General features: G+C 35.8%; 5 protein-coding genes and 5 long non-coding RNA genes across 12 annotated transcripts in view; 2 read left to right on the top strand and 8 right to left on the bottom strand.

Moving 5' to 3' along the window:
- The first annotated feature begins 21,241 nt into the window (after nt 1-21,241).
- Nucleotides 21,242-27,994, top strand: LOC142226004 (uncharacterized). Its single transcript, XR_012719561.1, has 3 exons — nt 21,242-21,369; nt 21,427-22,495; nt 27,810-27,994. It is a non-coding gene; the product is annotated as an uncharacterized LOC142226004 (long non-coding RNA).
- Nucleotides 27,995-30,490: 2,496 nt separating this feature from the next.
- On the bottom strand, nt 30,491-33,274 carry LOC142226003 (uncharacterized). Its single transcript, XR_012719560.1, has 2 exons — nt 32,709-33,274; nt 30,491-32,617 (listed from the first exon to the last, which is right to left on the bottom strand). It is a non-coding gene; the product is annotated as an uncharacterized LOC142226003 (long non-coding RNA).
- A 6,029-nt stretch (nt 33,275-39,303) lies between these two features.
- On the bottom strand, nt 39,304-39,953 carry LOC142223718 (putative ATP-dependent RNA helicase DDX43). Its single transcript, XM_075293568.1, has 2 exons — nt 39,814-39,953; nt 39,304-39,731 (listed from the first exon to the last, which is right to left on the bottom strand). Exons 1-2 carry the CDS (start codon nt 39,932-39,934, stop codon nt 39,430-39,432), a joined length of 423 nt encoding a protein of 140 aa, XP_075149683.1. The 5' UTR covers nt 39,935-39,953; the 3' UTR covers nt 39,304-39,429.
- An 11,325-nt stretch (nt 39,954-51,278) lies between these two features.
- LOC142226001 (uncharacterized) lies at nt 51,279-57,260 on the bottom strand. Its single transcript, XM_075295860.1, has 2 exons — nt 57,103-57,260; nt 51,279-57,050 (listed from the first exon to the last, which is right to left on the bottom strand). The coding sequence occupies exon 2, from the start codon at nt 56,777-56,779 to the stop codon at nt 51,497-51,499; it is 5,283 nt and encodes a 1,760-aa protein (XP_075151975.1). The 5' UTR covers nt 56,780-57,050; nt 57,103-57,260; the 3' UTR covers nt 51,279-51,496.
- Nucleotides 57,261-58,042: 782 nt separating this feature from the next.
- Nucleotides 58,043-59,089, bottom strand: LOC142223717 (uncharacterized). Its single transcript, XM_075293567.1, has 2 exons — nt 58,794-59,089; nt 58,043-58,702 (listed from the first exon to the last, which is right to left on the bottom strand). Exons 1-2 carry the CDS (start codon nt 58,840-58,842, stop codon nt 58,551-58,553), a joined length of 201 nt encoding a protein of 66 aa, XP_075149682.1. The 5' UTR covers nt 58,843-59,089; the 3' UTR covers nt 58,043-58,550.
- Nucleotides 59,090-74,139: 15,050 nt separating this feature from the next.
- On the bottom strand, nt 74,140-74,789 carry LOC142223716 (putative ATP-dependent RNA helicase DDX43). The gene is made up of 2 exons (XM_075293566.1): nt 74,650-74,789; nt 74,140-74,567 (listed from the first exon to the last, which is right to left on the bottom strand). Exons 1-2 carry the CDS (start codon nt 74,768-74,770, stop codon nt 74,266-74,268), a joined length of 423 nt encoding a protein of 140 aa, XP_075149681.1. The 5' UTR covers nt 74,771-74,789; the 3' UTR covers nt 74,140-74,265.
- A 15,216-nt stretch (nt 74,790-90,005) lies between these two features.
- On the bottom strand, nt 90,006-91,043 carry LOC142223715 (uncharacterized). The gene is made up of 2 exons (XR_012718868.1): nt 90,757-91,043; nt 90,006-90,665 (listed from the first exon to the last, which is right to left on the bottom strand). It is a non-coding gene; the product is annotated as an uncharacterized LOC142223715 (long non-coding RNA).
- Nucleotides 91,044-93,814: 2,771 nt separating this feature from the next.
- The window catches only part of LOC142226005 (putative ATP-dependent RNA helicase DDX43), a 247,474-nt gene continuing 216,710 nt past the window's right edge, over nt 93,815-124,578 (bottom strand). For 2 of the 3 annotated variants that reach the window (XM_075295863.1, XM_075295864.1), the window contains 2 exons: nt 94,325-94,468; nt 93,815-94,242 (listed from right to left, as the gene is read on the bottom strand). In XM_075295863.1, coding sequence (XP_075151978.1) covers nt 93,941-94,242; nt 94,325-94,468 — 446 coding nt within the window. In that variant the 3' untranslated portion in view covers nt 93,815-93,940. Of the gene's footprint in view, nt 94,243-94,324; nt 94,469-94,559; nt 95,848-124,578 lie in introns of those variants that run through there. The other variant, XM_075295861.1, reaches the window with a different exon arrangement.
- LOC142223714 (uncharacterized) lies at nt 105,780-106,847 on the bottom strand. The gene is made up of 3 exons (XR_012718867.1): nt 106,543-106,847; nt 106,373-106,478; nt 105,780-106,307 (listed from the first exon to the last, which is right to left on the bottom strand). It is a non-coding gene; the product is annotated as an uncharacterized LOC142223714 (long non-coding RNA).
- On the top strand, nt 113,527-114,137 carry LOC142223713 (uncharacterized). The gene is made up of 2 exons (XR_012718866.1): nt 113,527-113,866; nt 113,924-114,137. It is a non-coding gene; the product is annotated as an uncharacterized LOC142223713 (long non-coding RNA).

Genomic DNA, 124,578 nt, shown 5'->3' with positions numbered 1-124,578 from the left:
GATTTCAATTATTTTTGTATTTGATTTTCAGCTTATTACAAAAAATCATGAATCCAATTACCAAATTGTAGCCGCCGTGAAATTAATTTCAAATATTTTTGGATGAAGATATCTCAGAATCCATTTTTTTTCACTACATAGATGAAGGTGGGTAAAAAAACAATATGATTTTAACTTATAAATTCAATTCATTTATTATTATTAAAATATTTTAAAAATTTTTAATTTTGTTAAAATATATATTTGGTTTTAATCTGGAATGAAAAAACTCCAGATGTTTTTATTTGAGTTTTATTTAACCTTAACCTTTTGTCAAAAAATTGGAAGACAAAATCTTTAAGTCAACAAACTATTAAAAATGTAATAATCAATCAATTTTTTAATCAAATTTAAAACACAGTCAATTAAATTTTTAATTGAATCAATTAAAAAAATGAATTGAAATTTTCTTATGAAATCAATTAATTATATAATCAAGTATTTTTTTATGTCCAATTTATTTATTTTTTATGTCCACGGAGACACCGTGGTGCAATGGTTAGCATGCCCGCCTTGCATACACAAGGTCGTGGGTTCGATTCCTGCTACGACCGAACACCAAAAAGTTTTTCAGCGGTGGATTATCCCACCTCAGTAATGCTGGTGACATTTCTGAGGGTTTCAAAGCTTCTCTAAGTGGTTTCACTGGAATGTGGAACGCCGTTCGGACTCGGCTATAAAAAGGAGGTCCCTTGTCATTGAGTTTAACATGGAATCGGGCAGCACTCAGTGATAAGAGAGAAGTTCACCACTGTGGTATCACAATGGACTGAATAGTCTAAGTGAGCCTGATACATCGGGCTGCCACATAACCTAACCTAACCTTAAAAAAGTATATAAATTAAATTAAAAAAGTAACATAAAGAAATTTTGTTTAGTTTTAATTCATAAACTCGAATGGAAGGAGATTCTCTTTACATTTGTTTATACAAATCTAAAACTTTCATTTTAAGGTCTGTACTATGTTCGGTTTTCCCGTTGAAATTTTCGTGGTTACTTCATTAAAATAGTTTAATTTGAAGAAGATAATTAAATTTAATTGATGCGCATTTTATTTTTTATCGAGATTTCGTCAAGCTTTAGCAGAATTATGTTTGTTTTCATTTACAATTTTGATTATTTTAGAAAAAGTAATCGAGAAAATAAAATGATTTCCAACTCGAACATAGTACCCACCTTTAACAGCAAAAATGTTACTACATACATATTTTAATAAAAAATCACCTTTAACGTTACTAATGAATATGTAATAGATTTTTATGGAATCAATAAAAATGTTTGTGCTAATTCATAGGTCGTTTGGAAGATTTTCCATGTTATTTATTACCACTACGACCGCCATAACTAACGCCTACTCTACCACATTGAGTTCGATTATGTGCTTCTTCAGCACAGCGTTCTTTGGTTTTAGCAAAAGGTTCAGCCATGGTCGGGAGTCAGATGGTATATCCTGACCAGCTTCTTCAGGTATAGGAATTAATTCCGATGCTATGCCCCAATCGGATCGAGTTCTATAACTAAATATAGCACTGTTACTGTATTCTTCGATATTTCGGAACTGGAAATTGATGACATGGGTTACATCTTCTATGACCAGGTCACATGATGCGATATCAGTTGCTATAAGATTGTTTACTTCACCAGAGATAATATCTGCAATAGCGAAATAGAATTTTTCATTCTTTTCAACAATTTCGATTGTTTGCTCGACCAAATCCAATGATACATCACGCACCGGCATGGGATTGTTCAAATAACCGTCGGTAAAATGTCGGACTCCTAGCACTTGTCATTACGGGTTATTTATCGGGCCGTATATCCAATGATATCTTCCGAATCTGAGGGTCAAAACCCATATCCAAAATACGATGAGCTTCATCTAAAAATGGATAAGTAATAGTGGCTGTGTCAATAACATTCGCTTGTACAATTTAAACGATCAGGAGTGCAGATAATAATTTCCATACTACCTCCAACACATCCAATTTGTTCACGGCGATTGCCTTCTCCATAAATCATATTCCTGAATGAATTCTGTTGTTCCCTTCTTTCTCAATTTGCATGCCAATTCACGTATTGGCGCCAAAACGCTATGGCTGTGGAATATTTTGATGTAAAGGGTGATTTGTTAAGAGCTTGATAACTTTTTTTAAAAAAAAAAACGCATAAAATTTGCAAAATCTCATCGGTTCTTTATTTGAAACGTGGAAAACTTGGAATCAGGGATATCTTCGTTCAAAAACACTGTTGGAACTCATGACATACATCAAAATGTAGGTAATGACCTCCACTTTGATGTCCCATTAGCGAAATTTTGAACGAAGTCCGTTCCTGCCTTCCATGATAAAATTTATGTTCTGCCCAACCCAGTGGAAAACTTGGAATCAGGGATATCTTCGTTAAAAAACACTGTTGGAACACATGACATACATCAAAATGTAGGTAATGACCTCTACTTTCATGTACCATTAGCGGAATTTTGAACGAAGGCCGTTCCTGCCTTCCATGATAAAATTTATGTTCTGCCCCCAGTGGAAAACTTGGAATCAGGGATATCTTCGTTCAAAAACACTGTTGGAACTCATGACATACATTAAAATGTAGGTAATGACCTCCACTTGACCTCCAGTGGAAAACTTGGAATCAGGGATAGCCTCGTTCAAAAACACTGTTGGAGCACATGGCGTACATCAAAATGTAGGTAATGACTTCCACTTTGATGTCCCATAACCATAATTTTGAACGAAGATCCTTCCTAGCTTCCATGATAGAATGTTAGAGAATACGAAGTAGTTACCTGCATATTATCAAATAAATTACAACACTGTGTTTTGTAACATCTTTTTGTACTCATGTTTTATCTAATCTCTTTTGAAATGTCATTTATTATTATTACTTTATCCTATTGTACTAAGATTCAAATTTTACCAGTTAGTCTGGAATAAACCACAAGTGAATTAACAACAGGTTATGGGCCCAGGCTCAGTTTCGGGAAAACGAGTTAAGAAATAAATCAGACTACTTTGGAAGTATACGTTTATTGAAAATAAATATGTCGGGCAACACAATACGAATAGAACCCCTGAATTCCCAGAATTATGATACGTGGAAATTGCAAATTCGTGCAATTCTTATAAAGAATGACCTATGGTCGTATGTAAGTGGTACAACACCATGCCCAGAGGGTGATGCTGCCGCAAAGTGGAAGATTGCTGACCAAAAGGCCAGTGCGGACATATTATTGTCAATGGCACCATCAGAATTGGGCCTTATAACTGAGTGTGACACATCAAGGGATATATGGCTGAAATTGGAATCCACCTTCCAATCAAAGGGTCCGGCCAGGAAGGCCACACTATTGAAACGCGTTGCCTTGGCACGCATGAAGGATGGTGATAATGCCAGAGAGCACTTAAACGACTTCTTCGATGCAGTCAGCAAACTTAAAGAAATAAATGTTACCATTGGAGACGATTTACTCGCAATTTTACTTCTTTATAGTTTGCCTGACTCATTTGAAACTTTTCGCTGTGCATTGGAAACTAGAGACGAACTCCCAACACCCGAGGTGCTTAGAGTCAAAATCCTTGAAGAGGACCAATCACGCAAAGCAAAAAGCGAACGGGATGAACATAATGCAATGTATGCAAAGCCAAAAAGGGACAATGTCAACGGAAATTTTCAAAAGTCAACAAGAGGGAACCAAAATGAGAATGCAAAACCACAAACAAAAGCCCAAAAACAGGGTTGTTTCAAATGCGGAAAATTTGGGCATTTCGCAAGAAACTGCAGATCAAAACAAGGCGCAAATCATGCTGAAGAGAATGAGCGAAGAGAGAAATCATTGTTTAATTGTGTTGATATTGCTTTAAAAACATTTGACAATTCCAACGAATGGTGTCTTGACAGCGGTTGCACTTCACATATGAGTGCATTCAAAGAAGGATTTGTAGACATGAAGGAGATAAAAAAGAGCGTATGTTTGGCAAATGGTGAAATGAGCGACATATCTGGAATTGGTAATGTGAGAGTAAATGTCATTGATGATGGGCAAAGGAAGCCTTTTATAATAAGGGACGTAATGTATGTTGAAGATTTACACACAAATTTATTGTCTATTGGAAAATTAACTGACAAAGGCTATCAGGTGAATTTTGAGAAGAATGAGGCTTTCATAGTTGAAGATGGAAATGTGATTTGCAAAGCGGTACGAAAAGGCAACCTCTATTTTTTAAACACCATTGAGTCCGTAAATTCGGCAAGGGAAAAATTGAATGATATGGATATGTGGCATCAAAGACTAGGACATCTAAATGAACGGGATTTAAAATTGATGGTCAAATCAAAAAGTGCACAGGGTATCACGATAAAGCCTAGTCAACGATTATCAACTTGTAAGGTTTGCTTGAGCGAGAAACAGACCCGTAACAGCTTCAGTGGCGGAACTGAAAATCGTACCAGTGCATTATTGGAGATCGTCCATAGCGACGTCTGTGGACCCATGCGAGTTGATTCACATTCGAAATCGAGATACTTTGTCACATTCATAGACGATCATTCTAGATACTGCGAGGTGTATTTCGTTAAGCAAAAATCAGATGTGTTTGGAGCCTTCAAAAAGTTTAAGAAATCGGCAGAGTTATTGACTGGCAATAAAATAAAATATCTTCAATCCGACAACGGAACCGAGTACATAAACAAGCCATTTAATGAATTCCTAGAAGATGCAGGTATTAGAAGACGATTGACAGCTCCTCATACCCCTCAACAAAATGGCATATCGGAGCGGAAGAATCGGACATTGCTCGAAATGGCTAGATGTATGATGAGGCAAGCTGGAGTGCCACCAACATTTTGGGCGGAAGCTGTTAACACCGCCAATTACTTGCGAAATCGATGTCCCGCCAAATCGTTGAATGGGAAATTGCCAATAGAACTATGGTCAGGTAAGAAACCATCAATTAAACATCTGAGAATTTTTGGTGTCCGATCGTATGTCCTTATAAAGGACAAGTCAAATGGAAAATTGGATTCTCGCTCGGAAGAATGCATTTTGGTTGGCTACTCTGATGAAGCAAAGGCATATCGACTATGGTCGCCAAGAAAACGCCATATAATAATCAGTCGTGACGTCAGGTTTACCGATGAATTTTTTGGAGATGCTTTTGAGCCATTTACAAATGGAGATTCAAAATCACAATTCGAGATTGAGATACCTGCAAAGGAAGAAGAATCCACAGACCAACAGCAACAACAATCTATCGACAATAGTGGTATAGATGATAGTGATGCAGATATGGATGATTTCGAGGGTTTCGAAGACTGTGAATATATTAATGCTGCTTTTGCTGACGAACCACTTTCTTGTGACGAGGCGATAAATTCCACAGATGGCTCAGAATGGCTTTTGGCAATAGAAGATGAAATTTTGGCACAAATATTAAACGGTACCTGGGAGATTGCCGAACAACCACAGGATAGAAAAGTTATTGCCAACAAATTTGTATTTCGTACCAAAATCGATAAGAAAAAGGCTCGTTTAGTGGCAAAAGGGTGCTCCCAACGTCCAGGGGAGGATTTTTCGGAAACTTATTCACCAGTAGTTCGATCATCCACCATACGATTAATATCGGCAATTTCAGCTAAAAAAAGATCTGGAGATTCATCAGATGGATTTCGTAACCGCGTACTTAAACGGAAATCTCGCAGAGGACGTTTTTATGAAAATACCAGATTGTTTGGAAGAAATTTTGCAGAAATTGTCACGAAATGAAAAAGTTGGAACGAGCGCTGAGAAGAGCCGACAAGCCAAGTATATTGGCCAAAAATGGTTAAATGATATGAAGACATATAAAAATCCGGTATGTAAATTAGTTAAGGCATTATATGGTCTGCGACAATCGGGAGTAGTATGGTACCAAAAATTGAGTCAGAGACTGCAACAACTCGGACTAAAACCATCGAGACAGGATCCTTGCTTATTCATAAGCAAGAAGGCAGAAAAAATAATGTTGCTCACGGTTTATGTCGATGATTTATTAATAGCTACAAATGACAGCAAGATGCTACATCATATAAGGAAATCATTAGCTAAAACATTTGAGATGAAATATCTCGGAAAGGTTGACAGATGTTTGGGCATAGAATTCAACCAGAATTTGGAAAATGGTGAAATATCACTAGGGCAAAAGGAATATATTGAATCAGTTCTTCGACGTTTCAAAATGAAAGATTGTAAACCGGCTATGACACCTTTGGAACAACAATGTAAATTGGATAAACCTTTAAAACCAGATTTGACAACAATGCAGAAATACCCATACCAAAATTTGATCGGCGCCCTCATGTACTTGGCAATCAGCACTAGACCCGATATTGCGTTTGCCGTCAATTTTTTAAGTCAGTTCAACTCCAATTACAATAGCGAGCATTGGCAAGCTGCTAAACGGGTACTAAGATACTTAAAGGGAACGATCGACTACGGGCTAAAGTATACTAAGAGTAATATTCAATTGTATGGAGTGGTAGACGCCGACTGGGGATCGAATCTATCCGATAGACGATCTTATTCTGGATTTGCCTTCATAATGTCTTCTGGGGCTATCAGTTGGGAAGCTCGCAAGCAAAGAACGGTGGCATTATCAAGCACAGAGGCAGAGTTGCTTGCCATGACCGAGGCTACGAAAGAGGCATTGTATCTTCAACGAATTTTGGAAGAGATCGGTTTACCAGAAAATAATATTACAATTTTTAACGATAGCCAAAGCGCCCAAAAATTAATAAATAGCATTGGGTATCACTCACGTACCAAGCACATTGATATTCGGCACCAATTTTTGCAACAGACACTGAATTCGTGCATTAAGTTTGAATATAAAAGAACAGATGATATGGCAGCCGACGTACTCACGAAGGGCCTTGGTTCCAGTAAGCATCAACGACATATTCAAGAGCTGGGAGTAATTGAAGTCGCCTAGATGAAGTCCTACTTCGAGGGGAGGTGTTAGAGAATACGAAGTAGTTACCTGCATATTATCAAATAAATTACAACACTGTGTTTTGTAACATCTTTTTGTACTCATGTTTTATCTAATCTCTTTTGAAATGTCATTTATTATTATTACTTTATCCTATTGTACTAAGATTCAAATTTTACCAGTTAGTCTGGAATAAACCACAAGTGAATTAACAACATAGAATCTATCTACTAACCCTTAGTGGAAAAAATGTAATCGCTATTGCAGATATTACATCTGGTGAAGAAAAAAATCTTATAGCAACTGTCTCACGTGCCCTGGCCATAGACGATATAACCCATGTCATCAATTTCCAATTGTGATTTCAATTATTTTTGTATTTGATTTTCAGCTTATTACAAAAAATCATGAATCCAATTACCAAATTGTAGCCGCCGTGAAATTAATTTCAAATATTTTTGGATGAAGATATCTCAGAATCCATTTTTTTTCACTACATAGATGAAGGTGGGTAAAAAAACAATATGATTTTAACTTATAAATTCAATTCATTTATTATTATTAAAATATTTTAAAAATTTTTAATTTTGTTAAAATATATAATTGGTTTTAATCTGGAATGAAAAAACTCCAGATGTTTTTATTTGAGTTTTATTTAACCTTAACCTTTTGTCAAAAAATTGGAAGACAAAATCTTTAAGTCAACAAACTATTAAAAATGTAATAATCAATCAATTTTTTAATCAAATTTAAAACACAGTCAATTAAATTTTTAATTGAATCAATTAAAAAAATTAATTGAAATTTTCTTATGAAATCAATTAATTATATAATCAAGTATTTTTTTATGTCCAATTTAAAAAAGTATATAAATTAAATTAAAAAAGTAACATAAAGAAATTTTGTTTAGTTTTAATTCATAAACTCGAATGGAAGGAGATTCTCTTTACATTTGTTTATACAAATCTAAAACTTTCATTTTAAGGTCTGTACTATGTTCGGTTTTCCCGTTGAAATTTTCGTGGTTACTTCATTAAAATAGTTTAATTTGAAGAAGATAATTAAATTTAATTGATGCGCATTTTATTTTTTATCGAGATTTCGTCAAGCTTTAGCAGAATTATGTTTGTTTTCATTTACAATTTTGATTATTTTAGAAAAAGTAATCGAGAAAATAAAATGATTTCCAACTCGAACATAGTACCCACCTTTAACAGCAAAAATGTTACTACATACATATTTTAATAAAAAATCACCTTTAACGTTACTAATGAATATGTAATAGATTTTTATGGAATCAATAAAAATGTTTGTGCTAATTCATAGGTCGTTTGGAAGATTTTCCATGTTATTTATTACCACTACGACCGCCATAACTAACGCCTACTCTACCACATTGAGTTCGATTATGTGCTTCTTCAGCACAGCGTTCTTTGGTTTTAGCAAAAGGTTCAGCCATGGTCGGGAGTCAGATGGTATATCCTGACCAGCTTCTTCAGGTATAGGAATTAATTCCGATGCTATGCCCCAATCGGATCGAGTTCTATAACTAAATATAGCACTGTTACTGTATTCTTCGATATTTCGGAACTGGAAATTGATGACATGGGTTACATCTTCTATGACCAGGTCACATGAGGCGATATCAGTTGCTATAAGATTGTTTACTTCACCAGAGATAATATCTGCAATAGCGAAATAGAATTTTTCATTCTTTTCAACAATTTCGATTGTTTGCTCGACCAAATCCAATGATACATCACGCACCGGTATGGGATTGTTCAAATAACCGTCGGTAAAATGTCGGACTCCTAGCACTTGTCATTACGGGTTATTTATCGGGCCGTATATCCAATTATATCTTCCGAATCTGAGGGTCAAAACCCATATCTAAAATACGATGAGCTTCATCTAAAAATGGATAAGTAATAGTGGCTGTGTCAATAACATTCGCTTGTACAATTTAAACGATCAGGAGTGCAGATAATAATTTCCATACTACCTCCAACACATCCAATTTGTTCACGGCGATTGCCTTCTCCATAAATCATATTCCTGAATGAATTCTGTTGTTCCCTTCTTTCTCAATTTGCATGCCAATTCACGTATTGGCGCCAAAACGCTATGGCTGTGGAATATTTTGATGTAAAGGGTGATTTGTTAAGAGCTTGATAACTTTTTTTAAAAAAAAAACGCATAAAATTTGCAAAATCTCATCGGTTCTTTATTTGAAACGTTAGATTGGTCCATGACATTTACTTTTTGAAGATAATTTCATTTAAATGTTGACCGCGGCTGCGTCTTAGGTGGTCCATTCGGAAAGTCCAATTTTGGGCAACTTTTTCGAGCATTTCGGCCGGAATAGCCCGAATTTCTTCGGAAATGTTGTCTTCCAAAGCTGGAATAGTTGCTGGCTTATTTCTGTAGACTTTAGACTTGACGTAGCCCCACAAAAAATAGTCTAAAGGCGTCAAATCGCATGATCTTGGTGGCCAACTTACCGGTCCATTTCTTGAGATGAATTGTTCTCCGAAGTTTTCCCTCAAAATGGCCATAGAATCGCGAGCTGTGTGGCATGTAGCGCCATCTTGTTGAAACCACATGTCAACCAAGTTCAGTTCTTCCATTTTTGGCAACAAAAAGTTTGTTAGCATCGAACGATAGCCATCGCCATTCACCGTAACGTTGCGTCCAACAGCATCTTTGAAAAAATACGGTCCAATGATTCCACCAGCGTACAAACCACACCAAACAGTGCATTTTTCGGGATGCATGGGCAGTTCTTGAACGGCTTCTGGTTGCTCTTCACTCCAAATGCGGCAATTTTCCTTATTTACGTAGCCATTCAACCAGAAATGAGCCTCATTGCTGAACAAAATTTGTCGATAAAAAAGCGGATTTTCTGCCAACTTTTCTAGGGCCCATTCACTGAAAATTCGACGTTGTGGCAGATCGTTCGGCTTCAGTTCTTGCACGAGCTGTATTTTATACTGTTTTACACCAAGATTTTCGCGTAAAATCTTCCATGAGGTCGAATAACACAAACCCAATTGCTGCGAACGGCGACGAATCGACATTTCACGGTCTTCAGCAACACTCTCAGAAACAGACGCAATATTCTCTTCTGTACGCACTGTACGCATTCGTGTGGTTGGTTTAATGTCCAATAAAGTAAAATGAGTGCGAAACTTGGTCACAATCGCATTAATTGTTTGCTCACTTGGTCGATTATGAAGACCATAAATCGGACGTAAAGCGCGAAACACATTTCGTATTGAAATTAGTAAAACTACGAGACCGAAAATCGTTGTGTTCAATTCGAATTTTTATTTTTGATAAGTAAAAATTTGTCTGTATATGAAAACAAAATTAAAATTCAAATCAAAGAAATAATGATGTAAATTAAATAAGTGAATGTAAAGTAGTTTCAACAAAGTGCTTGTTCAACACTCCTCCTCATTCGCTTTTAAGTTACATTTTTTTGCAAAGATCTGCATGTTTAGATGGATTTAAAGGTTTTGTTAAAATGTCTGCAATCATTTCATCCGTAGGACAATAACTGCACGAAATAATTTCTTTCTTGATGAGGTCCTTTACAAGTTTGTACTTGGTGTCCATATGCTTTGTTTTAAAGGAAAATTTGTCATCATTAGCTAAACGTAAACAGCTTTGGTTATCATTCAAAATTGGTGTGGGTTCATTTTGTAATTGCTCAAAATCTTCCAATATTTGCCTTATCCATTTTGCTTCCTTAGCTGCTTCGGAAAGCGAGATATATTCCGCTTCACAAGTTGAAGATGCCACTAAGGTTTGCTTTTGACATGTCCATCCAATTGTACCACCATTAAAAAAAATATTCTGCCACTATTAGATTTTCGATCTAAGCGGTCTTCAGCCCAGTTTGCATCTGCATACCCAAGAAGTCCGTGGTCCTTTTCTTTATCGCTCAGTTGAAGCTTCATTGATGAAGTAGTTTTTAAGTATTTCAGGACTCGTTTACATTGAGTCCAATCTTCTAATGTAGGTTGAGAAACCTTTTGGGCCAAAATACTTACTGCAGCTGATACATCGGGTCTTGTATTTACAGAAATGTATAGCAGGTGACCTATTAGTTTTCTATATTTAGAATTCGTCTCTAAGAGCATAGAGTTTTCTCCTCCTTTTCCGTAGCCTGTATCCATTGGACTTTTTACTGGTTTGCAGTTACTTAAACCATATTCTTCCGCAATCCTTTCTATATAATTCTTTTGTCCGAGTTGAAAATTTCCACTTTTATCCCTATAAATCTCAATTCCAAGATAGTGTTTTATATCACCCATATTAGTGATAGCAAACTGTTTCTGCAAAAATGACGTTATATGTTCTGTTTGTTGAACACTTTTACAAGCAATTATAATGTCGTCCACATATACAAGTATGAAACAAACATTTCCTTTTATTTCTCCAGAGTATAAACATAAATCATTCTTACTCTGTTTAAGGCCTAGTTGTTGAAGTACCTCGTGTAAAACGGAGTTCCACATCCTAGCGGCTTGTTTCAAACCATAAATACTTTTCTTTAATAAACACACCAAATTATCATTTTCATGTTCAAATCCAGGTGGTTGTTGCATGTATATAGTTTCCGATAACGTACCGTTTAGAAATGCTGTTTTAACATCGAGGTGATTAAAAATAAAATTATTTTTTTCCGGCAATAGACAGCAAAATTCTGAATGAAATATGAGTAGCAACTGGTGCAAATACCTCGTCGTAGTCAATGCCATACTTCTGCGAGAATCCCTGAGCTACTAGTCGGGCTTTGAAACGACATATATCACCATCCTCATTTCGTTTCAATTTGAAAACCCATTTGCTTCCAATAGCAGTTCGTCCTTCTGGGAGTGTTGTAAGTTCCCATGTTTTATTGTGATTCATTGACTCTATTTCTTCTTGCATTGCCTGTAACCATAGTAATTTTTCATCACTTTTCATAGCTTCTTTATACGTTTTCGGTTCTTTGATTTCGTTCGCTGACCATACTTCGTCGATCAATCTTCTTGCTGCTACGCCTTTGTTGCTTCTTGAAGATATCCTTGTACCAATTTTATTACATGATGTATTGCCTGATACGTCTTGTGTCACGGAATCTCTTGATTTATTGATTGCACTCTGGTGCGAAATATTTGAGTCTAATTTCTCCTCCTCAATCAATAATTCGTTATGTGACTTCTTTTTATTAGATAGTATCGTTAGTGAAACTTCACTCATGTCGTTACTTCTAAAATCGGTAAAGATTACATCACGGCTTACAGTTACTTTTAGAGTCAACGGATTGTAACATCGAAATGCCTTTGATTTATCATCATAACCGATGAATATCATTTTTGTAGCTTTCTCGTCAAACTTTCGCCTTTTCTCCGCTGGAATTTGTACAAAACATTTCGACCCAAAAATATGAAAATTTTCTAGATTTGGTTTCGTATTATACCATAGTTCAAACGGCGTTAACTTTTTGGTTCTGGTAAAGACACGATTTTGTATGTAATTTGCTGTAGAAACCGCTTCTCCCCAAAATGTATTTGGTAGATTTGCATCGATTAATAAGCACCTGGCCATTTCTATCAGTGTTCTGTTTTTACGTTCAGCTTTACCATTTTGTTGAGGAGAATAAGGAGCTGTTAGCTGATGTTCTATACCTTCTGATTCTAAGAAATTAGAAAAATGTTTGCCAACATACTCGCCTCCTCTGTCTGAACGAATTTTCTTTGGTATACGGCCAAAACTTGTGCGACACCACGTTACAAAATCTTTAAATGTTTGCTCAACTTCCGATTTTCGAGATATCAACCTTATTATAGTGAATCCTGAGTAATCATCAATGAATGTTACTAAATACCGCTTTCCCGATGGCGTTGCCGTTTGCATTGGTCCACAGACATCACTGTGAATCAAATCTAATGGCGCTGATGATTTTGTAAATGATTCTTTGGGAAAAGATAGCCGTGTCATTTTTCCTTTCACACATGTTTCACAAATTTCCTTGATGCCACATTCAACTACTTTGAAATTATCCGCTAATTTGCCTTTGAACATGCTTCGAATCGCCTCAGGATCACGATGCCCAAGTTTTCGATGCCATTGATGTATACAATTTTCATTGTGCTGTCGTATTAAATTTACACCATCAGGATGACGCAAAAAATACATTTCGCCATCTATATCAGCCAAACCAATATTCGTCATTCCTTTATTTATATAACATTTATTTTTCTTAAAAGAAATATCGTACCCATCTTTAGTAAGTTGTCTTATCGACAAAACATTTCCAACAAGGGAAGGAGCAAAAAGGACTTCCTTTGCATGTAATATATGTTCAGTACCAAATTCATTTATAACCGTTATCTCACCTGATCCTATTCCTTCAATTGCCACATGGTCACCATTTGCCAATTCGATAGAACTTTTGTAATTTTTATCAAACTTTTTGAAAAAATTAATTTCACTTACAGCATGTCTAGATGCCCCGGAATCCACCAACCAATAAAATTTTTTATTTTTACCAAAATTAAAAAGAAAATCCTTCGGGGAATTCTCTGAAATTTCCTTTTCTTCCACAGAATTAATTTTGTTGGTTTTCATAGCATTGGGTTGTTTATTTTTCCAGCTGATATACTTTTTGCAATTCTTCTTTTGATGTCCTGATTTCTTGCAGAAATAGCACACAATATTGGAGTTTGCAACTGCTTTAAGAATCACATCATTTCCACATTGCGTTGAATGTACCCGCCTTTCATATTCTGCAATAACTTTTTGTTGTACCAAAGCGAAGGTTACCTCATCTTCCTTACGAGATTCAAGCGATGTTATAAGAGTATCATATTCCTCAGGTTAGCTGCTCAATAGCATTGCCGCACTCCACTTATCGGATAAACTTTCCTCGCCAATGTCTCTTAATTTAGTAAAAAGATCATTCATCTTGTTTATGTGTGCCACTGCATCGTTTCCCTCTTCAAGTTTAAGACTACATATAGATCTCATTAAAAATACCTTATTTGCAAGCGTGTTTCTTTCATGGTATTCTTTAAGGGCGTTCCATGTATCCTTGGCTGTCTTCATATTCCTTATGTGTCCAAGTTGATCATCCATAACAAGCAAACCTATTGTTCCTCTTGCTTCATCGTCTTTTGCATCCCATTCGTCAATCTGAGCTTGATTAATGATTTCGCTGGATTGATTGCGTCTGACTATAGGACGAGATCCTTCTATAACCGTTTTCCACAAATTGTTCTTACGCAGGAGAAGTTCCATCTTAAATTTCCAATTTGCGTAGTTATGATTATTAAGTTTAGCAAATTTTGGTTTCGCATCCGCCATCTTTATTTTCCGTTTTCAAAGAAAAAACCAAAACGTATCCTTTTTTTATTTTAGTCTCTTTAATCCTTTATTGTATTCTTGATTCGTAGAATTTTCTCAAAAGGCCCATAACCTATTGAAATTAGTAAAACTACGAGACCGAAAATCGTTGTGTTCAATTCGAATTTTTATTTTTGATAAGTAAAAATTTGTCTGTATATGAAAACAAAATTAAAATTCAAATCAAAGAAATAATGATGTAAATTAAATAAGTGAATGTAAAGTAGTTTCAACAAAGTGCTTGTTCAACATTTCGAACCGAACACTGATTTTGGTAATAAAATTCAATGATTTGCAAGCGTTGCTCGTTAGTAAGTCTATTCATGATGAAATGTCAAAGCATACTGAGCATCTTTCTCTTTGACACCATGTCTGAAACAGTGTTGCCAGGTAATTTTTGATTCTTCCCCCCAAAACTTAAGAAAAAACCCCTAAATTGGTCTAGAGTTTTTTCAAAAACCCCCAAAATTTTTAAGTATGTAAATAGTACAAAAAAAGACCCAAAATTTCGTTAAAAAATATATATACTGAAAGAAGATTTTTTCTGAGGAACACAATTTTTTTATGCTAAAAAAATTCTTTTGAAGTAAGTAAAAGTTATTAGATAAAATCATTACACCACTTGTCAGAAACCGAACACCAAAAAGTTTTTCAGCGCTGGATTATCCCACCTCAGTAATACTGGTGACATTTCTGAGGGTTTCAAAGCTTCTCTAAGTGATTGCACTGCAATGTGCATATAAAAAGGAGGTACCTTTACATTGAGCTTAACATGGAATCGGGCAATGATAAGAGAGAAGTTCACCAATGTGGTATCACAACGGACTGAATAGTCTATGTGAGCCTTATACGTCAGACTGCCACCTAACCTAACCAAACCTTGTTTTTAATTGTATCAAATATTAAAAATGTTCCTTCAACAGATGCGTTTAAAAAAGAATTGCATATTTGCTTGTATTTAGGACATGGGTTGACTTCCCTTATTTTTTTTTCTCAAAATTCATGCCAGAATTGTTCCAAATTTTGTTGAGAATTGCTCCACTTTATAAGATCTAAGATATTTTGTTTACCCCCAAAAATCCCCCCAAATAAATGTTACCCCTAAAAATCCCCCTAAACGTGTAAAAAAACCCTAAATTTGGGGGGGAAACCCCCACCCTGGCAACACTGGTCTGAAATTCCACGTGATCTGTCAAATACTAATGCATGAAAATCCTAACCTCAAAAGAATCACCCTTTACAACATAGCGAACAATAAAAACACTAATATGTTTACCATTTCTGTTTGTGCTGTACCGTGAGATCTTCATTTTTAATAAAATAATAAATAAAATTATTTTATTATTCTAAATTATGAACGACAACAAACCAATCCACCGGAGTTGCCACAACTTTCGAATTTCATTGTTACCGCGTTTTCTTCATGAATGCATTTTTATTGAAAATAATTGAACCTTCACATTAAGAAACATTCTCAATGTGATCTAAAGGTGTCAAAAATGGAAACCGGGATATCTTCGTCCAAAAACACTCTTGGAGCACATGGCGTACATCAAAATGTAGGTAATGACTTCCACTTTGATGTGCCGTAAGCAGAATTTTGAACGGAGTCCGTTTCTGACTTCTATGGTAGAATCTATGTTCTGCCCCCCCCCAGTGGAAAACTTAGAATCAGGGATATCTTCGTTAAAAAACACTGTTGGAACACATGACATACATCAAAATGTAGCTAATGACCTCCACTTTGATGTCCCATTAGCGGAATTTTGAACGAAGTCCGTTCCTGCCTTCCATGGTAGAATCTATGTTCTGCCCCCCAGTGGAAAACTTGGAATCAGGGATATCTTCGTTCAAAAACACTGTTGGAACACATGACATACATCAAAATGTGGGTAATGACCTCCACTTTGATATCCCATTAGCGGAATTTTGAACGAAGTCCGTTCCTGCCTTCCATGGTAGAATCTATGTTCTGCCCCCCAGTGGAAAACTTGGAATCAGGGATATCTTCGTTCAAAAACACTGTTGGAACTCATGACATACATCAAAATGTAGGTAATGACCTCCACTTTGATGTCCCATTAGCGAAATTTTGAACGAAGTGCGTTCCTGGCTTCCATGGTAAAATTTATGTTCTACCCGGGCAGTGGAAAACTTGGAATCAGAGATATCTTCGTTCAAAAACACTGTTGGAACACATGACATACATCAAAATGTGGGTAATGACCTCCACTTTGATGTCCCATTAGCGGAATTTTGAACGAAGTCCGTTCTTGGCTTCCATGGTAGAATCTATGTTCTGCCCCCAGTGGAAAACTTGGAATCAGGGATATCTTCGTCCAAAAACACTGTTGGAACTCATGGCATACATCAAAATGTAGGTATTGACCTCCACTTTGATGACCCATTAGCGGAATTTTGAACGATGTTCGTTCCTGGCTTCCATGGTAGAATCTATATTCTGCCCCCACCCCCAGTGGAAAACTTGGAATCAGGGATATCTTCGTTAAAAAACACTGTTGGAACACATGACATACATCAAAATGTAGGTAATGACCTCTACTTTCATGTACCATTAGCGGAATTTTGAACGAAGGCCGTTCCTGCCTTCCATGATAAAATTTATGTTCTGCCCCCAGTGGAAAACTTGGAATCAGGGATATCTTCGTTCAAAAACACTGTTGGAACTCATGACATACATCAAAATGTAGGTAAGGACCTCCACTTGACCTCCAGTGGAAAACTTGGAATCAGGGATAGCCTCGTTCAAAAACACTGTTGGAGCACATGGCGTACATCAAAATGTAGGTAATGACTTCCACTTTGATGTCCCATAACCATAATTTTGAACGAAGATCCTTCCTAGCTTCCATGATAGAATCTATCTACTAACCCTTAGTGGAAAAAATGTAATCGCTATTGCAGATATTACATCTGGTGAAGAAAAAAATCTTATAGCAACTGTCTCACGTGCCCTGGCCATAGACGATATAACCCATGTCATCAATTTCCAATTGTGATTTCAATTATTTTTGTATTTGATTTTCAGCTTATTACAAAAAATCATGAATCCAATTACCAAATTGTAGCCGCCGTGAAATTAATTTCAAATATTTTTGGATGAAGATATCTCAGAATGCATTTTTTTTCACTACATAGATGAAGGTGGGTAAAAAACCAATATGATTTTAACTTATAAATTCAATTCATTTATTATTATTAAAATATTTTAAAAATTTTTAATTTTGTTAAAATATATATTTGGTTTTAATCTGGAATGAAAAAACTCCAGATGTTTTTATTTGAGTTTTATTTAACCTTAACCTTTTGTCAAAAAATTGGAAGACAAAATCTTTAAGTCAACAAACTATTAAAAATGTAATAATCAATCAATTTTTTAATCAAATTTAAAACACAGTCAATTAAATTTTTAATTGAATCAATTAAAAAAATTAATTGAAATTTTCTTATGAAATCAATTAATTATATAATCAAGTATTTGTTTATGTCCAATTTAAAAAAGTATATAAATTAAATTAAAAAAGTAACTGTGACAACCTGCTGCACAAGGATTTTGAATTTGGCGTAACGGCCAAATTCTTGTCCAATGCTAAGCGGATCCGGTACGGTGGTCAAGGCTGCGGCTTAGCTCGCCGGATGGGGTGGTTCTTTCCGCTTTACCAGTTGCACATTTAAATTTATTTATTAGTACCGGTTGTTTCGTATGACCAGAGCTGGGAGTGACAAAAAGCTCTAAACAGTAATTATGTTTATACAGCTCTGGTATTTTTCTTGTATATTCTCAATGAGAGAAAATACTAATATGCATGTATTTGTGTTGCTCACTCTCCAGATGGTACAGAGATGGGACGTTTCATATTACAGATTTTGGGCTATAGTTGATTGTTTGAGACATTTTGTCTCAAAGGCTTGCTTGTCTACCTTGTTTAAATTTGACTTTATCTACATCGTTTTGTGGGAGAGTGTAGATGTTGTTTCTCTCCATGGCCGCCCGCCCCATATGACATGTTTTATCATCCATGGTATTTTTACTGCCATGTTTAAAAATACCCCAAAATTTGAAATTGCCTTTACATTATTCGACCGTTACTTTTTCAGCCTATTTGAACAAATCTAACACATATTAATTCTTTTTAAACAAGAAATCACATTATTTATTAATAGTTTAAGTTTCTTTCCATATATATATATAATTCTAATTGTTAATATTTTAACAATTTTAATTTAAAACAAAAATAAATGTCTAACAATAAAGTAGATATATTTTCGCAATGGTTATTTAGTGTTTATGCACGCTTTTTAGTTCAATTTCATAAATAAATCATCAAAAAATTGTAAACAAATTTATCTAAATATTTTTTTTTTTAATTATTATAAATTTTAACAATGGTTCAAAAAATATTAAAATTCATTGACAATATTAGTCAATAAGAATGAATATTTTTGGTTAGTGATATGATTGTTGGTAATATATATTTTTTTTATTTAATTTTGGAAATTTTAATTTAAATCAAAATATATACGGATATGTGGAAATATAATTCATTTTAATTTTACAGTTTTCTTTCTAAATATATTGAATTTTATAGACAAATAAATTGTCAATAAATTGGAATATATTTAAGAATTTAAATAAATTATATATTTTTTTGATGATATGATATATGAAATAAGACAATATAAACTAAATTTTTAAATGTTATATTTTTCTAATATTTCTGTTATATTATTTTATATAACGTTTTATTATATTATATTATATTTAAATTAAAGTTACATTTTTTTGTATATGATTATTTGTATTTAGTTTTTTTATGGCTCTTTTTTTTATTTCATGGGAGCAAGATTTTCTAAAGAAATCACAAAAGTAATGAAGAAAAAAAATATAAAATTAATTATGTTGAATTCTAAATATTGAAAATTATTGGCATACGCTGTCAATAAAAATGAATACTTTATACGCAAAAGGAAAGTAAACAATACAAATTAAACAAAAGCTTTAAAAAAATTTGTTTAAAGATTTTATCCTATATTTTTAAATATTACTTTTTGGTGATTTGTGCAGTGATATTTTTGAATATATATTTTAATGTTTAAGTTTTGTTCAAGGAACCAAAAATATTGAATTTTATTGACAAAAAAAGTAATCAATAAGATTGAACATTTTTAGTATTTTTATAAAATAAGTATTGATAATATCTCTGATTATACATTTACATTTAACAATTATAATAATAGTATAGTACAATATATATACAATAACAATATTTTTACTTCGATTTTTTTTTATGTTGGTGTTCTAATATCATTCATTATATAATTTTTCTTTTGTTCATAAACGATTTAGTTTTTTTTTACAGTGTATGTAGAATATATGAGTCTTTTTTAGTTTTAATTTTAATTTTTCTTTTTGTTTTTTTTTGCATGTATTTGAATATTTGTTTGTTACGTTACATATTATTTTTATTCTATCTTCGAATTTGTGCTCTTTTTCTGTTCATATAATGTTCTCTTCGTTTTTAGAGTGTAGTTAGTAATTATTTCTGTGATTTTGAGGTTAGCGTAATTATTTTTTTTTTTTATAAGGGGTGAGGATACACGTTAGTTACACACACAAAGACGTTGTTTTAAATATCATTACTTTTTTTTTTTTAATTACTGGTTTACCTTGATATTTTCTCTTTGCTGTGTATTGGCAACCACAACTTTTATAGCAGTGTTTACCCTGTTCAACAACCAGTTTGCCAAACTCACCACGTGGATTGGGTTTCAGGGCATAAAAATATAGATTGCCCTCATGTGTTTGTGATGCATATGACCCAGATTTAGATGGCTCTCAGGTATATTAGCCAAAAGTAGTCCAGAGGAATAGAGATGGCACTCTCGGCTCACGTGTATTCCTCTCCCTATCAAAAATTGGGTTTTGAACACTTTATTTAAATCCGCTGAATTAATATTTATACAATCAAGTGTCATTGAAATATACATCTCCATTTGTGATAAAATGTACAATATATTTATTCCCTTTATCTATTTAGCTTTTAACTATTTATTCATTTTAACTTTTACTTATTATTTTTTTATCAAATTATTTTCCCAAAACGATATGTAGATATATATTTCAATATTCCCTATATATATATATATTATCACACGTGTTTTTCCATTTATTCTTTCTTACCCTTATCTAATTTCTCCAAATATTTATATCCTTTGCGCACACATACGAATCATTACACAACTTTTCTTAATTTTAATCTTCAATAATTTTATTCAAAAGTTTAATAGTTCGACTTATTATTTATTAATTATTGGTGTGCACGCTTACGCTTTTAGAAAATGAAAGAGATCCTCTCTTGAAAAGCATAAAGCTTGAACCCAACTCAACTTCTACGCCGCTCACACTAACGCCGTTCACATTAATGCCCCATGAATAATCGATCGTGCAAATCGATTTTCTTTCTTATCGGTGACCAATTTTAAGTCCTGGGAGCATTATAAATCACATTTAAAGAAAAATATCAACAAAATCCTTTACGAATGAAAATTCAATGTGTGAATGATATATATAATGTAGGTGGCGATACTACCAATGTTATACCTCTTTGAAGTAGACATGCTTTCAGTGTGAATGACCAATATAAAAAAAATAAAGAAGCAGAAAAGCAAAACAAAATTTTTTTACGGAGGCAAACTCAATCTATTTTCTATTTCAAACGTTCATCACAAAGCCAACTATTTTTATGCAGCCAGTGGAATAAAAATAGTTGGGAATAAAATAACCATGAAATTATACTGAAAGTAGCAATAAGAATAATACAGTATATGAAATAATATCTGAATTGTTTGTTTGCCATTGTATCGTTGTGGTATTCTGTCTATGGTGTTGTTTTGTTCTCCCTTTTTTCTTTGCATCAATGAATAAACAAACGAAATGGTAAGTTAGAAAATGTCCATAAAAATTGTCAAATAATATAATTCATACTCCTTTCAGGTATCATCGCATCCAAGAAAGCAAAAATAACACAAAAACGGGTACACAAATATATGTTGACGATGTCCCTTTGTATGGAAATACATTGCATTGCAAAATATTTGCTATATGAGTGTATAATGGCTGGACACTTCATGTGTGACGTCTTTCTCGTACCTGTGGTAATATTCACGGGTCATAAATGTTCCTGTTGTGCATGCCAAGAACTTCGTGGCCAAAAATCAATTGTCCCTATCATGTACAAGCGATATGAATTGTGGCAATTGTAGGCATGCAGTTTGTTACCTGTGTGTTCGATGTGGACAGTTTGAATACAATTCCTGAGAAAGGCTGTTTGGCAAAGATAAGTATACATTTGTTTGTGAATTGTGATTACATATTACTAATTCTCTTATTTCCTTTTTACAGGTATATTTCCCATACAATTTCTAATATTCTCTTATTTTTCCTTTCCTAGATTCCAATTCCAGTTCACAAAGAAAATTGTCATCGGTGACTGTCGGTAACATTCAAAAATATTATAATATTATAATATATGATTTCTATTGCAACAAAATGCAGCCAGAGACAAAATTTTCAACCCTAAAAATAATGATCTGTTTTGTGGTGAATGTCTGATGTTTGTGCATTACAACCTTCATATCACATCATTACCTGTCGCAACTATGAGCAATGTGGTGTCATTGGCATGTCTAACGAGAACAAAGTGGAAAAGGACGCGTTTCCTGCCTGTTACACAGCGATTGGAAATGTTTGGCAAAAAAAATTTTATGTGGCAGCACACCTGAAAAATTTTCTAACGAGAACTGTTTACGATATTGGTCCTGTATATATGTTATGACAAATATGAAATGTAAAAAAGATAAGTATTCTTCTGAGATTGTTTCTTTCGGCAATATCCTAATTCATTTTTCTCTTTTTCTTTCCAGGTACATTTATATCATAAAAATCTAATATATTTCTTTTCCTTTTTATAGGGGAAAAGGTGTGCGAGTGAATATATGACAAAATGGTTTTATTTAATTCATCATCAACACTGTCATCAAATGAAGGAGTTATAATTTATTAGGTGAGAGTATATTATTTGTAAAAATAAGGTATTGTAGGCATATACAAGTAGTGTATAGTAATGTTAGGACTTTTCATTGTTTAAGATGTTGTGCGTGTATAATTCCTATTAGTTTCCCATTTAGATTTTCGATTTCGTATTGGCAGTTTCCTATCGATTTTCTAATTCGACATTTGAGCCATGGTTTGCATAATTTCGCATTTATGCCTTTCGCGAAATTGCTCTGAACAAAATTCTTCCTAAAGACTTCTTGTCCAGGCTTAAATTGTACATATCTCGATCTCTTATTATAAGTCTTTTCATTTCGTTCATAAGCCTGGTGTAGTTTGGTTCTAATTTTATCAGAAATCAATTGCATTTGGTCTGCCTTTGGCAAAATCTGTGTTTCACCATCTGAAAGTGCACCTAATTTTCTCAAAATTCCATATGCGTCAGCATGAGTTATCATATTATAACCTGTGAGTGCAAAATAAGGTGTCACACCTGTTGATGAATGAACTGTTGATCGTAGCGAACATTCTATGCGTGATAAATTTTCATCCCAACGATTTTGATCAGTATGTAGGTAGCTTCTTATGCAACTCAAAATACTTTGGTTCACCCTTTCACTGGCGTTTGACTGTGGTGAGTGAATGGGTGTTTTCATATGTCGAATACCAAAAACGTTTAACATATTTTGAAATGCCTCCGAAGTAAATTGTTTGCCGTTATCAGAGTGTATTATTTCGGGAACACCAAATTTATAAAAAATTTCTTCTATAAGAAATTTGTTCACATATTTTACTGTGGCCTTCGACATAGCCTTTAATAAGACAAACTTTGTCTTATGATCTAGGACGATAAAAATGAATATGTTTCCTGATCGTGAACGCGGATATGGGCCTAGAAAATCTATATAGAGTTTCTGAAACGGTCTGAATGTAATTGTCTCTTTACCCATAGGAGGTCTTAGGGTTTGTTTAGGGTGTTTTATCTCTTTGCATACATCACACTTTTTTATGAATTCCCTAATCTGTTTCACCATAGTTGGCCAATAGAAATATTGTCGAATATTGTGAAGAGTTTTCACAATGCCACCATGCGAAGTATTTACCTCATGCGACCTGCCTATCACTTCATGTGTTAACTTTTCAGGCAACCATATTTTCCAACAGTCCTCTTCATTATCGATTTCCTCTCGGTTAAATTTTACTCTCTTATAAACAATACCTTCTCTCACTTTCAAATCAGGTAGACGAGTCCTGTTTTGTTCAACAGTGTCGATTAACTTTAAATATGACTCATCCCGGAATTCACTAGAGTCGAAATCGATTATACCTGTTTGTTCATATTCGAGTCCCTCCATGTCTAGTCGTGACAACATGTCAGGTACAATATTTTTCGAACCTTTCCTGTGTTCGATTGTGAATTTGTATCCTTGTAACTTCAAACTCCAACGAGCCAGACGTCCATTCAGGTCACTCTGTCTCATGAGCCACTGTAAACTGGAGTGGTCCGTGATTACAGTGAACTCCATGAGTTCGACATATTGTCTAAACCGTTCTATCGCCAAGATTACAGCAAGACACTCTTTCTCAGTGGTAGAATAGTTTCGTTGGGCCGAATTCAATTTCTTAGAAAAATATTCAATGGGATGTTCGCCATCGTCACTATCTTTTTGAAAAAGAACAGCTCCAACGCCCACATTCGACGCATCACATTGAATGTAAAAGGGCTTGCTGAAATCAGGGCTGATTAGAACTGGACTAGAAACCAATCGAAGTTTTAGTTGCTCAAATGCATCAAGAGCCTCGGGTGTTAAATTGAACTTAGGCGATTTCTTTAAGGTATCGGTTAGTGGAGCGGTAAGGGTAGAAAACTCGTGAATGAATCTACGATACCATCCTACTGTCCCTAAAAATTTCCTTACATCTTTCGCACATTTAGGTGGCTTTATATTGACGATTGCCTCAACCTTGCTAGAATCTGTTTTCAATTTGCCCCCTCCTACTATATAACCTAGGTAACGCAATTCTTTATGGCAAAATTTTGATTTTTCCATATTTATTGTGAGTCCTGCTGCCGATAATTTTTGTCCCACTGTCCTTAACATATCCATATGCGTTTCGAAATTGGAAGACACGACAAGTAGATCGTCAAGGTATACAAAAACTCGGTCTTTCAACTCTGAAGGAATCACTTTATCCATCAGGCGGCACATCCGTTGAGCAGCATTGCACAGTCCAAAAGGCATCACCTTAAATTGATAGTGTGGACGGCCTTGTACTGTGAATGCTGTCAACGGACGGCTCGATTCCTCCAGAGGAATTTGCCAAAAAGCATCCTTTAGATCTATTGACGATATAAAATGTGTATCTCCCAATCTCGATAATAATCCGTCAATGTTAGGTAGCGGATAAGCATCCTTGCGAGTAACCTTGTTTAGCTCTCGGGCATCCAGGCAAAGACGATTTTTGCCTGGTTTTACCACAAGAGTAACACGGTTATTCCACTCTGCCTTTTCTGCTACTTCAATGACGTTAAGTTCTAACATACGGTCAAGTTCAGTGTACATTAATTTTTGGACAGCAGGGCTCACTGGGAAGTATCTCATTTTCCTAGGTGTCGCATTACCTACGTCAATAGTGTGTTGCTCTAGATGTGTTCGACCTAAACCATATTCACTATAACAACGAAAAGTGCGTTTTACCTGTTCTAATAAAATATTTTGTTCATTTGTCAGTATATGTACTTTAGGTTCTTCAACATGTTTGAAATCAATTTCGTTAATCTCATTTTCAAAACAAATTTTCAAGCCCAACTTTTTCCAAAAATCATATCCTAATATGAGTTCTTGTTTTAAAGTTGGCACTAAATAAAAAAGCATCTCATGTGATTTATCTCCACATTCAACTTCCAATAGCACTTTGCCAATAATTGTTTGCCTTTTTCCATCAGCTGTCCTAAGGCTAGATTTAAAATCCATAACTGTTGCTTGTAATTTTTCTACATTTTCCAAACATGAACTACCTAGGCAGCTAATGGACGCGCCACTGTCCATCAAACCCGTAAATTCATGTCCATTTAATTTGACATTCATATACGGTCGAATATCATTGTCCATATTCAAACAGGCAGATTCAATTTCCCTACGTTCACGTCTCCTTCTCTCATATCCTTTTCGGGCCTTTAAAATCTTTTTGCTAATAGGAGGTAAAAAATCATGAAAAATCCTTGAACGTATCTGCTCATAATTCCTTAAGCGTTGTTCGTATGGAATTATAGTTTTAAGATTTCTCGTAGCTCGAGTGCAGGTAAATGTAGAGGATTTATTTTGAATATTTCCTGTAGAATTTATTTCATGATCATCATCTTGTGTAGAAGCGAGTCTGGTTGAATAATTATAATTCTCTCTATCATTTACTGAGCTGTCGCCTTTTCTGAACATGTGTGCCCAGTTCTCATCATGTTCCTCTGCTGGTTTCCCGAGCAACGAGGACATTTCGGTGAGGTTACGCCGTCGAACCCACATTTCAAACAAAATATGGCTCTCTGTTCAACCGGACAGTCTATAAATGTATGACCAGGTTGTTTACAATTCCAGCAACTCAGTTGCTTGGTAGTGTGTTTGATTTCCTCCATATCATATGTCTCCTCTTCAGGTAAGCCATCTGCAAACATTTCGTTCACCCTTCTGAAATGTTGATTCTGTCTTGATTGTCCAAAACATGACCGCTTTGCGATTGTCCTTTCGGCTCTCTTACATTCATATATCAATTCATCTATTGTTTGAATGTTTTTAGGGTAGATCAGTTGAATGAGACCATCTTTTAGATTGTCCTTTATAAAACGAATCATTTCATCTTCGTGAATTGGAAAACGCATTTGGTTTCTAAGTCTCTTAATTTCGGAAATAAAAACATCTGCCGCCTCAGATTGCATTTGTCTTCTTTCCATAATCCTTCTCTGAATTTCGAAATCACTTTCGAAATTTCTGAATTTGCGTATGAAATTATATTTCAACTGACCCCATTCGCAATAAGGGTTTTGTTGCCTGAATTCCCATAGCCAATCATATGCGCGTCCGGATAGTAAATGGTGAAAACCCTTTACAAACACATCCCACGGGCAATTATAATCAACTCGCAATGATTCGGCTCGGAATACAAAATCCTCGACACTTACTGTTTTCGATGAGCCATCAAAACATAGTCCCCTCTTTTGCAGTTGCATTGGTGTGACTGGTTTGTAGCCCATCGTGAAATTCTGTGTATGATTAAAATTATTAGGAATATTAAATCGTACATTAGGGTTCGAATTATACTGCTGATGAAAGTCATTGTTATCCATAAAATGGTTATGATGACCCTGTTGTGAATTTGGATTGAAAGATTGATGTATAAAACCATGCGTGTCATGGCGAGTACATTCATGATCATTACCCCTACTACCTGACATTCGAATGTTTCCGTGTTCATCAATTGAACTTCTTATAGCCCTTGGGATCATTTCCTGCAAGGTTTGTTCAATCGAACGCATAATACTTGCTTGTGCAGCTCCCACAGAGGCTTCAACATAATTTCGAATACTTTGTGCATCATTAGCAGTTTCATGGCCAGGATTAACATTCTCTTCTAGAGTAGGCATGGTAGGTCGCCGATTCTGTTGCGACATTCTTGAAAATTCCCTACGGATTTCCTGAGCTGTGATGCTACTGTAATCGGGTGTCGTGATAGAAGTTAATGATCCTGGAGAAGATGAAATATTAGGGCCTAAATGTCTCTGTCCTGGCACTGACATCGATGGGTTAATATCGTTCCTATTCGTCTCAATAACAGTTCGATTCGGATCTGATATAGCGGAATTATTATTGCCAGCATTCAAATTAATACCCGTATTCTGATTGTTGGACGTAATACCATTTCTAGCTGCAATGCGGCTAGAAGATCGAGAACCTCTTCTACTTGGCATTATTCTACCGGTCAAAAACAAAGTTATAAAAATCCCCTTTTTATGATAAACGCAAAACAAATACAGTATTATTATGATTCGTAAAAAGTAAAAGTGTTGGCCAATTTTCGCATGAAAATATTTTCTAGATTAGGTAATATGAGAAACAGCAATTGATTTTTTTTGTAAATAATTTAAATTTGGAATTTGTATACACAATTTTATATATGTTAACATGTACTTAGTGTAAGTTAGTAATATGAGTAATGTTAGTATGAATGATGATTTTAACACATAGAACAAAACAAATAATTGTTAATTTTTGTTAATTATGTTGATGTTAATTACATTAATTATTAATTTATGTTTTCTTTTTTTTTTTTAGGTAAGGACAAAATTAATAGCTGGCTGAATTTTCGTAACGGTTCAAATGATAAGGCAATTAGGATTCAAAATTTATTCATGATATCTTTAATTATATAGTTTTAAATATAATTTTAAAAATATTAATATAAGATATATTTCGATGTAGATATAATCTGGTATAAGATCTTTTTTTACAATAAAAAATCCAACAAAAATCTAGTCAGATTTAAACAAACGTGTTTTTCATTTATGTGGGTATTATGGCAAGCAATCAAAAATCGATACACTGAAAAAAATGTGAAGGGAAATAAATCATTTCATTCTATATCAATACAAAAACAAATGTATATTTAGCTCTATAGCATTACAATACATGCTTTTTGTTTCGATTATTGAACGTTTCGATTTAGTTTGATCTCAAGATTCAAAATAATTCCAAAAGACAATACAACACAGGCATGGCAATATAATGCGGTCCGGGATACTGCTTAAGGTATTTATTTCTCATCGTAAGTTATGGGCTATTGAAATCTACAAACAAAACAAATGGATGTAATGGGAAAACAAAAAGTAGTCCCATGTTGCTGGGCGCCAAAATGTGACAACCTGCTGCACAAGGATTTTGAATTTGGCGTAACGGCCAAATTCTTGTCCAATGCTAAGCGGATCCGGTACGGTGGTCAAGGCTGCGGCTTAGCTCGCCGGATGGGGTGGTTCTTTCCGCTTTACCAGTTGCACATTTAAATTTATTTATTAGTACCGGTTGTTTCGTATGACCAGAGCTGGGAGTGACAAAAAGCTCTAAACAGTAATTATGTTTATACAGCTCTGGTATTTTTCTTGTATATTCTCAATGAGAGAAAATACTAATATGCATGTATTTGTGTTGCTCACTCTCCAGATGGTACAGAGATGGGACGTTTCATATTACAGATTTTGGGCTATAGTTGATTGTTTGAGACATTTTGTCTCAAAGGCTTGCTTGTCTACCTTGTTTAAATTTGACTTTATCTACATCGTTTTGTGGGAGAGTGTAGATGTTGTTTCTCTCCATGGCCGCCCGCCCCATATGACATGTTTTATCATCCATGGTATTTTTACTGCCATGTTTAAAAATACCCCAAAATTTGATATTGCCTTTACATTATTCGACCGTTACTTTTTCAGCCTATTTGAACAAATCTAACACATATTAATTCTTTTTAAACAAGAAATCACATTATTTATTAATAGTTTAAGTTTCTTTCCATATATATATATAATTCTAATTGTTAATAATTTAACAATTTTAATTTAAAACAAAAATAAATGTCTAACAATAAAGTAGATATATTTTCGCAATGGTTATTTAGTGTTTATGCACGCTTTTTAGTTCAATTTCATAAATAAATCATCAAAAAATTGTAAACAAATTTATCTAAATATTTTTTTTTTAATTATTATAAATTTTAACAATGGTTCAAAAACTATTAAAATTCATTGACAATATTAGTCAATAAGAATGAATATTTTTGGTTAGTGATATGATTGTTGGTAATATATATTTTTTTTATTTAATTTTGGAAATTTTAATTTAAATCAAAATATATACGGATATGTGGAAATATAATTCATTTTAATTTTACAGTTTTCTTTCTAAATATATTGAATTTTATAGACAAATAAATTGTCAATAAATTGGAATATATTTAAGAATTTAAATAAATTATATATTTTTTTGATGATATGATATATGAAATAAGACAATATAAACTAAATTTTTAAATGTTATATTTTTCTAATATTTCTGTTATATTATTTTATATAACGTTTTATTATATTATATTATATTTAAATTAAAGTTACATTTTTTTTGTATATGATTATTTGTATTTAGTTTTTTTATGGCTCTTTTTTTTTATTTCATGGGAGCAAGATTTTCTAAAGAAATCACAAAAGTAATGAAGAAAAAAAATATAAAATTAATTATGTTGAATTCTAAATATTGAAAATTATTGGCATACGCTGTCAATAAAAATGAATACTTTATACGCAAAAGGAAAGTAAACAATACAAATTAAACAAAAGCTTTAAAAAAATTTGTTTAAAGATTTTATCCTATATTTTTAAATATTACTTTTTGGTGATTTGTGCAGTGATATTTTTGAATATATATTTTAATGTTTAAGTTTTGTTCAAGGAACCAAAAATATTGAATTTTATTGACAAAAAAAATAATCAATAAGATTGAACATTTTTAGTATTTTTATAAAATAAGTATTGATAATATCTCTGATTATACATTTACATTTAACAATTATAATAATAGTATAGTACAATATATATACAATAACAATATTTTTACTTCGATTTTTTTTTATGTTGGTGTTCTAATATCATTCATTATATAATTTTTCTTTTGTTCATAAACGATTTAGTTTTTTTTTTACAGTGTATGTAGAATATATGAGTCTTTTTTAGTTTTAATTTTAATTTTTCTTTTTGTTTTTGTTTTTTTTGCATGTATTTGAATATTTGTTTGTTACGTTACATATTATTTTTATTCTATCTTCGAATTTGTGCTCTTTTTCTGTTCATATAATGTTCTCTTCGTTTTTAGAGTGTAGTTAGTAATTATTTCTGTGATTTTGAGGTTAGCGTAATTATTTTTTTTTTTATAAGGGGTGAGGATACACGTTAGTTACACACACAAAGACGTTGTTTTAAATATCATTACTTTTTTTTTAAATTACTGGTTTACCTTGATATTTTCTCTTTGCTGTGTATTGGCAACCACAACTTTTATAGCAGTGTTTACCCTGTTCAACAACCAGTTTGCCAAACTCACCACGTGGATTGGGTTTCAGGGCATAAAAATATAGATTGCCCTCATGTGTTTGTGATGCATATGACCCAGATTTAGAAGGCTCTCAGGTATATTAGCCAAAAGTAGTCCAGAGGAATAGAGATGGCACTCTCGGCTCACGTGTATTCCTCTCCCTATCAAAAATTGGGTTTTGAAGACTTTATTTAAATCCGCTGAATTAATATTTATACAATCAAGTGTCATTGAAATATACATCTCCATTTGTGATAAAATGTACAATATATTTATTCCCTTTATCTATTTAGCTTTTAACTATTTATTCATTTTAACTTTTACTTATTATTTTTTTATCAAATTATTTTCCCAAAACGATATGTAGATATATATTTCAATATTCCCTATATATATATATATTATCACACGTGTTTTTCCATTTATTCTTTCTTACCCTTATCTAATTTCTCCAAATATTTATATCCTTTGCGCACACATACGAATCATTACACAACTTTTCTTAATTTTAATCTTCAATAATTTTATTCAAAAGTTTAATAGTTCGACTTATTATTTATTAATTATTGGTGTGCACGCTTACGCTTTTAGAAAATGAAAGAGATCCTCTCTTGAAAAGCATAAAGCTTGAACCCAACTCAACTTCTACGCCGCTCACACTAACGCCGTTCACATTAATGCCCCATGAATAATCGATCGTGCAAATCGATTTTCTTTCTTATCGGTGACCAATTTTAAGTCCTGGGAGCATTATAAATCACATTTAAAGAAAAATATCAACAAAATCCTTTACGAATGAAAATTCAATGTGTGAATGATATATATAATGTAGGTGGCGATACTACCAATGTTATACCTCTTTGAAGTAGACATGCTTTCAGTGTGAATGACCAATATAAAAAAAAAAATAAAGAAGCAGAAAAGCAAAACAAAATTTTTTTACGGAGGCAAACTCAATCTATTTTCTATTTCAAACGTTCATCACATAACATAAAGAAATTTTGTTTAGTTTTAATTCATAAACTCGAATGGAAGGAGATTCTCTTTACATTTGTTTATACAAATCTAAAACTTTCATTTTAAGGTCTGTACTATGTTCGGTTTTCCCGTTGAAATTTTCGTGGTTACTTCATTAAAATAGTTTAATTTGAAGAAGATAATTAAATTTAATTGATGCGCATTTTATTTTTTATCGAGATTTCGTCAAGCTTTAGCAGAATTATGTTTGTTTTCATTTACAATTTTGATTATTTTAGAAAAAGTAATCGAGAAAATAAAATGATTTCCAACTCGAACATAGTACCCACCTTTAACAGCAAAAATGTTACTACATACATATTTTAATAAAAATCACCTTTAACGTTACTAATGAATATGTAATAGATTTTTATGGAATCAATAAAAATGTTTGTGCTAATTCATAGGTCGTTTGGAAGATTTTCCATGTTATTTATTACCACTACGACCGCCATAACTAACGCCTACTCTACCACATTGCGTTCGATTATGTGCTTCTTCAGCACAGCGTTCTTTGGTTTTAGCAAAAGGTTCAGCCATGGTCGGGAGTCAGATGGTATATCCTGACCAGCTTCTTCAGGTATAGGAATTAATTCCGATGCTATGCCCCAATCGGATCGAGTTCTATAACTAAATATAGCACTGTTACTGTATTCTTCGATATTTCGGAACTGGAAATTGATGACATGGGTTACATCTTCTATGACCAGGTCACATGAGGCGATATCAGTTGCTATAAGATTGTTTACTTCACCAGAGATAATATCTGCAATAGCGAAATAGAATTTTTCATTCTTTTCAACAATTTCGATTGTTTGCTCGACCAAATCCAATGATACATCACGCACCGGTATGGGATTGTTCAAATAACCGTCGGTAAAATGTCGGACTCCTAGCACTTGTCATTACGGGTTATTTATCGGGCCGTATATCCAATGATATCTTCCGAATCTGAGGGTCAAAACCCATATCCAAAATACGATGAGCTTCATCTAAAAATGGATAAGTAATAGTGGCTGTGTCAATAACATTCGCTTGTACAATTTAAACGATCAGGAGTGCAGATAATAATTTCCATACTACCTCCAACACATCCAATTTGTTCACGGCGATTGCCTTCTCCATAAATCATATTCCTGAATGAATTCTGTTGTTCCCTTCTTTCTCAATTTGCATGCCAATTCACGTATTGGCGCCAAAACGCTATGGCTGTGGAATATTTTGATGTAAAGGGTGATTTGTTAAGAGCTTGATAACTTTTTTTAAAAAAAAAACGCATAAAATTTGCAAAATCTCATCGGTTCTTTATTTGAAACGTTAGATTGGTCCATGACATTTACTTTTTGAAGATAATTTCATTTAAATGTTGACCGCGGCTGCGTCTTAGGTGGTCCATTCGGAAAGTCCAATTTTGGGCAACTTTTTCGAGCATTTCGGCCGGAATAGCCCGAATTTCTTCGGAAATGTTGTCTTCCAAAGCTGGAATAGTTGCTGGCTTATTTCTGTAGACTTTAGACTTGACGTAGCCCCACAAAAAATAGTCTAAAGGCGTCAAATCGCATGATCTTGGTGGCCAACTTACCGGTCCATTTCTTGAGATGAATTGTTCTCCGAAGTTTTCCCTCAAAATGGCCATAGAATCGCGAGCTGTGTGGCATGTAGCGCCATCTTGTTGAAACCACATGTCAACCAAGTTCAGTTCTTCCATTTTTGGCAACAAAAAGTTTGTTAGCATCGAACGATAGCGATCGCCATTCACCGTAACGTTGCGTCCAACAGCATCTTTGAAAAAATACGGTCCAATGATTCCACCAGCGTACAAACCACACCAAACAGTGCATTTTTCGGGATGCATGGGCAGTTCTTGAACGGCTTCTGGTTGCTCTTCACTCCAAATGCGGCAATTTTCCTTATTTACGTAGCCATTCAACCAGAAATGAGCCTCATTGCTGAACAAAATTTGTCGATAAAAAAGCGGATTTTCTGCCAACTTTTCTAGGGCCCATTCACTGAAAATTCGACGTTGTGGCAGATCGTTCGGCTTCAGTTCTTGCACGAGCTGTATTTTATACTGTTTTACACCAAGATTTTCGCGTAAAATCTTCCATGAGGTCGAATAACACAAACCCAATTGCTGCGAACGGCGACGAATCGACATTTCACGGTCTTCAGCAACACTCTCAGAAACAGACGCAATATTCTCTTCTGTACGCACTGTAGGCATTCGTGTGGTTGGTTTAATGTCCAATAAAGTAAAATGAGTGCGAAACTTGGTCACAATCGCATTAATTGTTTGCTCACTTGGTCGATTATGTAGACCATAAATCGGACGTAAAGCGCGAAACACATTTCGAACCGAACACTGATTTTGGTAATAAAATTCAATGATTTGCAAGCGTTGCTCGTTAGTAAGTCTATTCATGATGAAATGTCAAAGCATACTGAGCATCTTTCTCTTTGACACCATGTCTGAAACAGTGTTGCCAGGTAATTTTTGATTCTTCCCCCCAAAACTTAAGAAAAAACCCCTAAATTGGTCTAGAGTTTTTTCAAAAACCCCCAAAATTTTTAAGTATGTAAATAGTACAAAAAAAGACCCAAAATTTCGTTAAAAAATATATATACTGAAAGAAGATTTTTTCTGAGGAACACAATTTTTTTATGCTAAAAAAATTCTTTTGAAGTAAGTAAAAGTTATTAGATAAAATCATTACACCACTTGTCAGAAACCGAACACCAAAAAGTTTTTCAGCGCTGGATTATCCCACCTCAGTAATACTGGTGACATTTCTGAGGGTTTCAAAGCTTCTCTAAGTGATTGCACTGCAATGTGCATATAAAAAGGAGGTACCTTTACATTGAGCTTAACATGGAATCGGGCAATGATAAGAGAGAAGTTCACCAATGTGGTATCACAACGGACTGAATAGTCTATGTGAGCCTTATACGTCAGACTGCCACCTAACCTAACCAAACCTTGTTTTTAATTGTATCAAATATTAAAAATGTTCCTTCAACAGATGCGTTTAAAAAAGAATTGCATATTTGCTTGTATTTAGGGACATGGGTTGACTTCCCTTATTTTTTTTCTCAAAATTCATGCCAGAATTGTTCCAAATTTTGTTGAGAATTGCTCCACTTTATAAGATCTAAGATATTTTGTTTACCCCCAAAAATCCCCCCAAATAAATGTTACCCCTAAAAATCCCCCTAAACGTGTAAAAAACCCCTAAATTTGGGGGGGAAACCCCCAACCAGGCAACACTGGTCTGAAATCCCACGTGATCTGTCAAATACTAATGCATGAAAATCCTAACCTCAAAAGAATCACCCTTTACAACATAGCGAACAATAAAAACACTAATATGTTTACCATTTCTGTTTGTGCTGTACCGTGAGATCTTCATTTTTAATAAAATAATAAATAAAATTATTTTATTATTCTAAATTATGAACGACAACAAACCAATCCACCGGAGTTGCCACAACTTTCGAATTTCATTGTTACCAAGTTTTCTTCATGAATGCATTTTTATTGAAAATAATTGAACCTTCACATTAAGAAACATTCTCAATGTGATCTAAAGGTGTCAAAAATGGAAACCGGGATATCTTCGTCCAAAAACACTCTTGGAGCACATGGCGTACATCAAAATGTAGGTAATGACTTCCACTTTGATGTGCCGTAAGCAGAATTTTGAACGGAGTCCGTTTCTGACTTCTATGGTAGAATCTATGTTCTGCCCCCCCAGTGGAAAATTTAGAATCAGGGATATCTTCGTTAAAAAACACTGTTGGAACACATGACATACATCAAAATGTAGCTAATGACCTCCACTTTGATATCCCATTAGCGGAATTTTGAACGAAGTCCGTTCCTGCCTTCCATGGTAGAATCTATGTTCTGCCCCCCAGTGGAAAACTTGGAATCAGGGATATCTTCGTTCAAAAACACTGTTGGAACACATGACATACATCAAAATGTGGGTAATGACCTCCACTTTGATATCCCATTAGCAGAATTTTGAACGAAGTCCGTTCCTGCCTTCCATGGTAGAATCTATGTTCTGCCCCCCAGTGGAAAACTTGGAATCAGGGATATCTTCGTTCAAAAACACTGTTGGAACTCATGACATACATCAAAATGTAGGTAATGACCTCCACTTTGATGTCCCATTAGCGAAATTTTGAACGAAGTCCGTTCCTGCCTTCCATGATAAAATTTATGTTCTGCCCAACCCTGTGGAAAACTTGGAATCAGATATATCTTCGTTCAAAAACACTGTTAGAACACATGACATACATAAAAATGTGGGTAATGACCTCCACTTTGATGTCCCATTAGCGGAATTGTGAACGAAGTCCGTTCCTGCCTTCCATGGTAGAATCTATGTTCTGCCTCCCAGTGGAAAACTTGGAATCAGGGATATCTTCGTTCAAAAACACTGTTGGAACACATGACATACATCAAAATTGTGAACGAAGACCGTTCCTGGCTTCCATGGTAGAATCTATGTTCTGCCCCCCAGTGGAAAACTTGGAATCAGGGATATCTTCGTTCAAAAACACTGTTTGAACTCATGACATACATCAAAATGTAGGTAATGACCTCCACTTTCATGTACCATTAGCGGAATTTTGAACGAAGTCCGTTCCTGCCTTCCATGGTAGAATCTATGTTCTGCCCCCCAGTGGAAAACTTGGAATCAGGGATATCTTCGTTCAAAAACACTGTTGGAACTCATGACATACATCAAAATGTAGGTAATGACCTCCACTTTGATGTACCATTAGCGAAATTTTGAACGAAGTCCGTTCCTGCCTTCCATGGTAGAATCTATGTTCTGCCCAACCCAGTGGAAAACTTGGAATCAGGGATATCTTCGTTCAAAAACACTGTTGGAACTCATGACATACATCAAAATGTAGGTAATGACCTCCACTTTGATGTACCATTAGCGAAATTTTGAACGAAGTCCGTTCCTGCCTTCCATGGTAGAATCTATGTTCTGCCCAACCCAGTGGAAAACTTGGAATCAGGGATATCTTCGTTCAAAAACACTGTTGGAACTCATGACATACATCAAAATGTAGGTAATGACCTCCACTTTGATGTCCCAATAGCGGAATTTTGAACGAAGTCCGTTCTTGGCTTCCATGGTAGAATCTATGTTCTGTCCCCAATGGAAAACTTGGAATCAGGGATATCTTCGTTCAAAAACACTGTTGGAACTCATGACATACATCAAAATGTAGGTAATGACCTCCACTTTGATGTACCATTAGCGAAATTTTGAACGAAGTCCGTTCCTGCCTTCCATGGTAGAATCTATGTTCTGCCCAACCCAGTGGAAAACTTGGAATCAGGGATATCTTCGTTCAAAAACACTGTTGGAACACATGACATACATCAAAATGTAGGTAATGACCTCCACTTTGATGTACCATTAGCGAAATTTTGAACGAAGTCCGTTCCTGCCTTCCATGGTAGAATCTATGTTCTGCCCAACCCAGTGGAAAACTTGGAATCAGGGATATCTTCGTTCAAAAACACTGTTGGAACTCATGACATACATCAAAATGTAGGTAATGACCTCCACTTTGATGTACCATTAGCGAAATTTTGAACGAAGTCCGTTCCTGCCTTCCATGGTAGAATCTATGTTCTGCCCAACCCAGTGGAAAACTTGGAATCAGGGATATCTTCGTTCAAAAACACTGTTGGAACTCATGACATACATCAAAATGTAGGTAATGACCTCCACTTTGATGTCCCATTAGCGAAATTTTGAACGAAGTCCGTTCCTGCCTTCCATGATAAAATTTATGTTCTGCCCAACCCAGTGGAAAACTTGGAATCAGGGATATCTTCGTTAAAAAACACTGTTGGAACACATGACATACATCAAAATGTAGGTAATGACCTCTACTTTCATGTACCATTAGCGGAATTTTGAACGAAGGCCGTTCCTGCCTTCCATGATAAAATTTATGTTCTGCCCCCAGTGGAAAACTTGGAATCAGGGATATCTTCGTTCAAAAGCACTGTTGGAACTCATGACATACATCAAAATGTAGGTAATGACCTCCACTTTGATGTCCCATTAGCGAAATTTTGAACGAAGTGCGTTCCTGGCTTCCATGGTAAAATTTATGTTCTACCCGGGCAGTGGAAAACTTGGAATCAGAGATATCTTCGTTCAAAAACACTGTTGGAACACATAACATACATCAAAATGTGGGTAATGACCTCCACTTTGATGTCCCATTAGCGAAATTTTGAACGAAGTCCGTTCTTGGCTTCCATGGTAGAATCTATGTTCTGCCCCCAGTGGAAAACTTGGAATCAGGGATATCTTCGTCCAAAAACACTGTTGGAACTCATGGCATACATCAAAATGTAGGTATTGACCTCCACTTTGATGTCCCATTAGCGGAATTTTGAACGATGTTCGTTCCTGGCTTCCATGGTAGAATCTATATTCTGCCCCCACCCCCAGTGGAAAACTTGGAATCAGGGATAGCCTCGTTCAAAAACACTGTTGGAGCACATGGCGTACATCAAAATGTAGGTAATGACTTCCACTTTGATGTCCCATAACCATAATTTTGAACGAAGATCCTTCCTAGCTTCCATGATAAAATCTATCTACTAACCCTTAGTGGAAAAAATGTAATCGCTATTGCAGATATTACATCTGGTGAAGAAAAAAATCTTATAGCAACTGTCTCACGTGCCCTGGCCATAGACGATATAACCCATGTCATCAATTTCCAATTGTGATTTCAATTATTTTTGTATTTGATTTTCAGCTTATTACAAAAAATCATGAATCCAATTACCAAATTGTAGCCGTCGTGAAATTAATTTCAAATATTTTTGGATGAAGATATCTCAGAATCCATTTTTTTCACTACATAGATGAAGGTGGGTAAAAAAACAATATGATTTTAACTTATAAATTCAATTCATTTATTATTATTAAAATATTTTAAACATTTTTAATTTTGTTAAAATATATATTTGGTTTTAATCTGGAATGAAAAAACTCCAGATGTTTTTATTTGAGTTTTATTTAACCTTAACCTTTTGTCAAAAAATTGGAAGACAAAATCTTTAAGTCAACAAACTATTAAAAATGTAATTAATCAATCAATTTTTTAATCAAATTTAAAACACAGTCAATTAAATTTTTAATTGAATCAATTAAAAAAATTAATTGAAATTTTCTTATGAAATCAATTAATTATATAATCAAGTATTTTTTATGTCCAATTTAAAAAAGTATATAAATTAAATTAAAAAAGTAACATAAAGAAATTTTGTTTAGTTTTAATTCATAAACTCGAATGGAAGGAGATTCTCTTTACATTTGTTTATACAAATCTAAAACTTTCATTTTAAGGTCTGTACTATGTTCGGTTTTCCCGTTGAAATTTTCGTGGTTACTTCATTAAAATAGTTTAATTTGAAGAAGATAATTAAATTTAATTGATGCGCATTTTATTTTTTATCGAGATTTCGTCAAGCTTTAGCAGAATTATGTTTGTTTTCATTTACAATTTTGATTATTTTAGAAAAAGTTATCGAGAAAATAAAATGATTTCCAACTCGAACATAGTACCCACCTTTAACAGCAAAAATGTTACTACATACATATTTTAATAAAAAATCACCTTTAACGTTACTAATGAATATGTAATAGATTTTTATGGAATCAATAAAAATGTTTGTGCTAATTCATAGGTCGTTTGGAAGATTTTCCATGTTAGTTACTACCACTACGACCGCCATAACTAACGCCTACTCTACCACATTGCGTTCGATTATGTGCTTCTTCAGCACAGCGTTCTTTGGTTTCAGCAAGAGGTTCAGCCATGGTCGGGAGTCAGATGGTATATCCTGACCAGCTTCTTCATGTATAGGAATTAATTCCGATGCTATGCCCCAATCGGATCGAGTTCTATAACTAAATATAGCACTGTTACTGTATTCTTCGATATTTCGGAACTGGAAATTGATGACATGGGTTATATCTTCTATGACCAGGTCACATGAGGCGATATCAGTTGCTATAAGATTGTTTGCTTCACCAGAGATAATATCTGCAATAGCGAAATAGAATTTTTCATTCTTTTCAACAATTTCGATTGTTTGCTCGACCAAATCCAATGATACATCACGCACCGGTATGGGATTGTTCAAATAACCGTCGGTAAAATGTCGGACTCCTAGCACTTGTCATTACAGGTTGTTTATCGGGCCGTATATCCAATGATATCTTCGGAATCTGAGGGTCAAAACCCATATCCAAAATACGATGAGCTTCATCTAAAAATGGATAAGTAATAGTGGCTGTGTCAATAACATTCGCTTGTACAATTTAAACGATCAGGAGTGCAGATAATAATTTCCATACTACCTCCAACACATCCAATTTGTTCACGGCGATTGCCTTCTCCATAAATCATATTCCTGAATGAATTCTGTTGTTCCCTTCTTTCTCAATTTGCATGTCAATTCACGTTTTGGCGCCAAAACGCTATGGCTGTGGAATATTTTGATGTACAACATAGCGAACAATAAAAACACTAATATGTTTACCATTTCTGTTTGTGCTGTACCGTGAGATCTTCATTTTTAATAAAATTATAAATAAAATTATTTTATTATTCTAAATTTTGAACGACAACAAACCAATCCACCGGAGTTGCCACAACTTTCGAATTTCATTTTTACCATGTTTTCTTCATGAATGCATTTTTATTGAAAATAATTGAACCTTCACATTAAGAAACATTCTCAATGTGATCTAAAGGTGTCAAAAATGGAAACCGGGATATCTTCGTCCAAAAACACTCTTGGAGCACATGGCGTACATCAAAATGTAGGTAAAGACTTCCACTTTGATGTGCCGTAAGCAGAATTTTGAACGGAGTCCGTTTCTGACTTCTATGGTAGAATCTATGTTCTGCCCCCCAGTGGAAAACTTAGAATCAGGGATATCTTCGTTAAAAAACACTGTTGGAACACATGACATACATCAAAATGTAGGTAATGACCTCCACTTTGATGTCCCATTAGCGGAATTTTGAACGAAGTCCGTTCCTGCCTTCCATGGTAGAATCTATGTTCTGCCCCCCAGTGGAAAACTTGGAATCAGGGATATATTCGTTCAAAAACACTGTTGGAACTCATGACATACATCAAAATGTAGGTAATGACCACCACTTTGATGTCCCATTAGCGAAATTTTGAACGAAGTCCGTTCCTGCCTTCCATGATAAAATTTATGTTCTGCCCAACCCTGTGGAAAATTTGGAATCAGAGATATCTTCGTTCAAAAACACTGTTGGAACACATGACATACATCAAAATGTGGGCAATGACCTCCACTTTGATGTCCCATTAGCGGAATTTTGAACGAAGTCCGTTCTTGGCTTCCATGGTAGAATCTATGTTCTGTCCCCAATGGAAAACTTGGAATCAGGGATATCTTCGTCCAAAAACACTGTTGGAACTCATAGCATACATCAAAATGTAGGTATTGACCTCCACTTTGATGTCCCATTAGCGGAATTTTGAACGATGTCCGTTCCTGGCTTCCATGGTAGAATCTATATTCTGCCCCCCACCCCCAGTGGAAAACTTGGAATCAGGGATATCCTCGTTCAAAAACACTGTTGGAGCACATGGCGTACATCAAAATGTAGGTAATGACTTCCACTTTGATGTCCCATAACCAGAATTTTGAACGAAGATCCTTCCTAGCTTCCATGATAGAATCTATCTACTAACCCTTAGTGGAAAAAATGTAATCGCTATTGCAGATATTACATCCGGTGAAGAAAAAAATTTTATAGCAACTGTCTCACGTGCCCTGGCCATAGACGATATAACCCATGTCATCAATTTCCAATTGTGATTTCAATTATTTTTGTATTTGATTTTCAACTTATTACAAAAATCATGAATCCAATTACCAAATTGTAGCCGTCGTGAAATTAATTTCAAATATTTTTGGATGAAGATATCTCAGAATCCATTTTTTTCACTACATAGATGAAGGTGGGTAAAAAAACAATATGATTTTAACTTATAAATTCAATTCATTTATTATTATTAAAATATTTTAAAAATTTTTAATTTTGTTAAAATATATATTTGGTTTTAATCTGGAATGAAAAAACTCCAGATGTTTTTATTTGAGTTTTATTTAACCTTAACCTTTTATCAAAAAATTGGAAGACAAAATCTTTAAGTCAACAAACTATTAAAAATGTAATTAATCAATCAATTTTTTAATCAAATTTAAAACAGTCAACTAAATTTTTAATTGAATCAATTAAAAAATTAATTGAAATTTTCTTATGAAATCAATTAATTTTTTAATCAAGTATTTTTTTATGTCCAATTAAAAAAGTATATAAATTAAATTAAAAAAGTAACATATAGAAATTTTGTTTAGTTTTAATTCATAAACTCGAATGGAATGAGATTCTCTTTACATTTGTTTATACAAATCTAAAACTTTCATTTTAAGGTCTGTACTATGTTCGGTTTTCCCGTTTCCCGTCGTGGTTACTTCATTAAAATAGTTTAATTTGAAGAAGATAATTAAATTTAATTGATGCGCATTTTATTTTTTTATCGAGATTTCGTCAAGCTTTAGCAGAATTATGTTTGTTTTCATTTACAATTTTGATTATTTTAGAAAAAGTAATCGAGAAAATAAAATAATTTTAAACTCGAACATAGTACCCACCTTTAACAGCAAAAATGTTACTACATACATATTTTAATAAAAAATCACCTTTAACGTTACTAATGAATATGTAATAGATTTTTATGGAATCAATAAAAATGTTTGTGCTAATTCATAGGTCGTTTGGAAGATTTTCCATGTTATTTACTACCACTACGACCGCCATAACTAACGCCTACTCTACCACATTGCGTTCGATTAATTTTGTGCTTCTTCAGCACAGCGTTCTTTGGTTTTAGCAAAAGGTTCAGCCATGGTCGGGAGTCAGATGGTATATCCTGACCAGCTTCTTCAGGTATAGGAATTAATTCCGATGCTATGCCCCAATCGGGTCGAGTTCTATAACTAAATATAGCACTGTTACTGTATTCTTCGATATTTCGGAACTGGAAATTGATGACATGGGTTACATCTTCTATGACCAGGTCACATGAGGCGATATCAGTTGCTATAAGATTGTTTACTTCACCAGAGATAATATCTGCAATAGCGAAATAGAATTTTTCATTCTTTTCAACAATTTCGATTGTTTGCTCGACCAAATCCAATGATACATCACGCACCGGTATGGGATTGTTCAAATAACCGTCGGTAAAATGTCGGACTCCTAGCACTTGTCATTACAGGTTGTTTATCGGGCCGTATATCCAATGATATCTTCCGAATCTGAGGGTCAAAACCCATATCCAAAATACGATGAGCTTCATCTAAAAATGGATAAGTAATAGTGGCTGTGTCAATAACATTCGCTTGTACAATTTAAACGATCAGGAGTGCAGATAATAATTTCCATACTACCTCCAACACATCCAATTTGTTCACGGCGATTGCCTTCTCCATAAATCATATTCCTGAATGAATTCTGTTGTTCCCTTCTTTCTCAATTTGCATGTCAATTCACGTTTTGGCGCCAAAACGCTATGGCTGTGGAATATTTTGATGTACAACATAGCGAACAATAAAAACACTAATATGTTTACCATTTCTGTTTGTGCTGTACCGTGAGATCTTCATTTTTAATAAAATAATAAATAAAATTATTTTATTATTCTAAATTTTGAACGACAACAAACCAATCCACCGGAGTTGCCACAACTTTCGAATTTCATTTTTACCATGTTTTCTTCATGAATGCATTTTTATTGAAAATAATTGAACCTTCACATTAAGAAACATTCTCAATGTGATCTAAAGGTGTCAAAAATGGAAACCGGGATATCTTCGTCCAAAAACACTCTTGGAGCACATGGCGTACATCAAAATGTAGGTACAGACTTCCACTTTGATGTGCCGTAAGCAGAATTTTGAACGGAGTCCGTTTCTGACTTCTATGGTAGAATTTATGTTCTGCCCCCCAGTGGAAAACTTAGAATCAGGGATATCTTCGTTAAAAAACACTGTTGGAACACACGACATACATCAACATGTAGGTAATGACCACCACTTTGATGTCCCATTAGCGAAATTTTGAACGAAGTCCGTTCCTGCCTTCCATGATAAAATTTATGTTCTGCCCAACCCTGTGGAAAATTTGGAATCAGATATATCTTCGTTCAAAAACACTGTTGGAACTCATGACATACATCAACATGTAGGTAATGACCTCCACTTTGATGTACCATTAGCGAAATTTTGAACGAAGTCCGTTCCTGCCTTCCATGGTAGAATCTATGTTCTGCCCAACCCAGTGGAAAACTTGGAATCAGGGATATCTTCGTTCAAAAACACTGTTGGAACTCATGACATACATCAAAATGTAGGTAATGACCTCCACTTTGATGTACCATTAGCGAAATTTTGAACGAAGTCCGTTCCTGCCTTCCATGGTAGAATCTATGTTCTGCCCAACCCAGTGGAAAACTTGGAATCAGGGATATCTTCGTTCAAAAACACTGTTGGAACTCATGACATACATCAAAATGTAGGTAATGACCTCCACTTTGATGTCCCAATAGCGGAATTTTGAACGAAGTCCGTTCTTGGCTTCCATGGTAGAATCTATGTTCTGTCCCCAATGGAAAACTTGGAATCAGGGATATCTTCGTTCAAAAACACTGTTGGAACTCATGACATACATCAAAATGTAGGTAATGACCTCCACTTTGATGTACCATTAGCGAAATTTTGAACGAAGTCCGTTCCTGCCTTCCATGGTAGAATCTATGTTCTGCCCAACCCAGTGGAAAACTTGGAATCAGGGATATCTTCGTTCAAAAACACTGTTGGAACTCATGACATACATCAAAATGTAGGTAATGACCTCCACTTTGATGTACCATTAGCGAAATTTTGAACGAAGTCCGTTCCTGCCTTCCATGGTAGAATCTATGTTCTGCCCAACCCAGTGGAAAACTTGGAATCAGGGATATCTTCGTTCAAAAACACTGCTGGAACTCATGACATACATCAAAATGTAGGTAATGACCTCCACTTTGATGTACCATTAGCGAAATTTTGAACGAAGTCCGTTCCTGCCTTCCATGGTAGAATCTATGTTCTGCCCAACCCAGTGGAAAACTTGGAATCAGGGATATCTTCGTCCAAAAACACTGTTGGAACTCATAGCATACATCAAAATGTAGGTATTGACCTCCACTTTGATGTCCCATTAGCGGAATTTTGAACGATGTCCGTTCCTGGCTTCCATGGTAGAATCTATATTCTGCCCCCCACCCCCAGTGGAAAACTTGGAATCAGGGATATCCTCGTTCAAAAACACTGTTGGAGCACATGGCGTACATCAAAATGTAGGTAATGACTTCCACTTTGATGTCCCATAACCAGAATTTTGAACGAAGATCCTTCCTAGCTTCCATGATAGAATCTATCTACTAACCCTTAGTGGAAAAAATGTAATCGCTATTGCAGATATTACATCCGGTGAAGAAAAAAATTTTATAGCAACTGTCTCACGTGCCCTGGCCATAGACGATATAACCCATGTCATCAATTTCCAATTGTGATTTCAATTATTTTTGTATTTGATTTTCAACTTATTACAAAAATCATGAATCCAATTACCAAATTGTAGCCGTCGTGAAATTAATTTCAAATATTTTTGGATGAAGATATCTCAGAATCCATTTTTTTCACTACATAGATGAAGGTGGGTAAAAAAACAATATGATTTTAACTTATAAATTCAATTCATTTATTATTATTAAAATATTTTAAAAATTTTTAATTTTGTTAAAATATATATTTGGTTTTAATCTGGAATGAAAAAACTCCAGATGTTTTTATTTGAGTTTTATTTAACCTTAACCTTTTATCAAAAAATTGGAAGACAAAATCTTTAAGTCAACAAACTATTAAAAATGTAATTAATCAATCAATTTTTTAATCAAATTTAAAACAGTCAACTAAATTTTTAATTGAATCAATTAAAAAATTAATTGAAATTTTCTTATGAAATCAATTAATTTTTTAATCAAGTATTTTTTTATGTCCAATTAAAAAAGTATATAAATTAAATTAAAAAAGTAACATATAGAAATTTTGTTTAGTTTTAATTCATAAACTCGAATGGAATGAGATTCTCTTTACATTTGTTTATACAAATCTAAAACTTTCATTTTAAGGTCTGTACTATGTTCGGTTTTCCCGTTTCCCGTCGTGGTTACTTCATTAAAATAGTTTAATTTGAAGAAGATAATTAAATTTAATTGATGCGCATTTTATTTTTTTATCGAGATTTCGTCAAGCTTTAGCAGAATTATGTTTGTTTTCATTTACAATTTTGATTATTTTAGAAAAAGTAATCGAGAAAATAAAATAATTTTAAACTCGAACATAGTACCCACCTTTAACAGCAAAAATGTTACTACATACATATTTTAATAAAAAATCACCTTTAACGTTACTAATGAATATGTAATAGATTTTTATGGAATCAATAAAAATGTTTGTGCTAATTCATAGGTCGTTTGGAAGATTTTCCATGTTATTTACTACCACTACGACCGCCATAACTAACGCCTACTCTACCACATTGCGTTCGATTAATTTTGTGCTTCTTCAGCACAGCGTTCTTTGGTTTTAGCAAAAGGTTCAGCCATGGTCGGGAGTCAGATGGTATATCCTGACCAGCTTCTTCAGGTATAGGAATTAATTCCGATGCTATGCCCCAATCGGGTCGAGTTCTATAACTAAATATAGCACTGTTACTGTATTCTTCGATATTTCGGAACTGGAAATTGATGACATGGGTTACATCTTCTATGACCAGGTCACATGAGGCGATATCAGTTGCTATAAGATTGTTTACTTCACCAGAGATAATATCTGCAATAGCGAAATAGAATTTTTCATTCTTTTCAACAATTTCGATTGTTTGCTCGACCAAATCCAATGATACATCACGCACCGGTATGGGATTGTTCAAATAACCGTCGGTAAAATGTCGGACTCCTAGCACTTGTCATTACAGGTTGTTTATCGGGCCGTATATCCAATGATATCTTCCGAATCTGAGGGTCAAAACCCATATCCAAAATACGATGAGCTTCATCTAAAAATGGATAAGTAATAGTGGCTGTGTCAATAACATTCGCTTGTACAATTTAAACGATCAGGAGTGCAGATAATAATTTCCATACTACCTCCAACACATCCAATTTGTTCACGGCGATTGCCTTCTCCATAAATCATATTCCTGAATGAATTCTGTTGTTCCCTTCTTTCTCAATTTGCATGTCAATTCACGTTTTGGCGCCAAAACGCTATGGCTGTGGAATATTTTGATGTACAACATAGCGAACAATAAAAACACTAATATGTTTACCATTTCTGTTTGTGCTGTACCGTGAGATCTTCATTTTTAATAAAATAATAAATAAAATTATTTTATTATTCTAAATTTTGAACGACAACAAACCAATCCACCGGAGTTGCCACAACTTTCGAATTTCATTTTTACCATGTTTTCTTCATGAATGCATTTTTATTGAAAATAATTGAACCTTCACATTAAGAAACATTCTCAATGTGATCTAAAGGTGTCAAAAATGGAAACCGGGATATCTTCGTCCAAAAACACTCTTGGAGCACATGGCGTACATCAAAATGTAGGTACAGACTTCCACTTTGATGTGCCGTAAGCAGAATTTTGAACGGAGTCCGTTTCTGACTTCTATGGTAGAATTTATGTTCTGCCCCCCAGTGGAAAACTTAGAATCAGGGATATCTTCGTTAAAAAACACTGTTGGAACACACGACATACATCAAAATGTAGGTAATGACCTCCACTTTGATGTACCATTAGCGAAATTTTGAACGAAGTCCGTTCCTGCCTTCCATGGTAGAATCTATGTTCTGCGCCCCAGTGGAAAACTTGGAATCAGGGATATATTCGTTCAAAAACACTGTTGGAACTCATGACATACATCAAAATGTAGGTAATGACCACCACTTTGATGTCCCATTAGCGAAATTTTGAACGAAGTCCGTTCCTGCCTTCCATGATAAAATTTATGTTCTGCCCAACCCTGTGGAAAATTTGGAATCAGATATATCTTCGTTCAAAAACACTGTTGGAACTCATGACATACATCAACATGTAGGTAATGACCTCCACTTTGATGTACCATTAGCGAAATTTTGAACGAAGTCCGTTCCTGCCTTCCATGGTAGAATCTATGTTCTGCCCAACCCAGTGGAAAACTTGGAATCAGGGATATCTTCGTTCAAAAACACTGTTGGAACTCATGACATACATCAAAATGTAGGTAATGACCTCCACTTTGATGTACCATTAGCGAAATTTTGAACGAAGTCCGTTCCTGCCTTCCATGGTAGAATCTATGTTCTGCCCAACCCAGTGGAAAACTTGGAATCAGGGATATCTTCGTTCAAAAACACTGTTGGAACTCATGACATACATCAAAATGTAGGTAATGACCTCCACTTTGATGTCCCAATAGCGGAATTTTGAACGAAGTCCGTTCTTGGCTTCCATGGTAGAATCTATGTTCTGTCCCCAATGGAAAACTTGGAATCAGGGATATCTTCGTTCAAAAACACTGTTGGAACTCATGACATACATCAAAATGTAGGTAATGACCTCCACTTTGATGTACCATTAGCGAAATTTTGAACGAAGTCCGTTCCTGCCTTCCATGGTAGAATCTATGTTCTGCCCAACCCAGTGGAAAACTTGGAATCAGGGATATCTTCGTTCAAAAACACTGTTGGAACTCATGACATACATCAAAATGTAGGTAATGACCTCCACTTTGATGTACCATTAGCGAAATTTTGAACGAAGTCCGTTCCTGCCTTCCATGGTAGAATCTATGTTCTGCCCAACCCAGTGGAAAACTTGGAATCAGGGATATCTTCGTTCAAAAACACTGCTGGAACTCATGACATACATCAAAATGTAGGTAATGACCTCCACTTTGATGTACCATTAGCGAAATTTTGAACGAAGTCCGTTCCTGCCTTCCATGGTAGAATCTATGTTCTGCCCAACCCAGTGGAAAACTTGGAATCAGGGATATCTTCGTTCAAAAACACTGTTGGAACTCATGACATACATCAAAATGTAGGTAATGACCTCCACTTTGATGTCCCAATAGCGGAATTTTGAACGAAGTCCGTTCTTGGCTTCCATGGTAGAATCTATGTTCTGTCCCCAATGGAAAACTTGGAATCAGGGATATCTTCGTTCAAAAACACTGTTGGAACTCATGACATACATCAAAATGTAGGTAATGACCTCCACTTTGATGTACCATTAGCGACATTTTGAACGAAGTCCGTTCCTGCCTTCCATGGTAGAATCTATGTTCTGCCCAACCCAGTGGAAAACTTGGAATCAGGGATATCTTCGTTCAAAAACACTGTTGGAACTCATGACATACATCAAAATGTAGGTAATGACCTCCACTTTGATGTACCATTAGCGAAATTTTGAACGAAGTCCGTTCCTGCCTTCCATGGTAGAATCTATGTTCTGCCCAACCCAGTGGAAAACTTGGAATCAGGGATATCTTCGTTCAAAAACACTGTTGGAACTCATGACATACATCAAAATGTAGGTAATGACCTCCACTTTGATGTACCATTAGCGAAATTTTGAACGAAGTCCGTTCCTGCCTTCCATGGTAGAATCTATGTTCTGCCCAACCCAGTGGAAAACTTGGAATCAGGGATATCTTCGTTCAAAAACACTGTTGGAACTCATGACATACATCAAAATGTAGGTAATGACCTCCGCTTTGATGTCCCATTAGCGAAATTTTGAACGAAGTCCGTTCCTGCCTTCCATGATAAAATTTATGTTCTGCCCAACCCAGTGGAAAACTTGGAATCAGGGATATCTTCGTTAAAAAACACTGTTGGAACACATGACATACATCAAAATGTAGGTAATGACCTCTACTTTCATGTACCATTAGCGGAATTTTGAACGAAGGCCGTTCCTGCCTTCCATGATAAAATTTATGTTCTGCCCCCAGTGGAAAACTTGGAATCAGGGATATCTTCGTTCAAAAACACTGTTGGAACTCATGACATACATCAAAATGTAGGTAATGACCTCCACTTTGATGTCCCATTAGCGAAATTTTGAACGAAGTCCGTTCCTGCCTTCCATGGTAAAATTTATGTTCTACCCGGGCAGTGGAAAACTTGGAATCAGAGATATCTTCGTTCAAAAACACTGTTGGAACACATGACATACATCAAAATGTGGGTAATGACCTCCACTTTGATGTCCCATTAGCGAAATTTTGAACGAAGTCCGTTCTTGGCTTCCATGGTAGAATCTATGTTCTGCCCCCAGTGGAAAACTTGGAATCAGGGATATCTTCGTCCAAAAACACTGTTGGAACTCATGGCATACATCAAAATGTAGGTATTGACCTCCACTTTGATGTCCCATTAGCGGAATTTTGAACGATGTTCGTTCCTGGCTTCCATGGTAGAATCTATATTCTGCCCCCACCCCCAGTGGAAAACTTGGAATCAGGGATAGCCTCGTTCAAAAACACTGTTGGAGCACATGGCGTACATCAAAATGTAGGTAATGACCTCCACTTTGATGTCCCATTAGCGAAATTTTGAACGAAGTGCGTTCCTGGCTTCCATGGTAAAATTTATGTTCTACCCGGGCAGTGGAAAACTTGGAATCAGAGATATCTTCGTTCAAAAACACTGTTGGAACACATGACATACATCAAAATGTGGGTAATGACCTCCACTTTGATGTCCCATTAGCGAAATTTTGAACGAAGTCCGTTCTTGGCTTCCATGGTAGAATCTATGTTCTGTCCCCAATGGAAAACTTGGAATCAGGGATATCTTCGTCCAAAAACACTGTTGGAACTCATGGCATACATCAAAATGTGGGTAATGACCTCCACTTTGATGTCCCATTAGCGGAATTTTGAACGAAGTCCGTTCTTGGCTTCCATGGTAGAATCTATATTCTGCCCCCCCAGTGGAAAACTTGGAATCAGGGATATCCTCGTTCAAAAACACTGTTGGAGCACATGGCGTACATCAAAATGTAGGTAATGACTTCCACTTTGATGTCCCATAACCAGAATTTTGAACGAAGATCCTTCCTAGCTTCTATGATAGAATCTATCTACTAACCCTTAGTGGAAAAAATGTAATCGCTATTGCAGATATTACATCTGATGAAGAAAAAAATCTTATAGCAACTGCCTCACGTGCCCTGGCCATAGACGATATAACCCATGTCATCAATTTCCAATTGTGATTTCAATTATTTTTGTATTTGATTTTCAACTTATTACAAAAATCATGAATCCAATTACCAAATTGTAGCCGTCGTGAAATTAATTTCAAATATTTTTGGATGAAGATATCTGTCACCTTCGAGTCGTTTACCAACAAGAAAAAACAAATGGACGGCGAGTACTTTAGGCTTGGTTTATTCTCTATAAATACAAATACATTACATTTATTTCTTAATTAAAACAGAATATTTACTTAGTCGGTTAACACACTCCTTCAAACTCAAGGCACAATCTGCTTGTGAGAACATTAATGATTACTCTTAAAATGATCACTTCCATTACATCAGTTGACAGTTGACAAATTACAGTGTTTACAACTCATTTCACGACAAGCACTTTAGTCGCCGATACTGACATCCTCTCCCCCGTGAGTCGATACCGTAGGTTGAGATTCACCACTTTCTTCCACGTCTAATACAGCTAACTTGTTTACTGGCCTCCTGAGGACTCCGTTGGCCGTGCGAATTTCGGCCGATCTAGCGACCCCGTCCTTTCCATGAATAAGGTGGACCACACGACCTCTCCTCCACTTCGACCTAGGCTCATTATCATCGCAGAGAAGTACGAGGCAGCCAATATGAATGGGTTTGGCTGGACGAAACCATTTAGATCGCCTTGTCAACTCTGGGAGATACTCCTTAATCCAGCGCTTCCACAATCCATTTTTAAAATTCTGTAACAATCTCCATTGTTTCCGAGAGGAACAGGCTCGATGATCATATTCTCCCGGAGTTTGCGTCGAGCTGCTACATCCAAGGAGAAAATGGTTAGGAGTTATTGGTTCTGGCTCATCTGGAGTAACAGGTAGGTGCGTCAACGGCCTCGAATTAATAATGTTTTCAGTTTCCACGAGGAGGGAATATAGTGTGTCTATACGGGGTGCATGTTCTTTCAATACGACCCCTAGAGATCGTTTTACTGACTGCACTAAGCGTTCCCATGAACCTCCTGCCGACGGATTGGATGGCGTATTGAATTTCCATTTTATTCCTAATGGCACAAGTTTAGACTGCATAACTCCATGGTCTAGAAACCCCACCTCACCTGATAACTCCTTAGTAAGTCCGACAAAGTTAGTACCGTTATCGCTACGGATTTGTATAGGTACCCCTCTTCTATTAATGAAATTTCTGATACATAGTATGCAGGCGTCACTAGAGAGATCCGTAGCTATTTCTAAGTGCACTGCTCTGATTGTTAAGCATGTGAACAATGCAACCCATCTCTTCTCACGTTGCCGCCTGATTGTAACATCTACGGGCCCAAAATAGTCCAAGCCCACGTAGGTAAAAGGCCGTATGTATGGTGTTACCCGATCCACAGGAAGTTGGCCCATTATTGGCTGTTGTGGCGCCGCCTTTCTAATCTTACATTTGGTGCATTTCGATGTTACCTTATTAACGGCCGACCTAAGGGCTGGAACCCAATACTTTTGCCTAATCTCATTAATTACCGTACTGGTGTTTCCATGGTGAAATTGGCAGTGATACCATTTTATCACAATATCGGTGAAGTTGTGGTTTTTGGGAAGGATACATGGCTTTCGAGCTTCATAAGTCATCGTGACTGCATTATCCAACCGCCCTTGCACACGCATTAACCCTTCTTCATCTAGAAATGGGCATAAAGATTTTATATCACTTGATCTGTCAACTAGCAATTTCTTTTCCAGGCATTTGTATTCCTGGTGGAAAGATGACATCTGGACTAGACGACATAATATCTTTTCAGCCCAACTCTCTTCTTCAATATTGAGGTCGCCTCTTATCTTTGTCTTCGAAACATTAGCATTATTAATGAACCGAAGGGCCCATGCCATAGCTCTTTTGAGTCTCCTAAAGTTGGAGAACCGGGAGAAATCAACAATTGGACCGTTCTTGGCGACTGCAGTCAGCACATAGTACTTTGATCTCAACTCTGAAGAATCATACTCATTGTTGACTATTTCCATAATTGGCCAAGTATTTTCTGGTTCTAGTAGAAAGGAGGGTCCATTTTTCCAACGATTTTCAGGATTATAAGTCTTCAACGGCCGAGTGGCGTCATCGGCTGGATTCATTGTGCCTGGTACCCATTTCCATTCATCTGCCACAGAACCCTCCAATATTTCACCTACACGGTTCGCAACATATTGTTTATATTTCCTGGCATCCGACTGGATCCACCTTAGTACAGTATTAGAATCTGTCCAGTATTGAACCCGTGTTACTTTCCTATTTTGAGATTCAAATATATGATATTTAAGGCGCACAGCGAACACTGCTGCTTGCAGCTCTAAACGAGGAACGGATTTGTATTTAGTTGGGGCAACAAATGTCTTTCCACAAATAAACAATACATTGTATTCATCATTTCTCTTTATACGCCAATATGCGACCACAGCCATCGCTAGTTCGCTAGCATCGCTAAATATATGTAATTCTTTAAAAGTATTATTAAAATCATGACAGTAGCATCTTGGTATTCTAAAGTCCTTTACCTTTTTCATTTCACGCCACCAAATAATCCACCTATCATACAGCTCATCAGGGAGATAATCATCCCACCCCATACCAAGCCTCCATAATGACTGCATGAATATTTTTCCCGTCACCGTGATATTAGCCACAAATCCAAATGGATCGAACGTAGACATAACAATGCTCAATGCTTCTCTTTTGGTCGGTTTCCTCCTTAGTTCAACTACATCACTAGCCACACGATGGTATTTCAAAATAAAGATGAACTCGTCAGTGGAAGGATTCCATTGCAGGCCCAGTATTCTTTCAACTTTGTCGGCTGATACGTCCACCATAGCGACTGGCGACTCTTCAAAGTTTTGCATGACCTGTTCGGAATTGGAGACTATTTTGCATAATTCGAAACCTGCTTGTTTATGAATATTTTGGACTTCTTTGACGATCGCTATAGCTTCAGAAACGGATGGGAAACAGTCCACGTAGTCGTCCACGTAGTGGCGATCTATAATGGCGCTCATGACACGAGTGTTTCCGCAGCAAAATCTTTTGGCATTTTCGTTTTTAATGTGCTGAGCAATTGTAGGTGAACATGCGGCCCCAAAAATCAATCTTTTCATGACACATTGCTGTACCGTATTTTTATCCTTTTCACTTTTCCACAAAAATCTCTGGGCATTTATGTCTTCACCTCTAATTGCAACTTGTAAAAACATTTCACGTATATCGCCGCATACCGCAACTGGAAATTCTCTAAATTTATACAATACTGATATGAGCGAGTTGTTTAGATTGGGTCCAGTCAACAATCTGTCGTTCAACGATATACCATGAGCTTTGGCTGCTGCATCAAAGACTATCCGAATTTTGCCTTTATTGGGATTTCTGACAGCAAAGTGTGGTAAAAAGAATGTTTTTGGCGAAATTTGTGTCTCGACGCTAGATAGCCGTTTCGCATATCCTTTTCTAAACAAATCGTCCATCCTTTCAGTATACTCTTCCTCAAAGGCTTTATCTTTCTTAAATTTCTTTTGAAGAATGTCATATCGATTCAGTGCCATCTGGTAACTCGAAGGGAAGTCTATGTTATCGAATTTCCATAACAAACCACACTCGTACCGATCACCCACATATTTTGTTGTAGCATGCATAATTTCTATGGCCCTTTCATGGTATTTTGGAACGACGGGTTTAGTATTTAATTTTACACCACAGGATTCTACTTCGAAGTACTTCTCCATCATTTCTTTCATTTGATCGTCAGATGTGTTCGACTCTATTGCATTAGTACAACAAATCATTTTAGTATTTTTGTTTGTCTCTTCCAGTGGACCATATACTACAACCCCGAGTTTACATTTTATAACGAATGGTCCACTACCTGTATTTGTTGGAATCTCTGTAGGTACTGTTAAATATGCATGCGCAATACTAATTATCATTTTGGGTTTTGCAGCAACGTAATCAATAATTGGCATATTTTTTAAAGTGGAATACTTTTCCGCCAGCTGGCGTTTCAAAATGCTCTGTGTGGGTAATTCCAAATTATTTATGAGATATACTTTTCTCATGTTATATTTTTCGTTTGTGTTATCATGTGGGCTGACTACTATATCAATGACTTCAGTTCTTTCTGATATAGACTTGCTATTAAGCCACTGCAATTTGAGTGTATCGGGTTTTCCCTTCATACCTAATTGTCGCGCTACTTCCCAGTCCAGCATAGTTGCATTTGCTCCATCGTCTATGAAAGCGTATATCGAAACTTCTTTTTCCTGGTGGTATAATTTAATAGGGATGATCTGGAATAATACATCCACATTACGTTTGTCGACGTGGCAACTCACTCTTTCGTCGGGGCAGTGCACATTTTCCTCAGTTTGGTTTATTTCATCTTTATGCAATAGGCGGTTATGTTTGCGAGTGCATTGGTTTATACCACAAACATTTTTTGCGAAGCACGAATTTACTTGATGGTATGGTTTTAAACAACAGAAACATAGCCGTAGCTCCTTCACTTTTTTCCACCTTTCATCGACATTCACACCTTGGAACAAATCGCACTCGTGTAGATACCTACAGCCACCTTGGCAGATCAAACATTTCTTTTCGGATACACTAACCATTGCATACTTATTTCCCTTTTGAGCAGAATTAAATTGTTGCCGTCTACCAGCTGCTTCTGTTGAAGTGCTCGGTAATGCATCTGATACCATATTAGCAAGTCTTCTCATACAGTTTAGCCATTCACTAAAATCCAGAATTGTGGGTGCAGTCGTCATAGTAAAACATTTCTCAGCCCATTGCATTTGTTTACTTGGTGGTAGTTTAGACACTAATTCGCTTAGCAATGAGGGGTTTGACAAGTGATGATTGCCTTCAACTGATTTCAAAAACATTGCCATATTATTTACTTTGTTTGCAAATGTTACTATCTGATCTAATCTTCCTTCTAATACTGGCTGGCACATTCTGACTTTCTGAATTTGGCTTTTGATTAATACTTCGGGGCGGCCGTATGTTTCTTTTAATACTTCAATTATAGCTTTCACATTCTTTGAACTGGACAGCAGTGACTCAACCGTTTCGCGCGCTGCACCCTGTATTGCTTCCCGTATACGAATGATATTTTGCAGGTCTGTATACTCAAATTCAGCTGTCGTGGCTCTAAAATCCTCATAAAATATTTGCCAGGTTTCGGGATGGCCTTCAAACTTTGGTAAGGGGTATATTTTCTTTGCTGCGATAGGGTGACTGCATTGGCTGTGGAATGAACAATTGGTATTGGACTCACCTGGGATGCGTTCTTCTCCAGCATTGTTTTGTGGCTGCATATTTTCGGATGTGGAATTTGCGGTTTGAGCTGCGTGGAATTCCTGCCTTAGCTCATTAATCGAGCTTTTCGTCTGATTATTATTTGCCACAATCAAGTTATGTAGTGCTGTCATCTGCCGCTGAAACTCCCTCTGCATTTCCATTATTTGCTTTGATACATCTACCTGTGGTCCTTTTTGTGGTGTATTAGAGTTCTGATTTTGAGCTCCATTCTTTGGCGTATTGGGCTTTGAATTTACTATTTGCTGTTGTTCCATGTCCATTAGTCTGGCTGGTGGAATGCCTTTATTTTTCCTTTCGCTTCTTCTAACGGTCGTAGAATCGTTCATACATACATAAGTATTGATGCCCTTGATATATGTATATTATTCAATTCTAACTGTTTTTACTGTCTGCGCTGTAGTGACGTTGGCAGAATATGATGTTGATTGGCGGCAGTAAAGGCGTTGCACAATGTCTCCTACTTCGTCCAATAAATGGCGGCTGAATATATGCAACGTTGTTGGCGAGTCGATTAAAGAATAAAGTTTGTCACCTTCGAGTCGTTTACCAACAAGAAAAAACAAATGGACGGCGAGTACTTTAGGCTTGGTTTATTCTCTATAAATACAAATACATTACATTTATTTCTTAATTAAAACAGAATATTTACTTAGTCGGTTAACACACTCCTTCAAACTCAAGGCACAATCTGCTTGTGAGAACATTAATGATTACTCTTAAAATGATCACTTCCATTACATCAGTTGACAGTTGACAAATTACAGTGTTTACAACTCATTTCACGACAAGCACTTTAGTCGCCGATACTGACATATCTCAGAATCCATTTTTTCACTACATAGATGAAGGTGGGTAAAAAACAACAATATGATTTTAACTTATAAATTCAATTCATTTATTATTATTAAAATATTTTAAATATTTTTAATTTTATTAAAATATATATTTGGTTTTAATCTGGAATGAAAAAACTCCAGATGTTTTTATTTGAGTTTTATTTAACCTTAACCTTTTGTCAAAAAATTGGAAGACAAAATCTTTAAGTCAACAAACTATTAAAAATGTAATTAATCAATCAATTTTTTAAAACACAGTCAATTAAATTTTTAATTGAATCAATTAAAAAATTAATTGAAATTTTCTTATGAAATCAATTAATTTTTTAATCAAGTATTTTTTTATGTCCAATTAAAAAAGTATATAAATTAAATTAAAAAAGTAACATAAAGAAATTTTGTTTAGTTTTAATTCATAAACTCGAATGGAAGGAGATTCTCTTTACATTTGTTTATACAAATCTAAAACTTTCATTTTAAGGTCTGTACTATGTTCGGTTTTCCCGTTGAAATTTTCGTGGTTACTTCATTAAAATAGTTTAATTTGAAGAAGATAATTAAATTTAATTGATGCGCATTTTATTTTTTATCGAGATTTCGTCAAGCTTTAGCAGAATTATGTTTGTTTTCATTTACAATTTTGATTATTTTAGAAAAAGTAATCGAGAAAATAAAATGATTTTCAACTCGAACATAGTACCCACCTTTAACAGCAAAAATGTTACTACATACATATTTTAATAAAAAATCACCTTTAACGTTACTAATGAATATGTAATAGATTTTTATGGAATCAATAAAAATGTTTGTGCTAATTCATAGGTCGTTTGGAAGATTTTCCATGTTATTTACTACCACTACGACCGCCATAACTAACGCCTACTCTACCACATTGCGTTCGATTAAATTTATGTGCTTCTTCAGCACAGCGTTCTTTGGTTTTAGCAAAAGGTTCAGCCATGGTCGGGAGTCAGATGGTATATCCTGACCAGCTTCTTCAGGTATAGGAATTAATTCCGATGCTATGCCCCAATCGGGTCGAGTTCTATAACTAAATATAGCACTGTTACTGTATTCTTCGATATTTCGGAACTGGAAATTGATGACATGGGTTACATCTTCTATGACCAGGTCACATGAGGCGATATCAGTTGCTATAAGATTGTTTACTTCACCAGAGATAATATCTGCAATAGCGAAATAGAATTTTTCATTCTTTTCAACAATTTCGATTGTTTGCTCGACCAAATCCAATGATACATCACGCACCGGTATGGGATTGTTCAAATAACCGTCGGTAAAATGTCGGACTCCTAGCACTTGTCATTACAGGTTGTTTATCGGGCCGTATATCCAATGATATCTTCCGAATCTGAGGGTCATAACCCATATCCAAAATACGATGAGCTTCATCTAAAAATGGATAAGTAATAGTGGCTGTGTCAATAACATTCGCTTGTACAATTTAAACGATCAGGAGTGCAGATAATAATTTCCATACTACCTCCAACACATCCAATTTGTTCACGGCGATTGCCTTCTCCATAAATCATATTCCTGAATGAATTCTGTTGTTCCCTTCTTTCTCAATTTGCATGTCAATTCACGTTTTGGCGCCAAAACGCTATGGCTGTGGAATATTTTGATGTACAACATAGCGAACAATAAAAACACTAATATGTTTACCATTTCTGTTTGTGCTGTACCGTGAGATCTTCATTTTTAATAAAATAATAAATAAAATTATTTTATTATTCTAAATTTTGAACGACAACAAACCAATCCACCGGAGTTGCCACAACTTTCGAATTTCATTTTTACCATGTTTTCTTCATGAATGCATTTTTATTGAAAATAATTGAACCTTCACATTAAGAAACATTCTCAATGTGGTCTAAAGGTGTCAAAAATGGAAACCGGGATATCTTCGTCCAAAAACACTCTTGGAGCACATGGCGTACATCAAAATGTAGGTACAGACTTCCACTTTGATGTGCCGTAAGCAGAATTTTGAACGGAGTCCATTTCTGACTTCTATGGTAGAATTTATGTTCTGCCCCCCAGTGGAAAACTTAGAATCAGGGATATCTTCGTTAAAAAACACTGTTGGAACACATGACATACATCAAAATGTAGGTAATGACCTCCACTTTGATGTACCATTAGCGGAATTTTGAGCGAAGTCCGTTCCTGCCTTCCATGGTAGAATCTATGTTCTGCCCCCCAGTGGAAAACTTGGAATCAGGGATATATTCGTTCAAAAACACTGTTGGAACTCATGACATACATCAAAATGTAGGTAATGACCACCACTTTGATGTCCCATTAGCGAAATTTTGAACGAAGTCCGTTCCTGCCTTCCATGATAAAATTTATGTTCTGCCCAACCCTGTGGAAAATTTGGAATCAGATATATCTTCGTTCAAAAACACTGTTGGAACTCATGACATACATCAACATGTAGGTAATGACCTCCACTTTGATGTACCATTAGCGAAATTTTGAACGAAGTCCGTTCCTGCCTTCCATGGTAGAATCTATGTTCTGCCCAACCCAGTGGAAAACTTGGAATCAGGGATATCTTCGTTCAAAAACACTGTTGGAACTCATGACATACATCAAAATGTAGGTAATGACCTCCACTTTGATGTACCATTAGCGAAATTTTGAACGAAGTCCGTTCCTGCCTTCCATGGTAGAATCTATGTTCTGCCCAACCCAGTGGAAAACTTGGAATCAGGGATATCTTCGTTCAAAAACACTGTTGGAACTCATGACATACATCAAAATGTAGGTAATGACCTCCACTTTGATGTCCCAATAGCGGAATTTTGAACGAAGTCCGTTCTTGGCTTCCATGGTAGAATCTATGTTCTGTCCCCAATGGAAAACTTGGAATCAGGGATATCTTCGTCCAAAAACACTGTTGGAACTCATGGCATACATCAAAATGTGGGTAATGACCTCCACTTTGATGTCCCATTAGCGGAATTTTGAACGAAGTCCGTTCTTGGCTTCCATGGTAGAATCTATATTCTGCCCCCCAGTGGAAAACTTGGAATCAGGGATATCCTCGTTCAAAAACACTGTTGGAGCACATGGCGTACATCAAAATGTAGGTAATGACTTCCACTTTGATGTCCCATAACCAGAATTTTGAACGAAGATCCTTCCTAGCTTCTATGATAGAATCTATCTACTAACCCTTAGTGGAAAAAATGTAATCGCTATTGCAGATATTACATCTGATGAAGAAAAAAATCTTATAGCAACTGCCTCACGTGCCCTGGCCATAGACGATATAACCCATGCCATCAATTTCCAATTGTGATTTCAATTATTTTTGTATTTGATTTTCAACTTATTACAAAAATCATGAATCCAATACCAAATTGTAGCCGTCGTGAAATTAATTTCAAATATTTTTGGATGAAGATATCTCAGAATCCAATTTTTTCACTACATAGATGAAGGTGGGTAAAAAACAACAATATGATTTTAACTTATAAATTCAATTCATTTATTATTATTAAAATATTTTAAATATTTTTAATTTTATTAAAATATATATTTGGTTTTAATCTGGAATGAAAAAACTCCAGATGTTTTTATTTGAGTTTTATTTAACCTTAACCTTTTGTCAAAAAATTGGAAGACAAAATCTTTAAGTCAACAAACTATTAAAAATGTAATTAATCACTCAATTTTTTAATCAAATTTAAAACACAGTCAATTAAATTTTTAATTGAACCAATTAAAAAATTAATTGAAATTTTCTTATGAAATCAATTAATTTTTTAATCAAGTATTTTTTTTTTATGTCCAATTAAAAAAGTATATAAATTAAATTAAAAAAGTAACATAAAGAAATTTTGTTTAGTTTTAATTCATAAACTCGAATGGAAGGAGATTCTCTTTACATTTGTTTATACAAATCTAAAACTTTCATTTTAAGGTCTGTACTATGTTCGGTTTTCCCGTTGAAATTTTCGTGGTTACTTCATTAAAATAGTTTAATTTGAAGAAGATAATTAAATTTAATTGATGCGCATTTTATTTTTTATCGAGATTTCGTCAAGCTTTAGCAGAATTATGTTTGTTTTCATTTACAATTTTGATTATTTTAGAAAAAGTAATCGAGAAAATAAAATGATTTTCAACTCGAACATAGTACCCACCTTTAACAGCAAAAATGTTACTACATACATATTTTAATAAAAAATCACCTTTAACGTTACTAATGAATATGTAATAGATTTTTATGGAATCAATAAAAATGTTTGTGCTAATTCATAGGTCGTTTGGAAGATTTTCCATGTTATTTACTACCACTACGACCGCCATAACTAACGCCTACTCTACCACATTGCGTTCGATTAAATTTATGTGCTTCTTCAGCACAGCGTTCTTTGGTTTTAGCAAAAGGTTCAGCCATGGTCGGGAGTCAGATGGTATATCCTGACCAGCTTCTTCAGGTATAGGAATTAATTCCGATGCTATGCCCCAATCGGGTCGAGTTCTATAACTAAATATAGCACTGTTACTGTATTCTTCGATATTTCGGAACTGGAAATTGATGACATGGGTTACATCTTCTATGACCAGGTCACATGAGGCGATATCAGTTGCTATAAGATTGTTTACTTCACCAGAGATAATATCTGCAATAGCGAAATAGAATTTTTCATTCTTTTCAACAATTTCGATTGTTTGCTCGACCAAATCCAATGATACATCACGCACCGGTATGGGATTGTTCAAATAACCGTCGGTAAAATGTCGGACTCCTAGCACTTGTCATTACGGGTTGTTTATCGGGCCGTATATCCAATGATATCTTCCGAACCCATATTTCAACCGTCGAACGGAACGGACGTGTTTTTTAATAGCGGATGAAATCATCGTAATAAGTACCTACTACGAATTTCAAGTGTGGTGGGATATTAGGCCACCATGCAGAGAAATTCAAAGACATCCACTGGGTTGCTAACTTCAGGGCCCAGTGGACGAGTATCGACTGGAGTTATAGATTTGGGCAATGACCAAGATTTAGGCCCAATTAGTCGACCTGTAGACGGGTCGACAGGTGGCGACAATTTGACAAGTCGGACCTTTTCCAAGGTAACGGTATCAAAAGGAGGTAATCCCTCACGAAAGAGATTCAAAGAACGCAGAAATGCTTTGTTTATCCTAAAGAAATTGGGATCAGTCGACCCAAGCACGTTGTCGGCTAAACAAAGCGATTCCTTAAAATGGGCTCAAGGAATTCTTGAGGCTGGAAAAAGGGAACGATCACCGGATGAGCTGCCATCCTCCAAAAGGGATCAACGATCGTTTGCCTCAGTTGCTAAAGACAGCCTTGTGATGGCTATCATAAATAAAGGAGCATTGGACGGTATGGTTCCAAAGCACAAATGGGGGGAAATTGAGAATGCTTTGTCTGGCGTCTACTCACAGGTGCTGGAAAAGTTTCCCGGCCCAGATCCTCGACACCAAGAGGCTGGTTGGTATCAAGGACGATTTAAGCTAGTCGCATTTGAGGACCAGAGGTCTATAGAATGTTTTAAAGCTGCTCTGATACTAATTGGTGAAGTTTGGGAAGGAGCTGCTCTAGAGTTAGTCGAGAAGAAAGACATACCGGCTAGACCAAGAGCACATGCGTGGATACCTGCAAACCCTCCTGACCCTGAATCTGTTTTAAATAGACTGAAACAATGCAATCCAGATCTTCCAACAGCTGATTGGAAGGTTGGCCGTTTGGATGAAGTGGATGGGCCAAGACGGCATGCAGTGTTTATATTGAACACTCAGTCTTTGCCACATCTAGCAAAGTCCCAGGGCCGTGTATGTTATGGCTTTCATTATATCCAAATGAAGGTGTATAAAAACGATCAGCTAAAGGATTCAGAAATGGACAAGCCTCTGTCTGAATCAGAAGTAAGCGGATCCTCTTGCGAAGTCGAGGGGGATACCAAGACATTTGAAGACATGGATAGATTCCGTATGCGTGAGGAGGCTTCTACTGCCTCAGAACTCACCAAAGTTGAACCTATGGTTATTGCGAGAGTCACCGATATCTCTGAAGAGGACATTCTTGATGACTCGATTGAAGCGGCTGATGTGACGGTTGTTGAAAATCTCGATGGTCCTACGGATCCTCCAGATAAATCTTCATCATTGTAAGGCTGCATGTGCTGCCTTAAAAGTTCTCCTGATGAAAGGGGACATAGATATAGTTCTTATTCAAGAACCATATGTTTATAAAAACAAAATATGTGAATTAAGTACTCCGGGGTTCAAACTATTGCAGTATACTGGTAATGATGTAAATCGAGCCTGTATAATTGCTAAAAACGAGCTCAACTTGTTTCTGCTTCCTTCAATGTGCAATACAGACACTGTCGTTGCCAGTTTAGAAATAGCCAAATGCAAATATTGGGTATCTTCGGTCTACATGGGACATGACAGGGAGATGCCTCCATATGCCGTTAAGACCTTAGTGGAGGAGTCACGGAAAACAAAGACGAAACTCATTATGGGATGCGATGCGAATGCACATCATAGTATATGGGGAAGTAGTGATACTAATGCAAGGGGAGAGTCGCTAATAGAGTTTATTTTGCGTACTAATCTGGTAGTTTGCAACAAGGGAGATGTCCCAACCTTTGTCACTAAAAACAGGCAAGAGGTTTTGGACATCACCTTGGCCTCGCAAGAACTGAATGAAATGATATCTGAGTGGCATGTTTTAAGTGAACACAGCTTCTCAGATCATCGCTACATCAGTTTCAAATTTGATGTTCATACCACCAAGACCATATTTCCGCCAAATGCAAGGAAAGCTGACTGGAATAGGTATAGGGAATCGTTCAATATGATGATACCGGAAATACCAGAGACAAATATGAGAAATGTGCAAGATATCGAATACGCAGTGGAGCGGATTACTAAGGCCTTCAACATCTCACTGAAAGCTGCATGCCCTAGAGGAAAGCCAAGGGGGAAACATCGACCACCATGGTGGTCTACGGAATTAAGTAATATGAGGAAATCCTACAGGAAGCTCTTTAACAAGGCAAAGTCCACCAGAGCTTCTGAGGACTGGGACGCTTACAAGAAGATTCTGAGAGGATACAAGCGAGAACTGAGAAAGGCTCAGCATAACTCTTGGAATGCTTACTGCAGCAGTATTGAGAATACGTCCGAGGCTTCCAGACTACGGAAGGTTCTAGCATCCACCAACTCCGCTCCAGGTTTCATTAAAACATCGGAGGGCAATTGGACAACGTCCAGTGAGGAGACGCTGGAGGTACTATTGGACACACATTTTCCTGGAAATCAGACGGTTGAACCATGTACTGGCGGTGCCACAGTTGCTCAGCGGTCGTTTCCTGTCGAGGAAATTGTATCGGAAACTAGAATAAGATGGGCGCTAAATAGCTTTGGACCATTCAAATCCCCTGGACCTGATGGAATTACTCCGGCGGAGTTACAAGCTGTAACTGACAAAATTATCCCCTGGTTGTCGGTGATATATAAAGGATGTATCAACTTATCATATATCCCAGGAAAGTGGAGGGAAACAAAAGTCGTCTTCATACCTAAAGCGGGAAAAGCCTCTCACTCGAGGGCGAAGGATTTCCGACCAATCAGCTTATCCTCATTCCTACTTAAGACTCTGGAGAGGATGATAGATATTTATCTTAGAACTAGCATCGATTCAAGTTTGTTCTCGAAACGACAGCATGCATACTCGAAGGGCAGGTCTACTGAGACCGCACTACATGAACTAGTCAGCTTTATTGAAAGCTCACTATCTGTCAAAGAATACACAATCGTGGCGTTTCTAGACATCGAAGGGGCGTTCAATAATGTCCATCCGAGCTCGATATTAAATGGACTGACAACTCTGAATGTTGATCCATGTATACTCAGGCTGTTAGACGAACTGCTAATGAAGAGACGTATTTCAGCCACACTGGGACAAGCAAACATACAAAAGTATGTGAACAGAGGCACTCCCCAAGGAGGAGTTCTATCACCTCTTCTTTGGAATGTTGCTATAAATAGCCTTCTGGTTACTCTAGAAAAAGAAAGGATAAAAGTGGTGGCATACGCAGATGATGTAGCTCTGGCAGTCAGGGGAAAATTCCCATCCACAATCAGAGATATTATTCAGAGGGCCCTCCGGATGACTGAAAAATGGGCGAAAGACAATGGTCTTGGGGTAAATCCCGCAAAGACAGAATTAGTCATGTACTGCAAAGATCGCAAAACTCCCACGGTTAGGCCTATTTCCTTAGGGGGTATTGAAATTCCCTTTGGTGATTGTGCAAAATACCTTGGCGTTATTTTGGACAGGAAGCTGAACTTTAAGCTTAATATTGAAGAAAGGGCGAGGAAGGCAACTGTAGCTTTGTACTCGTGCAAAAAGGCAATAGGAAAAAAGTGGGGACTAAAACCAAAAATTGTGCATTGGCTATACACGGCAGTGGTTAGACCTATAATGCTATATGGTGTTGTAGTCTGGTGGCCGGCACATCAGAAACCGACTGGTTTAGATAAAGTTCAGCGTATGGCGTGTTTGTGTATTTCAGGCGCATTCAGCAAGACAGGAACAAATTCCCTTAATGTCATGCTGCATCTATTGCCTTTAGACATTTTGGCCAAACAGTCAGCTGCAACAACGGCTGTGCGGTTGCGCGAACTATCGCTGTGGTCGGAAAAAGGTTACGGTCACAGTTCTGTCCTCAAAACAATGTCAGATGTGCCTAACGTAGTGGATTACACCTTGGCGAGTCCACTTTTCGACAAAAAGTTTGAGACTCTAATCCCCAACAGTGAGGCGTGGTGTACACAGACCCCGGGGAATAAAAGATATATAGATTTCTATACTGATGGCTCCAAATTGAATGGACAAGTGGGGTTCGGAGTATATTCTAAAGATCTGGAAATTCGAATAGCGAAAAGATTACCTAATCACTGTAGTGTTTTTCAGGCTGAAATATTAGCAATAAGAGAGGTGGCGAATTGGCTGAGAAGTAATGTTCCAACAAATATTGGCATTAATATATACTCAGACAGTCAACCTGCAATAAAATCCTTGGACTCTGTGTTCCTCAACTCGAAAACGGCCATCGACTGCCGCAAATCTCTCAATGAGATGGCTGAGCAGTACAATATTCACCTAATATGGGTGCCTGGCCATAGGAACATACCGGGGAACTGCGTAGCGGATGAGTTGGCAAGGCTAGGAACTACCTTACATATTCCAGGGGAACTAGAATTTGTTGGTATGCCCCTAGCTACCTGCAAGCTCATGCTGCGTGAGAAGGCTGTTATGATGGCAAATGTTCGATGGGAGAATTGCAAGGGTTGTAACGACACCAAGCAAATATGGCCCCATTTCAACTTAAACCGCACACTAGATATGCTAATGTTCTCGAGACGTCAGATATCACTCCTGATATCTGCTATAACGGGTCGCTGCCTGATAGGAGATTTTGCAAAAACTATTGGCGCGAAGTATAATGACTATTGTATGAGCTGTCATGATGCGGAGGAAAAAGAATCAATTAAACACCTCTTGTGTGAGTGTCCTGCATTTTGTGTAAAGCGCAAGCAACTTTTAGGAGCATATAGCTTCAGATTACTGGCGGATCTGGAAAACGTTAACTTAAGCAGTCTGCTAATGTTTTTGGAACAATCTGGTTGGTTCAACAAAGAAAAATAATCAAGAAGGTTCAGCGGTTAAAACTAGAAGTGCCCATATGTAATAGGTACTTTTAGTTAATGTGGTATCACAATGGACTGAATAGTCTAAGTGAGCCTGAATCTTAATCGGGCTGCCACTTTAACCTAACCTAACCTAACCATCTTCCGAATCTGAGGGTCAAAACCCATATCCAAAATACGATGAGCTTCATCTAAAAATGGATAAGTAATAGTGGCTGTGTCAATAACATTCGCTTATACAATTTAAACGATCAGGAGTGCAGATAATAATTTCCATACTACCTCCAACACATCCAATTTGTTCACGGCGATTGCCTTCTCCATAAATCATATTCCTGAATGAATTCTGTTGTTCCCTCCTTTCTCAATTTGCATGCCAATTCACGTATTGGCGCCAAAACGCTATGGCTGTGGAATATTTTGATGTACAACATAGCGAACAATAAAAACACTAATATGTTTACCATTTCTGTTTGTGCTGTACCGTGAGATCTTCATTTTTAATAAAATAATAAATAAAATTATTTTATTATTCTAAATTATGAACGACAACAAACCAATCCACCGGAGTTGCCACAACTTTCGAATTTCATTGTTACCAAGTTTTCTTCATGAATGCATTTTTATTGAAAATAATTGAACCTTCACATTAAGAAACATTCTCAATGTGATCTAAAGGTGTCAAAAATGGAAACCGGGATATCTTCGTCCAAAAACACTCTTGGAGCTCATGGCGTACATCAAAATGTAGGTAATGACTTCCACTTTGATGTGCCGTAAGCAGAATTTTGAACGGAGTCCGTTTCTGACTTCTATGGTAGAATCTATGTTCTGCCCCCCCAGTGGAAAACTTAGAATCAGGGATATCTTCGTTAAAAAACACTGTTGGAACACATGACATACATCAAAATGTAGCTAATGACCTCCACTTTGATGTCCCATTAGCGGAATTTTGAACGAAGTCCGTTCCTGCCTTCCATGGTAGAATCTATGTTCTGCCCCCCAGTGGAAAACTTGGAATCAGGGATATCTTCGTTCAAAAACACTGTTGGAACTCATGACATACATCAAAATGTAGGTAATGACCTCCACTTTGATGTCCCATTAGCGAAATTTTGAACGAAGTCTGTTCCTGCCTTCCATGATAAAATTTATGTTCTGCCCAACCCAGTGGAAAACTTGGAATCAGAGATATCTTCGTTCAAAAACACTGTTGGAACACATGACATACATCAAAATGCGGGTAATGACCTCCACTTTGATATCCCATTAGCGGAATTGTGAACGAAGACCGTTCCTGGCTTCCATGGTAGAATCTATGTTCTGCCCCCCAGTGGAAAACTTGGAATCAGGGATATCTTCGTTCAAAAACACTGTTGGAACTCATGACATACATCAAAATGTAGGTAATGACCTCCACTTTCATGTACCATTAGCGGAATTTTGAACGAAGTCCGTTCCTGCCTTCCATGGTAGAATCTATGTTCTGCCCCCCAGTGGAAAACTTGGAATCAGGGATATCTTCGTTCAAAAACACTGTTGGAACTCATGACATACATCAAAATGTAGGTAATGACCTCTACTTTCATGTACCATTAGCGGAATTTTGAACGAAGGCCGTTCCTGCCTTCCATGATAAAATTTATGTTCTGCCCCCAGTGGAAAACTTGGAATCAGGGATATCTTCGTTCAAAAACACTGTTGGAACTCATGACATACATCAAAATGTAGGTAATGACCTCCACTTTGATGTCCCATTAGCGAAATTTTGAACGAAGTGCGTTCCTGGCTTCCATGGTAAAATTTATGTTCTACCCGGGCAGTGGAAAACTTGGAATCAGAGATATCTTCGTTCAAAAACACTGTTGGAACACATGACATACATCAAAATGTGGGTAATGACCTCCACTTTGATGTCCCATTAGCGGAATTTTGAACGAAGTCCGTTCTTGGCTTCCATGGTAGAATCTATGTTCTGCCCCCAGTGGAAAACTTGGAATCAGGGATATCTTCGTCCAAAAACACTGTTGGAACTCATGGCATACATCAAAATGTAGGTATTGACCTCCACTTTGATGTCCCATTAGCGGAATTTTGAACGATGTTCGTTCCTGGCTTCCATGGTAGAATCTATATTCTGCCCCCACCCCCAGTGGAAAACTTGGAATCAGGGATAGCCTCGTTCAAAAACACTGTTGGAGCACATGGCGTACATCAAAATGTAGGTAATGACTTCCACTTTGATGTCCCATAACCATAATTTTGAACGAAGATCCTTCCTAGCTTCCATGATAGAATCTATCTACTAACCCTTAGTGGAAAAAATGTAATCGCTATTGCAGATATTACATCTGGTGAAGAAAAAAATCTTATAGCAACTGTCTCACGTGCCCTGGCCATAGACGATATAACCCATGTCATCAATTTCCAATTGTGATTTCAATTATTTTTGTATTTGATTTTCAGCTTATTACAAAAAATCATGAATCCAATTACCAAATTGTAGCCGCCGTGAAATTAATTTCAAATATTTTTGGATGAAGATATCTCAGAATCCATTTTTTTTCACTACATAGATGAAGGTGGGTAAAAAAACAATATGATTTTAACTTATAAATTCAATTCATTTATTATTATTAAAATATTTTAAAAATTTTTAATTTTGTTAAAATATATATTTGGTTTTAATCTGGAATGAAAAAACTCCAGATGTTTTTATTTGAGTTTTATTTAACCTTAACCTTTTGTCAAAAAATTGGAAGACAAAATCTTTAAGTCAACAAACTATTAAAAATGTAATAATCAATCAATTTTTTAATCAAATTTAAAACACAGTCAATTAAATTTTTAATTGAATCAATTAAAAAAATTAATTGAAATTTTCTTATGAAATCAATTAATTATATAATCAAGTATTTTTTTATGTCCAATTTAAAAAAGTATATAAATTAAATTAAAAAAGTAACATAAAGAAATTTTGTTTAGTTTTAATTCATAAACTCGAATGGAAGGAGATTCTCTTTACATTTGTTTATACAAATCTAAAACTTTCATTTTAAGGTCTGTACTATGTTCGGTTTTCCCGTTGAAATTTTCGTGGTTACTTCATTAAAATAGTTTAATTTGAAGAAGATAATTAAATTTAATTGATGCGCATTTTATTTTTTATCGAGATTTCGTCAAGCTTTAGCAGAATTATGTTTGTTTTCATTTACAATTTTGATTATTTTAGAAAAAGTAATCGAGAAAATAAAATGATTTCCAACTCGAACATAGTACCCACCTTTAACAGCAAAAATGTTACTACATACATATTTTAATAAAAAATCACCTTTAACGTTACTAATGAATATGTAATAGATTTTTATGGAATCAATAAAAATGTTTGTGCTAATTCATAGGTCGTTTGGAAGATTTTCCATGTTATTTATTACCACTACGACCGCCATAACTAACGCCTACTCTACCACATTGCGTTCGATTATGTGCTTCTTCAGCACAGCGTTCTTTGGTTTTAGCAAAAGGTTCAGCCATGGTCGGGAGTCAGATGGTATATCCTGACCAGCTTCTTCAGGTATAGGAATTAATTCCGATGCTATGCCCCAATCGGATCGAGTTCTATAACTAAATATAGCACTGTTACTGTATTCTTCGATATTTCGGAACTGGAAATTGATGACATGGGTTACATCTTCTATGACCAGGTCACATGAGGCGATATCAGTTGCTATAAGATTGTTTACTTCACCAGAGATAATATCTGCAATAGCGAAATAGAATTTTTCATTCTTTTCAACAATTTCGATTGTTTGCTCGACCAAATCCAATGATACATCACGCACCGGTATGGGATTGTTCAAATAACCGTCGGTAAAATGTCGGACTCCTAGCACTTGTCATTACGGGTTGTTTATCGGGCCGTATATCCAATGATATCTTCCGAATCTGAGGGTCAAAACCCATATCCAAAATACGATGAGCTTCATCTAAAAATGGATAAGTAATAGTGGCTGTGTCAATAACATTCGCTTGTACAATTTAAACGATCAGGAGTGCAGATAATAATTTCCATACTACCTCCAACACATCCAATTTGTTCACGGCGATTGCCTTCTCCATAAATCATATTCCTGAATGAATTCTGTTGTTCCCTTCTTTCTCAATTTGCATGTCAATTCACGTTTTGGCGCCAAAACGCTATGGCTGTGGAATATTTTGATGTACAACATAGCGAACAATAAAAACACTAATATGTTTACCATTTCTGTTTGTGCTGTACCGTGAGATCTTCATTTTTAATAAAATAATAAATAAAATTATTTTATTATTCTAAATTATGAACGACAACAAACCAATCCACCGGAGTTGCCACAACTTTCGAATTTCATTGTTACCAAGTTTTCTTCATGAATGCATTTTTATTGAAAATAATTGAACCTTCACATTAAGAAACATTCTCAATGTGATCTAAAGGTGTCAAAAATGGAAACCGGGATATCTTCGTCCAAAAACACTCTTGGAGCACATGGCGTACATCAAAATGTAGGTAATGACTTCCACTTTGATGTGCCGTAAGCAGAATTTTGAACGGAGTCCGTTTCTGACTTCTATGGTAGAATCTATGTTCTGCCCCCCCCCAGTGGAAAACTTAGAATCAGGGATATCTTCGTTAAAAAACACTGTTGGAACACATGACATACATCAAAATGTAGCTAATGACCTCCACTTTGATGTCCCATTAGCGAAATTTTGAACGAAGTCCGTTCCTGCCTTCCATGATAAAATTTATGTTCTGCCCCCCAGTGGAAAACTTGGAATCAGGGATATCTTCGTTAAAAAACACTGTTGGAACACATGACATACATCAAAATGTGGGTAATGACCTCCACTTTGATATCCCATTAGCGGAATTGTGAACGAAGACCGTTCCTGGCTTCCATGGTAGAATCTATGTTTTGCCCCCAGTGGAAAACTTGGAATCAGGGATATCTTCGTTCAAAAACACTGTTGGAACTCATGACATACATCAAAATGTAGGTAATGACCTCCACTTTCATGTACCATTAGCGGAATTTTGAACGAAGTCCGTTCCTGCCTTCCATGGTAGAATCTATGTTCTGCCCCCCAGTGGAAAACTTGGAATCAGGGATATCTACGTTCAAAAACACTGTTGGAACTCATGACATACATCAAAATGTAGGTAATGACCTCCACTTTGATGTCCCATTAGCGAAATTTTGAACGAAGTCCGTTCCTGCCTTCCATGATAAAATTTATGTTCTGCCAAACCCAGTGGAAAACTTGGAATCAGGGATATCTTCGTTAAAAAACACTGTTGGAACACATGACATACATCAAAATGTAGGTAATGACCTCTACTTTCATGTACCATTAGCGGAATTTTGAACGAAGGCCGTTCCTGCCTTCCATGATAAAATTTATGTTCTGCCCCCAGTGGAAAACTTGGAATCAGGGATATCTTCGTTCAAAAACACTGTTGGAACTCATGACATACATCAAAATGTAGGTAATGACCTCCACTTTGATGTCCCATTAGCGAAATTTTGAACGAAGTGCGTTCCTGGCTTCCATGGTAAAATTTATGTTCTACCCGGGCAGTGGAAAACTTGGAATCAGAGATATCTTCGTTCAAAAACACTGTTGGAACACATGACATACATCCAAATGTGGGTAATGACCTCCACTTTGATGTCCCATTAGCGGAATTTTGAACGAAGTCCGTTCTTGGCTTCCATGGTAGAATCTATGTTCTGCCCCCAGTGGAAAACTTGGAATCAGGGATATCTTCGTCCAAAAACACTGTTGGAACTCATGGCATACATCAAAATGTAGGTATTGACCTCCACTTTGATGTCCCATTAGCGGAATTTTGAACGATGTTCGTTCCTGGCTTCCATGGTAGAATCTATATTCTGCCCCCACCCCCAGTGGAAAACTTGGAATCAGGGATAGCCTCGTTCAAAAACACTGTTGGAGTACATGGCGTACATCAAAATGTAGGTAATGACTTCCACTTTGATGTCCCATAACCATAATTTTGAACGAAGATCCTTCCTAGCTTCCATGATAGAATCTATCTACTAACCCTTAGTGGAAAAAATGTAATCGCTATTGCAGATATTACATCTGGTGAAGAAAAAAATCTTATAGCAACTGTCTCACGTGCCCTGGCCATAGACGATATAACCCATGTCATCAATTTCCAATTGTGATTTCAATTATTTTTGTATTTGATTTTCAGCTTATTACAAAAAATCATGAATCCAATTACCAAATTGTAGCCGTCGTGAAATTAATTTCAAATATTTTTGGATGAAGATATCTCAGAATCCATTTTTTTCACTACATAGATGAAGGTGGGTAAAAAAACAATATGATTTTAACTTATAAATTCAATTCATTTATTATTATTAAAATATTTTAAACATTTTTAATTTTGTTAAAATATATATTTGGTTTTAATCTGGAATGAAAAAACTCCAGATGTTTTTATTTGAGTTTTATTTAACCTTAACCTTTTGTCAAAAAATTGGAAGACAAAATCTTTAAGTCAACAAACTATTAAAAATGTAATTAATCAATCAATTTTTTAATCAAATTTAAAACACAGTCAATTGAATCAATTAAAAAAATTAATTGAAATTTTCTTATGAAATCAATTAATTATATAATCAAGTATTTTTTATGTCCAATTTAAAAAAGTATATAAATTAAATTAAAAAAGTAACATAAAGAAATTTTGTTTAGTTTTAATTCATAAACTCGAATGGAAGGAGATTCTCTTTACATTTGTTTATACAAATCTAAAACTTTCATTTTAAGGTCTGTACTATGTTCGGTTTTCCCGTTGAAATTTTCGTGGTTACTTCATTAAAATAGTTTAATTTGAAGAAGATAATTAAATTTAATTGATGCGCATTTTATTTTTTATCGAGATTTCGTCAAGCTTTAGCAGAATTATGTTTGTTTTCATTTACAATTTTGATTATTTTAGAAAAAGTAATCGAGAAAATAAAATGATTTCCAACTCGAACATAGTACCCACCTTTAACAGCAAAAATGTTACTACATACATATTTTAATAAAAAATCACCTTTAACGTTACTAATGAATATGTAATAGATTTTTATGGAATCAATAAAAATGTTTGTGCTAATTCATAGGTCGTTTGGAAGATTTTCCATGTTAGTTACTACCACTACGACCGCCATAACTAACGCCTACTCTACCACATTGCGTTCGATTATGTGCTTCTTCAGCACAGCGTTCTTTGGTTTTAGCAAAAGGTTCAGCCATGGTCGGGAGTCAGATGGTATATCCTGACCAGCTTCTTCATGTATAGGAATTAATTCCGATGCTATGCCCCAATCGGATCGAGTTCTATAACTAAATATAGCACTGTTACTGTATTCTTCGATATTTCGGAACTGGAAATTGATGACATGGGTTATATCTTCTATGACCAGGTCACATGAGGCGATATCAGTTGCTATAAGATTGTTTGCTTCACCAGAGATAATATCTGCAATAGCGAAATAGAATTTTTCATTCTTTTCAACAATTTCGATTGTTTGCTCGACCAAATCCAATGATACATCACGCACCGGTATGGGATTGTTCAAATAACCGTCGGTAAAATGTCGGACTCCTAGCACTTGTCATTACAGGTTGTTTATCGGGCCGTATATCCAATGATATCTTCCGAATCTGAGGGTCAAAACCCATATCCAAAATACGATGAGCTTCATCTAAAAATGGATAAGTAATAGTGGCTGTGTCAATAACATTCGCTTGTACAATTTAAACGATCAGGAGTGCAGATAATAATTTCCATACTACCTCCAACACATCCAATTTGTTCACGGCGATTGCCTTCTCCATAAATCATATTCCTGAATGAATTCTGTTGTTCCCTTCTTTCTCAATTTGCATGTCAATTCACGTTTTGGCGCCAAAACGCTATGGCTGTGGAATATTTTGATGTACAACATAGCGAACAATAAAAACACTAATATGTTTACCATTTCTGTTTGTGCTGTACCGTGAGATCTTCATTTTTAATAAAATAATAAATAAAATTATTTTATTATTCTAAATTTTGAACGACAACAAACCAATCCACCGGAGTTGCCACAACTTTCGAATTTCATTTTTACCATGTTTTCTTCATGAATGCATTTTTATTGAAAATAATTGAACCTTCACATTAAGAAACATTCTCAATGTGATCTAAAGGTGTCAAAAATGGAAACCGGGATATCTTCGTCCAAAAACACTCTTGGAGCACATGGCGTACATCAAAATGTAGGTAAAGACTTCCACTTTGATGTGCCGTAAGCAGAATTTTGAACGGAGTCCGTTTCTGACTTCTATGGTAGAATCTATGTTCTGCCCCCCAGTGGAAAACTTAGAATCAGGGATATCTTCGTTAAAAAACACTGTTGGAACACATGACATACATCAAAATGTAGGTAATGACCTCCACTTTGATGTCCCATTAGCGGAATTTTGAACGAAGTCCGTTCCTGCCTTCCATGGTAGAATCTATGTTCTGCCCCCCAGTGGAAAACTTGGAATCAGGGATATATTCGTTCAAAAACACTGTTGGAACTCATGACATACATCAAAATGTAGGTAATGACCACCACTTTGATGTCCCATTAGCGAAATTTTGAACGAAGTCCGTTCCTGCCTTCCATGATAAAATTTATGTTCTGCCCAACCCTGTGGAAAATTTGGAATCAGAGATATCTTCGTTCAAAAACACTGTTGGAACACATGACATACATCAAAATGTGGGCAATGACATCCACTTTGATGTCCCATTAGCGGAATTTTGAACGAAGTCCGTTCTTGGCTTCCATGGTAGAATCTATGTTCTGTCCCAATGGAAAACTTGGAATCAGGGATATCTTCGTCCAAAAACACTGTTGGAACTCATAGCATACATCAAAATGTAGGTATTGACCTCCACTTTGATGTCCCATTAGCGGAATTTTGAACGATGTCCGTTCCTGGCTTCCATGGTAGAATCTATATTCTGCCCCTCCACCCGCAGTGGAAAACTTGGAATCAGGGATATCCTCGTTCAAAAACACTGTTGGAGCACATGGCGTACATCAAAATGTAGGTAATGACTTCCACTTTGATGTCCCATTAGCGAAATTTTGAACGAAGTTCGTTCCTGCCTTCCATGGTAGAATCTATGTTCTGCCCAACCCAGTGGAAAACTTGGAATCAGGGATATCTTCGTTCAAAAACACTGTTGGAACTCATGACATACATCAACATGTAGGTAATGACCTCCACTTTGATGTACCATTAGCGAAATTTTGAACGAAGTCCGTTCCTGCCTTCCATGGTAGAATCTATGTTCTGCCCAACCCAGTGGAAAACTTGGAATCAGGGATATCTTCGTTCAAAAACACTGTTGGAACTCATGACATACATCAAAATCTAGGTAATGACCTCCACTTTGATGTACCATTAGCGAAATTTTGAACGAAGTCCGTTCCTGCCTTCCATGGTAGAATCTATGTTCTGCCCAACCCTGTGGAAAACTTGGAATCAGGGATATCTTCGTTCAAAAACACTGTTGGAACTCATGACATACATCAAAATGTAGGTAATGACCTCCACTTTGATGTCCCAATAGCGGAATTTTGAACGAAGTCCGTTCTTGGCTTCCATGGTAGAATCTATGTTCTGTCCCCAATGGAAAACTTGGAATCAGGGATATCTTCGTCCAAAAACACTGTTGGAACTCATGGCATACATCAAAATGTGGGTAATGACCTCCACTTTGATGTCCCATTAGCGGAATTTTGAACGAAGTCCGTTCTTGGCTTCCATGGTAGAATCTATATTCTGCCCCCCAGTGGAAAACTTGGAATCAGGGATATCCTCGTTCAAAAACACTGTTGGAGCACATGGCGTACATCAAAATGTAGGTAATGACTTCCACTTTGATGTCCCATAACCAGAATTTTGAACGAAGATCCTTCCTAGCTTCTATGATAGAATCTATCTACTAACCCTTAGTGGAAAAAATGTAATCGCTATTGCAGATATTACATCTGATGAAGAAAAAAATCTTATAGCAACTGCCTCACGTGCCCTGGCCATAGACGATATAACCCATGTCATCAATTTCCAATTGTGATTTCAATTATGTTTGTATTTGATTTTCAACTTATTACAAAAATCATGAATCCAATTACCAAATTGTAGCCGTCGTGAAATTAATTTCAAATATTTTTGGATGAAGATATCTCAGAATCCATTTTTTTCACTACATAGATGAAGGTGGGTAAAAAACAACAATATGATTTTAACTTATAAATTCAATTCATTTATTATTATTAAAATATTTTAAATATTTTTAATTTTATTAAAATATATATTTGGTTTTAATCTGGAATGAAAAAACTCCAGATGTTTTTATTTGAGTTTTATTTAACCTTAACCTTTTGTCAAAAAATTGGAAGACAAAATCTTTAAGTCAACAAACTATTAAAAATGTAATTAATCAATCAATTTTTTAATCAAATTTAAAACACAGTCAATTAAATTTTTAATTGAATCAATTAAAAAATTAATTGAAATTTTCTTATGAAATCAATTAATTTTTTAATCAAGTATTTTTTTTTATGTCCAATTAAAAAAGTATATAAATTAAATTAAAAAAGTAACATAAAGAAATTTTGTTTAGTTTTAATTCATAAACTCGAATGGAAGGAGATTCTCTTTACATTTGTTTATACAAATCTAAAACTTTCATTTTAAGGTCTGTACTATGTTCGGTTTTCCCGTTGAAATTTTCGTGGTTACTTCATTAAAATAGTTTAATTTGAAGAAGATAATTAAATTTAATTGATGCGCATTTTATTTTTTATCGAGATTTCGTCAAGCTTTAGCAGAATTATGTTTGTTTTCATTTACAATTTTGATTATTTTAGAAAAAGTAATCGAGAAAATAAAATGATTTTCAACTCGAACATAGTACCCACCTTTAACAGCAAAAATGTTACTACATACATATTTTAATAAAAAATCACCTTTAACGTTACTAATGAATATGTAATAGATTTTTATGGAATCAATAAAAATGTTTGTGCTAATTCATAGGTCGTTTGGAAGATTTTCCATGTTATTTACTACCACTACGACCGCCATAACTAACGCCTACTCTACCACATTGCGTTCGATTATGTGCTTCTTCAGCACAGCGTTCTTTGGTTTTAGCAAAAGGTTCAGCCATGGTCGGGAGTCAGATGGTATATCCTGACCAGCTTCTTCAGGTATAGGAATTAATTCCGATGCTATGCCCCAATCGGATCGAGTTCTATAACTAAATATAGCACTGTTACTGTATTCTTCGATATTTCGGAACTGGAAATTGATGACATGGGTTATATCTTCTATGACCAGGTCACATGAGGCGATATCAGTTGCTATAAGATTGTTTGCTTCACCAGAGATAATATCTGCAATAGCGAAATAGAATTTTTCATTCTTTTCAACAATTTCGATTGTTTGCTCGACCAAATCCAATGATACATCACGCACCGGTATGGGATTGTTCAAATAACCGTCGGTAAAATGTCGGACTCCTAGCACTTGTCATTACAGGTTGTTTATCGGGCCGTATATCCAATGATATCTTCCGAATCTGAGGGTCAAAACCCATATCCAAAATACGATGAGCTTCATCTAAAAATGGATAAGTAATAGTGGCTGTGTCAATAACATTCGCTTGTACAATTTAAACGATCAGGAGTGCAGATAATAATTTCCATACTACCTCCAACACATCCAATTTGTTCACGGCGATTGCCTTCTCCATAAATCATATTCCTGAATGAATTCTGTTGTTCCCTTCTTTCTCAATTTGCATGTCAATTCACGTTTTGGCGCCAAAACGCTATGGCTGTGGAATATTTTGATGTACAACATAGCGAACAATAAAAACACTAATATGTTTACCATTTCTGTTTGTGCTGTACCGTGAGATCTTCATTTTTAATAAAATAATAAATAAAATTATTTTATTATTCTAAATTTTGAACGACAACAAACCAATCCACCGGAGTTGCCACAACTTTCGAATTTCATTTTTACCATGTTTTCTTCATGAATGCATTTTTATTGAAAATAATTGAACCTTCACATTAAGAAACATTCTCAATGTGATCTAAAGGTGTCAAAAATGGAAACCGGGATATCTTCGTCCAAAAACACTCTTGGAGCACATGGCGTACATCAAAATGTAGGCAAAGACTTCCACTTTGATGTGCCGTAAGCAGAATTTTGAACGGAGTCCGTTTCTGACTTCTATGGTAGAATCTATGTTCTGCCCCCCAGTGGAAAACTTAGAATCAGGGATATCTTCGTTAAAAAACACTGTTGGAACACATGACATACATCAAAATGTAGGTAATGACCTCCACTTTGATGTCCCATTAGCGGAATTTTGAACGAAGTCCGTTCCTGCCTTCCATGGTAGAATCTATGTTCTGCCCCCCAGTGGAAAACTTGGAATCAGGGATATATTCGTTCAAAAACACTGTTGGAACTCATGACATACATCAAAATGTAGGTAATGACCACCACTTTGATGTCCCATTAGCGAAATTTTGAACGAAGTCCGTTCCTGCCTTCCATGATAAAATTTATGTTCTGCCCAACCCTGTGGAAAATATGGAATCAGAGATATCTTCGTTCAAAAACACTGTTGGAACACATGACATACATCAAAATGTGGGCAATGACATCCACTTTGATGTCCCATTAGCGGAATTTTGAACGAAGTCCGTTCTTGGCTTCCATGGTAGAATCTATGTTCTGTCCCAATGGAAAACTTGGAATCAGGGATATCTTCGTCCAAAAACACTGTTGGAACTCATAGCATACATCAAAATGTAGGTATTGACCTCCACTTTGATGTCCCATTAGCGGAATTTTGAACGATGTCCGTTCCTGGCTTCCATGGTAGAATCTATATTCTGCCCCTCCACCCGCAGTGGAAAACTTGGAATCAGGGATATCCTCGTTCAAAAACACTGTTGGAGCACATGGCGTACATCAAAATGTAGGTAATGACTTCCACTTTGATGTCCCATTAGCGAAATTTTGAACGAAGTTCGTTCCTGCCTTCCATGGTAGAATCTATGTTCTGCCCAACCCAGTGGAAAACTTGGAATCAGGGATATCTTCGTTCAAAAACACTGTTGGAACTCATGACATACATCAACATGTAGGTAATGACCTCCACTTTGATGTACCATTAGCGAAATTTTGAACGAAGTCCGTTCCTGCCTTCCATGGTAGAATCTATGTTCTGCCCAACCCAGTGGAAAACTTGGAATCAGGGATATCTTCGTTCAAAAACACTGTTGGAACTCATGACATACATCAAAATCTAGGTAATGACCTCCACTTTGATGTACCATTAGCGAAATTTTGAACGAAGTCCGTTCCTGCCTTCCATGGTAGAATCTATGTTCTGCCCAACCCTGTGGAAAACTTGGAATCAGGGATATCTTCGTTCAAAAACACTGTTGGAACTCATGACATACATCAAAATGTAGGTAATGACCTCCACTTTGATGTCCCAATAGCGGAATTTTGAACGAAGTCCGTTCTTGGCTTCCATGGTAGAATCTATGTTCTGTCCCCAATGGAAAACTTGGAATCAGGGATATCTTCGTCCAAAAACACTGTTGGAACTCATGGCATACATCAAAATGTGGGTAATGACCTCCACTTTGATGTCCCATTAGCGGAATTTTGAACGAAGTCCGTTCTTGGCTTCCATGGTAGAATCTATATTCTGCCCCCCAGTGGAAAACTTGGAATCAGGGATATCCTCGTTCAAAAACACTGTTGGAGCACATGGCGTACATCAAAATGTAGGTAATGACTTCCACTTTGATGTCCCATAACCAGAATTTTGAACGAAGATCCTTCCTAGCTTCTATGATAGAATCTATCTACTAACCCTTAGTGGAAAAAATGTAATCGCTATTGCAGATATTACATCTGATGAAGAAAAAAATCTTATAGCAACTGCCTCACGTGCCCTGGCCATAGACGATATAACCCATGTCATCAATTTCCAATTGTGATTTCAATTATGTTTGTATTTGATTTTCAACTTATTACAAAAATCATGAATCCAATTACCAAATTGTAGCCGTCGTGAAATTAATTTCAAATATTTTTGGATGAAGATATCTCAGAATCCATTTTTTTCACTACATAGATGAAGGTGGGTAAAAAACAACAATATGATTTTAACTTATAAATTCAATTCATTTATTATTATTAAAATATTTTAAATATTTTTAATTTTATTAAAATATATATTTGGTTTTAATCTGGAATGAAAAAACTCCAGATGTTTTTATTTGAGTTTTATTTAACCTTAACCTTTTGTCAAAAAATTGGAAGACAAAATCTTTAAGTCAACAAACTATTAAAAATGTAATTAATCAATCAATTTTTTAATCAAATTTAAAACACAGTCAATTAAATTTTTAATTGAATCAATTAAAAAATTAATTGAAATTTTCTTATGAAATCAATTAATTTTTTAATCAAGTATTTTTTTTATGTCCAATTAAAAAAGTATATAAATTAAATTAAAAAAGTAACATAAAGAAATTTTGTTTAGTTTTAATTCATAAACTCGAATGGAAGGAGATTCTCTTTACATTTGTTTATACAAATCTAAAACTTTCATTTTAAGGTCTGTACTATGTTCGGTTTTCCCGTTGAAATTTTCGTGGTTACTTCATTAAAATAGTTTAATTTGAAGAAGATAATTAAATTTAATTGATGCGCATTTTATTTTTTATCGAGATTTCGTCAAGCTTTAGCAGAATTATGTTTGTTTTCATTTACAATTTTGATTATTTTAGAAAAAGTAATCGAGAAAATAAAATGATTTTCAACTCGAACATAGTACCCACCTTTAACAGCAAAAATGTTACTACATACATATTTTAATAAAAAATCACCTTTAACGTTACTAATGAATATGTAATAGATTTTTATGGAATCAATAAAAAAGTTTGTGCTAATTCATAGGTCGTTTGGAAGATTTTCCATGTTATTTACTACCACTACGACCGCCATAACTAACGCCTACTCTACCACATTGCGTTCGATTAAATTTATATGCTTCTTCAGCACAGCGTTCTTTGGTTTTAGCAAAAGGTTCAGCCATGGTCGGGAGTCAGATGGTATATCCTGACCAGCTTCTTCAGGTATAGGAATTAATTCCGATGCTATGCCCCAATCGGATCGAGTTCTATAACTAAATATAGCACTGTTACTGTATTCTTCGATATTTCGGAACTGGAAATTGATGACATGGGTTACATCTTCTATGACCAGGTCACATGAGGCGATATCAGTTGCTATAAGATTGTTTACTTCACCAGAGATAATATCTGCAATAGCGAAATAGAATTTTTCATTCTTTTCAACAATTTCGATTGTTTGCTCGACCAAATCCAATGATACATCACGCACCGGTATGGGATTGTTCAAATAACCGTCGGTAAAATGTCGGACTCCTAGCACTTGTCATTACGGGTTGTTTATCGGGCCGTATATCCAATGATATCTTCCGAATCTGAGGGTCAAAACCCATATCCAAAATACGATGAGCTTCATCTAAAAATGGATAAGTAATAGTGGCTGTGTCAATAACATTCGCTTGTACAATTTAAACGATCAGGAGTGCAGATAATAATTTCCATACTACCTCCAACACATCCAATTTGTTCACGGCGATTGCCTTCTCCATAAATCATATTCCTGAATGAATTCTGTTGTTCCCTTCTTTCTCAATTTGCATGTCAATTCACGTTTTGGCGCCAAAACGCTATGGCTGTGGAATATTTTGATGTACAACATAGCGAACAATAAAAACACTAATATGTTTACCATTTCTGTTTGTGCTGTACCGTGAGATCTTCATTTTTAATAAAATAATAAATAAAATTATTTTATTATTCTAAATTTTGAACGACAACAAACCAATCCACCGGAGTTGCCACAACTTTCGAATTTCATTTTTACCATGTTTTCTTCATGAATGCATTTTTATTGAAAATAATTGAACCTTCACATTAAGAAACATTCTCAATGTGATCTAAAGGTGTCAAAAATGGAAACCGGGATATCTTCGTCCAAAAACACTCTTGGAGCACATGGCGTACATCAAAATGTAGGTAAAGACTTCCACTTTGATGTGCCGTAAGCAGAATTTTGAACGGAGTCCGTTTCTGACTTCTATGGTAGAATCTATGTTCTGCCCCCCAGTGGAAAACTTAGAATCAGGGATATCTTCGTTAAAAAACACTGTTGGAACACATGACATACATCAAAATGTAGGTAATGACCTCCACTTTGATGTCCCATTAGCGGAATTTTGAACGAAGTCCGTTCCTGCCTTCCATGGTAGAATCTATGTTCTGCCCCCCAGTGGAAAACTTGGAATCAGGGATATATTCGTTCAAAAACACTGTTGGAACTCATGACATACATCAAAATGTAGGTAATGACCACCACTTTGATGTCCCATTAGCGAAATTTTGAACGAAGTCCGTTCCTGCCTTCCATGATAAAATTTATGTTCTGCCCAACCCTGTGGAAAATTTGGAATCAGAGATATCTTCGTTCAAAAACACTGTTGGAACACATGACATACATCAAAATGTGGGCAATGACATCCACTTTGATGTCCCATTAGCGGAATTTTGAACGAAGTCCGTTCTTGGCTTCCATGGTAGAATCTATATTCTGTCCCAATGGAAAACTTGGAATCAGGGATATCTTCGTCCAAAAACACTGTTGGAACTCATAGCATACATCAAAATGTAGGTATTGACCTCCACTTTGATGTCCCATTAGCGGAATTTTGAACGATGTCCGTTCCTGGCTTCCATGGTAGAATCTATATTCTGCCCCCCCACCCGCAGTGGAAAACTTGGAATCAGGGATATCCTCGTTCAAAAACACTGTTGGAGCACATGGCGTACATCAAAATGTAGGTAATGACTTCCACTTTGATGTCCCATTAGCGAAATTTTGAACGAAGTCCGTTCCTGCCTTCCATGGTAGAATCTATGTTCTGCCCAACCCAGTGGAAAACTTGGAATCAGGGATATCTTCGTTCAAAAACACTGTTGGAACTCATGACATACATCAACATGTAGGTAATGACCTCCACTTTGATGTACCATTAGCGAAATTTTGAACGAAGTCCGTTCCTGCCTTCCATGGTAGAATCTATGTTCTGCCCAACCCAGTGGAAAACTTGGAATCAGGGATATCTTCGTTCAAAAACACTGTTGGAACTCATGACATACATCAAAATCTAGGTAATGACCTCCACTTTGATGTATCATTAGCGAAATTTTGAACGAAGTCCGTTCCTGCCTTCCATGGTAGAATCTATGTTCTGCCCAACCCTGTGGAAAACTTGGAATCAGGGATATCTTCGTTCAAAAACACTGTTGGAACTCATGACATACATCAAAATGTAGGTAATGACCTCCACTTTGATGTCCCAATAGCGGAATTTTGAACGAAGTCCGTTCTTGGCTTCCATGGTAGAATCTATGTTCTGTCCCCAATGGAAAACTTGGAATCAGGGATATCTTCGTCCAAAAACACTGTTGGAACTCATGGCATACATCAAAATGTGGGCAATGACCTCCACTTTGATGTCCCATTAGCGGAATTTTGAACGAAGTCCGTTCTTGGCTTCCATGGTAGAATCTATATTCTGCCCCCCAGTGGAAAACTTGGAATCAGGGATATCCTCGTTCAAAAACACTGTTGGAGCACATGGCGTACATCAAAATGTAGGTAATGACTTCCACTTTGATGTCCCATAACCAGAATTTTGAACGAAGATCCTTCCTAGCTTCTATGATAGAATCTATCTACTAACCCTTAGTGGAAAAAATGTAATCGCTATTGCAGATATTACATCTGATGAAGAAAAAAATCTTATAGCAACTGCCTCACGTGCCCTGGCCATAGACGATATAACCCATGTCATCAATTTCCAATTGTGATTTCAATTATGTTTGTATTTGATTTTCAACTTATTACAAAAATCATGAATCCAATTACCAAATTGTAGCCGTCGTGAAATTAATTTCAAATATTTTTGGATGAAGATATCTCAGAATCCATTTTTTTCACTACATAGATGAAGGTGGGTAAAAAACAACAATATGATTTTAACTTATAAATTCAATTCATTTATTATTATTAAAATATTTTAAATATTTTTAATTTTATTAAAATATATATTTGGTTTTAATCTGGAATGAAAAAACTCCAGATGTTTTTATTTGAGTTTTATTTAACCTTAACCTTTTGTCAAAAAATTGGAAGACAAAATCTTTAAGTCAACAAACTATTAAAAATGTAATTAATCAATCAATTTTTTAATCAAATTTAAAACACAGTCAATTAAATTTTTAATTGAATCAATTAAAAAATTAATTGAAATTTTCTTATGAAATCAATTAATTTTTTAATCAAGTATTTTTTTTTATGTCCAATTAAAAAAGTATATAAATTAAATTAAAAAAGTAACATAAAGAAATTTTGTTTAGTTTTAATTCATAAACTCGAATGGAAGGAGATTCTCTTTACATTTGTTTATACAAATCTAAAACTTTCATTTTAAGGTCTGTACTATGTTCGGTTTTCCCGTTGAAATTTTCGTGGTTACTTCATTAAAATAGTTTAATTTGAAGAAGATAATTAAATTTAATTGATGCGCATTTTATTTTTTATCGAGATTTCGTCAAGCTTTAGCAGAATTATGTTTGTTTTCATTTACAATTTTGATTATTTTAGAAAAAGTAATCGAGAAAATAAAATGATTTTCAACTCGAACATAGTACCCACCTTTAACAGCAAAAATGTTACTACATACATATTTTAATAAAAAATCACCTTTAACGTTACTAATGAATATGTAATAGATTTTTATGGAATCAATAAAAATGTTTGTGCTAATTCATAGGTCGTTTGGAAGATTTTCCATGTTATTTACTACCACTACGACCGCCATAACTAACGCCTACTCTACCACATTGCGTTCGATTAAATTTATATGCTTCTTCAGCACAGCGTTCTTTGGTTTTAGCAAAAGGTTCAGCCATGGTCGGGAGTCAGATGGTATATCCTGACCAGCTTCTTCAGGTATAGGAATTAATTCCGATGCTATGCCCCAATCGGATCGAGTTCTATAACTAAATATAGCACTGTTACTGTATTCTTCGATATTTCGGAACTGGAAATTGATGACATGGGTTACATCTTCTATGACCAGGTCACATGAGGCGATATCAGTTGCTATAAGATTGTTTACTTCACCAGAGATAATATCTGCAATAGCGAAATAGAATTTTTCATTCTTTTCAACAATTTCGATTGTTTGCTCGACCAAATCCAATGATACATCACGCACCGGTATGGGATTGTTCAAATAACCGTCGGTAAAATGTCGGACTCCTAGCACTTGTCATTACGGGTTGTTTATCGGGCCGTATATCCAATGATATCTTCCGAATCTGAGGGTCAAAACCCATATCCAAAATACGATGAGCTTCATCTAAAAATGGATAAGTAATAGTGGCTGTGTCAATAACATTCGCTTGTACAATTTAAACGATCAGGAGTGCAGATAATAATTTCCATACTACCTCCAACACATCCAATTTGTTCACGGCGATTGCCTTCTCCATAAATCATATTCCTGAATGAATTCTGTTGTTCCCTTCTTTCTCAATTTGCATGTCAATTCACGTTTTGGCGCCAAAACGCTATGGCTGTGGAATATTTTGATGTACAACATAGCGAACAATAAAAACACTAATATGTTTACCATTTCTGTTTGTGCTGTACCGTGAGATCTTCATTTTTAATAAAATAATAAATAAAATTATTTTATTATTCTAAATTTTGAACGACAACAAACCAATCCACCGGAGTTGCCACAACTTTCGAATTTCATTTTTACCATGTTTTCTTCATGAATGCATTTTTATTGAAAATAATTGAACCTTCACATTAAGAAACATTCTCAATGTGATCTAAAGGTGTCAAAAATGGAAACCGGGATATCTTCGTCCAAAAACACTCTTGGAGCACATGGCGTACATCAAAATGTAGGTAAAGACTTCCACTTTGATGTGCCGTAAGCAGAATTTTGAACGGAGTCCGTTTCTGACTTCTATGGTAGAATCTATGTTCTGCCCCCCAGTGGAAAACTTAGAATCAGGGATATCTTCGTTAAAAAACACTGTTGGAACACATGACATACATCAAAATGTAGGTAATGACCTCCACTTTGATGTCCCATTAGCGGAATTTTGAACGAAGTCCGTTCCTGCCTTCCATGGTAGAATCTATGTTCTGCCCCCCAGTGGAAAACTTGGAATCAGGGATATATTCGTTCAAAAACACTGTTGGAACTCATGACATACATCAAAATGTAGGTAATGACCACCACTTTGATGTCCCATTAGCGAAATTTTGAACGAAGTCCGTTCCTGCCTTCCATGATAAAATTTATGTTCTGCCCAACCCTGTGGAAAATTTGGAATCAGAGATATCTTCGTTCAAAAACACTGTTGGAACACATGACATACATCAAAATGTGGGCAATGACATCCACTTTGATGTCCCATTAGCGGAATTTTGAACGAAGTCCGTTCTTGGCTTCCATGGTAGAATCTATGTTCTGTCCCAATGGAAAACTTGGAATCAGGGATATCTTCGTCCAAAAACACTGTTGGAACTCATAGCATACATCAAAATGTAGGTATTGACCTCCACTTTGATGTCCCATTAGCGGAATTTTGAACGATGTCCGTTCCTGGCTTCCATGGTAGAATCTATATTCTGCCCCCCCACCCGCAGTGGAAAACTTGGAATCAGGGATATCCTCGTTCAAAAACACTGTTGGAGCACATGGCGTACATCAAAATGTAGGTAATGACTTCCACTTTGATGTCCCATTAGCGAAATTTTGAACGAAGTCCGTTCCTGCCTTCCATGGTAGAATCTATGTTCTGCCCAACCCAGTGGAAAACTTGGAATCAGGGATATCTTCGTTCAAAAACACTGTTGGAACTCATGACATACATCAACATGTAGGTAATGACCTCCACTTTGATGTACCATTAGCGAAATTTTGAACGAAGTCCGTTCCTGCCTTCCATGGTAGAATCTATGTTCTGCCCAACCCAGTGGAAAACTTGGAATCAGGGATATCTTCGTTCAAAAACACTGTTGGAACTCATGACATACATCAAAATCTAGGTAATGACCTCCACTTTGATGTACCATTAGCGAAATTTTGAACGAAGTCCGTTCCTGCCTTCCATGGTAGAATCTATGTTCTGCCCAACCCTGTGGAAAACTTGGAATCAGGGATATCTTCGTTCAAAAACACTGTTGGAACTCATGACATACATCAAAATGTAGGTAATGACCTCCACTTTGATGTCCCAATAGCGGAATTTTGAACGAAGTCCGTTCTTGGCTTCCATGGTAGAATCTATGTTCTGTCCCCAATGGAAAACTTGGAATCAGGGATATCTTCGTCCAAAAACACTGTTGGAACTCATGGCATACATCAAAATGTGGGTAATGACCTCCACTTTGATGTCCCATTAGCGGAATTTTGAACGAAGTCCGTTCTTGGCTTCCATGGTAGAATCTATATTCTGCCCCCCAGTGGAAAACTTGGAATCAGGGATATCCTCGTTCAAAAACACTGTTGGAGCACATGGCGTACATCAAAATGTAGGTAATGACTTCCACTTTGATGTCCCATAACCAGAATTTTGAACGAAGATCCTTCCTAGCTTCTATGATAGAATCTATCTACTAACCCTTAGTGGAAAAAATGTAATCGCTATTGCAGATATTACATCTGATGAAGAAAAAAATCTTATAGCAACTGCCTCACGTGCCCTGGCCATAGACGATATAACCCATGTCATCAATTTCCAATTGTGATTTCAATTATGTTTGTATTTGATTTTCAACTTATTACAAAAATCATGAATCCAATTACCAAATTGTAACCGTCGTGAAATTAATTTCAAATATTTTTGGATGAAGATATCTCAGAATCCATTTTTTTCACTACATAGATGAAGGTGGGTAAAAAACAACAATATGATTTTAACTTATAAATTCAATTCAGTTATTATAATTAAAATATTTTAAATATTTTTAATTTTATTAAAATATATATTTGGTTTTAATCTGGAATGAAAAAACTCCAGATGTTTTATTTGAGTTTTATTTAACCTTAACCTTTTGTCAAAAAATTGGAAGACAAAATCTTTAAGTCAACAAACTATTAAAAATGTAATTAATCAATCAATTTTTTAATCAAATTTAAAACACAGTCAATTAAATTTTTAATTGAATCAATTAAAAAATTAATGGAAATTTTCTTATGAAATCAATTAATTTTTTAATCAAGTATTTTTTTTTATGTCCAATTAAAAAAGTATATAAATTAAATTAAAAAAGTAACATAAAGAAATTTTGTTTAGTTTTAATTCATAAACTCGAATGGAAGGAGATTCTCTTTACATTTGTTTATACAAATCTAAAACTTTCATTTTAAGGTCTGTACTATGTTCGGTTTTCCCGTTGAAATTTTCGTGGTTACTTCATTAAAATAGTTTAATTTGAAGAAGATAATTAAATTTAATTGATGCGCATTTTATTTTTTATCGAGATTTCGTCAAGCTTTAGCAGAATTATGTTTGTTTTCATTTACAATTTTGATTATTTTAGAAAAAGTAATCGAGAAAATAAAATGATTTTCAACTCGAACATAGTACCCACCTTTAACAGCAAAAATGTTACTACATACATATTTTAATAAAAAATCACCTTTAACGTTACTAATGAATATGTAATAGATTTTTATGGAATCAATAAAAATGTTTGTGCTAATTCATAGGTCGTTTGGAAGATTTTCCATGTTATTTACTACCACTACGACCGCCATAACTAACGCCTACTCTACCACATTGCGTTCGATTAAATTTATATGCTTCTTCAGCACAGCGTTCTTTGGTTTTAGCAAAAGGTTCAGCCATGGTCGGGAGTCAGATGGTATATCCTGACCAGCTTCTTCAGGTATAGGAATTAATTCCGATGCTATGCCCCAATCGGATCGAGTTCTATAACTAAATATAGCACTGTTACTGTATTCTTCGATATTTCGGAACTGGAAATTGATGACATGGGTTACATCTTCTATGACCAGGTCACATGAGGCGATATCAGTTGCTATAAGATTGTTTACTTCACCAGAGATAATATCTGCAATAGCGAAATAGAATTGTTCATTCTTTTCAACAATTTCGATTGTTTGCTCGACCAAATCCAATGATACATCACGCACCGGTATGGGATTGTTCAAATAACCGTCGGTAAAATGTCGGACTCCTAGCACTTGTCATTACGGGTTGTTTATCGGGCCGTATATCCAATGATATCTTCCGAATCTGAGGGTCAAAACCCATATCCAAAATACGATGAGCTTAATCTAAAAATGGATAAGTAATAGTGGCTGTGTCAATAACATTCGCTTGTACAATTTAAACGATCAGGAGTGCAGATAATAATTTCCATACTACCTTCAACACATCCAATTTGTTCACGGCGATTGCCTTCTCCATAAATCATATTCCTGAATGAATTCTGTTGTTCCCTTCTTTCTCAATTTGCATGTCAATTCACGTTTTGGCGCCAAAACGCTATGGCTGTGGAATATTTTCATGTACAACATAGCGAACAATAAAAACACTAATATGTTTACCATTTCTGTTTGTGCTGTACCGTGAGATCTTCATTTTTAATAAAATAATAAATAAAATTATTTTATTATTCTAAATTTTGAACGACAACAAACCAATCCACCGGAGTTGCCACAACTTTCGAATTTCATTTTTACCATGTTTTCTTCATGAATGCATTTTTATTGAAAATAATTGAACCTTCACATTAAGAAACATTCACAATGTGATCTAAAGGTGTCAAAAATGGAAACCGGGATATCTTCGTCAAAAAACACTCTTGGAGCACATGGCGTACATCAAAATGTAGGTAAAGACTTCCACTTTGATGTGCCGTAAGCAGAATTTTGAACGGAGTCCGTTTCTGACTTCTATGGTAGAATCTATGTTCTGCCCCCCAGTGGAAAACTTGGAATCAGGGATATATTCGTTCAAAAACACTGTTGGAACTCATGACATACATCAAAATGTAGGTAATGACCACCACTTTGATGTCCCATTAGCGAAATTTTGAACGAAGTCCGTTCCTGCCTTCCATGATAAAATTTATGTTCTGCCCAACCCTGTGGAAAATTTGGAATCAGATATATCTTCGTTCAAAAACACTGTTGGAACTCATGACATACATCAACATGTAGGTAATGACCTCCACTTTGATGTACCATTAGCGAAATTTTGAACGAAGTCCGTTCCTGCCTTCCATGGTAGAATCTATGTTCTGCCCAACCCAGTGGAAAACTTGGAATCAGGGATATCTTCGTTCAAAAACACTGTTGGAACTCATGACATACATCAAAATGTAGGTAATGACCTCCACTTTGATGTCCCAATAGCGGAATTTTGAACGAAGTCCGTTCTTGGCTTCCATGGTAGAATCTATGTTCTGTCCCCAATGGAAAACTTGGAATCAGGGATATCTTCGTTCAAAAACACTGTTGGAACTCATGACATACATCAAAATGTAGGTAATGACCTCCACTTTGATGTCCCATTAGCGAAATTTTGAACGAAGTCCGTTCCTGCCTTCCATGATAAAATTTATGTTCTGCCCAACCCAGTGGAAAACTTGGAATCAGGGATATCTTCGTTAAAAAACACTGTTGGAACACATGACATACATCAAAATGTAGGTAATGACCTCTACTTTCATGTACCATTAGCGGAATTTTGAACGAAGGCCGTTCCTGCCTTCCATGATAAAATTTATGTTCTGCCCCCAGTGGAAAACTTGGAATCAGGGATATCTTCGTTCAAAAACACTGTTGGAACTCATGACATACATCAAAATGTAGGTAATGACCTCCACTTTGATGTACCATTAGCGAAATTTTGAACGAAGTCCGTTCCTGGCTTCCATGGTAAAATTTATGTTCTACCCGGGCAGTGGAAAACTTGGAATCAGAGATATCTTCGATCAAAAACACTGTTGGAACACATGACATACATCAAAATGTGGGTAATGACCTCCACTTTGATGTCCCATTAGCGGAATTTTGAACGATGTTCGTTCCTGGCTTCCATGGTAGAATCTATATTCTGCCCCCACCCCCAGTGGAAAACTTGGAATCAGGGATAGCCTCGTTCAAAAACACTGTTGGAACTCATGGCATACATCAAAATGTAGGTATTGACCTCCACTTTGATGTCCCATTAGCGGAATTTTGAACGATGTTCGTTCCTGGCTTCCATGGTAGAATCTATATTCTGCCCCCCACCCCCAGTGGAAAACTTGGAATCAGGGATAGCCTCGTTCAAAAACACTGTTGGAGCACATGGCGTACATCAAAATGTAGGTAATGACTTCCACTTTGATGTCCCATAACCATAATTTTGAACGAAGATCCTTCCTAGCTTCCATGATAGAATCTATCTACTAACCCTTAGTGGAAAAAATGTAATCGCTATTGCAGATATTACATCTGGTGAAGAAAAAAATCTTATAGCAACTGTCTCACGTGCCCTGGCCATAGACGATATAACCCATGTCATCAATTTCCAATTGTGATTTCAATTATTTTTGTATTTGATTTTCAGCTTATTACAAAAAATCATGAATCCAATTACCAAATTGTAGTCGTCGTGAAATTAATTTCAAATATTTTTGGATGAAGATATCTCAGAATCCATTTTTTTCACTACATAGATGAAGGTGGGTAAAAAAACAATATGATTTTAACTTATAAATTCAATTCATTTATTATTATTAAAATATTTTAAACATTTTTAATTTTGTTAAAATATATATTTGGTTTTAATCTGGAATGAAAAAACTCCAGATGTTTTCATTTGAGTTTTATTTAACCTTAACCTTTTGTCAAAAAATTGGAAGACAAAATCTTTAAGTCAACAAACTATTAAAAATGTAATTAATCAATCAATTTTTTAATCAAATTTAAAACACAGTCAATTAAATTTTTAATTGAATCAATTAAAAAAATTAATTGAAATTTTCTTATGAAATCAATTAATTATATAATCAAGTATTTTTTATGTCCAATTTAAAAAAGTATATAAATTAAATTAAAAAAGTAACATAAAGAAATTTTGTTTAGTTTTAATTCATAAACTCGAATGGAAGGAGATTCTCTTTACATTTGTTTATACAAAACTAAAACTTTCATTTTAAGGTCTGTACTATGTTCGGTTTTCCCGTTGAAATTTTCGTGGTTACTTCATTAAAATAGTTTAATTTGAAGAAGATAATTAAATTTAATTGATGCGCATTTTATTTTTTATCGAGATTTCGTCAAGCTTTAGCAGAATTATGTTTGTTTTCATTTACAATTTTGATTATTTTAGAAAAAGTAATCGAGAAAATAAAATGATTTCCAACTCGAACATAGTACCCACCTTTAACAGCAAAAATATTACTACATACATATTTTAATAAAAAATCACCTTTAACGTTACTAATGAATATGTAATAGATTTTTATGGAATCAATAAAAATGTTTGTGCTAATTCATAGGTCGTTTGGAAGATTTTCCATGTTAGTTACTACCACTACGACCGCCATAACTAACGCCTACTCTACCACATTGCGTTCGATTATGTGCTTCTTCAGCACAGCGTTCTTTGGTTTTAGCAAAAGGTTCAGCCATGGTCGGGAGTCAGATGGTATATCCTGACCAGCTTCTTCATGTATAGGAATTAATTCCGATGCCATGCCCCAATCGGATCGAGTTCTATAACTAAATATAGCACTGTTACTGTATTCTTCGATATTTCGGAACTGGAAATTGATGACATGGGTTATATCTTCTATGACCAGGTCACATGAGGCGATATCAGTTGCTATAAGATTGTTTGCTTCACCAGAGATAATATCTGCAATAGCGAAATAGAATTTTTCATTCTTTTCAACAATTTCGATTGTTTGCTCGACCAAATCCAATGATACATCACGCACCGGTATAGGATTGTTCAAATAACCGTCGGTAAAATGTCGGACTCCTAGCACTTGTCATTACAGGTTGTTTATCGGGCCGTATATCCAATGATATCTTCCGAATCTGAGGGTCAAACCCCATATCCAAAATACGATGAGCTTCATCTAAAAATGGATAAGTAATAGTGGCTGTGTCAATAACATTCGCTTGTACAATTTAAACGATCAGGAGCGCAGATAATAATTTCCATACTACCTCCAACACATCCAATTTGTTCACGGCGATTGCCTTCTCCATAAATCATATTCCTGAATGGATTCTGTTGTTCCCTTCTTTCTCAATTTGCATGTCAATTCACGTTTTGGCGCCAAAACGCTATGGCTGTGGAATATTTTGATGTACAACATAGCGAACAATAAAAACACTAATATGTTTACCATTTCTGTTTGTGCTGTACCGTGAGATCTTCATTTTTAATAAAATAATAAATAAAATTATTTTATTATTCTAAATTATGAACGACAACAAACCAATCCACCGGAGTTGCCACAACTTTCGAATTTCATTGTTACCAAGTTTTCTTCATGAATGCATTTTTATTGAAAATAATTGAACCTTCACATTAAGATCTAAAGGTGTCAAAAATGGAAACCGGGATATCTACGTCCAAAAACACTCTTGGAGCACATGGCGTACATCAAAATGTAGGTAATGACTTCCACTTTGATCTGCCGTAAGCAGAATTTTGAACGGAGTCCGTTTCTGACTTCTATGGTATGTTTGCTCGACCAAATCCAATGATACATCACGCACCGGTATGGGATTGTTCAAATAACCGTCGGTAAAATGTCGGACTCCTAGCACTTGTCATTACGGGTTGTTTATCGGGCCGTATATCCAATGATATCTTCCGAATCTGAGGGTCAAAACCCATATCCAAAATACGATGAGCTTCATCTAAAAATGGATAAGTAATAGTGGCTGTGTCAATAACATTCGCTTGTACAATTTAAACGATCAGGAGTGCAGATAATAATTTCCATACTACCTCCAACACATCCAATTTGTTCACGGCGATTGCCTTCTCCATAAATCATATTCCTGAATGGATTCTGTTGTTCCCTTCTTTCTCAATTTGCATGTCAATTCACGTTTTGGCGCCAAAACGCTATGGCTGTGGAATATTTTGATGTACAACATAGCGAACAATAAAAACACTAATATGTTTACCATTTCTGTTTGTGCTGTACCGTGAGATCTTCATTTTTAATAAAATAATAAATAAAATTATTTTATTATTCTAAATTATGAACGACAACAAACCAATCCACCGGAGTTGCCACAACTTTCGAATTTCATTGTTACCAAGTTTTCTTCATGAATGCATTTTTATTGAAAATAATTGAACCTTCACATTAAGATCTAAAGGTGTCAAAAATGGAAACCGGGATATCTACGTCCAAAAACACTCTTGGAGCACATGGCGTACATCAAAATGTAGGTAATGACTTCCACTTTGATCTGCCGTAAGCAGAATTTTGAACGGAGTCCGTTTCTGACTTCTATGGTAGAATCTACGTTCTGCCCCCCCCCCCCCCCACTACCATGTACCATTAGCGGAATTTTGAACGAAGTCCGTTCCTGCCTTCCATGGTAGAATCTATGTTCTGCCCCCCAGTGGAAAACTTGGAATCAGGGATATCTTCGTTCAAAAACACTGTTGGAACTCATGACATACATCAAAATGTAGGTAATGACCTCCACTTTGATGTCCCATTAGCGAAATTTTGAACGAAGTCCGTTCCTGCCTTCCATGATCAAATTTATGTTCTGCCCAACCCAGTGGAAAACTTGGAATCAGGGATATCTTCGTTAAAAAACACTGTTGGAACACATGACATACATCAAAATGTAGGTAATGACCTCTACTTTCATGTACCATTAGCGGAATTTTGAACGAAGGCCGTTCCTGCCTTCCATGATAAAATTTATGTTCTGCCCCCAGTGGAAAACTTGGAATCAGGGATATCTTCGTTCAAAAACACTGTTGGAACTTATGACATACATCAAAATGTAGGTAATGACCTCCACTTTGATGTCCCAATAGCGGAATTTTGAACGAAGTCCGGCTTCCATGGTAGAATCTATGTTCTGTCCCCAATGGAAAACTTGGAATCAGGGATATCTTCGTCCAAAAACACTGTTGGAACTCATGGCATACATCAAAATGTGGGTAATGACCTCCACTTTGATGTCCCATTAGCGGAATTTTGAACGAAGTCCGTTCTTGGCTTCCATGGTAGAATCTATATTCTGCCCCCCAGTGGAAAACTTGGAATCAGGGATATCCTCGTTCAAAAACACTGTTGGAGCACATGGCGTACATCAAAATGTAGGTAATGACTTCCACTTTGATGTCCCATAACCAGAATTTTGAACGAAGATCCTTCCTAGCTTCTATGATAGAATCTATCTACTAACCCTTAGTGGAAAAAATGTAATCGCTATTGCAGATATTACATCTGATGAAGAAAAAAATCTTATAGCAACTGCCTCACGTGCCCTGGCCATAGACGATATAACCCATGTCATCAATTTCCAATTGTGATTTCAATTATTTTTGTATTTGATTTTCAACTTATTACAAAAAATATGAATCCAATTACCAAATTGTAGCCGTCGTGAAATTAATTTCAAATATTTTTGGATGAAGATATCTCAGAATCCATTTTTTTCACTACATAGATGAAGGTGGGTAAAAAACAACAATATGATTTTAACTTATAAATTCAATTCATTTATTATTATTAAAATATTTTAAATATTTTTAATTTTATTAAAATATATATTTGGTTTTAATCTGGAATGAAAAAACTCCAGATGTTTTTATTTGAGTTTTATTTAACCTTAACCTTTTGTCAAAAAATTGGAAGACAAAATCTTTAAGTCAACAAACTATTAAAAATGTAATTAATCAATCAAATTTAAAACACAGTCAATTAAATTTTTAATTGAATCAATTAAAAAATTAATTGAAATTTTCTTATGAAATCAATTAATTTTTTAATCAAGTATTTTTTTATGTCCAATTAAAAAAGTATATAAATTAAATTAAAAAAGTAACATATAGAAATTTTGTTTAGTTTTAATTCATAAACTCGAATGGAAGGAGATTCTCTTTACATTTGTTTATACAAATCTAAAACTTTCATTTTAAGGTCTGTACTATGTTCGGTTTTCCCGTTGAAATTTTCGTGGTTACTTCATTAAAATAGTTTAATTTGAAGAAGATAATTAAATTTAATTGATGCGCATTTTATTTTTTATCGAGATTTCGTCAAGCTTTAGCAGAATTATGTTTGTTTTCATTTACAATTTTGATTATTTTAGAAAAAGTAATCGAGAAAATAAAATGATTTTCTTTGGTTTTAGCAAAAGGTTCAGCCATGGTCGGGAGTCAGATGGTATATCCTGACCAGCTTCTTCAGGTATAGGAATTAATTCCGATGCTATGCCCCAATCGGATCGAGTTCTATAACTAAATATAGCACTGTTACTGTATTCTTCGATATTTCGGAACTGGAAATTGATGACATGGGTTACATCTTCTATGACCAGGTCACATGAGGCGATATCAGTTGCTATAAGATTGTTTACTTCACCAGAGATAATATCTGCAATAGCGAAATAGAATTTTTCATTCTTTTCAACAATTTCGATTGTTTGCTCGACCAAATCCAATGATACATCACGCACCGGTATGGGATTGTTCAAATAACCGTCGGTAAAATGTCGGACTCCTAGCACTTGTCATTACGGGTTGTTTATCGGGCCGTATATCCAATGATATCTTCCGAATCTGAGGGTCAAAACCCATATCCAAAATACGATGAGCTTCATCTAAAAATGGATAAGTAATAGTGGCTGTGTCAATAACATTCGCTTGTACAATTTAAACGATCAGGAGTGCAGATAATAATTTCCATACTACCTCCAACACATCCAATTTGTTCACGGCGATTGCCTTCTCCATAAATCATATTCCTGAATGGATTCTGTTGTTCCCTTCTTTCTCAATTTGCATGTCAATTCACGTTTTGGCGCCAAAACGCTATGGCTGTGGAATATTTTGATGTACAACATAGCGAACAATAAAAACACTAATATGTTTACCATTTCTGTTTGTGCTGTACCGTGAGATCTTCATTTTTAATAAAATAATAAATAAAATTATTTTATTATTCTAAATTATGAACGACAACAAACCAATCCACCGGAGTTGCCACAACTTTCGAATTTCATTGTTACCAAGTTTTCTTCATGAATGCATTTTTATTGAAAATAATTGAACCTTCACATTAAGAAACATTCTCAATGTGGTGTCAAAAATGGAAACCGGGATATCTACGTCCAAAAACACTCTTGGAGCACATGGCGTACATCAAAATGTAGGTAATGACTTCCACTTTGATGTGCCGTAAGCAGAATTTTGAACGGAGTCCGTTTCTGACTTCTATGGTAGAATCTATGTTCCGTTCCTGCCTTCCATGGTAGAATCTATGTTCTGCCCAACCCAGTGGAAAACTTGGAATCAGAGATATCTTCGTTCAAAAACACTGTTGGAACACATGACATACATCAAAATGTGGGTAATGACCACCACTTTGATGTCCCATTAGCGGAATTTTGAACGAAGTCCGTTCCTGCCTTCCATGGTAGAATCTATGTTCTGCCCAACCCAGTGGAAAACTTGGAATCAGGGATATCTTCGTTCAAAAACACTGTTGGAACACATGACATACATCAAAATGTGGGTAATGACCTCCACTTTGATATCCCATTAGCGGACTTGTGAACGAAGACCGTTCCTGGCTTCCATGGTAGAATCTGTGTTCTGCCCCCCAGTGGAAAACTTGGAATCAGAGATATCCTCGTTCAAAAACACTGTTGGAGCACATGACATACATCAAAATTGTGAACGAAGACCGTTCCTGGCTTCCATGGTAGAATCTATATTCTGCCCCCCCCCCCCCCCCCACCAACAGTGGAAAACTTGGAATCAGGGATATCCTCGTTCCAAAACACTGTTGGAGCACATGGCGTACATCAAAATGTAGGTAATGACTTCCACTTTGATGTCCCATTAGCGAAATTTTGAACGAAGTCTGTTCCTGCCTTACATGATAAAATTTATGTTCTGCCCAACCCAGTGGAAAACTTGGAATCAGAGATATCTTCGTTCAAAAACACTGTTGGAACACATGACATACATCAAAATTGTGAACGAAGACTGTTCCTGGCTTCCATGGTAGAATCTATGTTCTGCCCCCCAGTGGAAAACTTGGAATCAGGGATATCTTCGTTCAAAAACACTGTTGGAACTCATGACATACATCAAAATGTAGGTAATGACCTCCACTTTCATGTACCATTAGCGGAATTTTGAACGAAGTCCGTTCCTGCCTTCCATGGTAGAATCTATGTTCTGCCCCCCAGTGGAAAACTTGGAATCAGGGATATCTTCGTTCAAAAACACTGTTGGAACTAAATTTGACAAACATTCTTTTCCTCTGTTGGTTAAGCTACTCTTGTAGTTTAGTCAATGTATGGTTTTAAGCTGAAATAAAAAAACAACAACAATGCTTAAAGAACAAAACCAACAATAACAAAACAAACTCATGACATACATCAAAATGTAGGTAATGACCTCCACTTTGATGTCCCATTAGCGAAATTTTGAACGAAGTCCGTTCCTGCCTTCCATGATCAAATTTATGTTCTGCCCAACCCAGTGGAAAACTTGGAATCAGGGATATCTTCGTTAAAAAACACTGTTGGAACACATGACATACATCAAAATGTAGGTAATGACCTCTACTTTCATGTACCATTAGCGGAATTTTGAACGAAGGCCGTTCCTGCCTTCCATGATAAAATTTATGTTCTGCCCCCAGTGGAAAACTTGGAATCAGGGATATCTTCGTTCAAAAACACTGTTGGAACTCATGACATACATCAAAATGTAGGTAATGACCTCCACTTGACCTCCAGTGGAAAACTTGGAATCAGGGATAGCCTCGTTCAAAAACACTGTTGGAGCACATGGCGTACATCAAAATGTAGGTAATGACTTCCACTTTGATGTCCCATAACCATAATTTTGAACGAAGATCCTTCCTAGCTTCCATGATAGAATCTATCTACTAACCCTTAGTGGAAAAAATGTAATCGCTATTGCAGATATTACATCTGGTGAAGAAAAAAATCTTATAGCAACTGTCTCACGTGCCCTGGCCATAGACGATATAACCCATGTCATCAATTTCCAATTGTGATTTCAATTATTTTTGTATTTGATTTTCAGCTTATTACAAAAAATCATGAATCCAATTACCAAATTGTAGCCGCCGTGAAATTAATTTCAAATATTTTTGCAAGCACTGCTCGAAAGCTGAACATAAGGAGGAGATTGTTGATATTCGGCTGTTACACATCGAATCTGGGGTGGACTGGCCAACAGAACAGCGTAAAGATCCCATTTTGAACAAAATTATTTCGGCAAAGGAAGAGAACAAGAAACCCAGCAAGAAAGACATCGCAGCCGAAAGTCCACTTATGAAAGCATACTGGGCTCAATGGGATAGTTTAGTTCTAGTCAATGGATCCCTGCAACGTAAATGGGAAAGCGAAGATGGCAAGAGCAGCCGAAATTTGATCATCGTGCCGGATTCTAAAATAAGAGACGTTTTGGCGGAGTTCCATAATGGTCCCAGTGGAGGTCATCTGGGAATAACCAAAACAGCCGAGAAAGTGAAGCAACGATTCTACTGGGTTGGATGCCAGAAATCAATTGCTGAATGGGTAGCCAATTGCGAGAAGTGCATGAAAGCGAAAGGTCCAACAAGGAAAAGTCGAGGTCCTATGCAAGAATATAGACCAGGAGCCCCGTTTGAAAGAATAGCAATGGACGTGGCCGGCCCTTTCCCAGTAAGTGATTCTGGAAACCGTTATGTCCTTGTGGTTATGGATTACTTCAGCAAATGGCCGGAGGTGTATGCAATTCCAAACCAAGAGGCAAAAACGATTGTGGATGTTGTCAACAAAAACTGGATATGTCGCTACGGTGTGCCGTCCGAGATTCACTCAGACCAGGGAAGAAATTTTGAATCGGCCATATTCAAAGAGATGTGTGAATCCCTTGGTATCAAGAAAACGAGGACTACACCATTACATCCACAATCCGATGGCATGGTAGAAAGGTTTAATCGCACTCTGGAGGAACATCTTCGAAAAGTAGTGGACAACGGCCAGAGGGACTGGGACGAGCATATACCAAAGTTTTTGCTGTCGTATAGATCTGCCATTCATGATTCCACCTCTCGAACACCGGCCAATGTTCTATTCGGAACTGAGTTGAAGTTGCCTGGAGATCTGATATTCGGCGCTAAACCTAATGAGCTCGCCATGGAAGAAAACAGAAACGACATCCCAAACACTTTCGGTGAAGTTCACGAATCAGTGCGCAACAAAATAAAAATGGTCAGCAACAGAATGAAGGCGAGATACGATCGTGCTGTAAATACTGAGGGCTTCCAAGAAGAAGAATTGGTTCTGCTATTTAACCCGCAACGAAAGAAAGGATTGTGTCCTAAACTGCAAACACAGTGGGAAGGCCCATACAAAGTCATCAGGAAGATCAATGATGTTGTATACCGGATTCAGAAGGACGACAGCCCTAGATCAAAGATGAAAGTTGTACATCTGGAACGATTGGCTCCTTACGGAACAGGTTCTGTGCCTGTTCGGGACGAACAGGCTTAAGCGGGAGGCAGTGTTACGAATTTGATATTTATAGATATAAGTTTATTTAAATTAGTTTCCGTTAATTTAAAATTTCAAATTGTAACGATAAAATTTCGCTATCACTTGTTGGAATCATCTATTCATTTTCTAGTATTTTCCTGAATTTCTTTTATGTTCTTTTGTTTGCTTACCGAAATGTTAGTTCTTACTCTCTCATAGAATAGCAACCCCTTTGCTTTGATATTCTGCATTCTCATTTCATCTCATTGTCTATTGTCATTGTTGTTGTAGTAATGCGAGCATATATCTATGTGAGTGTGTATGTGTTTGGCAGCCACCAGACGAATTACTTAATGGTCGTAGATCCTAGCATTGTCTAAGAATGTTCTGGCGTTGCCAGAATATTGTAGTGCTACCAGAACGTTCTCGTATTGCCACACCGTCATATATAAAAGCGCTCGCATGCTGCTAACGAGTCAGTCTTAATTAAAGCGTCAAACGAATAACTTCAGTGTGAACGAATTGTAAAGTGTGAAGTCATAGTAAATAAATTGTAGATTGTCGTTATTTAAAAGAACTGTGTTTTAATTGTCGGGTAATTAAAAACGCCTAAATATAAAAACGTAACAATAGTTTAATTTGAAGAAGATAATTAAATTTAATTGATGCGCATTTTATTTTTTATCGAGATTTCGTCAAGCTTTAAGGCCGGTATGCACCTCTAGCGAAATTTTCTGTAGCAAAAATTTATTTAAGTCTACAACAAAAAAACAGGGCTGTGTACACAAATTTTAAACCAGCTAATCGCTATTAAAAATTGTGAATATATGTTCCAAATATTCCTCAAATAAATTGTTTATTATTTACAGACCTTTTAAAACTTTTACGCACACAATGATTGAAATAAATCAAATGTTTGCTGCCAAAATATGCTTTTGACAACCCTGTTATTTTCATTAGAGGTGCGTACCAGCTTACGAAATTGAACGCTACCGAAAATTTCGTTGGCATAAATAGCAATGCATTTCTTATGGGAATGAAATTTTTCGCTAGAGGTGCATACCGGCCTTTAGCAGAATTATGTTTGTTTTCATTTACAATTTTGATTATTTTAGAAAAAGTAATCGAGAAAATAAAATGATTTTCAACTCGAACATAGTACCCACCTTTAACAGCAAAAATGTTACTACATACATATTTTAATAAAAAATCACCTTTAACGTTACTAATGAATATGTAATAGATTTTTATGGAATCAATAAAAATGTTTGTGCTAATTCATAGGTCGTTTGGAAGATTTTCCATGTTATTTATTACCACTACGACCGCCATAACTAACGCCTACTCTACCACATTGCGTTCGATTATGTGCTTCTTCAGCACAGCGTTCTTTGGTTTTAGCAAAAGGTTCAGCCATGGTCGGGAGTCAGATGGTATATCCTGACCAGCTTCTTCAGGTATAGGAATTAATTCCGATGCTATGCCCCAATCGGATCGAGTTCTATAACTAAATATAGCACTGTTACTGTATTCTTCGATATTTCGGAACTGGAAATTGATGACATGGGTTACATCTTCTATGACCAGGTCACATGAGGCGATATCAGTTGCTATAAGATTGTTTACTTCACCAGAGATAATATCTGCAATAGCGAAATAGAATTTTTCATTCTTTTCAACAATTTCGATTGTTTGCTCGACCAAATCCAATGAAACATCACGCACCGGTATGGGATTGTTCAAATAACCGTCGGTAAAATGTCGGACTCCTAGCACTTGTCATTACGGGTTGTTTATCGGGCCGTATATCCAATGATATCTTCCGAATCTGAGGGTCAAAACCCATATCCAAAATACGATGAGCTTCATCTAAAAATGGATAAGTAATAGTGGCTGTGTCAATAACATTCGCTTGTACAATTTAAACGATCAGGAGTGCAGATAATAATTTCCATACTACCTCCAACACATCCAATTTGTTCACGGCGATTGCCTTCTCCATAAATCATATTCCTGAATGAATTCTGTTGTTCCCTTCTTTCTCAATTTGCATGCCAATTCACGTATTGGCGCCAAAACGCTAAGGCTGTGGAATATTTTGATGTAAAGGGTGATTTGTTAAGAGCTTGATAACTTTTTTTTAAAAAAAAACGCATAAAATTTGCAAAATCTCATCGGTTCTTTATTTGAAACGTTAGATTGGTCCATGACATTTACTTTTTGAAGATAATTTCATTTAAATGTTGACCGCGGCTGCGTCTTAGGTGGTCCATTCGGAAAGTCCAATTTTGGGCAACTTTTTCGAGCATTTCGGCCGGAATAGCCCGAATTTCTTCGGAAATGTTGTCTTCCAAAGCTGGAATAGTTGCTGGCTTATTTCTGTAGACTTTAGACTTGACGTAGCCCCACAAAAAATAGTCTAAAGGCGTCAAATCGCATGATCTTGGTGGCCAACTTACCGGTCCATTTCTTGAGATGAATTGTTCTCCGAAGTTTTCCCTCAAAATGGCCATAGAATCGCGAGCTGTGTGGCATGTAGCGCCATCTTGTTGAAACCACATGTCAACCAAGTTCAGTTCTTCCATTTTTGGCAACAAAAAGTTTGTTAGCATCGAACGATAGCGATCGCCATTCACCGTAACGTTGCGTCCAACAGCATCTTTGAAAAAATACGGTCCAATGATTCCACCAGCGTACAAACCACACCAAACAGTGCATTTTTCGGGATGCATGGGCAGTTCTTGAACGGCTTCTGGTTGCTCTTCACTCCAAATGCGGCAATTTTCCTTATTTACGTAGCCATTCAACCAGAAATGAGCCTCATTGCTGAACAAAATTTGTCGATAAAAAAGCGGATTTTCTGCCAACTTTTCTAGGGCCCATTCACTGAAAATTCGACGTTGTGGCAGATCGTTCGGCTTCAGTTCTTGCACGAGCTGTATTTTATACTGTTTTACACCAAGATCTTCGCGTAAAATCTTCCATGAGGTCGAATAACACAAACCCAATTGCTGCGAACGGCGACGAATCGACATTTCACGGTCTTCAGCAACACTCTCAGAAACAGACGCAATATTCTCTTCTGTACGCACTGTACGCATTCGTGTGGTTGGTTTAATGTCCAATAAAGTAAAATGAGTGCGAAACTTGGTCACAATCGCATTAATTGTTTGCTCACTTGGTCGATTATGTAGACCATAAATCGGACGTAAAGCGCGAAACACATTTCGAACCGAACACTGATTTTGGTAATAAAATTCAATGATTTGCAAGCGTTGCTCGTTAGTAAGTCTATTCATGATGAAATGTCAAAGCATACTGAGCATCTTTCTCTTTGACACCACCCAATAAACACAAACGTTTGAAAAATGCTAAATTTCAACAATTTTTCAAACTTTTTTTTTGAAAGGATTAGGGTAATATTCAAGTTGAGAAATTGTTGAGAAAATCGCGTTCTCAACAAAAAACAGACATTACCCTCAACAGTGAAATTCAACACATTAGCAATAATATCTCAAGTGTTATCCTCAAATTGAAATGCATCGCTACTCAATAATTTGTCAAACAATTTTCGATGCGAGTCAAATTCAAAATTAACATCGTTGCAAATACTTTTCAACCTAAATTTGTATGAATGATATCCCCACTTCATACTGAAAGTCAAAGCCAAAATTCTATGAATTTTGTATAATTTATTCATTTTCATCAAAATAAAATATATAATAATACACTGCACTACATAATACACTACAATACCAATTGATAAATAATAATCTTATTAAACATATCAACAAATAAGAACAAAAAAACAAACAACAAAACTTTAAATATCTTAAACATTATTTGTAAACACTTTTGCATTGATAATTCGATTTCCTTCCTTTTTGTTCAATCCTTTTATTAACATGCGGGCAATTTGAAATTAGGAACGTACTGGACCGCGTGTTAGAATTAATTTCCAGCAGAAGGAATTCACAAAATATCCATTTTAAACTGATAATAGTATATGAATTAAACTGACGATGTGATGCACATTTTCATCCAGAAGTTGTTGAGTTCAACAATTTGTTGTTTTTAACAATTTTAATTGGTTGCACTTGTAATGTTTCTGGAAACTTTTTCTTGCCGACAAGCCACTCATTTTTCATTGGTCAGCTTCTTATTGTTTGCAAGAATGTAGCATCCAAAGATTTTAGTTTTCTGCAAAGAGATTTAAAGTTAGTGACTTCTTTAAAGTGTTGATTTAATTTTTCATATTGACGTACCAATTATTATAAACTATTTGAAGCAGTTCCAGTTAATTGTCCACCATTTTTTCATCGGTCAGCTTTTTAATGTTTTCAAGAACGTAGAATCCATAATTTTAGTTTTCTGCAAAGAGATATACATTTAGTGACTTCCTTAAAGTTTTATTTCATTTTTTATTTTCACTTACCTATTTTTATAAACTATTTGGTTATTTCTCTAAATTTTTTTATTTCTAGCAATTAACCACGAACTTCGTTGCACAAATAAGTATTGAAAACCACATGGTTTTTTCGTTGCATTTTAGGGTAGTGTTTTGTCAAAGTTTTCTCATATTATCTTCAACACCTTTTCAAAGATTTCGTCAACATTTTGGCAAATTGGAAGTAATTCGCAAACAATTTGAAGATGTATTGAAGATGAGCTATTTCAAGTCAAGTTGAATTTATGTTGAAAATTATATTTACCCTCAAACTGAAAAGTTGTTGCATTTGAAAAACGCTCATCCTGTGTTTATTGGGCATGTCTGAAACAGTGTTGCCAGGTAATTTTTGATTCTTCCCCCCAAAACTTAAGAAAAAACCCCTAAATTGGTCTAGAGTTTTTTCAAAAACCCCCAAAATTTTTAAGTATGTAAATAGTACAAAAAAAGACCCAAAATTTCGTTAAAAAATATATATACTGAAAGAAGATTTTTTCTGAGGAACACAATTTTTTTATGCTAAAAAAATTCTTTTGAAGTAAGTAAAAGTTATTAGATAAAATCATTACACCACTTGTCAGAAACCGAACACCAAAAAGTTTTTCAGCGCTGGATTATCCCACCTCAGTAATACTGGTGACATTTCTGAGGGTTTCAAAGCTTCTCTAAGTGATTGCACTGCAATGTGCAAATAAAAAGGAGGTACCTTTACATTGAGCTTAACATGGAATCGGGCAATGATAAGAGAGAAGTTCACCAATGTGGTATCACAACGGACTGAATAGTCTATGTGAGCCTTATACGTCAGACTGCCACCTAACCTAACCAAACCTTGTTTTTAATTGTATCAAATATTAAAAATGTTCCTTCAACAGATGCGTTTAAAAAAGAATTGCATATTTGCTTGTATTTAGGGACATGGGTTGACTTCCCTTATTTTTTTTCTCAAAATTCATGCCAGAATTGTTCCAAATTTTGTTGAGAATTGCTCCACTTTATAAGATCTAAGATATTTTGTTTACCCCCAAAAATCCCCCCAAATAAATGTTACCCCTAAAAATCCCCCTAAACGTGTAAAAAAAACCCTAAATTTGGGGGGGAAACCCCCAACCTGGCAACACTGGTCTGAAATCCCACGTGATCTGTCAAATACTAATGCATGAAAATCCTAACCTCAAAAGAATCACCCTTTACAACATAGCGAACAATAAAAACACTAATATGTTTACCATTTCTGTTTGTGCTGTACCGTGAGATCTTCATTTTTAATAAAATAATAAATAAAATTATTTTATTATTCTAAATTATGAACGACAACAAACCAATCCACCGGAGTTGCCACAACTTTCGAATTTCATTTTTACCATGTTTTCTTCATGAATGCATTTTTATTGAAAATAATTGAACCTTCACATTAAGAAACATTCTCAATGTGATCTAAAGGTGTCAAAAATGGAAACCGGGATATCTCCGTCCAAAAACACTCTTGGAGCACATGGCGTACATCAAAATGTAGGTAATGACTTCCACTTTGATGTGCCGTAAGCAGAATTTTGAACGGAGTCCGTTTCTGACTTCTATGGTAGAATCTATGTTCTGCCCCCCCAGTGGAAAACTTAGAATCAGGGATATCTTCGTTAAAAAACACTGTTGGAACACATGACATACATCAAAATGTAGCTAATGACCTCCACTTTGATGTCCCATTAGCGGAATTTTGAACGAAGTCCGTTCCTGCCTTCCATGGTAGAATCTATGTTCTGCCCCCAAGTGGAAAACTTGGAATCAGGGATATCTTCGTTCAAAAACACTGTTGGAACACATGACATACATCAAAATGTGGGTAATGACCTCCACTTTGATATCCCATTAGCGGAATTTTGAACGAAGTCCGTTCCTGCCTTCCATGGTAGAATCTATGTTCTGCCCCCCAGTGGAAAACTTGGAATCAGGGATATCTTCGTTCAAAAACACTGTTGGAACTCATGACATACATCAAAATGTAGGTAATGACCTCCACTTTGATGTCCCATTAGCGAAATTTTGAACGAAGTGCGTTCCTGGCTTCCATGGTAAAATTTATGTTCTACCCGGGCAGTGGAAAACTTGGAATCAGAGATATCTTCGTTCAAAAACACTGTTGGAACACATGACATACATCAAAATGTGGATAATGACCTCCACTTTGATGTCCCATTAGCGGAATTTTGAACGAAGTCCGTTCTTGGCTTCCATGGTAGAATCTATGTTCTGCCCCCAGTGGAAAACTTGGAATCAGGGATATCTTCGTCCAAAAACACTGTTGGAACTCATGGCATACATCAAAATGTAGGTATTGACCTCCACTTTGATGTCCCATTAGCGGAATTTTGAACGATGTTCGTTCCTGGCTTCCATGGTAGAATCTATATTCTGCCCCCACCCCCAGTGGAAAACTTGGAATCAGGGATAGCCTCGTTCAAAAACACTGTTGGAGCACATGGCGTACATCAAAATGTAGGTAATGACTTCCACTTTGATGTCCCATAACCATAATTTTGAACGAAGATCCTTCCTAGCTTCCATGATAGAATCTATCTACTAACCCTTAGTGGAAAAAATGTAATCGCTATTGCAGATATTACATCTGGTGAAGAAAAAAATCTTATAGCAACTGTCTCACGTGCCCTGGCCATAGACGATATAACCCATGTCATCAATTTCCAATTGTGATTTCAATTATTTTTGTATTTGATTTTCAGCTTATTACAAAAAATCATGAATCCAATTACCAAATTGTAGCCGCCGTGAAATTAATTTCAAATATTTTTGGATGAAGATATCTCAGAATCCATTTTTTTTTCACTACATAGATGAAGGTGGGTAAAAAAACAATATGATTTTAACTTATAAATTCAATTCATTTATTATTATTAAAATATTTTAAAAATTTTTAATTTTGTTAAAATATATAATTGGTTTTAATCTGGAATGAAAAAACTCCAGATGTTTTTATTTGAGTTTTATTTAACCTTAACCTTTTGTCAAAAAATTGGAAGACAAAATCTTTAAGTCAACAAACTATTAAAAATGTAATAATCAATCAATTTTTTAATCAAATTTAAAACACAGTCAATTAAATTTTTAATTGAATCAATTAAAAAAATTAATTGAAATTTTCTTATGAAATCAATTAATTATATAATCAAGTATTTTTTTATGTCCAATTTAAAAAAGTATATAAATTAAATTAAAAAAGTAACATAAAGAAATTTTGTTTAGTTTTAATTCATAAACTCGAATGGAAGGAGATTCTCTTTACATTTGTTTATACAAATCTAAAACTTTCATTTTAAGGTCTGTACTATGTTCGGTTTTCCCGTTGAAATTTTCGTGGTTACTTCATTAAAATAGTTTAATTTGAAGAAGATAATTAAATTTAATTGATGCGCATTTTATTTTTTATCGAGATTTCGTCAAGCTTTAGCAGAATTATGTTTGTTTTCATTTACAATTTTGATTATTTTAGAAAAAGTAATCGAGAAAATAAAATGATTTCCAACTCGAACATAGTACCCACCTTTAACAGCAAAAATGTTACTACATACATATTTTAATAAAAAATCACCTTTAACGTTACTAATGAATATGTAATAGATTTGTATGGAATCAATAAAAATGTTTGTGCTAATTCATAGGTCGTTTGGAAGATTTTCCATGTTATTTATTACCACTACGACCGCCATAACTAACGCCTACTCTACCACATTGCGTTCGATTATGTGCTTCTTCAGCACAGCGTTCTTTGGTTTTAGCAAAAGGTTCAGCCATGGTCGGGAGTCAGATGGTATATCCTGACCAGCTTCTTCAGGTATAGGAATTAATTCCGATGCTATGCCCCAATCGGATCGAGTTCTATAACTAAATATAGCACTGTTACTGTATTCTTCGATATTTCGGAACTGGAAATTGATGACATGGGTTACATCTTCTATGACCAGGTCACATGAGGCGATATCAGTTGCTATAAGATTGTTTACTTCACCAGAGATAATATCTGCAATAGCGAAATAGAATTTTTCATTCTTTTCAACAATTTCGATTGTTTGCTCGACCAAATCCAATGATACATCACGCACCGGTATGGGATTGTTCAAATAACCGTCGGTAAAATGTCGGACTCCTAGCACTTGTCATTACGGGTTATTTATCGGGCCGTATATCCAATGATATCTTCCGAATCTGAGGGTCAAAACCCATATCCAAAATACGATGAGCTTCATCTAAAAATGGATAAGTAATAGTGGCTGTGTCAATAACATTCGCTTGTACAATTTAAACGATCAGGAGTGCAGATAATAATTTCCATACTACCTCCAACACATCCAATTTGTTCACGGCGATTGCCTTCTCCATAAATCATATTCCTGAATGAATTCTGTTGTTCCCTTCTTTCTCAATTTGCATGCCAATTCACGTATTGGCGCCAAAACGCTATGGCTGTGGAATATTTTGATGTAAAGGGTGATTTGTTAAGAGCTTGATAACTTTTTAAAAAAAAAAAACGCATAAAATTTGCAAAATCTCATCGGTTCTTTATTTGAAACGTTAGATTGGTCCATGACATTTACTTTTTGAAGATAATTTCATTTAAATGTTGACCGCGGCTGCGTCTTAGGTGGTCCATTCGGAAAGTCCAATTTTGGGCAACTTTTTCGAGCATTTCGGCCGGAATAGCCCGAATTTCTTCGGAAATGTTGTCTTCCAAAGCTGGAATAGTTGCTGGCTTATTTCTGTAGACTTTAGACTTGACGTAGCCCCACAAAAAATAGTCTAAAGGCGTCAAATCGCATGATCTTGGTGGCCAACTTACCGGTCCATTTCTTGAGATGAATTGTTCTCCGAAGTTTTCCCTCAAAATGGCCATAGAATCGCGAGCTGTGTGGCATGTAGCGCCATCTTGTTGAAACCACATGTCAACCAAGTTCAGTTCTTCCATTTTTGGCAACAAAAAGTTTGTTAGCATCGAACGATAGCGATCGCCATTCACCGTAACGTTGCATCCAACAGCATCTTTGAAAAAATACGGTCCAATGATTCCACCAGCGTACAAACCACACCAAACAGTGCATTTTTCGGGATGCATGGGCAGTTCTTGAACGGCTTCTGGTTGCTCTTCACTCCAAATGCGGCAATTTTCCTTATTTACGTAGCCATTCAACCAGAAATGAGCCTCATTGCTGAACAAAATTTGTCGATAAAAAAGCGGATTTTCTGCCAACTTTTCTAGGGCCCATTCACTGAAAATTCGACGTTGTGGCAGATCGTTCGGCTTCAGTTCTTGCACGAGCTGTATTTTATACTGTTTTACACCAAGATCTTCGCGTAAAATCTTCCATGAGGTCGAATAACACAAACCCAATTGCTGCGAACGGCGACGAATCGACATTTCACGGTCTTCAGCAACACTCTCAGAAACAGACGCAATATTCTCTTCTGTACGCACTGTACGCATTCGTGTGGTTGGTTTAATGTCCAATAAAGTAAAATGAGTGCGAAACTTGGTCACAATCGCATTAATTGTTTGCTCACTTGGTCGATTATGTAGACCATAAATCGGACGTAAAGCGCGAAACACATTTCGAACCGAACACTGATTTTGGTAATAAAATTCAATGATTTGCAAGCGTTGCTCGTTAGTAAGTCCATTCATAATGAAATGTCAAAGCATACTGAGCATCTTTCTCTTTGACACCATGTCTGAAACAGTGTTGCCAGGTAATTTTTGATTCTTCCCCCCAAAACTTAAGAAAAAACCCCTAAATTGGTCTAGAGTTTTTTCAAAAACCCCCAAAATTTTTAAGTATGTAAATAGTACAAAAAAAGACCCAAAATTTCGTTAAAAAATATATATACTGAAAGAAGATTTTTTCTGAGGAACACAATTTTTTTATGCTAAAAAAATTCTTTTGAAGTAAGTAAAAGTTATTAGATAAAATCATTACACCACTTGTCAGAAACCGAACACCAAAAAGTTTTTCAGCGCTGGATTATCCCACCTCAGTAATACTGGTGACATTTCTGAGGGTTTCAAAGCTTCTCTAAGTGATTGCACTGCAATGTGCATATAAAAAGGAGGTACCTTTACATTGAGCTTAACATGGAATCGGGCAATGATAAGAGAGAAGTTCACCAATGTGGTATCACAACGGACTGAATAGTCTATGTGAGCCTTATACGTCAGACTGCCACCTAACCTAACCAAACCTTGTTTTTAATTGTATCAAATATTAAAAATGTTCCTTCAACAGATGCGTTTAAAAAAGAATTGCATATTTGCTTGTATTTAGGGACATGGGTTGACTTCCCTTATTTTTTTTCTCAAAATTCATGCCAGAATTGTTCCAAATTTTGTTGAGAATTGCTCCACTTTTTAAGATCTAAGATATTTTGTTTACCCCCAAAAATCCCCCCAAATAAATGTTACCCCTAAAAATCCCCCTAAACGTGTAAAAAAACCCTAAATTTGGGGGGGGAAACCCCCAACCTGGCAACACTGGTCTGAAATCCCACGTGATCTGTCAAATACTAATGCATGAAAATCCTAACCTCAAAAGAATCACCCTTTACAACATAGCGAACAATAAAAACACTAATATGTTTACCATTTCTGTTTGTGCTGTACCGTGAGATCTTCATTTTTAATAAAATAATAAATAAAATTATTTTATTATTCTAAATTATGAACGACAACAAACCAATCCACCGGAGTTGCCACAACTTTCGAATTTCATTTTTACCATGTTTTCTTCATGAATGCATTTTTATTGAAAATAATTGAACCTTCACATTAAGAAACATTCTCAATGTGATCTAAAGGTGTCAAAAATGGAAACCGGGATATCTCCGTCCAAAAACACTCTTGGAGCACATGGCGTACATCAAAATGTAGGTAATGACTTCCACTTTGATGTGCCGTAAGCAGAATTTTGAACGGAGTCCGTTTCTGACTTCTATGGTAGAATCTATGTTCTGCCCCCCCAGTGGAAAACTTAGAATCAGGGATATCTTCGTTATAAAACACTGTTGGAACACCCCTGCCAGCATTTCAAAGTTCCATTTCAACCTCATCGTTACCACAGACTCGTAAATGTCACTTCAACCATCATGAAAAGGTACATCAAAAAGTACATGCAAGTAATTTGCCATCTCTACTGTTAAAAAAGCCATTTTTTTGTGAAACGCCAAGCGCAACCAGCTTGTTATATTTTAATTAAATAAAAACGAAAATAAAGTTCTGAAAACATAGATTATACGCTTAAAATTGTGAAAGGTATATTGGTGAACAATTTGGTGATTTTCCAAATGGAATAAAGTGATTGTTTTTCAGATATTTTATAGACACGCTGCCTCCATGGAATAAAAACACTGGTTGATAGACGCAGCAACATGTAACTCGCTACTTGTAACTTAACATCATCATTAATGCCAAAAATTATGTTAAATGTAATGTGATAGTGGTATAAATGTTATATTTTTAAGAATTTGTAAATGTTTAATCAAATTAATAAATATCTAAACAAACGTGTTTTACTCGACCACAATGATTCTTTTACAACTATCTTAAAATTCACTTTTTCTGATTGTTTGGAGGGTCCCTTATTGGCGTCGTTCTAAATTGATCTATAAAGGCGCCTAATAATTGCACTCATGCGAAACATTTTTGTAGTAACTTGGCGTGGTACAACTTCTCAATAGTGACGGCGCTTTTCCGACGAGTTTTTGATGTCGTATATGATTGTTTTCGACGTAGTGGGGATTCTCAAAAGAGTCCCCAAATTCAAAAAATGTTGGCAGGGACATGACATACATCAAAATGTAGCTAATGACCTCCACTTTGATGTCCCATTAGCGGAATTTTGAACGAAGTCCGTTCCTGCCTTCCATGGTAGAATCTATGTTCTGCCCCCAAGTGGAAAACTTGGAATCAGGGATATCTTCGTTCAAAAACACTGTTGGAACACATGACATACATCAAAATGTGGGTAATGACCTCCACTTTGATATCCCATTAGCGGAATTTTGAACGAAGTCCGTTCCTGCCTTCCATGGTAGAATCTATGTTCTGCCCCCCAGTGGAAAACTTGGAATCAGGGATATCTTCGTTCAAAAACACTGTTGGAACTCATGACATACATCAAAATGTAGGTAATGACCTCCACTTTGATGTCCCATTAGCGAAATTTTGAACGAAGTGCGTTCCTGGCTTCCATGGTAAAATTTATGTTCTACCCGGGCAGTGGAAAACTTGGAATCAGAGATATCTTCGTTCAAAAACACTGTTGGAACACATGACATACATCAAAATGTGGGTAATGACCTCCACTTTGATGTCCCATTAGCGGAATTTTGAACGAAGTCCGTTCTTGGCTTCCATGGTAGAATCTATGTTCTGCCCCCAGTGGAAAACTTGGAATCAGGGATATCTTCGTCCAAAAACACTGTTGGAACTCATGGCATACATCAAAATGTAGGTATTGACCTCCACTTTGATGTCCCATTAGCGGAATTTTGAACGATGTTCGTTCCTGGCTTCCATGGTAGAATCTATATTCTGCCCCCACCCCCAGTGGAAAACTTGGAATCAGGGATAGCCTCGTTCAAAAACACTGTTGGAGCACATGGCGTACATCAAAATGTAGGTAATGACTTCCACTTTGATGTCCCATAACCATAATTTTGAACGAAGATCCTTCCTAGCTTCCATGATAGAATCTATCTACTAACCCTTAGTGGAAAAAATGTAATCGCTATTGCAGATATTACATCTGGTGAAGAAAAAAATCTTATAGCAACTGTCTCACGTGCCCTGGCCATAGACGATATAACCCATGTCATCAATTTCCAATTGTGATTTCAATTATTTTTGTATTTGATTTTCAGCTTATTACAAAAAATCATGAATCCAATTACCAAATTGTAGCCGCCGTGAAATTAATTTCAAATATTTTTGGATGAAGATATCTCAGAATCCATTTTTTTTCACTACATAGATGAAGGTGGGTAAAAAAACAATATGATTTTAACTTATAAATTCAATTCATTTATTATTATTAAAATATTTTAAAAATTTTTAATTTTGTTAAAATATATAATTGGTTTTAATCTGGAATGAAAAAACTCCAGATGTTTTTATTTGAGTTTTATTTAACCTTAACCTTTTGTCAAAAAATTGGAAGACAAAATCTTTAAGTCAACAAACTATTAAAAATGTAATAATCAATCAATTTTTTAATCAAATTTAAAACACAGTCAATTAAATTTTTAATTGAATCAATTAAAAAAATTAATTGAAATTTTCTTATGAAATCAATTAATTATATAATCAAGTATTTTTTTATGTCCAATTTAAAAAAGTATATAAATTAAATTAAAAAAGTAACATAAAGAAATTTTGTTTAGTTTTAATTCATAAACTCGAATGGAAGGAGATTCTCTTTACATTTGTTTATACAAATCTAAAACTTTCATTTTAAGGTCTGTACTATGTTCGGTTTTCCCGTTGAAATTTTCGTGGTTACTTCATTAAAATAGTTTAATTTGAAGAAGATAATTAAATTTAATTGATGCGCATTTTATTTTTTATCGAGATTTCGTCAAGCTTTAGCAGAATTATGTTTGTTTTCATTTACAATTTTGATTATTTTAGAAAAAGTAATCGAGAAAATAAAATGATTTCCAACTCGAACATAGTACCCACCTTTAACAGCAAAAATGTTACTACATACATATTTTAATAAAAAATCACCTTTAACGTTACTAATGAATATGTAATAGATTTGTATGGAATCAATAAAAATGTTTGTGCTAATTCATAGGTCGTTTGGAAGATTTTCCATGTTATTTATTACCACTACGACCGCCATAACTAACGCCTACTCTACCACATTGCGTTCGATTATGTGCTTCTTCAGCACAGCGTTCTTTGGTTTTAGCAAAAGGTTCAGCCATGGTCGGGAGTCAGATGGTATATCCTGACCAGCTTCTTCAGGTATAGGAATTAATTCCGATGCTATGCCCCAATCGGATCGAGTTCTATAACTAAATATAGCACTGTTACTGTATTCTTCGATATTTCGGAACTGGAAATTGATGACATGGGTTACATCTTCTATGACCAGGTCACATGAGGCGATATCAGTTGCTATAAGATTGTTTACTTCACCAGAGATAATATCTGCAATAGCGAAATAGAATTTTTCATTCTTTTCAACAATTTCGATTGTTTGCTCGACCAAATCCAATGATACATCACGCACCGGTATGGGATTGTTCAAATAACCGTCGGTAAAATGTCGGACTCCTAGCACTTGTCATTACGGGTTATTTATCGGGCCGTATATCCAATGATATCTTCCGAATCTGAGGGTCAAAACCCATATCCAAAATACGATGAGCTTCATCTAAAAATGGATAAGTAATAGTGGCTGTGTCAATAACATTCGCTTGTACAATTTAAAGGATCAGGAGTGCAGATAATAATTTCCATACTACCTCCAACACATCCAATTTGTTCACGGCGATTGCCTTCTCCATAAATCATATTCCTGAATGAATTCTGTTGTTCCCTTCTTTCTCAATTTGCATGCCAATTCACGTATTGGCGCCAAAACGCTATGGCTGTGGAATATTTTGATGTAAAGGGTGATTTGTTAAGAGCTTGATAACTTGTTTTAAAAAAAAAACGCATAAAATTTGCAAAATCTCATCGGTTCTTTATTTGAAACGTTAGATTGGTCCATGACATTTACTTTTTGAAGATAATTTCATTTAAATGTTGACCGCGGCTGCGTCTTAGGTGGTCCATTCGGAAAGTCCAATTTTGGGCAACTTTTTCGAGCATTTCGGCCGGAATAGCCCGAATTTCTTCGGAAATGTTGTCTTCCAAAGCTGGAATAGTTGCTGGCTTATTTCTGTAGACTTTAGACTTGACGTAGCCCCACAAAAAATAGTCTAAAGGCGTCAAATCGCATGATCTTGGTGGCCAACTTACCGGTCCATTTCTTGAGATGAATTGTTCTCCGAAGTTTTCCCTCAAAATGGCCATAGAATCGCGAGCTGTGTGGCATGTAGCGCCATCTTGTTGAAACCACATGTCAACCAAGTTCAGTTCTTCCATTTTTGGCAACAAAAAGTTTGTTAGCATCGAACGATAGCGATCGCCATTCACCGTAACGTTGCGTCCAACAGCATCTTTGAAAAAATACGGTCCAATGATTCCACCAGCGTACAAACCACACCAAACAGTGCATTTTTCGGGATGCATGGGCAGTTCTTGAACGGCTTCTGGTTGCTCTTCACTCCAAATGCGGCAATTTTCCTTATTTACGTAGCCATTCAACCAGAAATGAGCCTCATTGCTGAACAAAATTTGTCGATAAAAAAGCGGATTTTCTGCCAACTTTTCTAGGGCCCATTCACTGAAAATTCGACGTTGTGGCAGATCGTTCGGCTTCAGTTCTTGCACGAGCTGTATTTTATACTGTTTTACACCAAGATTTTCGCGTAAAATCTTCCATGAGGTCGAATAACACAAACCCAATTGCTGCGAACGGCGACGAATCGACATTTCACGGTCTTCAGCAACACTCTCAGAAACAGACGCAATATTCTCTTCTGTACGCACTGTACGCATTCGTGTGGTTGGTTTAATGTCCAATAAAGTAAAATGAGTGCGAAACTTGGTCACAATCGCATTAATTGTTTGCTCACTTGGTCGATTATGTAGACCATAAATCGGACGTAAAGCGCGAAACACATTTCGAACCGAACACTGATTTTGGTAATAAAATTCAATGATTTGCAAGCGTTGCTCGTTAGTAAGTCTATTCATGATGAAATGTCAAAGCATACTGAGCATCTTTCTCTTTGACACCATGTCTGAAACAGTGTTGCCAGGTAATTTTTGATTCTTCCCCCCAAAACTTAAGAAAAAACCCCTAAATTGGTCTAGAGTTTTTTCAAAAACCCCCAAAATTTTTAAGTATGTAAATAGTACAAAAAAAGACCCAAAATTTCGTTAAAAATATATATACTGAAAGAAGATTTTTTCTGAGGAACACAATTTTTTTATGCTAAAAAAATTCTTTTGAAGTAAGTAAAAGTTATTAGATAAAATCATTACACCACTTGTCAGAAACCGAACACCAAAAAGTTTTTCAGCGCTGGATTATCCCACCTCAGTAATACTGGTGACATTTCTGAGGGTTTCAAAGCTTCTCTAAGTGATTGCACTGCAATGTGCATATAAAAAGGAGGTACCTTTACATTGAGCTTAACATGGAATCGGGCAATGATAAGAGAGAAGTTCACCAATGTGGTATCACAACGGACTGAATAGTCTATGTGAGCCTTATACGTCAGACTGCCACCTAACCTAACCAAACCTTGTTTTTAATTGTATCAAATATTAAAAATGTTCCTTCAACAGATGCGTTTAAAAAAGAATTGCATATTTGCTTGTATTTAGGGACATGGGTTGACTTCCCTTATTTTTTTTCTCAAAATTCATGCCAGAATTGTTCCAAATTTTGTTGAGAATTGCTCCACTTTATAAGATCTAAGATATTTTGTTTACCCCCAAAAATCCCCCCAAATAAATGTTACCCCTAAAAATCCCCCTAAACGTGTAAAAAAACCCTAAATTTGGGGGGGAAACCCCCAACCTGGCAACACTGGTCTGAAATCCCACGTGATCTGTCAAATACTAATGCATGAAAATCCTAACCTCAAAAGAATCACCCTTTACAACATAGCGAACAATAAAAAAACTAATATGTTTACCATTTCTGTTTGTGCTGTACCGTGAGATCTTCATTTTTAATAAAATAATAAATAAAATTATTTTATTATTCTAAATTATGAACGACAACAAACCAATCCACCGGAGTTGCCACAACTTTCGAATTTCATTGTTACCGCGTTTTCTTCATTAATGCATTTTTATTGAAAATAATTGAACCTTCACATTAAGAAACATTCTCAATGTGATCTAAAGGTGTCAAAAATGGAAACCGGGATATCTTCGTCCAAAAACACTCTTGGAGCACATGGCGTACATCAAAATGTAGGTAATGACTTCCACTTTGATGTGCCGTAAGCAGAATTTTGAACGGAGTCCGTTTCTGACTTCTATGGTAGAATCTATGTTCTGCCCCCCCCAGTGGAAAACTTAGAATCAGGGATATCTTCGTTAAAAAACACTGTTGGAACACATGACATACATCAAAATGTAGCTAATGACCTCCACTTTGATGTCCCATTAGCGGAATTTTGAACGAAGTCCGTTCCTGCCTTCCATGGTAGAATCTATGTTCTGCCCCCCAGTGGAAAACTTGGAATCAGGGATATCTTCGTTCAAAAACACTGTTGGAACACATGACATACATCAAAATGTGGGTAATGACCTCCACTTTGATATCCCATTAGCGGAATTTTGAACGAAGTCCGTTCCTGCCTTCCATGGTAGAATCTATGTTCTGCCCAACCCAGTGGAAAACTTGGAATCAGGGATATCTTCGTTCAAAAACACTGTTGGAACTCATGACATACATCAAAATGTAGGTAATGACCTCCACTTTGATGTCCCATTAGCGAAATTTTGAACGAAGTCCGTTCCTGCCTTCCATGATAAAATGTATGTTCTGCCCAACCCTGTGGAAAACTTGGAATCAGATATATCTTCGTTCAAAAACACTGTTAGAACACATGACATACATAAAAATGTGGGTAATGACCTCCACTTTGATGTCCCATTAGCGGAATTGTGAACGAAGTCCGTTCCTGCCTTCCATGGTAGAATCTATGTTCTGCCCCCCAGTGGAAAACTTGGAATCAGGGATATCTTCGTTCAAAAACACTGTTGGAACTCATGACATACATCAAAATGTAGGTAATGACCTCCACTTTGATGTCCCATTAGCGAAATTTTGAACGAAGTCCGTTCCTGCCTTCCATGATAAAATTTATGTTCTGCCCAACCCAGTGGAAAACTTGGAATCAGGGATATCTTCGTTAAAAAACACTGTTGGAACACATGACATACATCAAAATGTAGGTAATGACCTCTACTTTCATGTACCATTAGCGGAATTTTGAACGAAGGCCGTTCCTGCCTTCCATGATAAAATTTATGTTCTGCCCCCAGTGGAAAACTTGGAATCAGGGATATCTTCGTTCAAAAACACTGTTGGAACTCATGACATACATCAAAATGTAGGTAATGACCTCCACTTTGATGTCCCATTAGCGAAATTTTGAACGAAGTGCGTTCCTGGCTTCCATGGTAAAATTTATGTTCTACCCGGGCAGTGGAAAACTTGGATGCTATGCCCCAATCGGATCGAGTTCTATAACTAAATATAGCACTGTTACTGTATTCTTCGATATTTCGGAACTGGAAATTGATGACATGGGTTACATCTTCTATGACCAGGTCACATGAGGCGATATCAGTTGCTATAAGATTGTTTACTTCACCAGAGATAATATCTGCAATAGCGAAATAGAATTTTTCATTCTTTTCAACAATTTCGATTGTTTGCTCGACCAAATCCAATGATACATCACGCACCGGTATGGGATTGTTCAAATAACCGTCGGTAAAATGTCGGACTCCTAGCACTTGTCATTACGGGTTATTTATCGGGCCGTATATCCAATGATATCTTCCGAATCTGAGGGTCAAAACCCATATCCAAAATACGATGAGCTTCATCTAAAAATGGATAAGTAATAGTGGCTGTGTCAATAACATTCGCTTGTACAATTTAAACGATCAGGAGTGCAGATAATAATTTCCATACTACCTCCAACACATCCAATTTGTTCACGGCGATTGCCTTCTCCATAAATCATATTCCTGAATGAATTCTGTTGTTCCCTTCTTTCTCAATTTGCATGCCAATTCACGTATTGGCGCCAAAACGCTATGGCTGTGGAATATTTTGATGTAAAGGGTGATTTGTTAAGAGCTTGATAACTTTTTTTAAAAAAAAAACGCATAAAATTTGCAAAATCTCATCGGTTCTTTATTTGAAACGTTAGATTGGTCCATGACATTTACTTTTTGAAGATAATTTCATTTAAATGTTGACCGCGGCTGCGTCTTAGGTGGTCCATTCGGAAAGTCCAATTTTGGGCAACTTTTTCGAGCATTTCGGACGGAATAGCCCGAATTTCGGAAATGTTGTCTTCCAAAGCTGGAATAGTTGCTGGCTTATTTCTGTAGACTTTAGACTTGACGTAGCCCCACAAAAAATAGTCTAAAGGCGTCAAATCGCATGATCTTGGTGGCCAACTTACCGGTCCATTTCTTGAGATGAATTGTTCTCCGAAGTTTTCCCTCAAAATGGCCATAGAATCGCGAGCTGTGTGGCATGTAGCGCCATCTTGTTGAAACCACATGTCAACCAAGTTCAGTTCTTCCATTTTTGGCAACAAAAAGTTTGTTAGCATCGAACGATAGCGATCGCCATTCACCGTAACGTTGCGTCCAACAGCATCTTTGAAAAAATACGGTCCAATGATTCCACCAGCGTACAAACCACACCAAACAGTGCATTTTTCGGGATGCATGGGCAGTTCTTGAACGGCTTCTGGTTGCTCTTCACTCCAAATGCGGCAATTTTCCTTATTTACGTAGCCATTCAACCAGAAATGAGCCTCATTGCTGAACAAAATTTGTCGATAAAAAAGCGGATTTTCTGCCAACTTTTCTAGGGCCCATTCACTGAAAATTCGACGTTGTGGCAGATCGTTCGGCTTCAGTTCTTGCACGAGCTGTATTTTATACTGTTTTACACCAAGATTTTCGCGTAAAATCTTCCATGAGGTCGAATAACACAAACCCAATTGCTGCGAACGGCGACGAATCGACATTTCACGGTCTTCAGCAACGCTCTCAGAAACAGACGCAATATTCTCTTCTGTACGCATTCGTGTGGTTGGTTTAATGTCCAATAAAGTAAAATGAGTGCGAAACTTGGTCACAATCGCATTAATTGTTTGCTCACTTGGTCGATTATGTAGACCATAAATCGGACGTAAAGCGCGAAACACATTTCGAACCGAACACTGATTTTGGTAATAAAATTCAATGATTTGCAAGCGTTGCTCGTTAGTAAGTCTATTCATGATGAAATGTCAAAGCATACTGAGCATCTTTCTCTTTGACACCATGTCTGAAACAGTGTTGCCAGGTAATTTTTGATTCTTCCCCCCAAAACTTAAGAAAAAACCCCTAAATTGGTCTAGAGTTTTTTCAAAAACCCCCAAAATTTTTAAGTATGTAAATAGTACAAAAAAAGACCCAAAATTTCGTTAAAAAATATATATACTGAAAGAAGATTTTTTCTGAGGAACACAATTTTTTTATGCTAAAAAAATTCTTTTGAAGTAAGTAAAAGTTATTAGATAAAATCATTACACCACTTGTCAGAAACCGAACACCAAAAAGTTTTTCAGCGCTGGATTATCCCACCTCAGTAATACTGGTGACATTTCTGAGGGTTTCAAAGCTTCTCTAAGTGATTGCACTGCAATGTGCATATAAAAAGGAGGTACCTTTACATTGAGCTTAACATGGAATCGGGCAATGATAAGAGAGAAGTTCACCAATGTGGTATCACAACGGACTGAATAGTCTATGTGAGCCTTATACGTCAGACTGCCACCTAACCTAACCAAACCTTGTTTTTAATTGTATCAAATATTAAAAATGTTCCTTCAACAGATGCGTTTAAAAAAGAATTGCATATTTGCTTGTATTTAGGGACATGGGTTGACTTCCCTTATTTTTTTTCTCAAAATTCATGCCAGAATTGTTCCAAATTTTGTTGAGAATTGCTCCACTTTATAAGATCTAAGATATTTTGTTTACCCCCAAAAATCCCCCCAAATAAATGTTACCCCTAAAAATCCCCCTAAACGTGTAAAAAAACCCTAAATTTGGGGGGGAAACCCCCAACCTGGCAACACTGGTCTGAAATCCCACGTGATCTGTCAAATACTAATGCATGAAAATCCTAACCTCAAAAGAATCACCCTTTACAACATAGCGAACAATAAAAACACTAATATGTTTACCATTTCTGTTTGTGCTGTACCGTGAGATCTTCATTTTTAATAAAATAATAAATAAAATTATTTTATTATTCTAAATTATGAACGACAACAAACCAATCCACCGGAGTTGCCACAACTTTCGAATTTCATTTTTACCATGTTTTCTTCATGAATGCATTTTTATTGAAAACAATTGAACCTTCACATTAAGAAACATTCTCAATGTGATCTAAAGGTGTCAAAAATGGAAACCGGGATATCTCCGTCCAAAAACACTCTTGGAGCACATGGCGTACATCAAAATGTAGGTAATGACTTCCACTTTGATGTGCCGTAAGCAGAATTTTGAACGGAGTCCGTTTCTGACTTCTATGGTAGAATCTATGTTCTGCCCCCCCAGTGGAAAACTTAGAATCAGGGATATCTTCGTTAAAAAACACTGTTGGAACACATGACATACATCAAAATGTAGCTAATGACCTCCACTTTGATGTCCCATTAGCGGAATTTTGAACGAAGTCCGTTCCTGCCTTCCATGGTAGAATCTATGTTCTGCCCCCCAGTGGAAAACTTGGAATCAGGGATATCTTCGTTCAAAAACACTGTTGGAACACATGACATACATCAAAATGTGGGTAATGACCTCCACTTTGATATCCCATTAGCGGAATTTTGAACGAAGTCCGTTCCTGCCTTCCATGGTAGAATCTATGTTCTGCCCCCCAGTGGAAAACTTGGAATCAGGGATATCTTCGTTCAAAAACACTGTTGGAACTCATGACATACATCAAAATGTAGGTAATGACCTCCACTTTGATGTCCCATTAGCGAAATTTTGAACGAAGTGCGTTCCTGGCTTCCATGGTAAAATTTATGTTCTACCCGGGCAGTGGAAAACTTGGAATCAGAGATATCTTCGTT

The sequence above is a fragment of the Haematobia irritans genome, chromosome 2 (genome assembly GCF_050003625.1).
Source record: "Haematobia irritans isolate KBUSLIRL chromosome 2, ASM5000362v1, whole genome shotgun sequence".
Taxonomy (NCBI): domain Eukaryota; kingdom Metazoa; phylum Arthropoda; class Insecta; order Diptera; family Muscidae; genus Haematobia; species Haematobia irritans.
Note: the sequence above shows the minus strand (reverse complement) of the source record. Positions and strands in the feature narration are given on the sequence as shown.

Bases quoted from the DNA above. Each gene is read 5' to 3' on its own strand.
- LOC142226001 (XM_075295860.1), bottom strand. From the start codon at position 56,779: ATGAACGATTCTACGACCGTTAGAAGAAGCGAAAGGAAAAATAAAGGC.
- LOC142223716 (XM_075293566.1), bottom strand. From the start codon at position 74,770: ATGGGTTTTGACCCTCAGATTCGGAAGATATCATTGGATATACGGCCC. The intron at 74,568-74,649 runs GTGCGTGATGTA...TCGCTATTGCAG, and splicing joins ATTTGAACAATCCCATACCG to ATATTATCTCTGGTGAAGCA.
- LOC142223718 (XM_075293568.1), bottom strand. From the start codon at position 39,934: ATGGGTTTTGACCCTCAGATTCCGAAGATATCATTGGATATACGGCCC. The intron at 39,732-39,813 runs GTGCGTGATGTA...TCGCTATTGCAG, and splicing joins ATTTGAACAATCCCATACCG to ATATTATCTCTGGTGAAGCA.
- LOC142223717 (XM_075293567.1), bottom strand. From the start codon at position 58,842: ATGATTTATGGAGAAGGCAATCGCCGTGAACAAATTGGATGTGTTGGA. The intron at 58,703-58,793 runs GTAGTATGGAAA...ATCCATTTTTAG, and splicing joins ACAAATTGGATGTGTTGGAG to ATGAAGCTCATCGTATTTTG.